Below are 130,511 nucleotides of genomic sequence, written 5' to 3' on the forward strand. Positions count from 1 at the left end.
TCTTCAATTCATTTCTGTCCTCTTGCATTTTACTATAAGCAATCAGGAGGAACCAAACCACTCCTTAGACACTTTGTTTAGAAATTTCCTTGGTTAAATACCCAATTTTATTGTTCACAAACCCTACCTTCCACAAAACGCTAGAATACAAACATAATTCAGCCAAATTCTTTGCCACTTTATAGCAAGAATCACCTTTCCTCCAGTTTCCAATAGTGTGTCCCTCATCTCCATCTCAGACCTCGTCAGAATGGCCTTTACCATCCATGTTTCTATCAACATTCTGTTCAAGATTATTTATGCATTCTCTAAGAAGACAAACGTTTTCTCTACAGATCTCCATTTTTCTTTCTGAGCTATCACTAGAATCACCTGTAAAAATCTCTTCACAGCAATTCTGGCTTCTTCTGGCATGTACTGCTAAACCATTCTATCCTCAACCCATTACCCAGTTGCAAAGCCACTCCACATTTTTAGGTATTTGTTACAGCAGCAGAACACCACCTCTTAGTACCAGTTTCTGTCTCAGTCAGTTCAGACTTCTATACAAAATTACCATAGACTGGATGACTTAAGCAGCAAACGTTTATTTCTGACAGTTCTGGAACCTGGAATGTCCAAGATCAAGGTGCCAGCAGATCTGGTGTCTGGGCCCACTTCCTGATTTGCAGACGACTGTTTTCTTATTAGATCCTCACATGGTTAAGTGCAAAAAGTAAGAACAAGTTCTCATGTCTCTTCTTATAAGGGCACTAATCCCATTCAGAAGGACTCCACTTTAATGACCTAATTAGTTTTCTAAGACCCCACTATCAGATAAATAGCAATCCCCCACAAAATGTTTCCAAAAAAGTAGAAGTGCATGCTTCAAAATAATTTTATGAGTCCACATAACACTGCAACTAAAATCAGAAAAAAAAAGGATTTAAAATGAATAAAACTGTAGATCATTTTGCACTTATCCCCATGTATATAATACTTTTTAAATACTGGCATATTATGTATAAGAAGAAAGATAAATTACCAAATGAAGTATATTCAAGAAATGAAATATATGCTGCTAAGCAGGCTCTCTGGCTTTCACACTTTGTCTTTATTTACTATCTAATTATGTTCAGTTTTTCAGTATCTTTCTCCAAAGCATCAATAACCCCAATAAAAATAATCCAATTTCTTAGCTTTCATGTTTATTATGTCCCCGTGCCTCTCAAACATCAAAGACATTGTACCTACTAGTATATGCCTTGCATTAATGCTCCATCCCAGTTTACCATCAGTACAAGTTTCAGCAAATGCATGACAGAGGATATTAGCGTTTTACCTACCATCAGTGAAGGGTCCTTCTTTGTCAGACGGTCAGCAAGAATTCAGCAAGAAATCCCATTATAGTGTTGCTTCCCAAGTCTAACTCCCACAAGATGGGTGCCTCAAAGAACAGAATCTGAAAAAAGAATTTGCATATAGGAAATGTATTGGTGACCAGGGGCAGTGACTCACACCTGTAATCCCAGCACTTTGGGAGGCCCAGGTGAGTGGATCACTTGAGGTCAGGAGTTCGAGACCAGCCTGGCCAACATGGTGAAACCCCATTTGTACTAAAAATACAGAAACTAGCCAGGCATGGTGGCACCCTGTAATGCCAGCTACTCAGCAGACTGAAGTGGGAGAATTGCTTGAACCCCGGAGGCAGAGGTTGCAGTGAGCTGAGATCCTGCCACTGCACTCCAGGCTGGGCGATAGAGTGAGATTCCATCAAGAAGAAGAAGAAGAAGAGGAAGAAGAAGAAGAAGAAGAAGAAGAAGAAGAAGAAGAAGAAGAAGAAGAAGAAGAAGAAGAAGAAGAAGAAGAAGAAGGAGGAGGAGGAGGAGGAGGAGGAGGAGGAGGAGGAGGAGGAGGAGGAGGAGGAGGAGGAGGAGGAGGAGGAGGAGGAGGAGGAAGAGGAGGAGGAGGAGGAGGAGGAGGAAGAGGAGGAGGAGGAGAAGGAGGAGAAGGAGGAGGGGGAGGACGAGGAGAAGGAGAAGCCTGTCAATCCTATGGAGAGCTCTAGAACTGGGGTGAATCTAGAAAAGTGACCCACATTGAGACAAGGGGGCTGGGCCTTTATACTTTTATACTCCAACTTGAACCAGTGAATGGATACAGGCTTCCCCTGAAAGGGAAATCATAATATTTGAAGAAGTGGCTCCAATTGTCTCAAGGAAATTTTTGAGGAGACATTCAGAGATTCATCTACGAGTTATTAGCATGCAACACTATTGGCAACTGGGGTAATAGGTATCTCAGTCCTGAGAGGGAAGAGAGGGCATATGGGCAGTACACACAGTATCCACTACTACACACACGCACGCGCACGCACACACACACACACACAGTATATATATAGTATACATATATACATTGTGTATGTATTGTATATGTATATGTGTATACAATTATATATGTATACAGTATATATATACACTGTATGTATAAATATATGCACATACGGCCGGGCGCGGTGGCTCAAGCCTGTAATCCCAGCACTTTGGGAGGCCGAGACGGGCGGATCACAAGGTCAGGAGATCAAGACCATCCTGGCTAATACGGTGAAACCCTGTCTCTACTAAGAAATACAAAAAATTAGCCGGGCGAGGTGGCGGGCGCCTGTAGTCCCAGCTACTCGGGAGGCTGAGGCAGGAGAATGACGTAAACCCGGGGGGCGGAGCTTGCAGTGAGCTGAGATCTGGCCACTGCACTCCAGCCTGGGAGACAGAGCGAGATTCCGTCTCAAAAAAAAAAAAAAAATATATATATATATATATATATATATATATATATATATATGCACATACTTTGTGTGTATATGTATATATTCAACAACATGCTTATTAGTGTAACAACCTGCTTCATCCCTTCTTCAGTACACTTTCACCCCACTTTCATTCATGCCCATATTTCTAGCATCATATCCTGTTCTAATTCCTTGTTTATGAGCTAGTTCTGACTGCTTCCACATCGGATTTAAGATATCTCTAATTAATTGGGATACATGGAGAGGGTGTCATCGTCATTCTCGGAAGCCTTAGTAACATAGATAGGAATCACTCACGTTTACCTAAACCACCCAAGGTGGATGTCTACGAAAGTCCTGCCTTTGCAAGTGCTCTATATGGGTTTGGAGTGAATCTAGCAGAGGTCATATCTAAGAAAGCCAGTATGTTTAATTTGTAGAGTTTTGAGACTTGCCTGGATCCAATGAGAGAAGCAGAAAAGTGAAGAAGAGTTTAAACTATGGTCAATGAGAGAAGCTGGAAATCAGAAAAGCCAGAAAAAGCAGCACCCATAATTGAATCTGAGGAGTAAGGCAAGGTCACAAACATGAAAACAAAGTAAAAGTTTCTTGCAGTAACACCAGTTGGAACTTCTCCTCATTAACTGTGTCTTTTTCCTAGAAATTTCTACAGAAAATAAAATAAGAATGCTGCGGTCAAAAGGCCAGAGTATTCAAGCAGAAAGCAGAAAAAACTGCTTTCTCCGTCCAGAGAAACTAAGCTCTGTCACTTACTAATTATATCACATATGGCAAATCACTTAACCTATCTGAGGCCCTCATATTTTCTTCATATCTAAAGTGAGAATATGAATATAGGTACCCATTTCCTGAAAAATTTTTTCGAGATTCAATGAATTAGCAAATATGAAGATGTTTGGCTTCATAGTAATGTCTGCTTTCAGAGAGATCTATAAGATGCTTCTCCTTGAGCAAGGTATCTGCTGGAGGACTCCCCTAAACGTCCAAAGGAGGCAGAAAACTCTGAAGGGGAGAAGAAGGAGGCAGCCACCTTGGACGGTGAGAGGACCCTTCCTGTGGAGTTGGAAAAGAACAGCACCCTCTCTGAGCCCGGCTCTGGCCAGGGGCCTCCCCAAGAGGAAGAAGAGGAGGAGGAAGAGGAAGAGGCTGCCAATGAAGATGCTGAGGCCCCAGGCGTCAGAGATCATGAGAGCCTGTAGCCACCAATGTTTCAAGAGGAGCCCCCACCCTGTTCCTGCTACTCTCTGGGTGCTACTGGGGAAACTGGCCATGGCCTGCAAACTGGGAACCCCTTTCCCACCCCAACCGGCTCTCCTCTTCCACTCACTATTCCCACTCCAATCCCAGCCCATGGAGATTGACCTGGATGAGGCAGGTCACCTGGGCCTCCCCTCTAGGTCCCCATACCCCTATTATCAGAGTCAGAGCCATGTCTTCTGCTCCCTGGGTTGAGATGAGGCTATTATGTTCCTTCCACTTGGAGCTATTTTCCAGGCTTCTGCGGGGCCTGGGCCAACTGTTTCCACCTCCTGACATCCTTCTCCCACTCTCCTAGGTATTCTGGAACTCTGGGTTGGGATCAGGGGTAGGAATAGAAAAGATGGAGCATAAACAGCAGTGTGGGCTTGTGGGGCCTGGGAGGGGCAATCCTCAAATGGGGGGTGGAGGCAGCACAGAAGGGTGGCATCTTCCTGAGCTCCTGTCCCCTGCTACACCTATTATCCCAGCTGCCTAGATTCAGGTAAAGTGGGACAGCTTGTAGGGAAGGGGCTCCTTACCATAAATCCTTGATGATTGACAACACCCATTTTTCCTTTTGCTGATCCCAAGAGTTCCGGGAGTTGTAGTTTATCATCAAAAGATTTTGGGGCTTCCAAGTTGTTTGGGCCAAGGACCTGAGACCTGAAGGGTTGACTTTACCCATTTGGGTGGGAGTGTTGAGCATCTGCCCCCGTTTAGATCTCTGAAGCCAGAAATGTGATGCTTGGGAAGGCCCCTAGCTGCCCTTTTCCCTCTCTGCACAGTGCTCAAGGCCAGCTTATAGTTATATATATCACCCAGATATAAAGGAAAAGACACATTTTTTAGGAAATGTTTTTAGTAAAAGAAAACTACAAAAAAAAAAAATGTAAAGACCCTTAACCCTTTGTGTGCTCCGCATTCTGCTCCTTCCTTCCCCATCGTTGCCCCCATTTCTGAGGTGCACTGAGAGTCTCCCCTACTATTTGGGGCTTCATGACTTTCTTTTTGTAGCTGGGGCTTTGGCATTCCTTCCAGTGTCATTTCTCATCCACATACCCTGACCTGATCCCCTTAGTGTTGTCACCAGATCCGATTTGTAATCCACTGAGAGGACAGACGGAAATAAGTGCCCTCTCCCACCTTCTTGCTAGGGGTCTCTCTATGCCTCTCTTCAGTATCTGGTCTCTTTTACCCTGGCACCTCCCCATTGGGCTCTAATGAATAATTGCTGACTGTAGCTTTGGAAGTTTAGCTCTGAGAACTGTAGATGATTTTAGTTCTAGGAAAATAAAACCCATTCATTTCCCCCCGCCCAAAAAAAAAAAAAAATAGAAGTAGAAGATGCTTCTGAGCACATCAAATCACCCTGGGCCATCCGAAAAGGCATGCCTTTTCAGTTTGCATTCATAAACATTAGTTCCTGAATGACTTCTATGCCTTTTTTTTTTAAACTTTATTTCAGGTTCAGAGATACATGTGCAAGTTTGTTAATACTGGCAAACTTGTGTTACAGAGGCTTGGTGTACAGACCATTTCGTCACACATGTTCTAAATAGAGTACCCGATAGTTATTTTTCCTGATCCTCTCCCTCTTGCCACCCTCCTCCCTCAAGTAGGTCCCAGTGTCTGTTGTTCCCTTCTTTGTGTCTGTTGATTCTCATTATCTAGCTCCCACTTAATAAGTGAGAACATGCAGTATTTGGTTTTCTCTTCCTGAGTTCGTTTGCTAAGAATAATGGCCTTCAGCTCCATCCATGTTCCTACAAAGGACATTATCTCATTCTCTTTTATGGCTGCATAGTATTCCATGGTGTCTATGTACCACATTTTCTTTATCAAGTCTATCATTGATGGGCATTTAGGTTAAGTCCATGTCTTTGCTATTGTGAATAGTGCTGCAGTGAACATTCGCATGTATGTGTCTTTATGGTAGAATGATTTATATTCCTTTGGGTATATACCCAGTGATAGGATTGCTGGATCTAATGGTAGTTCTGGTTTTAGTTCTTTGAGGAATCATCACACTGCTTTCCACAATGATTGAACCAATTTACCTTCCCATCAATCACATATAAGCATTCCTTTTACTCTGCAACCATGCCAGCATCTGTTATTTTTCTACTTTTTATTAATGCCATTCTGACTGGTGTGAAATGGTATCTCATTGTGATTTTGATTTGCATTTCCCTAATGATTCATAATATTGAACATTTTTTCATATGCTTGCTGGCCACATGTATGTCTTCTTTTGAAAAGTGTCTGTTCATGTCCTTTGACCACTTTTTAATGGGGTTGGGTTTTTTTGTAAACTTGTTTAAGTTCCTTATAGATTTTGAACTTTAAACCTTTGTCAGATGCATAGCTTGCAAATATTTTCTCCCATTCTGTAGGTTGTTTGTTTGCTCTATTCGTAGTTTATTTTGCTATGTAGAAACTCTTTCGTTCCATTAGATTCAATATGACAATATTTGCTTTTGTCGCAATTGCTTTTGGTGTCTCTGTCATGAAATCTTTGCCTGGTCCTATTCCAGAATTGCATTGCCTAGCTTGTCTTCCAGGGTTTTATACTTTTGGGTGTTATATGTAAGTCTATTCTCTCTTGAGTTTTTTGGGGTTTTGTTTGTTTGTTTTTGTTTTTGTTTTTTGAGATGGAGTCTCACTCTTGTTGCTCAGGATGGAATGCAGCAGTGCAATCTCGGCTCACTGTAAACTCCACCTCCTGGGTTCAACCAATTCTCCTGCCTCAGCCTCCCGAGTAGCTGGGACATAGGCGCCTGCCACCACACATGGCTATTTTTTTTTTTTTTTTTTTTTAAGTAGCGACAAGGTGTCACCATGTTGGCCAGGCTGGTCTCGAACTCCTGACCTCAGGTGATCCGCCCACCTTGGCCTCCCAAAGTGGGGGGATTATAGGCGTGAGCCACCACGGCCAGCCCATCTTGAGTTGTTTTTTGTATGTGGTGTACAGAAAGGGTCCAGTTTCAATCTCCTGCGTATGGCTAACCAGTTATCCCAGTCCCATTTATTGAATAGGGAGTCCTTTCCCCATTGCTTGCTTTTGTCAGCTTTGTTGAAGATCAGAGTGTTGTAGGTGTGTGGCCTTATTTCTGGGATTTCTATTCTGTTCCATTGGTCTCTGTGCCTGTTTTTGTACCAGTACCATGTTGTTCTGGTTACTGTAGCCCTATAGCATAGTTTGCAGTCAGGTAAGGTGATGCCTCTGGCTTTGTTCTCTTTGCTTGACTTGTATATCTCTTGTAGTAGCTTGGTCTCATGTTTCTATTAATTAACTCTTGTGGTGCTCTCATGAGGTCTTTTTCTGCTCAACTGCCTCCTCCCAGGGTCAGGCTGCATTTCCTTCGTTGGTGAAAGACTCTAGGAATCTCAGCCTGCTTTCTCATGTTCTCTCTCTGTCTGTCTCTCTCTCTCTCTCTCTCTCTCTCTCTCTCTCTCTCTCTCTCTCTCTCTGCTTCTATCTTCTATTTTCATGCTTAGAGTTCTGCTGCCTTCCCTCCAAGTGTGGCTATAGATGCTTCAGTTTTCCCCTTTCTTGAATACAGGATCTTACTACTGTAAATGTTTTACTGAAGATCAGTGCAGAAAAAAAAAGACATGAAACATAATATAATTCTGGGAGTATCAGTGGATTACAAGCCATAGAATTCTCATAATAATTTCTCTATCATTCCAAACTCCCTTGTGGGTTGGGTCTTTTCTCCCAGTAGGTGGAGTTTCAGAGGTGCTTCTATCCTGATTACCCGATTGACACTTGAGGGTACATCCTGTGATGCTTGAAACTCCCTCTTCTCATCTTGAATATGGAACATAAGCATGTTCCAGAAACAAGGTATCCTAAATGTCCCTTTCTGCAGTGGGCAGCAGGTATCTCTGACCTCAGAAATATCACACAAGTGACCCATTGCTGACTAAGCCTATAAGAATTTTATTGCTCACACTGCTACTCATAGCATGTGGCTTCTCTGCTGCTCAGTTTTTCCATTTTATGATAAAATTTACCCTTCTTTCCAGCTTTCAATCTTCCTGCTTTGTTTTTGTATTCTGATTAGTGTCCTACTTCAATTCAGAAGAGGCTTGGCCATTTCAAAGACCAAGGCAAGCCCTTTGGCCTTTTCCATTCCTCTAGGTATTCTAGCACCAAATAACAATTGGTCACAAACACAATTCTAATACATTCTCTGGGCACAGCCATGTACAAGACTTGAGCTGGCCTCACTGCAGCCATCTCCATGGAAACCAAGAAAAAAAATGTGCATTTTGAGAAGCTGGAGGTCAAGTCCCTCTGGCACATGTTTTTTCCACAACAAATGACACAGGTGAAAGTGACCCAAGCAAAAGTCATACAAGATAAGTCTTAGATGGACCTGCTTCTCCCCAGCCTACCATCAAAGGTCACCCTGAGCTTTTTCAACTTCCCACACTACTACCAACTGACAGAGAGTTATCACAAACTTTCTTAGCCTCACTGCCCAGCTATCTAACTTTTTAAATTGAAATAACAGGCCTGGAGAATTGATGGACATTTTTCTCCATCATCCAAGCATAAAATTATCTGACCCAAGGGGCCGTTCATACTTTCAAAACTGAAACAATATTACACCAAAGGAATTCACAGAATTGTGCACTGTTACGTTGTGCTTACCTCTATCATATGTAAATATCCTTGGGATTAAGCTACAAAGTGCTATAGAAAGATACACTGTCTGCAGACACTACATATGAAATTGTAATCAGAGATTATTTTTTATATTTTATTTTTAATTTTTGTGGGTACATAGTGGGTGTATATATTTATGGGATGTGTGAGACATTTTCATACAGGCTTGCAATACATAATAATCACATCATGGCAAGTGGGGTATCCATTCCATCAAGCATCTATCCTTTCTGTTATAAACAATCCAATTACACTCTTTTAGTTATTTTTAAATGTACAATTAACTATTTAGTCACCCTGTTGTGCTGTTAAATAGTAGATCTTATTCATTCTTTCTAACTATTTTTTTACCCATTAACCATTCCCACCTACCCCCTACTCCAGCCCCCTATTGCCCTTCCCAGCCTCTGGTAACCATCCTTCTACTCTCTATGAACAAGAGACGAATTGTGATTTTTAGATTCCACAAGTAAGTAAGAACATGTGATGTTTGTCTTTCTATGCCTGGCTTATTTCACTTAACATAATGATCTCCAATTCTATCCATGTTGTTGCAAATGGCAGGATCTCATTGTTTTTTATGGCTGAATAGTACTCTATTGTGTATATGTACCACATTTTCTTTATCCAGTTATCTGTTGATGGAAACTTAGGTTGTTTCCAAATCTTACATATTGTGAACAGAGTTGCAACAAACACAGAAAGGCAGGTATCTCTTTGATATACTGACATCTGTTCCTTTGGGTACATACTCAGTAGTGGGATTGCTGGATCATATAGTAGCCCTATTTTTAGTTATTTAAGAAACCTCCAAACGGATTTCCATAGTAGTTGTATTAACTTACATTCCTACCAACAGGGTTTGAGGGTTCCCTTTTCTCCACATCCTCACCAGCATTTGTTATTCCCTATCTTTTGGACTTAAGTCATTTTAACTGGAGTGAGATGATATCTCCTTGAAGTTTTGATTTGCATTTCTCTGATGATCAATTATATTGAGCACCTTTTCATATACCTGTTTGCTTATTATATGCCTTCTTTTAAGAAATGTCTATTCAAATCTTTTGCCCATTTTTTGAAAGGATTATTAGATTTTTTCCTATAGAATTGTTGGAGCTCCTTATATGTTCTGGTTGTTAATCCCTTGTCAGATGGGTAGTTTACAAATATCTCCTCCCATGTTGTGGGTTATCTCTTCATGTTGTTGATTGTTTCCATTGCTGTGCAGAAGCCTTTTAACTTGATGTGATCTCATTCGTCCATTTTTGTTTTGGTTCCCTGTGTTTGTGAGGTATTGCTCAAGAAATTGTTGCCGAGACCAATGTCCTGGGAAGTTTGGCCAAAGTTTTCTTGTAGTAATTTCATAGTTTGAGGTCTTAAATTTAAGTCTTTAATCCATTTTGATTTGACTTTTGTATGTGGTGAGAGATAGGGGTATAGTTTTCTTCTTTTGCGTAAAGATATCCAGTTTTCCAAGCACTATTGTATCAAAGAGAGTCTCTTCCCCAGTGCATGTTTTTGGTGGCTTTGTCAAAAATGAGTTCAAGGTGGCTGCGTGGATTTGCTTCCACGTTCTCTGCTTTGTTCCATTGGTCTATGTGTCTGTTTTTATACCAATACCATGCTGTTTGGGGTACTAAAGCTCTGTAGTATAATTTGAAGTCAGGTAATGTGATTCCTCCAGGTTTAGTTTTATTTACTCAGGCTAGTTTTGGTGATCCTGGGTTATTTGTGGTTCCATATACATTTTAGGATCGTTTATTCTATTTTTGTGAAGAATGTCATTGGTATTTTGATAAGGATTACATTGAATCTATAGATTACTTTGGATAGTATAGATATTTTAATGACATTGATTCTTCCTATCCATGATCATGGAATATCTTTCCATTTTTTGGTGTCCACTTCAATTTCTTTCATCAGTGTTTCACAATTTTCATTATAGAGATCTTTTACTTATTTTGTTAATTCCTAGGTATTTAATTTTATGTGTGGCTATAGTAAATCAGATTACTTTTTTATTTCTCAGATTTCCCAATGTTGGCATATACAAACGCTACTGATTTTTATATGTTGATTTTGTATCCTACAACTTTACTAAATTTATCAATTCTAATTCTTTTTGTGGAGTCTTTAGGTTTTTCCAAATATAAGATTATATCATCTGCAAACAAGGATAATTTCACTTCTTCCATTCCAATTTGGATACCCTTTATTTCTTTCTCTTGTCTGGTTGCTCTAGCTAGGACTTCCAGTACTATGTTGAATAACAGTGGTGAAAGTGGGCATCCTTGTCATGTTCCAGATCTTAAAGGAAAGACTTTCAGTTTTTCCCCATTCCGTATGTTACTAAGTGTGACTCTGTTGTATATGGCCTTTATTATGCACAGAAATTCTGAGTGGTCTGCACCTAATGCAATATGTTCAAGTATGTAGAAATGTATTATCTACACACCAGGAGGGTAAAGAAAGTCTACTGAGAACCAAAGACCTACTATACCCTCTTTTGATCCCCAAGGGTTCCTGCATGACTGTTTCACTGGACTCTCTGTTTTAATTCAGTCTAGGGCTATGTTCCACTTTTTCATGACACATACGCTGGTAAAGACTACACTTTGCCTTGGTGTATTATTTATTATTATTATCCTTGAGGAAAACAGATATCACACATAGACTGGGTAATGTGATAACAGTTTAATAAAAAGACTTTAAAGATAATTAATGAAAGTGTGGGAAGAATTTCTAAGTAAGTATTCTGTTACTGACAACAGGGAAGAGTCATTACCATGCCTACTTTGGAAGGGTTGGGGGTAGTCACTGGAATCCAGAGAAGATAGCAAAAATGTAGGTAACATAACAGGAGCCATGACAGTCACCAGGCAAAATAAAGTCAACAATGATGACTCTTCAGGGAAGAAGCCAGAAGAATAAATACTCTGGCTTTAATTTTTCCCCACCTCCCAACATTCTCCCCATGCCTTCCATTGGCCAAACTCAACCAGGGACAGAAAACCAATGAGGAAACATTGGACTTAAACTGTATTTTAGACCAAATAGACCTAATAGACTGCTATGATTTCAAAGCCCCCTCCAAAACTCATGTTGAAATTTAGTTGCCATTGTAACAGTATTGAGAGTGGGGGCTTTTAATATGTGATTAGGCCATGAAAACTCCACCCACATGTGTGGGCTTAATGTCTTTAAAAAGAGGGCTTTTGAGAGTGATTTCTTACTCCCTTGTTCTTCTGCTTTCCATCATGTGATGATGCAGCAATAAGGCCCTAACCAGATCTGAGCCCCTCAACCTTGAATTTCTCAGCCTCTAGGACTATAAGAAGTAAATTCAGGAAATACAGAAAATACCACTAAGACGGTTCATCAAGATTGAAATGAAGGAAAAAATGTTAAGGGCAGCCAGAGAGAAAGGTCGGGTTACCCACAAAGGGAAGCCCATCAGACTAACAACAGATCTCTCTGCAGAAACCCTACAAGCCAGAAGAGAGTGGGAGCCAATATTTAACATTCTTAAAGAAAAGAATTTTCAACCCAAAGTTTCATATCCAGTCAAATTAAGTTTGAAAAGTGAAGGAGAAATAAAATCTTTTACAGACAAGCAAATGCTGAGAGATTTTATCACCACCAGGCCTGCCTTACAAGAGCTCCTGAAGGAAGCTCTAAATATGGAAAGGAAAAAGCAGTACCAGACACTGCAAAAACATACCAAATTGTAAAGACCATCGACACTATGAAGAAACTGCATCAACTAACGGGCAAAATAACCAGCTAGCATCCTAATGACAGGCTCAAATTCACACATAACCATATTAACCTTAAATGTAAATGGGCTAAATGCCCCAATTAAAAGACATAGACTGGCAAATTGGACAAAGAGTCAACACCCATTGGTGTGCTGTATTCAGGAGCCTCATCTCACATGCAAAGACACACATAGGCTCAAAATAAAAGGATGGAGGAATATTTACCAAGGAGATGGAAAGCAGAAAAAAGCTGGGGTTGCAATCCTAGTCTCTGATAAAACAGACTTTAAAAGAACAAAGATAAGAAAAGACAAAGAAAGACGTAACATAATGGTAAAGGGATCAATGCAACAAGAAAAATTAACTATCCTAAATATATATGCACCCAATACAGGAGCACCTAGACTCACAAAGCAAGTTCTTAGAGACCTACAAAGAGACTTGGACTCCCACACAATAATAGTAGGAAACTTTAACAACCCACTGTCAATATTAGACAAATCAATGAGACAGAAAATTAACAAGGATAGTCAGGACTTGAACTCAGCTCTGGACCAAGCAGAACTAATAGACATCTGCACAACTCTCCACCCCAAATCAACAGAATATACATTCTTCTCAGCACCACATCACACTCATTCTAAAATTAGCCACATAATTGGAAGTAAAACACTCCTCAGCAAATGCAAAAGAAGAGAAATCATATCAAACAGTCTCTCAGACCACGGTGCAATCAAATTAGAACTCAAGATTAAGAAACTCACTCAAAACTGCACAATTACATAAAAAATGAATAACCTGCTCCAGAATGACTACTGGGTAAATAACAAAATTAAGGCAGAAACAAATAAGTTCTTTGAAACCAATGAGAACAAATGGAGAATTGAAATAAAAATAAGTTGAAATATTTCTTTAAATAAATAGTTATACACACACACACACACACACACACACACACACATATTCTTTTCTTTTTTGAGACTTAGTCTCGCTCTGCACCAGGCTGGAGTACGGTGGCACAATCTCGGCTCACTGCATCCTCTGCCTCCCAGGTTCAAGCAATTCTCCTGCCTCAGCCCCCCAAGTAGCTGGGATTACAAGCACACACCACCACGCCCGGCTAATTTTTATATTTTTAATAGAGATGGGGTTTCGCCGTGTTGCCAACCCGTTCTCAAACTGCTGACCTCAAGTGATCTGCCGGCCTTGGCCTCCCAAAATGCTGTGATTACAGGTGTGAGCCACTGTGCCTAGACAATCAATAGGTATATTTTAGCAAGACGTAGATTGAGATTCCTACTCAGATGTAAAATTGCAGTATGACACAATACATACCTCAGACGAAAGCTTTAGTTCTTTCTCCAGTGGGTCTTGAAGGTGGCAAGAAATACATATGAAATAAATACTCCAGTTCAGTGTCTCTGATTATTCAGATGGAATGAAAATGTGTGGGAAATTGATGGGCTTGGGGAAAAGTGATTATAAGAAGTTGGGAGTGTATATAAAGAAATGAAGAGCTGGAAGTGGGATGTAATAGGTTTTGTAACTTGTCTCACTTAGAAAGGATGTAGGATTGGTTTTAGAGTTTCCAGCAGGCCGTTTTAAGGGATGTGTCAGAAGAACCAGCTTGCATCTTGTACTCCATGATTTACACTGGTTAGTAGTGCTAACCAGAAAGATCCAAGGACCAGAAAATTCAACTCAAGATCCTTCTGAAGATTATATATGTTCATCCTTGTATAGACCAATGCCTGATGTCAAAATGGCACTGGCTGGTATAGAAAATGCAGGGTTGAAATTCATAATGACTCTGAAAAAGGAGACCCTATATGGACAAGTGAATGAAAATTTATAAGCTCTTTGAGTAGTACATTTAATTCACACATTTCTTCTGGAAATTGGTTTGAGGGTTTGAGGTCATGGATATTTAGGTTTTAATTTGTAGGGCTTAAAAGTGAACCCCTCAAGACAGAATAATTTCGATGTGATTCAGCCTAATGTAAACCCTGGTTCAGAAAGCAATACACTAAATATCAAAGAATTATAATATCTAGTGAATATGTACGAGCAGAAACCAGGACAATATGAGTGACAATGAAGTGTTAACATCAGGAGATGGCAGAATGTAAGCCCAGATATAAGAATTCATTGCCATTGGGGAATTTACCTAGAAATAGGAATATTTTTTAACTTTTACTTTAACGTAATTTCACACTTAACATGAATCTGGAAACTCCAGATTCCCAATATGTTGCAATGTTAATGTTTTTACCACATTGCTTTATCATTTACCCCTCTCTTCCTCTCTCATTTCCTCTCTCTTCCTCCTTTCTTCCCTCTTTCTTTCCCTACACATACACACACACACACACACACACACACACACACATTAATTTTTCTTAACTGCCTGAGATTAAGTTGGAGACATAATACCCTTTAACCCTAAATACTTCAGTGTATATTTCCTAAAATCAAAGTCATTCTCTTACACAATTATAATACAATTAACAAAATGAGAATATTAGCATTAATACAATGTTTTTAGTGAATCTATTCACCTTAACCAGAGTTAATCAGTTGTCCTAATAATCAATTGCTCCTTTACACTAAAAGAAAATCACGGATCACAAGTTGCATAAAGTTATCACATTCATTTAGCATACTTAACTGAAATTTAATGTTCTGGCGAGGCTACCTAGAGCCAGTGCTAATATTTGCTTGGGATGGCTCCGTGAAGCCTCGTCAGGTAGATAGCCTACAGTAACCCAGGTAGAGATACCCAAACTGTCTTGATATAGTACAAAAAAGTAAGTTCAAGGGATTAGCATTGAATTACAGTGCAAGACTTGAAAACCCATCAACTGATTGTACATCCATGTATACGAGGAGCAACGAAAGACACTCTATTACGTAACGTGCTAGTGATGGAAACACTAGTATCTTTGAGAGGCTCAGCAGTGGCTGCTGCCTGTAGATTGGGGTCAATGCTCTATTTTGCCATGGAACTGGGCTGTATAATATCAATGTGGATGATGAGATTCTGGAATTCCAGAGGCCACATGGCAACACTGAGCCATTAACCATAATTTATATGATGTGCAGCAAGGCTGGAATAGAAATCACAATGTCTTACTGTCCAGGAATCTGTGGCAATTGAAAAGAGGCCATGGTATTCTCAGGGGTAAGATAGATGGGTAGTCAACTAGCTATCGTTCAATTTTATTATGATAAAAACTAGCTGTTGGTGATCAGAAGGTTGATGTCAGATGCCACAAGCAAAATTGCTCTTCTTCATGCAGTTTCTAGATCTGAATCAGTTCACAGACCCAAAATCCATTGATTCAAGTTGATGTTGGGTTACTTCAAGTATAAACAGTGAATATTCCTTTGATGTTTCCCCCAATGAGGGCTTCAACCATTTTCCAAGGTAACTGTATGCTGTGGAAAAGGGAATATTCAGACTTCTCTAGAAATATATATACATTTTTTTTGAGACAAGGTCTAGCTCCATTGTCCAGGCTGGAATGCAGCAGCGCTATCTCAGCTCACTGCAAACTCTGCCTCCCAGGATCAAATGATCCTCCCTCCTCAGCCTTGAGTACCTGGGACTATAGGTGCACACCATTATGCCTAGCTAATTTTTGTATTTTTTGTAGAGATGAGGTTTCACCATGTTGCCCGGGCTGGTCTCAAACCCCTGAACTCAAGCAATCCACCCATCTCAGTCTCCCAAAGTGGTGGGATTACAGGAGTGAGCTACCGCACCCGGCCTAGAAATATTATATATAAGATTTGAACTGACACTATCACAGAGAATCTGAAATACATTTTCCTTTGATTAGTGTGGAGGATCATGGAATCCAGGCAAGAAATGGAGTTTTGGCTCAAGCCCATCTCATAAGGGGTCAAATGGCTTCACACATCTGCCCTGTAGCTCTTTCTCTGGTCTTTTGAGTGTGTAACTGAAATGCATATTCTCAAATGCTGGAAGTCTTCTCCCATTATTTTTCTGACCTGTGAATTAAGGACCATTATAATAGGAAGAATCACATGAAAGCTCCCCAAACCTCCAGAAATCTAAATCAGGAGAAATATCACATTGCTAGAGGCACTGCAGAACTTAGTCTCAACACCAAAAATTTAAAAGATGTAAGGCTAGTGGACCCGATTACATCTTTCTGAGTGCCCCAGTTTGACCTCTACAAAATCAGGTAGTTCATGCCTCATGAGAGTGGACTACTGTAAACTTAACAAATTGAAGTCCTGATTGAAGTTGTTATTCTGGATGTAGTGTTTTTATGAAAGATGAAAGCAGCTCAACAAAATTGTAGGCACTTAATATAATGCTATTGATTTGGCAGAATACTTTCTTCTTGATGCACATCAGCAGGAAACATTGAAAGCCATTCACTTTTGCATGTCAGAGATAGCAGAGTATATACATCCTCTTGCCTGAATGCTATGTTAACTCTTTGTTATTTGACATAATATATCCATCAGGACGTTGAATATTTTGAAATTCCTCAGAATATCATTCTGATCCATTTCATGTTAATTGAACCTGTTGAGCTAGAAGTGACAAATATCCTAGATGCCTGAGTAAGATACATGTATACCAATAAATTCTGTATTTGTGGATCTGCTGTATTGTTGAAATTTTTAGGGATTTGTTTGTATGCGAAAAAGGAGGTAAATAAACCCCATAAAGGTCCATGGGTCTGTCATATTGGTGATGTTTTGGCAGGATGGTCTTGGATGGTACTGTGACATTTTTCTAAAGTGAGGAACAAGTTGTTGCTCCTTATCACTCTCACGACCAACAGAGAGGAACATATATTTGGCCTCTAAAAGAAAGTCACAAGACAGACCTCCAGGACTTTGGAGAAAGAACATGCCCTCCTTGGTAGGGAATTATTCTGTTTGCAGACATTTTCTGCTTTGTTAATATATCCTAGTCCCAGCTACTCAGGAGGCTGAGGCAGGAGAATCACTTGAACCCGGGAGGTGGAGGTTGCAGTGAGCCGAGATCACACCACTGCACTCCAGCTTGGGTGACAGAGCAAGACTCCATCTCAAAATACAGAGAGATAGATATAGATATATAGATATAGATATATAGAGATATAGATATATATCTCCTAGTCAAGATTAGACACTTGACCACAAGATACCAAGGGACTTTACAAACTAAGATGACCATCATGGCCTGGGGTTTATCAAATCTATCATGTCATGAGTTTGGCAGTCATAGCATCTATAATTTAATCCACTGTACAATGAAGTAATACATTTGGGACTGGACTCAGGAAGGCCCAGAAGGTATGAATAAACTACATGAATAGGTAGTCCAGATGCCCACGTCACCTAACTTTATTGCATTAACTCCTGTTCTTCAACTCACACTAATAGCCTCATGAGATGGATTGGGAGAGATTTCTTTTTTTTTTTTTTTAATTTTTTTATTTTCAGTGATTACAGATACATAATAGTTGTACATATTGATGGGATATATGTGACATTTTGATGGAAGCATACAATGTGTAATGATAAAATCAGAGTAATTGGTGCATCCATCACCTCAAGCATTTATCATTTCTTTGTGTTAGGAACATTCTAATACCACTTTTTGTTATCTAAAAATATAGGATATATTATTTATATATTTATATATAAATATATAACGATATTAATTATATTAACCATAGTTACCAAATTGTGCTATTAAATACTAGATCTTATTTAGTCTAATTGTATTTCAGTATCCATTAATCATCCCATTTATTTCCTCTTCCCTAGTACCCTTTCCAGCCTCTGGTAAGCACCATTCTACTCTCTATATTCACGACTTCATTTTGTTTAGCTACCACATATGAATGAGAAGATACAGTATTTGTCTTTCTGTACCCAGCTTATCTCAGTTAAAATAACTTGTATCCAAAAAAACTGGCAATGACAAATGCTGGCAAGGGTAAGGAGAAAGGAGAACCCTGAAACACTTTAAGGGGAATGTAAATTAGTACAGACACTGTGGAGAACAGTATGGAGGTTCCTCAAAAAACTAAAAATAGAACTACTATATAATTCAAACATCCTACTTCTGGGTAGGTATCCAAAAGAAAGAAAGCATTATATTGAAGAGATATGCTGCAAATGAAATAATTTCATTCTTTATAGTTGAATAATATACCATTGTGCATATATATATATATATATATATATATATAATATTTTCTTGATTCATTCATCTGTTCATGGGAGAGATTTCTATAACCAACTGACAGAGGAGGAAGTCACACGGGCTTGACTTACAGACAGATCAGCACGATATGTTGACACTGGCCAGAAATGGACTACTCTGGCACATTACAACCCTTCTCAACTGGCCAAAACTGGAAGAGTGGGTATAAGAAAGAGATATATGGATGGACTATGACAATAGACACAAAATCCACAGATATTTATGTCTCAAGTTAATAATCACAAGATAACATTCATTGCAGAGACATGCACCTTAACAGTGAGGTGGACAAGAGACTCATTCAGTGCATCTCAGCCAGTGTCTTTGCTCAGCTACCCCAGCACATGCACAATGTGCTCATGCCAAAAAGGATCCCAACTGTGTCTGACCCCAAAAACATGGATTCTTTTTCAACAAGGTTAATCCTTCTGCAACTGCTGAATGTCCCAATCCTCCAGCAGTGGAGACAGACAATACATCTCCAATATGGAAACATTACTTGCCAGACACCTGGTAGAATTTCAGTTATATCAGACTCCTTTCAATTTTGGAAGAGCAGCAACTCATCTTTATCTGAATTGATATATACTGAGATACGTGTTTGCCTTCTTTGTCTGCAAAACCCACATCATCCCCATAATACGAGGGCTTAGAAAATGCCTGATCTTATTGACATTAAATTGTACACAATAATGTACTGTACCAAAAGGCCCATTATATTGCAAAGGAGGTGCAACAATGGGCTCATGAACAAGAGAATTCCTGGACTTACCTTATCACTCAGAATCAGCAAGCTTAAAAGAACGGTGGACTGATGTGTTGAAGTCTTAGTTAAGGTACCAGCTCAGTCACAATATCTTGTGATGTAGTATAATAACCAAAACTGTAGCCAATATATGCTGTTTTTCCTGCATAGCTAAAAAAATTGAGGTCCATAAAACCCCAATGATTGTCACTGCAGTGACTCACTTGTGGAATTTGGGCTTACTCATTCCTGCAGACATAGGCTATGGTGGATTTGAGATACTGGTTTTAAGAGTGGGAGGTCCAGGCCTGGCACAGTGGCTCACACCTGTAATCCCAGCACTTTTGGAGGCTGAGGCGGGCAGATAACCCGCCTGGGCAAAAGAGCAAGACTCTGTCTCAAACAAACAAACAAACGAAGAGTAGGAGATCCACTTCCACCTGATGACATAGTAAATGCTTCAATGAACCAGAAGCCTCTATCACTATCTTGCAACTTTGAGCTCCTGATGCCAGTGGCATAACAAGCAAAGAAAAATTCCTATACTTACAGAGGTACTCACCCTCATTTCTGTCAGCAGTTAAAGTTGCTACTACTATACACAGAGATAGGGAGGATTATGTTTGAAACTCAGGGGATCCACTGAAGCATTTCTTAGTGCATCTATTTTCGGTGATAACTGTGAACATCCAATTGCACCAACCATGGCTCAAAAAGAGAAAGGCAACTGAATGCTTAAACCGTTCTGGGATGATCCCACTAGACAAGTAACCTAAATTAGCCACGGTGTTAGCTAATTGTGAGGAAAGCCATAAAAATGGTGGTTGTAGAGGGAGATGAGTAATATAAACTATGGTTCTGCAATAAGAATACATGGACACAGGGAGGGGAACATCACACACTGGGGCCTGTCGGGGGGTGGGGGGCAAGGGGAGGGAGAGCGTTAGGACAAATACCTAATGCATGTGGGGCTTAAAACCTAGATGATGGGTTGAAGGGTGCAGCAAACCACCATGGCACATGTTTACCTATGTAACAAACTTACACATTCTGCACATGTATCCCAGAACTTAAAGTGAATTTTAAAAAATAAAAATAAATATAAATATAAATATAAAAACAATATGGTTCTGGGACACGATATAGTAACAGCAACTTTATGTTGGCATAATAACCCTCATTCAATAAGCCTTTTTAGGAGGGTGCAACTGGCCACTAATTTGAAGGATTGCTTCTTCATCCAAGAAAAGAAATGAGGATATGTTGTTCTCATAAAATGATGGCTCCAAATTATAGTATCAAGGGGTAGACTGCATCAGCCTGAATTTATACCCCTATTCCGTTTACACAAGAGGAGTCCTTGGCCTGCCAGATTCTTGGCTGCTTGCTCAAAAGAGATGTCTGGCTGTCACCACTATCACTTTGTCTCCAAATATCAACAACGCTCATGGCCTCTCCTGGGCTGAGATCCAAACTCCCTCCAGCAGATCCTTCTTTATGCAGCTTCAGCACAAGATCTGGCTTTTCCACTTCTTCCAGCCTCAGATGAAGTGCCATTCCATACGCTGCAGGATGTGACTTTCCGTGGATTACTGGAAAGGGTGAGGTAAAACAATCTGGGAGTTCAAGGGAGTTAATCAGCTGAACCAAGGTATGGTGGTTTCGCAGTGCTTATCTAGACATATCCAAGGTGACAGAGCAACCAACTATGTTTTCTCATGATGTAGAAATCTCTGTAAAGTGCTACTTCATATTTTCTATCCCTTATTCCTTGCCACATTACCTTTTTCTGTCCACTCTAACTGCTCTGTAATTGCAGCCCTCAATAAACCCCTAACACAAAGCTTTGCTTCAACCTCTGTTTTCTAAAGAAGTCAGGCAAAGACACACTATGTCTCTTGATCATCAACACCATACTACATTTCCATAGGTCACAAGCCTGAAGATTGTTGCTAGATGCATCCCTCTCCCTTCTAGTTTTATATCTACCTCCATCACCTACCCAGAAAAGTTTAAGCACTGAAATATGATGCACAATGGCCTCTGCGATGCAGCTTCTACATCTCTACAACCATTCCTCTTGGGGTTTTCCTCCTTGTGTGGTTCTCTCCAGCTACAGTGATCTACCTGCAGGATGTTATATGCCTCCTTCTAGACATCTTTTCATGATACCAAATTCACCCATCTCTGCTCACAGCATCCTCGTTGTTCCCTATGTTCACTTGGTTAAAAAAAAAAAATGCAGCCAGGTGGGGTAGCTCACGCCTATAAACCCAGAACTTTGGGAGGCCAAGTTGGGCAGATCACCTAAAGTCAGGAGTTCAAGACCAGCCTGACCAACATGGTGAAACCCAGTCTCTATTAAAAATACAAAATTAGCCAGGCGTGATGGCACATGCCTGTAATCCCAGCTACTGGGGGAGGCTGAAGCAGGAGAATTGCTTGAACCCAGGAGGCGGAGGTTGCAGTGAGCCGAGATCACAACGTTGCATTCCAGCCTGGGCAACAAGAGCGAAAGTCCGTCTCAAAAAAAAAAAAAGCTACACATCACTCAAAATGGAGCTCATGGGTCATATCCTCTGTGAAGCTGTACCCAACACTGCTGCTAAATATATAAAATATGAAATAAATACAGCTAACACTTATATGGTAGTCCTTATTCTGTGCCAGGTACTGTCCTGAGGGCTTTGCATGGAATGTGCTTACTTAGTTGTCACCACAACCCCGTAAATTTGGTACCATTACTATCTGCATTTCACAGATAAGAAAGCTGAGGTGCTGAGGACACATAGGTATTCTGGTGCAGATGCTCCTGGACTTATCATTGTAAGTTGAAAATATCAGAAATCAAAATGCATTGAATACATCTAACCTACCAAACTCCGTAGCATGCCCAGAACATTGACATTAATGTAGCATTGGGAAAAATCATCTAACACAAAGCCTGTTTTATAATAAAATGTTAAAGATTTCATATAGGGGTATGAGTTGTGCACCCTCATGGTCACATTGCTGCTTGAGAGCCGCAGCTTGCTGCTTTGCCCAGCAGGGCAAGAATCTGGTACTGCATATCGCTAGCCCGGACAAAGGTCAAAATTCAAAGTACGGTTTCCACTGAATTCACTAATTACGTATCACTTTTGCATCACCACAACGTCAAAAAATCTTAAGTGAAATCATCATAAATGGAGGACTATCTATATTTAAATGAACATCTATGCTCTTCCTAATCACCTTCTCTTGCCTCTCCATTACACTAGTCAGCCTGGTCGGGCATGCTGTCTTCTCTATGGTCTTCTATCAGAGCACTAACCATGTTTGCGTCTCTTCTTAGTTCATATGTGTGCCTCTTCAGTAGACTGAGTTGCTGGAGTTGAATATGTTGATATCATTTCTGTGTGCCTAGCACAGAGCACAGGATCTAATGCAAAGATGGAATCTGATAAATGTTGGATAAATTAATTAGTTGATTAATCTGGTACAATCTTAGACTTAGGTCTAACTTCTGTCATTCTACAAAACACTCTCCCAAGAGTTATCTTCTTTTGTCCTTTCTATGTTTTGGTAAGATATTTATTCTTAGCAAGGCTTGAATACAAACTTGCTAAGAATACAAATATTTGTACACAAAACCCTACGCTTTACCTAAGTGTATATTTGGCTCATCTGGTGGTCTCTCTGTGACATTAAGAGACATATTGGAAACAATTTCAAATTTTCTCAATCTTCTGTCCCACAAGCTAGGTAAAACACCTATATCTATGGAATTCTTTAGGCAGATAATCAGGCTTAGGCAGAATTTTATAGGCCCAAAATTATGTTTTATCAAAGTAGATACATTCCAACAGAAAATAAGATTAAACGTGCCATCTAATGTAAAGAAAAATTGAGTTGTACTGGCTAATATATACAAATGTACTGGGTCTCCAATAGTTAAAGAGAATAGTACTAAGCATTGCAAAAGTCCTTACTTTTAACATTAAAGATCCTTCACCTCCCTCAGTAACAATAGATCAGAAGCTATTGAAATTACCCTTTGTAATCTTTTTAGCAGGATTTACTAACATTTAAATCTATTACATATGTCCTTTAGTTGAGCTGTTTAAGCTCACTGAAAGTGTTATTAATGCATTTTTCACTCAGACAACTTAATGGAATGGGCCAGAATTAAAATCATTGTCACAACTTGAAAATGTGAATGTCGCATCTTGACAATTACCATCTTTCACATAAACAAACAGTCGTGCAAACATTGACTAAACTTCTAATTTGTACTAGGCACTGTGCCTATCCAGATGGAAACAAAATAAACTCCATGTGGGTGAGGATGCTGTTTAACTCACCATTGTTTAAACATAAATTAGCGCTATGCTTGGCAAGTTGGAGACACTCAAAAATATTGACAGAATATATAAGTAAAATATGACAAATGCATTGTCCCTGCCCTTGAAAATATTGCAATATAAAATATTTGAGCCACACGAGAACCTATCTTGAGCCCATGGGGAAGCTCATGCTCCACAATTGTGCATGAGCATGTGTAGAGCTGCAAGTCCACTTCAGGAAAGCTAATTAGGTATAATGGGATGTGGAGAGGATGTGGTCATGATGGAACGTGTTAAGGGACACGTTCTTTTTAAGGGTTGTTTTGTTTTGTTTTGTTTTGTTTTGTTTTGTTTTTGATGGAGTCTCACTCATTCACCCAAGCTGGAGTGCAGTGGTGCGATCTCGGCTCACTACAACCTCTGCCTCCTGGGTTCAAGTGATTCTCCTGCCTCAGCCTCCCAGTAGCTGGGATTACAGGCGCCCGCCACTACACCCGGTTAATTTTTTTGAATTTGTAGTAGAGACTGGATTTCACCATGTTGGCCAGGCTGGCCTTGAACCCCTAACCTCAAAAGATTCACCCGCCTCAGCCTCATAAAGTGCAGGGATTACAGGCATGAGCCACTGCGCCCGGCCCGGGATTTCATTTCTTCAATTAGTCCCTTTTGAGAAAAAAATGAGGTTGTGGGATGTGGAAGCTGCTCATTTGTGAAGAGTTCAGATCTTACGTCTTGTAGTTTGAGTCATTCTGTGAACTCTGTCACTCAGAGGGAGATCCTAGCACAGGGCCATCACATAGTAGGTGCTTTGTATGTATAGTGGAGTGAGGACAATTGAGTTAGATGAAATAGCTGCTCTCAAACTCAGGAGTCAAAGAGGAGACTTCCAGGCAAGCTCTCTATCACCATCTTGTGGTCTCTACCAGCATCTTATGCTTGTGCAGGACACCCGATCCCAGAAATAAGAGCAATGTACATTTACAGAGGGGTGAGAGGGGAAAAGAGGGTGGTAATAGTGTGGGGGCAGTAAAGGTCAGAAATGTTCTCTAAGGACAGGACTGGCTACCACTTTGGTGAATCTGCCCCAGGATTCGGTGGGTACATTGACCCACAAGCAAGGGCCTGAGGAGTCCATTCTCTGTTTATAAAGGCACATCTCTGGGATGGAGGTAGGCCGACAAAGTGACTTACTCTGAGGTGTCTAGGTCACCCCAGGACTAGGAGAAAACAGTCCAGGAAAGTTCCTGCCGTGTCTTCCCAATGGCAAAGCTAAGCAACTGGGGTGAAGGTGAAAAATTGAGCGCCACATCACAACTGTGTGAAAACAAAAGGAGGCTTCTGATCTGAAAATGGCAAGATTAGGAGAACATGTGGTCCTGGTCCTGAAACAAAAGGGACATATTGTATAAGGACTTGTTATCTCAATCCTATAATGTTACATTTGCCCGAACTATTCGTACACCTCAAAAAGACAGAGATGACATATTACATTTTGTTTATCCATTCATCAACCATAAAAAGGAATGAAGAAAAATATTTATACATGCGATTACACAAGTGGACCTTGAAAACATCATGGTAAGTGGAAGAGCTTAGAAACAAAATGCCACGTATTGTACGATTCCATTTAAGTGAAATATACAGAATAGGTAAATTCATAAACACAGAAAATAGTGGTTGTCAGGGGCTGGGAGTAGGAGTCGGGAATGAGCAATGACTGTTTGGTATGAAGTTTTCTTTTGAGGTGATGAAAACGTTCTGGAATGAGATAATGGTGATTGTTGCAAAGCTTTGTGAATATACTAAACAAAACCACTAAACTGTGCAGTCTAAAAGGGTGAACATTATCATATGTGATTTAGACGTCAATTTTTGGAAAAGATAAAGAAAATGTAAGACAGATACAGGAAGGAAATTCCGGGGCAACATGAATATGGTGCACAATTCTCTGTGGCAGGTGAGCCATTGGGAAACCATGGGGCCTGTCACTAGTCATTATCAAGTAGCATCATATACTTGAGTGGGCACAAGATTTCCTGGGGAAAGCTTAGTTAGTGTTGCCTGGGCAGCATTTTCTATGTGGTATCTGATTCTGTGCTCCCAGGATCAAAGACTTATGCCAGAGGGGAAAGTTTTTGAGTGTGAATTGAGGAATGAGCTTCTACTGTCCACGTTCCCGGAGAACACTGCAATTCCAAAAATATACTGTTAAGGCCTATCTCAACCAGCGCATAGTAATAAAATCAACACTCAGACTTTGTAGAAAACTCAGACCAAAAAGCAGTTACCAAATGCCAGATATAGTTGATGACACCAGAGACACAGTCCATAGTCGAAACCTAGGAGCTCAAGATGGGAAATGCCAAGAAAAACAGATAATGACTGAGGCCTTACTCTGCAGGCTAAGATGACAAATTAGAATAGCTAACATATATTGGGTGCTTGGTTATGTACCAGGCATTGTCATAAGTGTTTTAGAAATATTCATTTATTTCAGCCTCAAAATAACCTCATGACATAGGTACACTATGACAATCCTCATTGAGTACATGAGGAAACCTGAGCATAGGGAGGTTAACTAATTAGCTCCAAGTCAAACAGCTACTAAGATGTGACACCAGTCCTCAGCTAAGCCTACAGTACTGTTAGTTGTTGGTGTCAGTCATGCTGAAGTCAAAAGAGCAGCTGAACCTCCAGGCCCCCTACCACATGGGGAGGGAGGCAGTAGGTACAAGAAACATGGGGACAGCCAAAGACAGCGACATCCCCAGCGACTAGACTATCCATGTTATTTGTGGAAATGCTCAGTCACACTGTATGTCTGGGAGGGGAGAGGACTGTAAAGGGAGGAGTATCCCAGATGGCAGCAGAAAGTGGTTTCCAGCCTTCATTCCTTCTCACATTCCTGTGAGAGATATGGGGGCACTGGTTGGTCCTGAGCCCTAATTTCACCCACTGAACAGGAAAAACAGCCCTGGAAGAGGTAAGGGGTCCTGCCAAGACCTCTTTCGCCATCTTGTGGCCACTGGCACGTATGACACACAACTCAGAACCTGCCGGGGTGGGGGAAAACACCCAGGTGGGAGGCTGAGAGATGTGGGGAGCAGGGGCTCCTAACCCCGGGCTTGGTAGGGCGAGGAGCTGGGAGGTTCTGAGAAAGCAAAACTCCTAGAATCCTCTGTATCAGCAGTTCTGGTGCATTTTCCCGAAGCTGCCATGAGATCCGCAGTGGATTTTGGAACACACACAATGTAAGGGCCACGGCTGGAGGGTTGGGGAGTGGTGGCAAGAGAAGCCTGCTCCTGCTGCGGGTGGCTCCGGCTGGGGAAACTCCACCCACGGGAACTTCTTGATGGAGTTTAGGCCTTCTTGGCATGGAGAAGACAGGGGCGGCCCCTTCCCTGACAGAATCCTGTTGAGCCCCTCGCCTTTTGTTGGCCATCAGGGCCTGGCCTGGAGCTCCCGGAGCCCTCCTTCTGCCCAGTAGCCTGGGTTCCCTCTGACGCCCGGCCCAGCCCATCATGCTCTCCTTCCCGCCCTCTGGAGTAAGGCCCGGGGACCCTGCCTTCTCCCCTCTCCATAGCTGCCACCTCCTACTCCACCCTGTGGGTTCAGCTGTCCCTCTGGAATATGGCTGCCAAGGGGGCCGCAGCCAGCCCAGCTCCTCCCTTGCCTGGGATCCAGATGGCCGGCCCTGACCCTTCCTGATCATAAAGGCTTTACTCTGTTCCTGCTCAGGCAGGGAGGCATTCAGGGTACACCCAGTCAACTGACACCTCTGGGGCCACAAACAGCAAAGATGCTTCCAGAGGACTCACAGTCACCACCACTGGCCTGCAGGTTTCTCCCGCCTTTTGACTCAGAGATGCCATGTAATCTCTCTATATTTCAGAATAGCAGCTCCCCTACTTTATTCCTGACCCCAATCCATCCTACTATGCACTGCTTATCTGAAGCAATATGTATTCCTTCTCAGCACAACCCTTATCCTCACACTTGCTTCCACCTCTGCTTCCACCCCAACTTGAGCTCTATCCCAGATTCCAACCTAATCCCTTACCCTATGTAAAATCGGTACTTCCTATTATCAAGGAAATGAAAAACAGACATCTTCAACCCTCACAAAAGTCCGAATCCATCCCATCCCTAACTATGATCCTAACACTCAGAATAACTGCAAAAATCCTGCATTGTGGACACACCTAACCCTCACTCACCCCATCTCTGACTCTTACTTGATCCCTGACTGCTACCAAGACCCTTTTCACCTATAGTGAATCTTTTTCAACATTCACGTGATTGCCAAAGCACACATCCCTGGTTTCATCCTGTCATTAGTCCTGACCATCTTTAACTGTCACCAACTAGTAGACACACACCTAATCCTTTATCTTTTTTTTTTTTTTTTTTTTTTTTTTTTTTTTGAGATGGAGTCTCGCTCTGTCGCCCAGGCTGGAGTGCAGTGGCCAGATCTCAGCTCACTGCAAGCTCCGCCTCCCGGGTTTACGCCATTCTCCTGCCTCAGCCTCCCGAGTAGCTGGAACTACAGGCGCCCGCCACCTCTCCCGGCTAGTTTTTTGTATTTTTTAGTAGAGACGGGGTTTCACCATGTTAGCCAGGATGGTCTCGATCTCCTGACCTCATGATCTGCCCACCTCAGCCTCCCAAAGTGCTGGGATTACAGGCTTGAGCCACCGCGCCCGGCCAATCCTTTATCTTTTTTAATGCCAATGATTATGTGTTTATCAAGTAACATAAGTAATATTCCCAAACTTTAATCCGTCCCTAACCATCATTCTGTTTAAAATCATTCTTTTTGTTAAGTTATGGGGACACAACTTTGTTCCATAAATGGAAACGAGAAAAAAATCATCATTTTAGGAGACTGAGATGAGAGTAGAGGTTATTTGTTTGCTTGTTTTTGAGATGGAGTCTCACTCTGTCGCCCAGGCTGGAGTGCAATGGCGTGATCTAGGCTCATCGCAACCTCTGCCTCCCCTCCCGGGTTCAAGCGATTCTCCTGCCTCAGCCTCCCAAGTAGCTGGGATTATAGGCACCCACCACCATGCCCGGCTAATTTTTATATTTTTAGTAGAGATGGGGTTTCTCCATGTTGGCCTGGTTGGTCTCAAACGCTTGACCTCAGGCAATCCGCCAGCCTGGACCTCTCAAAGTGCTGGAATTACAGGCGTGAGCCACCGTGCCCGGCCGAGAGTAGAGATTTTAATGAATAAGAGAGAAAGAGAGAGAGAGTATGTGTAGGGGAGTTCACTCTTTCTTCCTCTCTCCTCCTTTCTCTACCGCCCAACTCTTATCCTCACCTTCTCTGCCAATTCTAATTGTCCTTTGTCATTTAGCACCCTCATCTTCCAAAGTCTGGCTGCAGGGGATGTACAATAGCCACTTCCCACTCCCCCGCTTTGAGACCCCAGATGGCCAGCACCTAGAAAGTTCTTATTTTGAGAATGTGACCACTGACCCTGCAGGACAGCATTCTGAGCATAAAAGCACTATCAGATGCAGAAACAAGGGTTTAAAAGAATCTAACAGAGTTTGCGAAATCAACATTTTGGGTCGTAGGTTCCGTAGTTTCCAACTTCATTTTGAGGGCATGATAGTCCTGACCCAAGACCCCAGTGGTCTCTCGCATGCTCCTCTATTTCCCCTCCTCTCACCTTGCTGTCTTTTAAGAAATCAAGGCTGGAAGATACGCAGTAGTGAGAAGATGTCCAGGAGGTGCCCCCTTGATTCCGTGGTCTAGGAGGTCCTCCAGAAAGGGTGAACCTTCGTGCCCACCCACACACCCCGGCTCCAACCCTATTTCCTAGGCGTCTGCCTTTCATTGAGGAATGATTTCCACTGGTTTCCTGTAAGGCCATGTCACAGATACGGTTAGAACTTGTGTCTGGATCTCATTCTACTCTGCTTCTGGGGCCTGGCCTGACATGAAATGCTAATCTGGTCCGGCTTATGTTTACGTCAGTGAAGCCATCCTCATGAAGAGGATGTGCACATTAGACCACAGTGAGGTTTCTAGAACATGTCCTGTCCCTACATAGGAGACACTATGGGTCAAGGTATCTTTGGTCCTAGATGCAGGGGACAGCAGACTCTTTGTGTAAAAGGCCTGATGGTGAATTATTTAAGCTATGCAAGCCACAGGTGACCTCGGTCACATAGCCTCCATTTTTTCAAGCAAAGCTTTAAAAATGTAAAAATCACTCTTAGCTTTCAGGCCTTACAAATACAAGTCACTGGCCACATCTGTTCTGTGAGTCAGCTTGCCAACCCCTGGCTTAGACATTCATTCTCACCTCTCAAATCCATCAAAGCCCTCCCTCCTCTCCTGAGTTTTCTGCAGTACAAGTGCAGGTTTATAATGAATTTCCTCACCATGACTACCTGAAAAGAGACTATGGAATTGAGTTTTGTGTACAGTATGAGGGAGAAGTAAAGTTTCATTTGCATGCACGGAGGGCCAGTAATCCCAAGACCGCTCATTGAAAACTCAGTCATTTGCCCCACAGAATTGAAATGCTGCAGCTGACATATATCACATGTTTTATTTTAAAAGCTATGGCTTTCTCATCAGTGACTATGGAGGCTACAAGACAGTGTCATGTCCTCTTGAAAGTGCTGATGGGAAAAAAAGTCAACCCAGAGTTCTCTATCCTTGAAAATATCTTCACAGATGAAGGTGAAATAAATGTTTTCAGATAAAAGACAACTAAGATTCTTTGTCACTGGTAGGCATACAATAAAATAAATGCTATAGGACATTCTTCAGGTTGAAGAAAACTACATCAGAGGAAAATTCAGAACTTCCAGAGCCAGAACATGTTCCAGAGTAAAGAACATCAGAAAATGTTAGTGTCTGAGCATGTACAAAAGACCATATTTTCACTTAGTTCCTTTAAAATACACTTGAATGCTTAAAGCAAAAGTTCTACCATCATTCTGTGGTGTTTATAATGTACATACATAAATTACATATGACAATAATAGTATAAAGGACATTGAGGAATAGTAAAAGTATATGTGTGTGTATATATATATATAATGTGTGTATAATGTGTATACATATACATATAATGTGTATACATATATGTGTATAATGTATGTATACACATATATATAAAAGTATATGTGTGTGTGTGTGTTTGTGTGTGTATATAGTTACAACAATTTTACATTCTGAGTGAGGTGGTAAAATATAAACTCTAAGTTCATTATAAAAAGTTAAGGACACATTTCACCATGTTAGCCAGGATGGTCTTGATTTCCTGACCTTGTGACACACCCGCCTTGGCCACCCAAAGTGCTGGGATTACAGGCGTGAGCCACCAGGCCTCGCCAGCTTCCCTACTTTATGGGGTTTGGGGACTTGGAATGGCTTCCTGATTCCTCAGCTTGCAGATGGCCTATTGTGGCACTTCACCCTTGGACCGTGTGAGTCAATTATCTTAACAAACTCCCCTTCATATATTCATCTATCCTGTTAGTTCTGTCCCTCTAAAGAACCCTGACTAATAGATATGTCACATTTTGTTTATTCACACACCTGGCGATGGAAATTTGGATTTTTTTCCAGGTCTAGGCTGCAATAAATAATGCTACTACAAATACGTGTGTATGTCTTTGTGCGGACATATATTTTCATTTCCCTTGGATAGTGTTGTATTTAGAATGTGTCCTCCAAAATTCATACATTGAAACTTAATCAACAGTATGATAGTACTGAGAGATGGGGCCTTTAGGAAATAATTAAGTCACAGAAGAAAAGCCCCAGGGACAGAATTAGGGCCCTTATGAAATGATTTGAGGGAGTGGGTTCATCCCTTCCTGTTGCTTCCATCATGTGAGGACACAGCATTTATCCCTTCCAGAAGGTGCAGCAACAGGGCACCAGCTTGGAAGGCGAGATACTGGACCCTCGCCTGATACCAAACCTGCCAGTACCTTGATCTGGAACTTCCCAGCCTCCAAAACTGTGAGAAATAAATTTCTATTGCTTATAAATTACCCAGTCTGTGGTATTTTGTTATAGAAGCATGAATGGTTTAGGACAAGTAGATACCTTAAAGGAGAATAGCTGGGTCATATCCTAAGTTTATGTTTTCTTTTTAAATAAATTGCTTGTGCCTGTAATCCCAGCACTTTGGGATGCCAAGGCAGGCAGATCACTTGAGGTCAGGAGTTCAAGACCAGCCTGAATAACATGGCGAAACCCCGTCTCTACTAAAAATACAAAAATTAGCCAGTCATGGTGGTGGGCACCTGTAGTCCCAGCTACTTGGGAGGCTGAGACGGGAGAATTGCTTAAACCTGGGAGGTGGAATTGCAGTGAGCCAAGATCGTGCCATTGCACTCCAGCCTGGGTGACAGAGCAAGACTCTGCCTCAAAAAAAAACAAGGAAAAGAAAAGAAAAAAAGAAAAATAAATAGTCAAGCTTTTCTCCAAAATAGTGAAAAAATTTTACATTCTCATTTGCTTGACTGAAATTTCCAGTGTCATCACACCCTCAAAAATGTGAAATTGTCTGGTTTTCTTATATAGCCATTCTAATGTGTGTAGTTTTATCACCTTATGGTTTCAATTTGCATTTTCTTAATGGCTAATGATGTTTGGGCATATTTTCATGTATTTTTATCTATGCATATATCTTCTTTAGTAAAGTATCTATTAAATATTTGACTCATTGTTATGAACTGAATGCCTCCTAAATTTGAATCTTGTAGCCTAATTCCCAATATGATGATATTTGGAGGTGAGCCCCTGGGAGTTAGTTCATGAGGGTAGAGCCCTCAGGAATGGGATTGGTGTCTGAGACGAGGCATGACAAAGATGATCTCTCTCTTAGCCATGTGAGGATATAATAAGATGGAAGCTGTCTCTAAGTCAGGAAACAGTCCCTCACCAGACACTAGTTTTGCTGTCACCTTGATCTTGGACTTCTCAGCCTCCAGAATGGTGAGGAATGAATGCTTGTTGTTTAAGCCACCCAGTCTATGGTATTTTTTTACAACAAATCTACCTATTTTAATTTTTTTTTTTATTATTGAGTTTTGAAAGTTCTTTACAGAAGACTTGCATACAAGTCCTCTAACAAATATACGTTTTAGAAATATTTGTATAAGCCATGGCTTACATTTTCATTCTATTAACAGTGTCTTTTGAAAAGCAGAATTTTTTAATTTTGACTACGTCCAATTCAATTTGTCACTCTTTTGTTTATGGATTAGCCTAATCCAAAAACAAAGATTTTCTCCAATTTCCTTCTAGAAGTTTTATAGTTTTTGCTCATATACTAGGGTCTGTGTGGCCAGGCGTGGTGACTCACACCTGTAATCCCAGCACTTTGGGACGCCGAGGCGGGCGGATCACCTGAGGTCAGGAGTTCGAGACTAGCCTGGCCAAAATGGTAAAACCTTGTCTCTACTAACAATACAAAAATTAGCTGGGTTTGGTGGCACACACTTGTAATCCCAGCTACTCGGGAGGCTGAGGCAGGAGAATCACTTAACCCTGGGAGGCAGAGGTTTCAGTGAGCTGAGATCACGCCACTGCACTCCAGCCTGGGCGACAGAGCGAGACTCTGTCTCAAAAAAAAAAAAGAAAAAAAAGTTTAGGTCTGTGGTTCATTCTGAGTTAACCTTTATGTGTGATGATGTGAGGTTTAAGTTCACTTGTTGCATGCGGATAACCAAATGTTCCAGCACCATTCCCTGAGAAGATTGTCTTTTTTCTTAATGATTTGTGCTAGTATCTTTGCCAAAAATCAAATGAATACAGATGTAAGGATTTATTTCTGTACTCTCCATTCTGTTCCATGTATGTATATGCTTATACTTTTGCCAATTCTATACTCTCCTGATTACTATGGTCTTTTGTTGTTGATGTTGTTGTTGTTGTTGAGATGGAGTCTCCAGTCGCCCAGGCTGGAGTGCAGTGGTGTGATCTCGGCTCACTGCAAGCTCCACCTCCCGGGTTCACGCCATTCTCCCGCCTCAGCCTCCCAAGTAGCTGGGACTACAGGCGCGCACCGCCACGCCCGGCTAATTTTTTGCATTTTTAGTAGAGACGGGGTTTCACTGTGTTAGCCAGGATGGTCTCGATCTCCTGACCTCGTGATCCGCCCGCCTCGGCCTCCCAAAGTGCTGGGATTACAGGCGTGAGCCACCGTGCCCGGTCTACTATGGTCTTGCGGTAAGTTTTGCAATTAGTTAGCATATCTTTCAACTTTGTACTTTTGCAAAAATTGTTTTGGCTATTCTAGGTTATTTGCATTTCCATATAAATTTGAAAATCGTCCTATCAATTTCTATTGGAATTTTGATGGGGATTGATTTGAATTTATAAATAAATTTAGGTACAATTGCCATCTTAACAATAATGAGCATTTCAGTTTATAAACATGGAATGTGTCTCTGTTCATTACCTTCTTTGATTTCTCTCAACAGTGTTCTCTCAACTATAGTTCATGGACAAGTCTTGTGCTTCTTTTTTCAATTTTTTTTTGTTAGTATTTTGAGACAGAATCTCACTCTGTCTCCCAGGCTAGAGTGCAGTGGCACGATCTTGGCTCACTGAAACCTCTGCTGCCAGGGTTCAAGCTACTCTCCTGTCTCAGCCTCCCCAGTAGCTGGGATTACTGGCACCAGCGACTGCGCCTGGCTCTTTTGTCAATTTTAACCCTAAGTATTTTTTTTCTTGTTGATGTTGTGGTGAATGGCATTGTATTTTTCATTCAATTTTCTGATTAATTGCTAGTATATAGAAATATCAATTTTGTGTATTGATATTGTGTGATGTAGATTTATAAAACTCAATTACTAGTTCTAGTAGTTTTCATGCATTCCTTGATGTTTTCTAGAAAAAAAAAGGCATTTTAATATTTCCTTTATAATCCAAATGCATTTAATGTCTCTTTGAACTTGATTGCACTGGCTAAAAAATCCAGTAAAATGTTAAAACACAAGTGGCAAAAGTGAACATCTGTGCCTTGTTAGTAAAATGAACATCTGTGCCTTGTTAGTGATCGTAGGAGGGAGGAAACAATACATTTCTTCAACATTAGCTGTGTTGTTAGCTCTGGGTTTCTCATGGATGCCCTTTATCAATTTGCGGAAGTCTTCTTCTGCTCCTAGCTTGTTGAGGCTATTTATCATAAATGTGTGTTTCGTGTGATTTTAATCCTATATTCTACTAATATTGTGCAGTACTTAGTTGACTTTTGAACATTAAACCAACTCAGTTTTCATGGGATTAATCCCACTTGGTCACGACATACAATCTTATTTATATGTTGTTGGATTAAGTTTACTAATATTTTAAGTGTTATATCCATGTCCATGAAGGATATAAAGGGTCTTCTGTTATTCTGATGTCTTTTTCTGGCTTTGGTGTCAGAATAACACTGGCTTCACAGGGTGAATCAGAAGTGTTTTCTCAGCCTCTATTTCTGAAACAGTTGTGAAGTACTGGCATTATTATTTCTTTTAAAAATATTTAATATAATCCACCAGTGAAGCCAACTGGGCTGGGATTTTTCTTAGTGTAAATATTTTTGATTATTAATATATTTACTTCTGTCGTAGGTCTAGTCAGATTTTTTATGGTTTTTTTGTTTTGTTTTGGTTTTTGTTTTTGAGACAGAGCCTTGCTCTTGTAGCCCAGGCTGGAGTGCAATGGCGCTATCTCGGCTCACCGCAACCTCTGCCTCCTGGGTTTAAGTGATTCTCTTGCTTCAGCCTCCTGAGTAGCTGGGATTACAGGCACCTGCCACCACACCTGGCTTTTTTTCTTTTCTTTTCTTTCTTTTTTTTTTTTTTTTTTTTTTGTATTTTTAGTAGAGACGGGGTTTCACCATATTGGCCAGGCTGATCTCCAACTCCCGACCTCAGGTGATCCACCCACCTCGGCCTCCCAAAGTGCTGGAATTACAGGTGTGAGCCACTGCACCTGGCCAGATTTTTAATTTATTCTTAAATAAGTTTTAATAATTTGTGTCCTTTGAGAAATTTGACCACATCATCTAACTTGTGTAATTTTCTGTCAGATTCATAATATTCCCCTACAATCCTTTTAATTTATGTAGGATCAGTAGTATCCCAGTGTCCCATTTTCATCACTGAGTTTGATAGTTTGTACCTGTTCTCTTTTTTAAATTTCTTTTAAAGAGATTGGGGCAGGAGTCTCACCCTATTGCCCAAACTGGAATGCAGTGAGGTGACTGTAGCTCACTGAAGTCTCAGACTCCTGGGCCCAAGCAATCCTTCGCCTCAGCCTACCACATAGCTGGTACTCCAGGCACGTGCCACCATGCCTGGCTAATTTTTAAATTTTTTTGTAGAGACAGGGTCTTCATTTGTGGCCCAGGCTGGTCTTGAACTTCTGGCTTCAAGTGATCCTGCTGCCTTGGCCCCCAAAAGTGTGTGTGTGTGTGTGTGTGTTTTCTTGGACTTTTAAATAAATATTTTTTGTCAGGGCATGGTGGTTTGCACCTGTAATCCCAGCATTTTGTGAGGCCAAGGACAGCAGTCTCTTGAGGTCAGAAGTTTGAGACCAGCCTGGCCAACATGATGAAACCACATCTCTACCAAAAACACAAAAATTAGCCAGGTGTGGTGGCATGCACTGGTAGTCCCAGCTATTTGAGAGGCTGAGGCAGGAACATCTCCTGAACCCAGGAGTTGGAGGTTGCAGTTAGCCGAGATCATGCCATTGTACTCCAGCCTGGGTGACAGAGCGAGACTCCATCTCAAAATAAATAAATAAATGTTTTTCAATTTTTGTATTTTTTTCATGGAATGAATTTTGATTTTATTGACTTTCTTCTCTTGCTTTACTGTTTTCTATTTCATTCATTTATATTCTAATCTTACTGATTTACTTTCTTCTGCTTGCTTTGGACCTAGTTTTTTTTTTTCTTTTTCTAGCTTCTAAAAGGGCAAATGAGGTTTGAAATCATTCTTTTCTGATATAGTGTTTAAACCTATAAATATCTTTGTAAGTACTGCCTTAGCTGCAGTCCATAAATTTTGATATGTTGTTTTAAATTTCATTCTACTAAAAATATTTCCTAATTTCCTTTATGATTTCTTCCTTGACCCATCCCATTTGTTATTCAGAACTATGGTGTATAATTCTGTGGAATTTATGGATATCCAGATTTTATTCTTTTATTATTTTCTAATTTACTTCCATTCATACTTTGTATGACAGGAATCTTTAAATTTCCTGAGGCTTGTTTTGTGGTCCATCACATGTTCTGTCATAATGTTCCATGTGTACATGAAAAGCAGGTGTATGCCACAGGCTTGTGTGAAATGATTTTATGTATCAGTTAGGTGAAGTTAGTTGATGTTGTCTTTTCAAGTGTTATATATTCTTGTGGGTTTTCTGTCCACTTGCTCTACCAGTTATTGAGAATGAGGAATAAAAATGCCCCCCTCTTTTTTTTTTTTTTTTTTTAATGAGATGGAGTCTCGCTCTGTTGCCCAGGCTGGAGTGCAATGGCACAAACTCGGCTCACTGCAACCTCCACCTCCTGGGTCAAGCAATTCTCCTGCCTCAGCCTCCCGAGTAGCTGAGATTACAGGTGCTGGCACCATGCCTAGCTAATTATTGAATTTTTAGTAGAGATGGGGTTTCACCATGTTGGCCAGGCTGGTCTCGAACTCCTGACCTCAGGTGATCCACCCGTCTCTGCCTCCCAAAGTGTTGAGATTACAGGCGTGAGCCACTGCACCCAGCAAAATGCCCCATTATTATTGCTGAATTGTGTAGGCCTTCTTTTGTTTACGGCACTTTTTGCTTTATGTATTTTGAGGCTTTGTTGCAGGCATATATACATTTATGACTGATCTAGCTTCTGGATATACTAACTCTGGCACTATTATGTAATTTTTATCTGTGTATTTCATAATATTCTTATCATGAAGCCTTGCCATAAATCTATTTCTTCAGATATTAATATAGCCACTCTAGCTTTCTTATGATTACCATTGACACTGTGTATCTTTTTTCCATCCTTTTACTTTCAACCTATTTGGGTGTTTGATTTAAGACTGGTCTCCTGTAGGTAGCATAAACTCAGATCTTGCTTTTTTATCCCACCTAATAATCTCTGCCTTTTAATTTTGGTGTTTAAATCACTAAAATTTAATGTAATTTTTGATATAGTTGAATCTGAATTTGCCATTTTGGTATTTGGTTTCTATATATCTCCTGTCTGGATTTGTTCCTCTGTTCCAGATTAACTGCATTCTTTTGTGTTCAGTAAATATTTTTAACTTCTCACTACATATTCACTAAATATTTTTATGTACCACTTTAACTTCTCTTTGAATTTTTAATTATGTTTTTGATTTATTTTAATAGTTGTTCTAAGGGTTACAATATGCATTTTAACCTATCAGAATATACATTGGCTTAATACTAACTTACTTCAAGTAAAACATAGAAACTTTGCTCATATTTATTTCCAAACCCCCCCCAACATTGGGCTGTTATTATATAAATTACATTTATACGTTTTAAAGCCAACAACACAATGTAATAATTATTGCTTCACATAACCTTAGGTCATTTAGATAACATAGAAAAATGAAAAAACAATACATAGAGTCTTTTTTATATTAACCCAGCTATTTACCATTTCTTGTGCTCTTCATTTGTTCTTGTGGATTCAAGTCACCATATAGAGTCATTTCCTTTTAGACTGAAGGACTGTTTTTAGTTATTTCTTGTAATACAAGTTTGCTAGTAAGGAATTTTATCAGTCTTTATTTCACCTTGGCAGAATCTCCTTATAGATGGGCCTAGGAAAGAGGAATATGGAAGCAGCCACAGGCGAGACCAAAACAGAGTTTGTATTAGTGCATTCTTGCATTGCTATTAAGAAATACCTGAGACTGTGTAATCTATAAATAACTTATAGATTGTAGCTAAGGAAGTTGTTACAAAGATATTTATAGGTTTAAAGACTAAAGACATTTAATTGACTCACACTTACACAGCCTCTACAGGAAGCATGGCTGTGGAGGCCTCAGGAAACTTACAATCGTGGTAGAAGGCAAAGGGGAAGGCCTGGAATCAATAGAACGGAGCGTCTGGGTTAACATAAGGGGCTGTGGAGACCAAGGTTTTTATTACATAAATGAAGTCTCATAAGTGGCTGCCCTCAGAGATAGCAAATGGTGAATGTTTCCTAAGTAGACTTCAAAAGGTGCTAGAATCTCAGTTAATCTCTTCAGGTGTAGGAGGGCCTGGAAGGGGAAAGATCTAGTTATGTTAATGAGATGCTTTACAGATGCAAAATTTACCCAATTGCCTTGCAGGGCCATTTCAAAATATGTCAAAGAAACCTATTTTGGGAGTAAAATATTTTTATTTCCTTTTTTATCATGTGAAGTCATACTAGAGTCAGGTTGGAATTTGGTATCTTATTGCTACAAAGAATCTGTTTTGTCAGTTTTAAGATCTGTTTTAATATTACTTGTCATGATCTGAACTAGTTTTTCAGGATTATTTGGAATCCCCTTGGCAGATGAATGGAGGGGAATTCAGTTGATTGGGGGTTAGAATTTGATTTTTCTGGTCAGGATTTAGCAGAGGAGGCCAAGCGTGGTGGCTCACACCTGTAATCCCAGCACTTTGGGAGGTCGAGGCAGGTGGATCACCCAAAGTCAGGAGTTCGAGACCAGCCTGGCCAACATTGCAAAACCCTGTCTCTACTAAAAATGCAAAAATTAGGCCAGGCACGGTGGCTCACGCCTATAGTCCATCACTTTGGGAGGCTGAGGCAGGTGGATCACGAGGTCATGACTAACATGGTGAAATCCCATCTCTACAAAAAATACAAAAATTAGCTGGGCCTGGTGGTGCATGCCTATAATCCCAGCTACTCAGGAGGCTGAGGCAGGAGAATTGCTTGAACCCGGGAGGCGGAGGTTGCAGTGAGCCGAGATCATGCCACTGCTCTCCAGCCTGGATGACAGAGCGAGACTCTTGTCTCAAAAAAAAAAAAAAAAAAAAAAAAAAATACAAAAATTGGCCAGGTGTGGTGGTGCACGCCAGTAATACCAGCTATTTGGGAGGCTGAGGCAGGAGAATCACTTGAACCCAGGAGGCAGAGGTTGCAGTGAGCCTAGAATGCACCACTGCACTCCAGCTTGGGCAACAGAGCAAGTCTTCATAAAAAAAAAAAAAAAAAAAAAAAAAAAAAAAAAAAAATTCCCAGAAGCAACATCAATGGCCAAACTATCATTTTGTCCCATACCATTGCTGGAGTGGTGTGGTTATCTGCCCTGGGTCCATCCTATCCCTTGGTGGGGACTCACAGCCAACAGATTTAGAGCCAAAAGACTTATAGCCAATTTAAATATTCTAGGCCAGATGGGAATGGAAGTGGAGCAGGCATTTATCAAACCTTAAAATTCTGTAATGTAAGCTTCAAGAACCAAAAGTCAAAAGGCAAGGTTACAAAATTGACTTAGCTGTAAATTCTACGCATTAAGCTAGAATATCCTCACTTGGCCACTTGAGAAGTGCCTTTCTCAAACATTTTATATTTTATGAAAAAGCCAACAAGAAAAACATAACTCTGTAAAATATTCTTTAAATTTTATTCTGAGCCAAATATGAGCGACCATGGCCCAAAGCACAGTCTCAAGAGCTCCTGAGAACATGTGCCCAAGGTGATTGGTTTACAACTTGGTTTTATATATTTTAGGGAGACCTAAGACATCAGTTAATACATGTTTTAGTTATAGACTTGTAGCAATTAGCTTGCAAAACATAAATATTTTGTTAAAACTTTTTAAGCTACAGAATTTAGAGACTTCTGTTGTGTCACAATGCTTTTGGCAGTCTTTTTAATAGTCTGTCCTAAGGTGTTTGATTTTAAAAACTTTATATAACAATCTGCATAAATCTCATAACTGGGAGCACTATACCCAGGAGGTTTTGTTACCAGGTATGTTCATGTCCTCTTTGCAATTTTCTTTTAATTCTACGGGAAAGAAGAAATTATGGTTGGGATGGATGAAAAGGGACCACATACTGGTCCAGGAGGTAAAGTATCTTATTTTGCCAACTGTTTGGGCATCTGTGTGCCCATTTTTGATTTGGAAAATCTAAATTAATTTTGTTGCTCAAAAATCAACCTTATACACTTACCTCTTCCAAGATAGTGCCTGAGCCTAGGGGGAAGGTGCTTATATAGTTTTAGCAGTGGAGCATTAGCATTGAAAATAGATTGGGCCAGTGGGATTCTAAATAGTTTTAAATTTCACAGATATTAAGCAGAGAGAGAGCGAAAAAGTAACCTTTGTTGTTTTACCCAATTTTGCAAGCTATGTATCAAGTTAGTAATGTTTAAACAAAAGAGACTTAAGCCCTGCCTAGCTCTGACAAAGGCAGGAAAAGAAAACTCATAGGTAACTAAACATTTATCTAGTAAGGCATAGAACAAATTATATTTAGATAGAGGAAACATTATTCAATGATTATTTATGCCTTTGTATATAGGCCTGGTCCAGTGTCACATGAAAGCAGTTCATTTTGACTGTCATCTTCTCCGAGGTCAGAAGATGGAACTTTGGTCAACTTGAATTTGATGCCAGATATCAACGTTGACTGTTAAGATTCAGTAGGCATCAGGGTTCCCTTTCAGAAGAGATACATGTACCCAGGAGTCAAAGCCCTGCAACTTAACAGCACAAGGGTTAGTTAATAACATTTCACACAGACATTTTTTAAGTGGGGTTAGAGGGAGTCTCTCAACTAATGTCTAATTGTCAGGCTGGCAGGGATGATACTGGAGTTTATGACTTGTTGGCAGCTGTGGAAAGATTCTATATCCTTAGGGTGATTAATTTTTATAGTTTTAATAAGCCTCCAGCAGTAAGTCCAAGTCAGAGACTTAATTTGGGATTTGATTTTGAGGATATTTGTCAAAAACGTTAAAAGTCTCAAAATATTTTATTAAAACAGAGCCATATAACATTATAAAATAATAGTTAATCATTTAACAAGAGTCATAATCAAAAGACTTCAACAACAATATAGGAAGTTACACAAATATAAAAACATTAACCCGGGGGGCGGAGCAAGATGGCCGAATAGGAACAACTCCAGTCTCCAACTCCCAGCGCGAGCGACACAGAAGACCGGTGATTTCTGCATTTTCAACTGAGGTACTGGGGTCATCTCACTAGGGAGTGCCGGACAATCGGTGCTGGTCAGCTGCTGCAGCCTGACCAGCGAGAGCTGAAGCAGGGCGAGGCATCGCCTCACCTGGAAGCGCAAGGGGGAAGGGGATCCGTTTTCCTAGCCAGGGGAACTGAGACACACAACACCTGGAAAATCGGGTAACTCCCACCCCAATACTGCGCTGTAAGCATACAGGCATTCCAGGAGAATATATCCCACACCTGGCCGGGAGGGTCCCACGCCCACGAAGCCTCCCTCACTGCTAACACAGCAGTCTGCCGCGATCTATCCGCAAGGCAGCAGCGAGGCTGGGGGAGGGGCGCCCGCCATTGCTGAGGCTTAAGTAGGTAAACAAAGCCGCTGGGAAGCTCGAACTGGGTGGAGCTCACAGCAGCTCAAGGAAGCCTGCCTGTCTCTGTAGTCTCCACCTCTGGGGACAGCGCACAGCTGAAGACCAACAGGGGAAGTAGCGGGAGCTGGTGCAGACGCGAACGACTCTGTCTGACAGCTTTGGGGAGAGCCGCGGATCTCCCAACGCGGAGGTTGAGATCTGAGAACGGACAGACTGCCTGCTCAGGTGTGTCCCTGACCCCTGAGTAGCCTAGCTGGGAGAAATCCCCCACTAGGGGCAGTCTGACACCCCACACCTCACAGGGTGGAGTACACCCCTGAGAGGACACTTCCAAAGGAAGAATCAGACAGGTACACTCGCTGTTCAGCAATATTCTATCTTTGGCAACCTCTGCTGCTGATACCCAGGCAAACAGGGTCTGGAGTGGACCTCAAGCAATCTCCAACAGACCAACAGAGAGTCCTTCTGACTGTCAGAAGGAAAACTATCAAACAGGAAGGACACCTATACCAAAACCCCATCAGTTCGTCACCACCATCAAAGACCAGAGACAGATAAAACCACAAAGATGGGGAAGAAGCAGGGCAGAAAAGCTGGAAATTCAAAAAATAAGAGCGCATCTCCCCCTGCAAAGGAGCGCAGCCCATCACCAGCAACGGATCAAAGCTGGTCAGAGAATGACTTGGACGAGAGGAGAGAAGAAGGCTTCAGTCCATCAAACTTATCAGAGCTAAAGGAGGAATTACGTACCCAGCGCAAAGAAACTAAAAATCTTGAAAAAAGAGTGGAAGAATTGACAGCTAGACTCATTAATGCAGAGAAGATCATAAACGAAATGACAGAGATGAAAACCATGACACGAGAAATACGTGACAAATGCACAAGCTTCAGTAACCGACTCGATCAACTGGAAGAAAGAGTATCAGCGATTGAAGATCAAATGAATGAAATGAAGCGAGAAGAGAAACCAAAAGAAAAAAGAAGAAAAAGAAATGAGCAAAGCCTGCAAGAAGTATGGGATTACGTAAAAAGACCAAATCTACGTCTGATTGGGGTGCCTGAAAGTGAGGGGGAAAATGGAACCAAGTTGGAAAACACTCTTCAGGATATCATCCAGGAGAACTTCCCCAACCTAGTAGGGCAGGCCAACATTCAAATTCAGGAAATACAGAGAACGCCACAAAGATACTCCTCCAGAAGAGCAACTCCAAGACACATCATTGCCAGATTCACCAAAGTTGAAATGAAGGAAAAAATCTTAAGGGCAGCCAGAGAGAAAGGTCGGGTCACCCACAAAGGGAAGCCCATCAGACTAACAGCAGATCTCTCGGCAGAAACTCTACAAGCCAGAAGAGAGTGGGGGCCAATATTCAACGTTCTTAAAGAAAAGAATTTTAAACCCAGAATTTCATATCCAGCCAAACTAAGTTTCATAAGTGAAGGAGAAATAAAATCCTTTACAGATAAGCAAATGCTTAGAGATTTTGTCACCACCAGGCCTGCCTTACAAGAGACCCTGAAGGAAGCCCTAAACATGGAAAGGAACAACCGGTACCAGCCATCGCAAAAACTTGGCAAAATGTAAAGACCATCGAGGCTAGGAAGAAACTGCATCAACTAACGAGCAAAATAACCAGTTAATATCATAATGGCAGGATCAAGTTCACACATAACAATATTAACCTTAAATGTTAATGGACTAAATGCTCCAATTAAAAGACACAGACTGGCAAACTGGATAAAGAGTCAAGACCCATCAGTCTGCTGTATTCAGGAGACCCATCTCACATGCAGAGACATACATAGGCTCAAAATAAAGGGATGGAGGAAGATCTACCAAGCAAATGGAGAACAAAAAAAAGCAGGGGTTGCAATCCTAGTCTCTGATAAAACAGACTTTAAACCATCAAAGATCAAAAGAGACAAAGAAGGCCATTACATAATGGTAAAGGGATCAATTCAACAGGAAGAGCTAACTCTCCTAAATATATATGCACCCAATACAGGAGCACCCAGATTCATAAAGCAAGTCCTTAGAGACTTACAAAGAGACTTAGACTCCCATACAATAATAATGGGAGACTTCAACACTCCGCTGTCAACATTAGACAGATCAACGAGACAGAAAGTTAACAAGGATATCCAGGAATTGAACTCATCTCTGCACCAAGCGGACCTAATAGACATCTATAGAACTCTCCACCCCAAATCAACAGAATATACATTCTTCTCAGCACCACATCGCACTTATTCCAAAATTGACCACATAATTGGAAGTAAAGCACTCCTCAGCAAATGTAAAAGAACAGAAATTATAACAAACTGTCTCTCAGACCACAGTGCAATCAAACTAGAACTCAGGACTAAGAAACTCAATCAAAACCGCTCAACTACATGGAAACTGAACAACCTGCTCCTGAATGACTACTGGGTACATAACGAAATGAAAGCGGAAATAAAGATGTTCTTTGAAACCAATGAGAACAAAGATACAACATACCAGAATCTCTGGGACACATTTAAAGCAGTGTGTAGAGGGAAATTTATAGCACTAAATGCCCACAAGAGAAAGCAGGAAAGATCTAAAATTGACACTCTAACATCACAATTAAAAGAACTAGAGAGGCAAGAGCAATCACATTCAAAAGCTAGCAGAAGGCAAGAAATAACTAAGATCAGAGCAGAACTGAAGGAGATAGAGACACAAAAAACCCTCCAAAAAATCAGTGAATCCAGGAGTTGGTTTTTTGAAAAGATCAACAAAATTGACAGACCGCTAGCAAGGCTAATAAAGAAAAAAAGAGAGAGGAATCAAATAGACGCAATAAAAAATGATAAAGGGGATATCACCACTGACCCCACAGAAATACAAACTACCATCAGAGAATACTATAAACGCCTCTACGCAAATCAACTAGAAAATCTAGAAGAAATGGATAATTTCCTGGACACTTACACTCTCCCAAGGCTAAACCAGGAAGAAGTTGAATCCCTGAATAGACCAATAGCAGGCTCTGAAATTGAGGCAACAATTAATAGCCTACCCACCAAAAAAAGTCCAGGACCAGATGGATTCACAGCTGAATTCTACCAGAGGTACAAGGAGGAGCTGGTACCATTCCTTCTGAAACTATTCCAATCAATAGAAAAAGAGGGAATCCTCCCTAACTCATTTTATGAGGCCAACATCATCCTGATACCAAAGCCTGGCAGAGACACAACAAAAAAAGAGAATTTTAGACCAATATCCCTGATGAACATTGATGCAAAAATCCTCAATAAAATACTGGCAAACCGGATTCAGCAGCACATCAAAAAGCTTATCCACCATGATCAAGTGGGCTTCATCCCTGGGATGCAAGGCTGGTTCAACATTCGCAAATCAATAAACGTAATCCAGCATATAAACAGAACCAAAGACAAGAACCACATGATTGTCTCAATAGATGCAGAAAAGGCTTTTGACAAAATTCAACAGCCCTTCATGCTAAAAACGCTCAATAAATTCGGTATTGATGGAACATACCTCAAAATAATAAGAGCTATTTATGACAAACCCACAGCTAATATCATACTGAATGGGCAAAAACTGGAAAAATTCCCTTTGAAAACTGGCACAAGACAGGGATGCCCTCTCTCACCACTCCTATTCAACATAGTGTTGGAAGTTCTGGCTAGGGCAATCAGGCAAGAGAAAGAAATCAAGGGTATCCAGTTAGGAAAAGAAGAAGTCAAATTGTCCCTGTTTGCAGATGACATGATTGTATATTTAGAAAACCCCATCGTCTCAGCCCAAAATCTCCTTAAGCTGATAAGCAACTTCAGCAAAGTCTCAGGATACAAAATTAATGTGCAAAAATCACAAGCATTCTTATACACCAGTAACAGACAAGCAGAGAGCCAAATCAGGAATGAACTTCCATTCACAATTGCTTCAAAGAGAATAAAATACCTAGGAATCCAGCTTACAAGGGATGTAAAGGACCTCTTCAAGGAGAACTACAAACCACTGCTCAGTGAAATCAAAGAGGACACAAACAAATGGAAGAACATACCATGCTCATGGATAGGAAGAATCAATATCGTGAAAATGGCCATACTCCCTAAGGTTATTTATAGATTCAATGCCATCCCCATCAAGCTACCAATGACTTTCTTCACAGAATTGGAAAAAACTGCTTTAAAGTTCATATGGAACCAAAAAAGAGCCCGCATTGCCAAGACAATCCTAAGTCAAAAGGACAAAGCTGGAGGCGTCACGCTACCTGACTTCAAACTATACTACAAGGCTACAGTAACCAAAACAGCATGGTACTGGTACCAAAACAGAGATATAGACCAATGGAACAGAACAGAGTCCTCAGAAATAATACCGCACATCTACAGCCATCTGATCTTTGACAAACCTGAGAGAAACAAGAAATGGGGAAATGATTCCCTATTTAATAAATGGTGCTGGGAAAATTGGCTAGCCATAAGTAGAAAGCTGAAACTGGATCCTTTCCTTACCCCTTATACGAAGATTAATTCAAGATGGATTAGAGACTTAAATGTTAGACCTAATACCATAAAAACCCTAGAAGAAAATCTAGGTAGTACCATTCAGGACATAGGCATGGGCAAGGACTTCATGTCTAAAACACCAAAAGCAACGGCAGCAAAAGCCAAAATTGACAAATGGGATCTAATTAAACTAAAGAGCTTTTGCACAGCAAAAGAAACTACCATCAGAGTGAACAGGCAACCTACAGAATGGGAGAAAATTTTTGCAACCTACTCATCTGACAAAGGGCTAATATCCAGAATCTACAAAGAACTCAAACAAATATACGAGAAAAAAACAAACAACCCCATCAAAAAGTGGGGAAAGGATATGAACAGACATTTCTCAAAAGAAGATATTCATACAGCCAACAGACACATGAAAAATGCTCATCATCACTGGCCATCAGAGAAATGCAAATCAAAACCACAATGAGATACCATCTCACACCAGTTAGAATGGCAATCATTAAGAAGTCAGGAAACAACAGGTGTTGGAGAGGATGTGGAGAAATAGGAACACTTTTACACTGTTGGTGGGATTGTAAACTAGTTCAACCATTATGGAAAACAGTATGGCAATTCCTCAAGGATCTAGAACTAGATGTACCATATGACCCAGCCATCCCACTACTGGGTATATACCCAAAGGATTATAAATTAGTCTACTACAAAGACACATGTACACGTATGTTTATTGCGGCACTATTCACAATAGCAAAGACTTGGAATCAACCCAAATGTCCATCTGTGACAGACTGGATTAAGAAAATGTGGCACATATACACCATGGAATACTATGCAGCCATAAAAAAGGATGAGTTTGCGTCCTTTGTAGGGACATGGATGCAGCTGGAAACCATCATTCTTAGCAAACTATCACAAGAAGAGAAAACCAAACACCGCATGTTCTCACTCATAGGTGGGAACTGAACAATGAGATCACTTGGACTCGGGAAGGGAAACATCACACACTGGGGTCTATCATGGGGAGGGGGGAGGGGGGAGGAGGGAGGGATTGCATTGGGGAGTTATACATGATATAAATGATGAATTGATGGGTGCTGACGAGTTGATGGGTGCAGCACACCAACATGGCATAAGTATACATATGTAACAAACCTGCACGTTATGCACATGTACCCTAGAACTTAAAGTATAATAAAAAAAAAAAAAAAAAAAAAAAAAAAAAAAAAAAAAAAAAAAAACATTAACCCTTTCTAAGTTTAGTTTTTTAAGTATTTTTTAAAAACCTAATTAAAAAAACACAGGAATTATTTCGGTAAAATGTAAAATCGCTGTTCCTTAGGCTAATCACAAAAAAAGGAAAACAACAACAACATAAAAGACCTATGGTAGCAATTACTTTTTCCTTATGGGAAGCTTATTTGAATAACCTGAAAGTTAAACCTGCATCCCAGGCCTTCTCAAAGAGAGAAAGGCTAAAAACAGCAGGGTACAGTAGAATTTGAACTTCTAAGATATCAATCTCAGAAATTTCAAGTTTGAAAATGATTACATAATTAAAAATTTAAAACTTCTTGCAATTTCATTGAGTAACTCAATATTTTAAGAAAATCTATTCTAACCAAGACTTTAGTTTTATATTAGTGTATTTTTAGTATCAAAGCACAATTTCTAGAAGGATGATTATAAATAATTTCCTTTCCATTATAGCCAACTTAATCACATACAAAATTTCTTTTATAAATTCTGTTTTTTATGAACCCTATTATGAATCACACATACTATTTATGACATGCTTGAACTTTCTGTTTTATTCTAGGACAAAAATTTATCATACAAGATTCTTTTTCACACAAAATTATTTTCTTTCTAAACTCTATTACCAAAAGTACTGCTTTTATAGCTATAGCTTTCTTTACATTTCTTTTACTTACTAGTTATCAGCTCATCTTACCTTGTTTCAAAGTAACCTTTGAATTAGACAAAAATTATTTTCCTTTTATTAAGAACACATTTTTATGTCTTATAATTTTTCTTATTTTCATCGGAATACACCTTTCTTTGGCATTTTTTATATGTAGAATTATATATTCAATTCAATTTTTATTTTTAGTAACCTTAATTTTTGTGAAAACCTAGAAAATAGGAAATCTTAAATTGTTTGTCACATGAGCATTTTATAGATGAAAACCATTTTATAATTAATTTGTTTGAAAATGTTTTTGTATATATAATCTTTTAAAACAATTGGACATGATCCAGATATTTAATAATTATCTCTTATTCAACTTAACATAACTTTAAGAGTTTAAAATTACAGGACAAGTTTATTTATAAACATTTATTCCATTGCATTTATTTGACTATTTATTTTTAATAGTTTACCCAGAGTACTTATGAAAACTGTGATATTAGACAAAGCTAGTCATCATTTAAAGTTATTTCTCTGTTAACCAGTTTTATAGCCTGTAAATATCAGGTGTTTAAGTATGAAATTTACAGTTAAATAAATGTTGGGTTTTTTGTTTTTTTGCTGATAACTCAGGATTTAGCTGTTTTCATTAGACCAACAATGTAAAATGCCTTATTTATCAAAAATTACACAAAGATCATAGCTTTGGGGCTGAGTTTATACTTCCATATCCTCTGTGCCAAACTTTAACACCTTATAAAATATCTGCAAGAAATAAACATAAAACCACTTGACCAGTAAATCTAGACAAAATGTGTGCTGACAATTCAGAAGACATTTTTAAAGTAGGCTTATTTGTTAAAGATTTACTTAAGTCACATGAACTGGAAAAGCATTGGGCTTATTTACTTAATTTATGAGTATTCCTTTACTGTAAAGCCAATTTGGTACTTTGTGGCCACAACACATTAAAAAAATGCATGTACATACACACAAACATACCTAAACACACATACACACACATAGAAACAAAGATCTTATAGCTTTTATTTCAGAACTCTAACCATGAGATAACTACAAACTCACCAGTTTGATAAAACGAAAGAAAAATAAATGGTTGAATGCAGACAGTGGTTTTTATCTCAACCCCAGTAGAAAAGTAACAGCAGATTTAAAGCAGGCAGAAAAGAGAGGAATACACATAAAACTTTAAAAACTCTATAGTCGCAGGTCGACTTTTGACCTCTGAATTTTTCTTGATGTAATTTAGCCGCAAGTTTAAAATGTGCACAAAAATAGACCATAATATGTAACCAGCTGGAGTATTAGAAAACCTGGCATGCCTTCAAACTTTTCCATTTACACAAATGCTTGCAAGTAGAGGCATCATAAAACCAAACAGCATGCCCAAAAGGGGGTCGTTATCTTTGTATTTCCTCATTCTTTGATTATTTTTTCCCTTCTTTTTTTTATCTTCTTTAAGGGAGGAACCAAACTGTAGTCTGCGTTTCAGTGGAGTGGAGCTGAGAAGTTCAGTCTCTCGTTGATTTACACAAGGGACAGTTCAGTTTCTAAAGCAAATGCACAAACAAGCCAAGTGAGATTAATTTGGGGAAAAAGAGGCAATGGAAAAGATCCTTCAGAATGCACCTCTGAATCAAAATTAAGATCCTGAACAACAACTTCCTGGGAAAAGAACCAGATCAGAATAAACCAGAGGACTGTCAACCGAGCAAGAGGTTCAGGGCTGAGGAGGACTTACCAGTTTCACTCAAGAAGAAGCTTGGAGTTGGGGGCCTTTCAGTGGGCCCCTGCTGGTACCTTAGTTCTGGGTTTGGGTGACTCTTTCAGGGTTCTGAGTCTTCTCTGAGGCCCCATATATAGGGTGCCAATTAATGTTGATTTAAAAAGCCAAACTGTAACATATGTAAAGAGGTTTATTCCAAGCCAAATATGAGTGGCCACGGCCCATGACATGGTCTCAAGAGGTCCTGAGAACATGTGCTCAAGGTGGTTGGGGTACAGCTTTCTTTTCTATGTTTTAGAGAGATATAAGACATCAATCAATATATGTGAGGTATACACTGGTTTGGTCCAGAAGGGCAGGACAACTTAAAGCAGGGGAAAGTGGGTGCTTACAGGTCAAAAGAGGATTCCAAGATTTTCTGATTGGCAATTGCTTGGAAGAGTTAAGTTATTTTCTAAAGACCCAGAATCAATTGAAAAGAATGTCTGGGTTAACATAAGGGGTTGTGGAGACTAAGGTTTTTATTACATAGATGAAGTCTCATAAGTGGCTAGCCTTAGAGATAATAGATGGCAAATGTTTTCTATTTAGACTTTTAAAAGGTGCTAGATTCTCAGTTAATCTCTTCAGGTTTGGGAAGGCCTGGAACAGGAAAGATCTACTTATGTTAATGAGATGCTTTACAGATGCAAATGTTTCCCAATGACTTTGCAGGGGCATTTCAAAATAGGGCAAAAAAATACTCTGCAGTAAAATACTTTTATTTCCATTTTTATCATGTAAAGTTATACTAGAGTCAGGTTGGAATTTGGTATCTTATTGCTACAAAGAGTCTGTTTCGTTAGTGCTAGTGTTAAGATCTATTTTTTTTCTTTGTTTTTGTTTGTTTGTTTTGAGAGGTGGCCTCACTTTGTCACCCAGGGTGAAATGCAGTGGCACAATCTCAGCTCACTTCAACCTCTGCCTCCCAGGCTCAAGCAATTCTCCTGCCTCAGCCTCCCAAGTAGCTAGGACTAAGGTGTATGCCACCATACCTGGCTAATTTTTGAATTTTTTTATAGAGACAGGGTTTCACCATGTTGCCCAGGCTGTTCTTGAACTCCTGACTTCAAGGGATACGCCCATCTCAGCCTCCCAAAGTGTTGATATTATAGGCATGAGCCACCTCACCAGGCCAAGATCTATTTTAATGTTCATGCTGGTCAGTTATGCCTGGACTTCAAATGGGAGAGGGTATAATGAGGCATGTCTGACCACCTACTTCCTTCCCATTATGGCCTTAACTAGTTTTTCAGGTTTCTTTGGAATCTCTTTGGCAGAAGTGGGGGATCCAATCAGTCAGTTGGGGGATTAGAATTGCATTTTTTTGTCACGAAACTTGACCTTGAATGATATTTTATGAATATGAACCATTTTCTTTTTTATTATTATTATACTTTAAATTTTGGGATACATGTGCAGACTGTGCAGGTTTGTTGCTTAGGTATACACATGCCATGGTGATTTGCTGCACCCATCAACCTGCCATCTACATTAGGTATTTCTTCTATTTTTTTTTTTTTGTTGTTGTTGTTGTTGTTAAACAATCATTTTATTGCTTGAGTACACAGACAAATTTATGCGACCAGGGCAGAGGCTGTAGATGATTCATATTTCCAACTGGGAGGAAGGACTGCTGGTCTTATATATCGAGCCAAACGGTGAATCTGGCTCTATACAGAATCAGACGGAATTTATTATCTTATCTTTTCTGTTCCTCTCAAGATGCTTTCGAACAGCAACTGCTTTCTTAATTAAATGGTGAGATCTTCAGGAAGATCAGGAGCAAGTCCCTTAGACTTAAGAATTCTTAAGATTTTATTGCCTGTCACAAAACGTACTTGTGCAACACCATGTGAATCTCTCAGGATCACACCAATTTGTGAAGGAGTCAGGCCCTTCTTGGCCAGTTTGTAAATCTGCTCCTTCACGTCATCAGATGTCAACTTCAACCAAGTGGGGACGCTGCGTCGATAGGGCAAAGCCGACTGGGACAGGCCCTTCCCGGGAGCATGCATGCGACCCATGATGGCGGCGGTCAGGCAGCGAAAAGAGGTATTTCTTCTAATGCTATCAGTATAGCCCCTAGCCCCCAACCCCTGACAGGCCCTGATGTGTGATGTTCCCCTCCCTGTGTCCATGTGTTCTCATTGTTCAACTCCCACTTATGTTTGGTTTTCTGTTCCTGTGTTAGTTTGCTGAGAATGATAGTTTCCAGCTTTATCCATGTCCCTGCAAAAGACATGAATCCATCCTTTTTTGTGGTTGCATTGTATTCCATGGTACATATGTGCCACATTTTCTTTATCCAGTCTATCATTGATGGGCATTTGGGTTGGTTCCAAGTCTTTGCTATTGTGAACATTGCTGCAATAAACATATGTATATGTGTGCATGTGTCTTTATAGTAGAATGATTGATCATCTTTTGGGTATATACCCAGTAATGGAATTGCTGGGTCAAATGGAAATTTGGGTTCTAGATCCCTGAGGAATCGACACACTCTTCCACAATGGTTGAACTAACTTACACTCCCAACAACAGTGTAAAAGCATTCCTATTTCTCCACAACCTCTCCAGCATCTGTTGTTTCCTGACTTTTTAATGATCACCAAATACCTAATGACTTTTTAATGATTGCCCCAAATACCTAATCCCGATGGTAATGGTATTAAGAGGTAAGGCCTATGGGAGGTGATTCGGTCATGAGGATCTGCCCTCATGAATGGGATTAGTGTCCTTAAAAAAGTGGCCTGACGGAGCTCTTTTACTTCTACTACCATATGAAGACATAGCTAGAAGGTGCCAACTTTGAAGCAGAGACTGAGCCCTCATTGTACACCACATCTTCTGCCACCTTAATGTTCGAAATCCCTGACTCCAGGATTCTCAGTAAATTATGTTTTTAAAAATTACCCAGTCCAAGATACTTTGTTATAGCACCCTGAAAGAATCAAGGTAGAAATTGATAGCAGGAAGTAGGGTGCTGCTCTAACAAATACCTACAAATGTGGATGCAGCTTGGGAACTGGGTAATGGGTAGAGGCTGTAAGAATGCAAAGGATCAGGCTAGAAAAAGCCTACGTTTCTGCGAGCAGAGTGTTAAGAGTGATCTGGTTATGGCTCAGAAGAGGAGAGCTGTAAACAATGCCTTAATCTTCTTAGAGATTTCCTAAGAGGTCATGAACAGAATTTTGGTAGAAATCTGGATGGTAAAGGCCATTCTGATGAAGTCTCAGGTGAAAATGAGAAATGTTATCAGAAACTGGAGGAAAAGTCATCCCTCTTATAAAGTGGCAAATAACCTGGCTGAACTGTGTATGTATCCTAGGGCTTTTCACAAGAAGGTGGAACTTGTGAGCAAAAAGTTGGTGAAATAAATATCTAAGCAAAGTGTTGAGGGTGTGGTATGGCCTCTCTTGAATACTTGTAGTAAAATACAAGAAGATAGAAACAAATTAAAAACAATTTATAATCAAAAGGGAAGCAGAGCAGAATGTAAAGATCTGGTAAATTCTCAGTGTGGCTATGTTGTAAAGAATTAATGAAAAAGCATATTCAGAAGAGAATACTAAAGGTATGACCAAACCACCATTTGATAAGAAAATTAGTAGGGATAGAAGGAAGCCAGATGCTATTCTGCATGACAGTAAGAGAATGACCCTAAAGGCATTTTAGAGACCATCCACTCACATCACAGGCTCAGAATACCAAACCTGGGGTGTAAAATGAGGTCAAAAGAGGGACCATGGGCACCCAAGGAACCTCGGTGCTTGCTGCCCTGAACTACCTCAAGTCTTCACTCCCTGCGTTCTGGCACAGCATTTTTCAGCTTCCTCTCTCATCAGATGTGTCTCAAGTGGGCCCAGATGTGGTTCAGGCCACCACTCTAAAGTGCACAGGCAGTAAAAATCTTGGCAGCATCAACACAGTGCCATCTCCACAGGAGCACAGAGCAAATGAGCTATAGGGACATGGCTACCTCCACCTATATTACTAAGAGTACCCCAGAGAGCTGCAGGGCATGGACAAAGATGTCCCACAGGGACAGGACTACAATAAAGAGCCACCATTAGGCCGGGCACGGTGGCAGACGCCTGTAATCCCAGCACTTTGGGAGGCCGAGACGGACGGATCACGAGGTCAGGAGAGCAAGACCATCCTGGCCAACACGGTGAAGCCCCGTCTACTAACAATACAAAAAATTAGCCAGGCATGGTGGTGGGAGCCTGTAGTCCCAGCTACTGAGGAGGCTGAGGCAGGAGAATGGCGTGAACCTTGGAGGTGGAGCTTGCAGTGAGCCGAGATTGCACCACTGCACTCCAGCCTGGAGGAAAGAGCGAGACTCCGTCTCAAAAAAAAAGAGCCACCATTGGGGCGATGCCTATTAAAGCCATGGAGGAACCACCATAAAGGCAAAGTCTGGTAAAACCATGAGGGCAGGGCCATCCCAGAGACCCCAGAATGGTAGAGCAACCAGTGTGCAACTCCAGCCTAGGAGAACCACAAACACAAGACTCCAACACATGAGCACTGTGGAATGGGCTATGCACAGAAAAGTCATTGGGGGCCCAATCCTCATCCAAGTGTGTCTGAAAGGCACAACACTGAGTCAAAGAAGATTATTCTCCAGGCTTAAGGTTTAATATTGCTTGTGCTCTTGGGTTTTGGACTTACTTGAAACATACTACCCCTTTTCTTTCTTCTCTCTCCCTTATGGAATGGGAATTTCTAACTTATGCCTGTCCCAACACTGTTTTTTGGAAACACAAAACTTGTTTAACTTCAAAGGCTCAGAGTAGAAGGGGAATTTGGCTCAGAATGAATGATACCTTGAGTCTCACCCAAATCTAACGTAGATGATATTTAGATGAGACTTTGGACTTTAAACTTTTGAGTTGATGCAGAAACAGGTTAAGAATTTGGGGGCTATCAGGATAGAATGAATATATTTTGCATGTGGGAAAGACACAAATTTGGGGGGCCCAAGGGTGGGAAGATATGTTGTAAAGGTCTGTATTCCCAAAAATTTATATGTTGAAACCTAACCCCCAAGGTGATATTATTAAGAGATGTAGCCTTTGGAAGCTGATTAGATAATGGAGGGTCAGTCATACTGAATGGGATTAGTTCCCTAATAAAACAGACCTGAGAGAGCTTGTCACCTCTTCTGCCATGTGAACACATAGCTAGAAGGTACCATCTTTGAAGCAGAGAGTGAGCCTTCAACAGACAATGAATATGCTGAGACCTTGATCTTGGACTTCCCAGACACCAGAAATGTGAGCAGTAAGTTTTATAACATATAAAATGTTATAAATTACCTAGCTATGGTATTTTGCTATAGCACCCTGAATGGACTAAGACAAGGCTGACATATTTTATTGCTAATTTCAAAGAATCTGCTTAAAATTCATTGATTATTGATTTTTGGCTTTCTATTCCAGGGACTTCACTTTCAAAATGTTTGACTCAATTTTTCTCACTTGTTTGGTTTAATTATTTGTTTATTAACATTTGGTAAGATTAGTTCTTTTCTGTCTTATTACCTTAATTTTCAAAACTGTTTTATATAACACTTAGTTGAGCTTATGATAATAAATAAATAAATAAGCGTTTTAATAAAGTCATTAATGGATAAAGGCTTTCCTCTGAGAAAAGTATCTGCAGATGTAGTAGGATTTGACTTGATGTATTTTGCCTTTAATTATTCTCTGGATATTATGTAAGTTCCTTTCTATTTCCTATTTGAGTAAAAGAGAATCTTAAACATGTTTAGTTTATTAATTTCAGATTAGATAAGATTTTGGTAGCATTTGCTTACTTCCAAATTTATTGAACAGACAAATGATATGGATGGCTAAATCTCTACTACTTTAATATATTAAATGATTTTGTGCCAAATGACTGATAAACCTATTAAAAGTTCTCATTCTCGCCAGGCGCAGTGGCTCACACCTATAATCCCAGCACTTTAGGAGGCCAAGGTGGGCGGATCACTTGAGGTCAAGAGTTCAAGACCAGCCTGGCCAACATGGCAAAACCCTGTCTCTACTAAAAAAATACCAAAATTAGCCAGCGTGGTGGCAGGCACCTGTAATGTCACCTACTTGGGAGGTTGAGGCAGGAGAATCGCTTGAACCTGGGAGGTTGGAGGTTGCAGTGAGCCAAGATCAGGCCACAGCACTCCAGACTGGGCAACAGAGCAGAGCCAGAAGTCCGTCTCAAAAAAAAAAAAAAAAAAATCTCGTTCTGTAATTGTGAGATGTAAGGTGCTTTATTTAATATGTAAATTGTGTTTATTGATTGAATAATTCAGTTCTTTACGTCTTTTACAAGAATCTAAAGACTGATTTATGCATAAAACAAGAGAATCAGAAGTATTAAATTTAATCAGTGCTTATTATGGCATGGTCCATTTATATCAGTGCTTTTCTTTTTGAGAGTATTTCCTTATTTTCTGAATCCATTTATAAATAAAAGGTATTTTCTACTAAAAAAAAAAAACCCCATAGTAACATGGATCAATAAATAATAAAGATCAAAGCAGAACTAAACAAAATAGAGATGAAAAACCAACACAAAGGATCAACAAAATGAAAAGTTGGTTCTTTAAAAATATGAACAAAACTGCCAGGTGCGATGGCTCACTCCTGTAATCCCAGCACTTCGGGAGGCAGAGGCGGGTGGATCATTTGAGGTCAGGAGTTCGAGACCAGCTGGCCAAAATGGTGAAATCCCATCTCTACTAGAAACAGAAAAACTAGCTGGGCATAGTGGTGCACGCCTGTAAACCCAGCTACTAGGGAGACTGAAGCACGATAATCGCTTGAACCCAGGAGGTGGAGGTTGCAGTGAGCCAAGATCACACCACCGCACTCCAGCCTGGGTGAGTTTTATATATATATATATGTGTGTGTGTGTGTGTATGTATATTAATGTATATTCTGAATGTATATTTATACATGTATATGAAACTGATAAACCACCAGCTAGACTAACCAAGAAAAGAACAGACCCAAATAAACAAAATCAGAAATGGTAAAGGAGAGATTACCACTGATACCACAGAAATGCAAAAGATCATCAGAGAGTATTACAAACGACTATACACTAACGAACTGGAAAACCTAGAATATGCAGTCTATATATACACAATGGAATACTTTTCAGCCATTAAAAAAATGAAATGATGTATTTGCAGCAACGTGGATGGAACTGAAGATCGTTATGTTAAGTAAAATAAGCCGGACACAGAAAGGAAAATATAGCTCTCATTCATCTGTAGGAGCTAAAATACTTGTTGGCATGGAGGTGGAGCGTGGAATGACAGACACCAGAGACAGGGAAGGGTGTATTTGCAGGAGGGCAGTGAAGCTGAAGAGAGTTGGTTAATGAGTAGAAACATACAGTTAGAAAAAATAAGTTCTAAACTTTGATAGAAGAGTAGGGTGACTATAATTAACAACTTTCTGTAGTTTTAAAATAGCTGGAAGAAAGGACTTGAAATGTACCCAACACATAGAAATGATAAATACTTTGTTGATAGGTAACTTAAATATCATGAATTGATCATTACATATTATATGCATGTAACAAAATTTCACATGTACCCTTAAATATATACAAATATAATGTATCAAAAAATTAAAAATAGGAAATTAAGAAAATAAACTAAAATGCTTAAAATATGGAAAGAGTAAAAAGCCATTTAATAGTATTGAAAAGTGCTTCTGTTGCAATCTTAAATGAGATCCACAGCAAGTATACATTACTTTTTTTTTTTTTTTAAGTGTCTGTTATGGAAGGAGAGTATAGAAATGTGTTACTCTCTGTAAGGCAATTTCTGTAATATACGAATTATCCCTAACTACCTCTATTGCTATGCTTAGAAAAGTATTGTGGCAGGCCAATTCTCCCTGACAATCACACAGACAGGCCTGCATGACAGTCACACAGGCAGGCCTGCGTAGCACCTCAGTTACACAGACAAATTTCTACAGAGCTGCCTTAATATTGAGCAAATAGTTAAACCAAGGAAAATCGGTGCCCAGACATCAAAGCTAGAAATGAAACATACGGTCAAGACCGGGCGCAGTGGCTCACGCCTGTAATCCCAGCACTTTGGGAGGCCAAGGCCGGCAGATCACCTGAGGTCGCGAGTTTGAGACCAGCCTGACCAACATGGAGAAACCCTGACTTTACTAAAAATACAAAATTAGCCGGGCATGGTGGCACATGCCTGTAATCCCAGCTACTCGGGAGGCTGAGGCAGGAGAATTGCTTGAATCCAGGAGGCGAAGGTTGCCATGAGCCAGGATCGCGCCATGGCGCTCCAGCCTGGGCAACAAGAGCGAAACTTCGTCTCAAAAAACAAAAGAAAAGAAAGAAACACATGGTCAGCAGGAACCTTGCACGGGCTTCTCCCTAACCTGGAGCAAGCCAAAATAATGGAGACAGTCTTATATTCCTAGTGCTAGGACCTATCTTGGGTCAACGAAATCTGAGACGAGTCAAGGTAACAGAGGCAACTGTTTGAATTCATTGGAGAGTCCAAGGCAGCTCTCCGGACCAAGCTGTAAAGGAGACAAGACAGAAATAATCATTTCAGTACCACAGTAGACAGACTTTGAAGGTACTGGGGCCCTTTTTAATTGGACTTAGCAAGTTTTTTTTTTTTTGCCTCTGACATTCTAGTTAAAGCAAAATTAGTTACCAATGGACATAGGCGAATGCTATACTGCAGTAGGCACATAACCCCAACCTGTATAAGCACTAAGAAAATTGTAACACTTTGAGTTGGTCTGGTGGAATTATCTCCGGCCTTCTTCCTGTATCCAGTTACAGCAATAAATTCCCGTCTTTCCTAGTTTTCTTGTTTTTCCGTACTAGGCCTCTAGAAAATGCAGCGGGCCCGGCTTCGTTCCTGGAACAGGAGTAACTCCCAAACAAGTATTAGTGTAGGACTGAAAATAAACGCAGAGTATCTTGAGCGTCTCAAAGGAAAATAGGGTGGCTAGAGAGGCCTTTCTCTAAGTCTTGAACTTCCAGCATTTTATTCTCTCTCTTAAGCTTGGATACTTTACGCTTATCCTTTCAGGTAGAAAATCTGATACTATGGGAAAGTACTGGATATAGAATGTTGAGCAGAACTGCACAGATTGCATATAATGAAAGCAGAACTCCATAGACAAGGTAAGGTGTCAATTTAATTTCTGAAAGAACAATATTCCTGATGAGGGTGGGTGGTTTTAGGTCTCAGTTTGATTTCAGATGGAAAACAAAAGCGAAAGTTGGGTAGTAAGACCAGGTTGCCCCCAAACTGGGCAAAACATAAGGCAGCCATGTTTGCTGGAGTTTTTTCAGACACGAGGGGCGGGAGAAGAGGGAGCGAGACAGGGCTTCTTGGCATATCTGGAGCACTACTGCCATCGCGAGGACGGAGTTTCATGAACCCCTACGCCATTACACTGTTCTCGAGAACAGCGTTCTTCTCTCTGTTGCGGAACGTCTGATGTGCGGGGAGATGGAAGAGGTGTGGGCTCCAGGATAGGTCTTTTTGCCTTCTCCTCTAAGACCCTAAGAACAGAGCTGGACATTGGCGGTATCTTGGTGTAGAACCTGGAGAGTGAGGGCTTGGAGTGAACCAGCCCCTGCCAGGCCGTCCTGACACAGGAAGTCGTGGGGCGGGGCCTCGGTTCTTCGTCTGGGCAGAACTGCAGGAACCCACTCAAAGACAAATGCAGGCTCTTGTGGGCATCTGTCTCCTGTTCCTGTCCCTTGGACCACCAGGCAGGAGGTTTTCACATCTTGCTACGGGTCTTTGGGTCTCTTGTGGCATCAGTATCCGCGCACAATGAACAGCGTTCTTCCAGAGGAAGTTTACAGGATTTGCTATTAGAACCTTCACTCTCCAGGTTCTATACCAAGGTACCGCCAATGCTCAGGTCTCTTTTAAAGCCTCAGAGGAGACTAAGCAAGGATTCCCAGCATGAAGGCGAAGCCTCTTCCACCTCTTACCAGACCACACCTGCCCCAACAGGTAGTCCTCTAGAACTCTGTAATGGCTTAGGGTATCGCTAAACGACATCCTCACGATGGCAGTAGAGTTCCAGATATGCCAAAAAGACTTACCTTGGATTCCTCTACTCCCGCCCTTCTTGTGTGAAAAAACGCCACCCATAGACAAAGGAGCCACCAAACATGGCTGCCTTGCATTTTGCCCTGTTTGGGCCACCTGGCCTTACTGATGCACTTTCGCTTTTGTTTTCTTTTTTTTTTTCTTACTTTCTTTCTTTTTTTTTTTTTTTTTTTTTTTTTTTTTTTCTGAGACGGAGTCTCGCTCTGTCGCCCAGGCTGGAGTGCAGTGGCGCGATCTCAGCTCACTGCAACCTCGGCCTCTCGGATTCAAGCGACTCACCTGCCTCAGCCTCCAAAGCAGCTGGGATTACAGGCACCGCACCCAAGTCGAGCTAATTTTTGTATTTTTAGTAGAGACGAGGTTTCACCATGTTGGCCAGGTTGAACAAGAACTCCTGACCTCAGGTGATCCGCCCGCCGCGGCCTCCCAAAGTGCTGTGATTACAGACATGAGCCACCCCGCCTGGCCTTGCTTTTGTTTTCCGTCTGAAACCAAACGAACCCTAAACCACACACCCTCATCAAGAATCTTATTCTTTCAGAAATTACATGTCTTCTTGATCTAGTCTATATGGGTATGATTTACTTCACAGGATGATATGTCCAGTACTTGCCAATGCATCAAACAGTCTCCTTCAGGGAATAAATTCAACGGATGAGGGCACAAAAAGGAGAGTTGCTAGAAGCTTAGAGATCTTCCCTGGCAAACAATTTATAAATCCTGCTGGTGTCTGTTCTGGCTCCCCTCCCGGACAACCAGGGAGTTCTTCATGTTCTAGCTCAGGTGTTACATTGTAGGCAGTAATTTGGCATGAGCCATAGAGGAGGGATATGACAGTTGTCATTACTGCAAGTCAAATATGTTCCACATGGCATGATACTCATAGTACATGTGTTCAATTCCTGTCGAGGTTACTCAGTGTTTCATCTCAGGGTCTCATCATCTAACATGAAAACACAGCATGTTCCCATGCCATTACATATTCTTCAGGTGTTTCCTGAGACTTTATGGGGGGGGTCTGCATTTTATAACTTGTCTTTTAGGTATAATGCTTACAGTATTCTCCCACTAATTAATTAAAAAATAATGCTTGCCAAAGATTCGGAAAAATCCGCATACTACTAAAGAAGAAAAACACTACCATACAACGTGTCAAGGCAACTAACCTTTTGGATCATTTCCATGTGTATCTTTCCATATATATATAATTATTAATTTCATGTAAAAAATAAATCTGCATTAAACTTGGATTATAGGCCGGGTATGGTGGCTCACACCTGTAATCCCAGCACTTTGGACACTGTCTTACATGTAGGGCTGCACTCTTCTACAAAAATGGTCAGAACAAGCTATTTCTCCAGAGGAGGTAGTTTAGCAGTCCCCAAACTTTTTAACATCAGGGATCGGTTTTGTGGAAGATAAATGTTGCACGATCCAAGGTTGGGGATGGTTTCAGGAAGATTCAAGCGCACTACATTAACTGTGCACTTTATTCCTATTGTTATTACACTGTAATACATAATGAAATAATTATACAACTCACCATAATGTAGAATCAGTAGGTACCCTGAGCCTCATTTTCCTGCAACTAGATGATGCCATCTGGGGGTCATGAGAGACAGTGACAGAGCATCAGGCATTAGATTTTCATAAGGAGAGCCCTACCTAGATCCTTGCATGAACAGTTCACAATAGGATTCATGCTCCTATGAGAATATAATGTTGCCAGTGCTGACAAGAGGTGGAACTCAGGCAGTAATGCAAGCAATGGGGAGTGGCTTTAAATACCAGTGAAACTTTGCCTGCTCCATGCTGTCTCCTGTGCTGCCTCCTGCTGTGCAGCCCAGTTCATAAGAGGCCACAGAACAGTACAGGTTCGTGACCCAGGAACTGGAGACCCCTGATCTAGTAGATATCTAAGTCAACTTTAGGTGAAATAATGTGGGGAGTTTAGGTGTCATTTTGTCATTCCCAGGAATGGGGGTCATTGAGAAAAGCTTCCCGGAGGGTCTTTAAGACTTTTCTTTTTTTTTAAACAGGGTTTCACTTTGTCTCCCAGGAAGAAGTGCACTGTTGCTCATGGTAGCCTCGACCTCCAGGGCTCAAGCAATCCCCCCAGCTTAGCCTCCTAAGTAGCTGGGACTATAGGCAGGCACTAATGTGCCCAGCTAATTTTGTGGGAATTTTTGTAGAGACAGAGCTTCACCATGGCTAGTCTCGAACTCCTGAGCTCAAGCAATCCACCTGCCTCAGCCTCCCAAATTGCTAGGATTACAGGCATGAGCCACCGGGCCTGGCCAAATCTTTAAGACACTCCTGAATGCCAATAGCATCTATGTCTACAGACCATCACTCAACTCAACTGTAACCAGCTGGGGGAAGTGCTAGGTATAGTCAAGGATGTCACAAAAGCCAGGTCCCTTATCCTGGAATGCCTGCCTGAATCCTCAGAGGCCAGGAGAAGTCCTACCTGAAGAAGCTCTTGACTGGAAGGTCACACTACAGTACCAGACTAACATTATATCCTTTTTTAAAAGATTCAGATACTGAGATAATAAACAGTGAAAAAGAATGTCATGGGGAACAAGTCACCCATACAATTTTAGCCACCCTTGTTGATTTTTCAATTATGAGTCATGGAGTATCTGGAGGTCTCCACACCTAAGGGTGGATATCTTCATGAAGAACTAGCTTTGAAGCTGGTATACAGAACACTCGCTAGGATGAGATAAATACTGGTTTGCTCAGGACTAAACAATGCCATCCTTCTCAGAAAATGTCCAACGGAAAAAAGCCACCTATCTGCCCTCCTTGAGAGAACTGAGATTACCATCAGTGTCCTCTTATGAGAAAAGACTTTCCCATGAACTTATAAAGTCACAGATAATCCTGGCTTGTGGGCTTAGATAATTGCTTAGGCTTTCCATTACATTCTTATTTCCTCGATGCAGCTGGCTCAGTCCTGGTCCCTCACTCACCAGATACTTCACTAAGACTTTGCGTTTGTCCATTGCTTCTGCCAGACCTCAAGGTAGGTAGGAATGCCAACTTGTGCCTTGGGCCTGTTCAGCCTCCACTGGCTATTCCTTCCGTGACTGCCAGGGTTTACGTGGAGGAAATGCTCACAGTTTCAGATGCTATGAAACTATTTCCGCACGATGGCAGTATTGCCCGAAAAAAGCCAAGTAGCTCTAGGCGCTCCTCTCCCGCCCATCACGTTTGAAAAAAATGCCATGAAGGGACAAAGATACTAGAAATTAAAACTATTTAACACTTTGCTTGACTTGCATGAACGTATATTCCACTCAGCATTTTGCTTTTGGCTTCCATTGGATTTTTTTTTTTTTTTTTTTTTTTTTGAGACGCAGTTTCTCTCTTGTTGCCCAGGCTGAAGTGCAGCGGCGCAGTCTCGGCTCACTGAAACCTCTGCCTCCCGGGTTCAAGTAATTCTCCTGCCTCAGCCTCCCAAGTAGCTGGGATTACAGGGACGCACCACCACGCCCGGCTGGTTTTTGTATTTTTAGCAGAGACGGGTGTCACCATGTTGACAAGGATGGTCGGGAACTCCTGACCTCAGATGAGCCGCCCACCTCGTAATCCCACCACGTCTGGCCCCATTGGATATTAAACTGAGATCTAATCCACTCACCCTCATCAAACATCTCTTTTCAAGAACTCAGTATTGGCCGGGCAAGATCGCTCCATTGCACTCCAGCCTGGGTGACAGAAAGAGAATTGGTCTCAAAAAAAAAAAAAAGAAAGAAAGAAAAGAAAAGGAAAAGAACTCAGTACCCGCACAACCAAGTCTTCCCCTTTCTGCTTTTTCACTCAGCATCATATCTGAAGTGTTTTATAATGATATCAAAATGTCTTGTAGTATCGGGGGCAGACTTCAGGGATCCATGCCTAGGGAAACAAACCAAAAAAAAAAAAAAAAAAAAAAGCAGCAACACATGTTTACCTCTAAGGTCTTGGAGAAGAGCAAATCTAAGCACCAGGCCATGTGGTTCTTGTCCTGACTCTCTACCCAGGTTCCCTGGGAGTTCTACTCTATGTTCTGACCTAGGCATTAGGTCTTACATGTTGAGGGGAAGGCCGCGATTGCTATTTAGTGGAGCTCTAAGATAAGGGTCCAGATGGCTCTTAAGCTTGACTGACACACACAACCCTTCTTGAATGTACACAAATACAGAAATGACTATAAATGCTAATCAGATGGATCACAGGATTTTGTTTCATGGTTTCATTATTTAATAATTGGTACAGAAATATTTTCCAGTGTCATGAAATGGCAATGGCCTACAACCATGTCCTATGACTTTGCTGTGTATGTGTCTTACTGTTTTTCCATTAGGATTCAATCCTGTATTTTCTCATTAGTAGAAAAGACGTGGAATTTGCAAAGAAGTAAAAAGAAACTATGTGCTGATCAAAAGAAAAGCAATGTCATAAAACTGTGTATTAAACATTGATAACTTTTTCCATATTTTGTCCCACTTTCAATACACAGATAAAAGTTCTACATATATATATGCGAACACCACAGTAAATTTACATTTAAATTGGATTTAGCAATCTAAAAAACATCATGTTTTAGAGTGAAAATTTTCACATGTGATTCTTGAACAGTTTTTGACATTGTTATAAAAAATTTGCAATATCTGGATTTTAAACAATAAAATATTTGCAAAGAATTACTCAATTGGTTGAGTTGTTAAGAAAGAAGTTCTCAGCCAGGTGCAGTGACTCACGCCTGTAATCCTAGCACTTTGGGAAACCGAGATGGGCAGATTGCCTGAGCTCAGGAGTTCAAGACCAGCCTGGGCAACATGGTGAGATGCCATCTCTACTAAAATACAAAAAAAAAAAGAAACAGCTGGGAGTGGTGCAGGCGCCTGTAATCTCAGCTACGCGGGAGGCTGAGGCACAAGAATTGCTTGAACCCATAAGGCAGAGGTTGCAGTGAGCCAGGAGTGTGCTACTGCACTCCAGCCTGTGCAACAAAATGAAAACCTAAAAATCTACCTATATATACATGAAAACATATATAAATACATATTATATATAATTATGTATTATACATACTTATACCTCAGAATTAGTTTTTAATTCTTCTCAAATTTTTATCCCTAATTCTTACCTTAAATTTTATCTTTAAAATCTCAAAAGAAATATAACAAAATTCAATAAATGATAGTTGAGATAGGCATCTCTCACATTCCGTCACCTAGATGTGTAACCTAAGAAAACTTTAAGATGGAAGTATTCACACCACTCACATGCAGCTACATTTCATTAATGTCTGTCTTAATATAAATATGAATTAATGGTAAAAATTTGTTGGCCAATACTATCATATTCAAACATGTACTCACTGTAACACTGACCATGATTTGAAATATATGGCATTAGGCTGGGTATGATGGCTCACAACTGTAATCCCAGCACTTTGGGAGGCCGAGGCGGGCAGATCACACGAGGTCAGGAGTTCGAGACCAGCCTGGCCAACATGGTGAAACCCTGTCTCTACTAAAAATTCAAAAATTAGCTGGGCGTGGTTGCAGGTGCCTGTAGTCCCAGCTACTTGGGAGGCTGAGGCAGGAGAATCGCTTGATACTGGGAGGCGGAGGTTGCAGCGAGCCGAGATAGCAACACTGCACGCCAGCCCGGGCGACAGCGAGACTGTCTCAAAAAAAAATAAAAAATAAAATATATGGCATTGGGTGGGTGTGGTGGCTCACAACTGTAATCCCAGCACTTTGGGAGGCTGAGGCAGGTGTATCATTTGAGCCCAAGAGTGTGAGACCAGCCCAGGCAATGTAGTGAGACCCTGGCTCTACAAAACATAGCCAGACACACAGTGGTGTGTACCTGTAGTTCAAGTTACTTGGAAGTCTGAGTTGAGAGGATTACTTCAGCCCAGGGAGGTCGATGGTGCAGTGAGCCACGATCATGCCACTGTATTCCAGTCTCGGTGATAGGGTGAAAGCCTGTCTAAAATATATATATGTCATTTAAAAACTGTGTATATGTCGAGACAGATATGATACAGATACACAGTCCCACATACATTTTACTTTCAAAATAATTCAATGTATACTGTTTGTAATTTTGTACAAAATCTTTAGAACACCTTATAATATCTGCATGAATCTATATTCAATATATACTTTTGAGGGCTTGAGTTTTCTTATATTTTACTCTAGAAGAACTTTAAGAAATTATAATTCGAAAAATATATGGTAGGTCAAATATAGTGAGATGAAGTAATTTAAAATGTCTGGGCCATGTGTTATCATCTGTTGACGATGCACATACAAAGTGGCACCGGTGCTCACCTAAGTAACGCCAGAGACGTCTGGAAGTCTAAGTTTGGACCCCACAAGAGGACGCTCTGGAAGATCCTCTAGATCTCAAACTCTCCAAAGAGGATGCTTTCTGCAGAGGTTCTAAGGTGTAGTATTAAGCCATCCTTGGTCCTTGGAATTTTCTCTCAGAGTTGTAATGTTCCTTGGTCCCAAAATTGTTTAGAATCTGAAGTTTACTGTTTAATGGAAAAGCAGAATGGCGTTGCATGTAACCAGGCTTTTGTGCTGCTGTTCTAAGTAGGGGGCCTGGTTAACGTGTGACGCCTTCCTTTGATAGTTTGGCCCCAGCGATCCTTGTTGGAGTCTGGGGAGGTTTAGACTTTAAAAATCAAACCCCCATGGAGACTGCTTTACCCAGAATTTTGGTTCACAGCTTTTATTGGATTATCTGTTGGGGCAAAGTAAAACCGGCAAGCTTGTATTGCTATCTCATAGCTAAGGTTGCAAGCTATTGGAGCCTGCAGCTCCCACGTGAGGGGAAAAGGAAGAAGTCCTCCCTTACAAAGAGAATTCACAAACTTGGAAGAAGCAATCTACACAAGATGTGCAGATCTCAACAGAAGGACACCGGAAACATAAAAAAGCAAGGAAACGGGATGCCTCCAAAGGAACCCAGTAATTCTCTAGCAACAGATCCCTATCCAAAACAAATTGAAGAAATATCAGATAGAGAATTGTGCATACTGATTTTAACCAAGATTAGGGGATACAAGAGACGTCTGAAAAAGAAAGGAGCAAACTGACAAGCAATTCTGGATATGGTTGACGTAATTACCAACCAGATACGGAGTTTTCTAGGACACACAGCAAATGTGGAACTGAAGAAATCATAGGATGAAAATACAAAGTACACTCAAAAGCTTCAATGATAGAGTAGATCAAGCAGAAAAAACCCTCAGAACTTAAAATCTGAAGCCTTTTTCTTAATTCAAACATTTAAGGGGTTGTACTCTGGCCATTCGTGTGAACAAAATCTGCTGGGTTAATTGGTTTGTTTTTTTTTCTTTTCTTTTCTTTTTTTGAAACAGAGTCTCACTCTGTCATGCAGGCTAGAGTGCAGTGGTACGATCTCGGGTCACTGCAATCTCCACCTCCCAGATTCAAGCAATTCTCTGGCCTCAGCCTCTCGAGTAGCTGGGATTACAGTTGCCCACCATCAAGCCCAGCTAATTTTTTGTATTTTCAGTAGAGATGGTGTTTCACCATCTTAGCCAGGCTGGTCTTGAACTCCTGACCTCATGATCCACCAGCCTCAGCCTCCCAAAGTGCTGGGATTACAGGCGTGAGCCACTGCATTCGGCCACTGGGTTAATTGTTATACTGGGGTCTTGGATAATCATTAAAGGTGAAATAAAATTTTTAAAAAAGTATTGGTGGAATAAAAATAGAAATGCCTTCAGAATTGTTGACATGCATTTTGTCTGAATTTTATGTTTGTCTTTGCCAGATATTTTATTTATTTATTTATTTATTTATTTATTTATTTATTGAGATGGAGTTCTCTATTGCCCAGGCTGCAGTGCAACGGTGCAATCTCGGCTCACTGCAACCTCTGCCTCCCAGGTTCAAGCAATTCTCCTGTCTCATCTTCCCAAGTAGCTGGGATTGCAGGTGCCTACTACCACACTCGGTTATTTTTGTATTTGTCGTAGAGATGGGATTGCACCATGCTGGCCAGGCTGGTCTGGACCTCAGGTGATCTGTGGCTTCAGTCTCCCACTGTCTTTGCTGGATATTTTTAAATGTCGGTGTTAATTCAAGTTGGGGGCTTGGGGCGAGCCTGCCTCCCATTCTGTTCAAAGTCTCACTGAGATAAATGCATATGTGATTGCTTCCCTTGGAAAAGCTAATCACAAACTCAAAGGATGCAACCCTTTGTCTCCCACCTGTGATCTAAAATCTCCCAAGCTTCCTCCTCTCCAGTTGTCCTGTCTTGTTTGTTTTACATATGTTGATTGATGTCTCATGTCTCCCTTATTAAAAGGAAAAATAAGTACGGTGAATGAGATAAATGTTTTAGATAAATTTTTGTGTAAATTGAAATCTTAAAGTTATTTTTTATGCTCATTTACTATCTGGGTCATTTTCAATTAAGACAGGGTTGTGATATGGGGAAACATGTTGCTAAAATTGTGGAATTGTTCTTATCTATAAATGCCTATATCTGATAGTTCAGGATTTAGTGCTGTTTAGGGTTTCACTGACATTTTACGTTACTAAGGATAAAAATTTTAGTTATCAAGTAATTTTGTATACAAAATGGGCCAGAAAGGGTTATGTTATTAGTGGAAACATAATAATTGTGTCTAATTCAGAAGTTGTCTAAATTTTGTTCAAATTACAGTTTTGAAAAGATTATTTATGAAACAATGTAGTAAGGAATCATAAGTAGGGAAGAAAGTTGTGGAAAAGTTTAAATAATAAAATATTCTTTAAAACCTGAGAGAATTGGAGACATCTGGCTAATGAACATTTTCATAGCTAAAGTTCTTAGTCTTCATTAAAGTAAAATAAGAAATATTAAACAAATGTATCAGCAGCCTGGAGTGGTGGCTCACACCTTTCATCTCAGCACTTTGGGAGGCAGACGCGATTGGATCACCTGAGGCCGAGAGTTCAAGACCAGCCTTACCAACATGGAGAAATCCCATCTCTACCAAAAATACAAAATTAGCCAGGCATGGTGGTGCATGCCTGTAATCCCAGCTACTCGGGAGGCTAAGGCAGGAGAATCCCTTGAACCCGGGGGCAGAGGTTGTGGTGAGCCGAGATCGTGCCATTGTACTCCAGCCTGGCCAACAAGAGTGAAATTCCGTCTCAAAAACAAACAAACAAAAAGTATCAGCAGTTTGACAATTCTTTTTTTTAATATAGGTAAGCATGAAGCTGGAATTAGTGTGAAGCCAAATTTCACATACATGCTTGCATTGCTTCACGCTATGTTGAAGGGGCATCCGCCACCATGCCCGGCTAATTTTGTATTTTTGGTAGAGATGGGGTGTCTCCATGTTGGTCAGGCTGGTCTTGAATTCCCGACCTTAGGTGATCCACCTGCCTCGGCCTCCCAAAGTGCTGAGATTACAGGCATGAGCCACTGCGCCGTTTGGCATGGATACTGCGGGAGTACGTACTGGTCATGTGCCTAAAGTACATTTCTTAATTGTACAGAATGTATAATGATATTGGTGAACTTAAGGATATTGAATTGTGTATCAGGAATTAATGGAGCACACCAGCTTTTTATCCATAAACTAACTTTTTGGATTTTAGGCTTCCTGATATCTTAAGTGTGTCGAGTATACTCTCACAAACAGAATTTGAGTCATATTTCTCTCTCTCTGGCTAGTTTCTCCAAAATTTGTAAACTATGAATATTCTTAATTCATGGCAATGTGTTTGCTTGCATACAGTCAAGCAGGGTCGCCAGGGTCACTCAGGGAGAGAGAACCCAGAAACCTGGCATGTGGGCAAAAGGGTAAGAATTTCTTACCAGTCAGTTTCTGGCCTCTATCTCTCTGTGCAAACTGGTTAATCTCCTCTCAAGTTTTAAATTACTTGGTTTAATAATAAAAAGAACTTAAATCAAATATTTTGTCAGAAAAGTGGAGAGTGTAATGGCTTTTAGTTCACAGAACGTTAGCAATCTTTGGGATATAAAGATGGTTTTATAGATTATTGGTAGGCCAGGTGTGGTGGCTCAGGCCTGTAATCCCATCACTTTGGGAGCCTGAGGCAGGCGGATCACCTGAGGTCAGGAGTCCGAGAGCAACCTGACCAACATGGTGAAACCCCATCTCTACTAAAAATACAAAAATTAGCAGGGTGTGGTGGCAGGAGCCTGTAATCCCAGCTACTTGGGAGGCTGAGACATGAGAATCGCTTGAATCTAGGAGGCGGAGGTTGCAGTGAGCCCAGATTCCGCCATTGCACTCCAGCCTGGGTGACAGAGCGAGACTCCATCTAAAAAAAAAAAATACAAAATTAGTTGGGCATGGTGGCTCATGCCTGTAATCCCAGCTACTCGGGAGGTTGAGGCAGTAGAATTGCTTGAACCTGGGAAGCAGAGGTTGTGGTGAACCGAGATCGTGTCATTGCACTCCAGCCTGGGCAACAAGAGGGAAACTCCATCTCAAAAAAAAAAAAAAAAAATATATATATATATATATATATTGGTCAGATGCACGGCTTGCTAAGCGTTTTCACGTTACAAACTGCTTTTTGGATTTTGAGAACTGTCTGTCTTGACTGCTTCACAATTGGTGACACCTGGGGACATATGAAACTAACCACACCCTTAACTTGACAAGCCTTGGCTGCACTTAGCACACAAGTAAAGCAATTTACCATGTTTTACTTTAAGGGTAAAATTCCTAGGAATTAATTGAAACTACTGGAAATAGATTTACATGCTAGGTGTGTAAAAACAGCAAAATGTGTTTTTATAGTAAAAGGTTAAAAGAAGGCATGGAAATGTCAAGTTTTGCCTAGGGTTAAAGAATTGTTTTGAGTTAAATTAGGAAAAAGCTGAAGGTTCAAAGAAGAGGTGGAAGAATTGTGGAAATTAGTCTTGCAGAAGAGGTTCTCTGTGTGAACATTTTGACTAAATTCAAAAGGGTTATAAAAGGTTTTTGCTTCTTTAAAATTTCTGAGCCATCATTTTGGCAAAACAAATAACTTGTAGTAATCTGGAATTCCCAAAATCAAACTTCAGTTTCAAAATTGTCTTACCTGGCACCTGGCCTTTGGAATACTTCAGAGGTCCCCTGAAGTGTCCAGAAAAGAGAGGTAAACAAGATTATTTGACATGTTTAGGTACATGGTGTTAAATACAGTGAGTTCTAAATTTCTCTTCAAAGAATCAGTATGTATGTTCAGTTCTTTGTATTCCATTTTAAAGTTTAACTTCCTCATTCTCCTTGTCTCCTTGCCCCTAGTTTCAGTAAACAACCTTTTCCATCAGTTCTAATCAGTAGTTCACATCTGTTCCTCTGGTCACCTGCTCTGTCCTGAGTCACCCCAGTCACCTGCTCTGACCTGTCACATTTAGTCATGTGTTCCATAAACATCCTTCCCACTGAAGCTGCTCACCCCGCCATTCTGGTTCTTACCCCTGCTCTCTTTAAAATAACTAGTCGGAATTAGCTTAGACTGTACGGTCCAACCCTAGCCTATAGGGCAATGACACAACAGTAGGGGCTACCTGCGTCAGGGGTAAGAACCCCTTCCGCTCCCCTGTTCAGGTGTGCTCTCGCCATTGCTCCATCTGTGAGATGCACCCTTCTATAGAAGAAAAATTGCCTTGCTGAGAAAATTCATGTTTGAGTGCTATTTCTTCTGCAGCACTGAAAATTTATTTCAAACAATGGGATGGCCAAAATGATGCTCAATCTTCTTTAGGTTATATTTTTTGTGAATAATATTAATATATATTCCAAAATTGTATGGGATTTCTAAAATTCTAATGTCTACACATATGCTACCAATAACAATTATAGTTATTATGCTGTTATTGTAAATTACAGAAATAACCAAATTTCCTCGTATAAAGCTACTAACTCAAGTAAATCAAATAATTAAATATCAAGAAAGTAGTGTTAAACCATCTAATACTAAAACTGTTTAAAATAGCTTATAACCAATGCTTGATCCCATATTCCTGGGAAAACAAAGTTTCAGGCACATTTGGTCACCTGGTTGGCCATTCAAACATTTTATAATGGGATATCATTCAATTGTCATTTCAATGCATGTTTTTTTGTTGCATTTTTCCCATGCAACAGAGCTGATGTTATAACAGTAGATTATTATGCTACAGTGTATTTTCACCAGGTTAATAAAAAAAAAGGCTTTTTATGGTTTGGATCTTCTGAGAACATCAGAAAAAGACTGTCCTTGCCATCCACACTACAATAAAAATTAGGGACGTTGAGCTTTGGGTTCATGGTCTCACAACTAAGAAGGGTCCCTCCACTCTTTTGGAACTGTGCACCCACTGGAACCCTTGAGGTAACGCTAACCAGGGAAATTTCTCCCAAGAAGAAGATGGCATCCTTGATGTGAATAGCTTTCCCAAGTTCACAGATTAAGACTTCTAGTGACATGAAACTCTTCTCTTTCAATGTTTTTTTCTTGCTTATGCTTCTGTGAACAACAGAAGTGGAAAAGTGTCTGTTATGTGCACTGATAGGGTGTACTTTTATTTGTGAAGGAGCTTGCAGCCAGCCTGCAAGTATAAGGTTACATGGATAACCTTATACTTTGATAGATAAAGGATAAAGGCCCAATATAGGTAAGAAACTTTACTGGTACATGCATTGCCTCATCATCAGTCAAAAGCAGAACATTGGTTCACTCCTCTTGGCCCATTTCATGGGTTGAAGAGAACATTGCCAGACAGCCTTCACTCTTCTCAAAGGGCATCATTTGTTAAGTCCTTTTTCCGTGATTTGCAGTGAAAGAAGCAATGATTGGAAATATATCCCTCATGACAGGTTCTATAGCAAATTCTACTGTAAAGGCTGCAGTTGCACAGTGATTCTAAATTATCTTGTGAAAGTTGAGATAGAATTGGCTAAACAGAAAAAGTATCTGTGCGGCGGCTGGTACTTGTGGCCTATGGGGAAATACATCAAATGAGGATTATAAAAATTCAGTGGGCCGGGCGCGGTGGCTCAAGCCTGTAATTCCAGCACTTTGGGAGGCCGAGACGGGCGGATCACGAGGTCAGGAGATCGAGACCATCCTGGCTAACACGGTGAAACCCCGTCTCTACTAAAAAAAAAAATACAAAAAGCTAGCCGGGCGAGGTGGCGAGCGCCTGTAGTCCCAGCTACTCGGGAGGCTGAGGCAGGAGAATGGCGTGAACCCGGGAGGCGGAGCTTGCAGTGAGCTGAGATCTGGCCACTGCACTCCAGCCTGGGCGATAGAGCGAGACTCCGTCTCAAAAAAAAAAAAAAAAAAAAAAAATTTCAGTGGAGGCCAGGCGTGGTGGTTTACGCCTGTAATCCCAGCATTTTGGGAGGCAGAAGTGGGCAGATTACAAAGTCAGGATATAGAGACTATCCTGGCTAACACGGTAAAACCCTGTCTCTAATAAAAATACAAAAAACTAGCCTGGTGTGGTGGCGGGAGCCTGTAGTCCCAGCTATTCAGGAGGCTGAGGTAGGAGAATGGCGTGAACCCGGGAGGCGTAGCTTGCAGTGAGCCGAGATCGCACCACTGCACTCCAGCCTGAGCGACAGAGCGAGACTCCATCTCAAAAAAAAAAAAAAAAAATTCAGTGTTTGGGGATTGATGAAGAAATTGCTTCATTAAGTGAGTAAACTCTTTATCTAGCTCATTCTTTGATCTGTTTGCTTTTAGGAGGTTTGGTTTATGGGGATCTTGGGTAAGGGCATACTCCAAACTCTTGGGATATCCTCCCAATAGTCATAATCATAGTCTCCCTGGTGTGCTGCATTCTCTCAAAGGTTTTAAATGCTTGCATGCAGCCTTCTCTAGAATGAAATATAGTTTCTTTTCAACTGGAATAACAAGAGCCAAAAGAATGTGCAACCATGAGGACACCGTAACCTATATATGACATGCTGAGAATGAAAACCCAAAATGATAGTAACCAACAGTGGTGCTAAGGCACTAAGTTTTGGTCACACTCTCACTCTAAGCGAAAACCTGAATAAAGGGGAATTTTTTAAACAAACTTCTGGGAGGTGATTGTTTTGGACTGAGCTCAGGCACTAGGCCGCAACAAACCAAACCAAACCAAACCAAAATGGAGTCACTCCTGCTAAAACTTTAGGGAAACGCATAGATTCTACAAGAGGACGCCATGATGGCGTAGTCCGTCTTGAAACGATTTCCTCACGGTGGCAGTAGTGCTCCACATTTTCAATCAAGCCCTGTCTTGGCGCCCTTTTCTCCCGCCCTTTGTGTATGAAAAAACGCCACCCAGAGATAAAGGCGCCACTGAACATGGATTCCTGGAGATTTGTCCAGTTTGTTGCAACCTGGTCTTGTGACCCGTAGAGGGTCAGGATTGCAAGTTGTCCAGGTTCTTGGCGTTTTGAATAAATAATTGCACAAAATGCCCAACAAAGGAAAGCAAGAATGAAACAACAAAAGACTGAAAGCATGGGTTTACTCAAAACGAAAGTACACGCCACAGTATGGGAGATGGCCTCAGCAGAGGCTCAAGGACCTGGATACAGAATCTTCTTTGGTTCAAATACCCCCTAGAAGTTTCCCATTGGCCACTTCATGCTCACCTCATGTAAGTGAAATGGTCGCCCGAAATCAGTCTGATTGGTTGCAGAAATGAGCCAACCAGAGGCTAAAGTTAATTTACAAAGGTCACACTCCTGTGCAAACATCTGATTGGTTGCAAAAGAAACCAATCAGAGGCTAGGGTGAAGTTACAAAGTTATACTTCTATGCAAAGGAACACTAGGCCAGAAATCAGTCTAATTTGTTGCCACAGCCAGTTTTCCATCTGTAGTGCAGAAAAGGTGAAGGGGAATAGTCTCTGGTCCTTTTGTCACTTAGGCATTGAAAGTTAGGGTTTTCGCTTCAATTTAGTTCTAGGAAGTCAACGTAAAACAGCCTTAGGTCCCCTGCCTCCAGACCCTATTACCCTATTCTCCTGCTTCAGCTCCCCGCTGACAGGTGATCCTCATAAATCTTTATGTGAGGCAGAGGGACTGAAGGGCTTTCTTCTGTAACTGCTTCGTGCTGATCTGGGGCATAGTCCCTACCTGTTGGAAATCACAGAACTCTCACTATGCTTTATCTAGTGGAGGCAGGGTAGTTTCTTGATGGCCAGGGGTGGTGTCTTCACCTGAAACCGGCTGGAACCCTGGTTGCATGATCATCTGAAGCTTGATGGTCTCTAGGCGAGAGGAAATGAATTTTGCTACAATATTTAATGGGAACTTCAGGGGGTTGATACCTATGCTGTCAGAAATGTTTGTTATAGAGATATGCAGGTTGCAACAAACTGGACAAATCTCTAGGAATCCATGTTCAGTGGCGCCTTTATCTCTGGGTGGCGTTTTTTCATACACAAAGGGCGGGAGAAAAGGGCGCCAAGACAGGGCTTGATTGAAAATATGGAGCACTACTGCCACCGTGAGGAAATCGTTTCAAGACGGACTACGCCATCATGGCGTCTTTCCCGGGAAACTTCCCTATGGGGAAAAGGCTGATCTGTGAGCTTGGACCCCAGGCTGTCTTCTTGCCTTCTCTAAGGCCTGAAAAGAGACAGGGACATTAGCGGTATCTTGGTGTAGACTCTGGAGAGTGCGGGGTTTGGAGTGAACCAGCAACTGCCAGGAGGTACTAGCACAGGAAGTAGTGGAGCGGAAACTTCGTTCCCCCTGGTGTGGGCAGGACAGTAGCAACCCAGTCAAACACACATGGAGGCTCTTGTGGGCATCTGTCTCCTCTACCTGCCCTTTGCAGCAAGAGTCAGCAGGCTTTCACGTGCTAGCATTTTGCTATGGGTCTTGGGGTCTCTGGGAGCATCAGTATCGCTCACAAGGAACACAGTTATTCCAAGGGAAGTTTACAGGATTTGCTGTTAGAACCTTCACTCACCAGGTTCTACAGCAAGGTAACGCCAATGTCCATGTCTCTTTTAAGGCCTTAGACGAGAAGGCAAGGACGCTGAGCATGGAGTCCAAGCCTCTTCCACCTCCCCACATACCAGACCTTCCGCAACTGGTAGTCCTTACAATAACGCTGTAATGGCGTAGGGATTCGTTAAATGACATCCTCGCGATGGCAGTAGTGCACCAGATATGCCAGAAAACCCTGTCTTGGCGCCCTCTTCTCCCGCCCTTCCTGTCTGAAAAAACGCGACGCACAGACACAGGTACAACCAAACATGGATGCCTTCTATTTTGCCCAGTTTGGAGCCTGCTGGTCTTACTGCTGCTCCTTTTCATTTTGTTTTCCACTTGAAATCAAACCGAGGCGTAAAGCACTAGTCCTCATCAGGAATCCAGTTCTTTCAGAAATTAAATATCCTCCTGACCTACTCTGTGTGGGTTTGATTTACTTCAGAGTTACAGGTCCAGTAATTTCCGAAGCATCAAACTGTCTCCTTCAGGGAATAAATTCAGTGGACGAACACACAAAAAAGAGAAACGGGACCGGGCGCGGTGGCTCACGCCTTTAATCCCAGCACTTTGGGAGGCCGAGGCTGGCGGATCACCCGAGGTCAGGAGTTCGAGACCATTATGGGCAACATGGCAAAAATCCTGTCTCTACTAAAAATACAAAAATTAGCTGGGCATGGTGGCACATGCCTGTAAACCCAGCTACTTGGGAGGCTGAGGCAGGAGAATCACTCGAACCTGGGAGGGGGAGGTTGTAGCAAGTGGAGGGCGTGCAATTGCTCTCCGGCCTTGGCAACAGAGTGAGAGTGTCTCACAAAAAAAAAAAAAAAAAAAAAAAAGAAAAAAAAAAAGAAGGAAAGAAAGAAAAGAGAGAGAGAGAGAAAAGGGCTGAAGGCTTGGAAAAGATCTCCAGCAAACAATTTAAAAATCCCAGAGGTCTTTGCCCTGGCTCCCCTGTCAGGCATCCAGGGAATTCTTCCTATTCTAAGAGCCTTATGTGATGCATTGTAGGCAACACTTTGGCATGAGCCATTAGAGAGGAAACCAGGTGACGCTCCTTACTGCATGCCATATGTACTCCAATGCCATGATACTCATAGTACGTATGTTCAATTCCTGTCAAGGTGGCTCAGAGTTTCATCTCATGGTCTCATCATTTAACATCAAAACACAGCATGTGCACATGCCTTTACATATTCTTCAAGTATTTCCTGAGAATTTATGGGGTGTGTGTTTGTGTTTGTGTGTGTCTCTGAGAGTTTTATAATTGGTCTTTCAGGTATAAGGATTACAGTATTCTCCAACTAGTAAATTAAAGAATAATGCTTGACAAATATTAAGAAAAGTCCGTGTATTAATAACGTAGAAAACCGCTACCATACAACTTGTCAAGGTAACTCATGAACTTATGAATTATTTCCATGCATATCTTTCAATATGTGCATACATTAACTTCGTGCAAAAAGATAAATCTGTATAAAAGGTGGATTACTGTGTACACCATGGTTTGGATTAGACCAAGTGTGTATTTTAACGAACCTTTCAGATGCATTAATTCATTTGAATGTCACCAGTACTAAGTCTTATATGTCAACATTTCATGCCTTCAATATAAATAAAGGTAAATCTTAACATACGGCCTCAGGAAAATTACTTCAGTAAAGTAGACAATATCAGCTCTTTGATTTTTTTACAGCTACATCACTACATGTTTCTGAAAAAAAGTTCATGAAGAGACAAAGACATCAGAAATTATGGCTACCTAAAATTTTGCTCAATTTGTGTGAACAATTTCCACTCTTAACAATTTGCTTTTGGTTTCCACTGGATATTAAACTGAGATGTAATACATGCACCCTCATCAAGCATCTCATCTTTTTAAGAACTTCTTAAAGTTCTTAAACTTAGTTTCTGCACAACCAAGTCTTCCCATTTCTACTCTTTTTCACTCTGCATCATAACTGCAGTATTTTATTGTGATATCAAATAGTCTTGTAGTAATGGGGAGAGACCTTAGGTTTCCATGCCTAAGGAGAGAAGAATAAAAAAAGCTTACCTCTAAAGGCTTGGAGAAGAGCAAATCTAGTCACCAGGCCACGTGGTTCTTGTCCTGATTCTCTACTCAGGTTCCCTGGGAGTTTTACTCCATGTTCTGATCTAGTCAGTAGGCCTTATACGTTGAGGGGGAGGACGCTATTTAGTGGGGCACTAACATAAGGGTACGGATAGCTCTCAAGCCTGACAAGACACCCACAGCCCTACTTGAATAGACACAAACACAGGAATCACTGTAAATACTAATCAGATTGATCACAGGATTTTGTCTCATAGTTTCATTATTTAACATTGAATTAGAAATATTTTCCTGTGTCATTAAATAGCTGTCACTTAGAACTGTGCCCTATGACTTTCTTGTGTATGTGTCGTATTGTTTTTCAGTTAGGAATCAGTCCTATATTTTCTCATTAGTAACAAAGATGTGGAATTTGCAAAGAAGTTAAAAATAACCATGTACTGATCTCATAAAACTGTATTAAACAATTATCTTTGTTTCCATATTTCCACTCATTTTTTCAACACGCAGATAAAAAATTCTATATATACAAACACCACACTAAATTTACATTTTAATTGAATTTAGCTATATATAAGGTTGAAGAATTAAAAGTTTCACATCTGATTCCTGAGTTTTTTAAATTCTCATAAGAAAGTTGCAATATCTGAATTTTAGACAATAAAATATTTGCAAAAACTTCTTGATTGGACTATTCATCAAAACATAAGTTCTCCATTTTCACTTTTATATCTAAAATAGATATATATATATTTATACACACATAAAATAGAAATACATGTTTATATACAATATAAACATATGTATTATACATACTTATACCTAGAAAATTAGAGTGTTTAATTCTTCTCAAATTTTTATTAATTCTTTCCTTAAAATTTTATCTTTGAAATCTCAAAAGAAAGACAACAAAATTCAATAAATGATAGCTGAAATAGGCATCTCTCACATTCAGTCACCTAGATGTGTAACCTAAGAAAACTGTAAGATGGATGCATTCACAAAACTCACACGCAGCTAGAATGCTTTATTAGTGTGTCTGTTTATATAATGATGAATTAAAGTTTTCAATTTGTTGGCCAAAAATACCATCTTCAAACATATACTCATTATAACACCTACCATGATTAAAAATATATAGCATTGGCTGGGCCCAGTGGCTCACTACTGTAATCCCGACACTTTGGGAGGCCAAGGTAGGTGGATAGCTTGAGCCCATGAGTTCAAGACCAGTCCTGGCAATGTAGTGAGACCCCGTCTCTACAAAAAATAACCGGGCATGGTGGCGTGTAACGGAAGCCCAGCTATGTAGGAGGCAAAGGTGGGAGGACCACCTGAGTCCAGGGAGGTTGATCCTTTAGTGAGCCGTGATCATACCATTGCACTCTTGCCTGGGCAACAGTAAGACACAATCATATATATATTTAAAATATTGTTATATACCTACAGATATAAATACACACACACTCAACACAGTTTAAATATAATTTGCATGCATACTGTTTGAAATTTGTACAAAATCTTCAGCATTGTCTTATACTCCTTGAATATATCTACATCCATATATACTTCTGAGTACTTGAAATTTTGTTATATTTTACTCTAGAAGAACTTTAAGGTATTATAAAGCAGAAAACATGCTGGGTCTCATATAGTAAGAAGAAATGATGACTTTTAAAAAGTCTGTGCTAGGTATTATCATCTGCTCGTTATGCACATATAATATGGACTTTTATAACCTAATGTACAAATTCCCCTGTAGCACAACTGTTTTTGTTTTTTAATGTTAGATATGGGGTTTCCCTAGGTTGACCAGTTTGATCTCGAACTCCTGGCCTCAAGCAATCCTCCCATGTCAGCCTCCCAAAGTGTTAGGATTACAGGCATGAGGCACCAAGCCCAGCCACTTCGTAGTATAACTCTTAAAACAAGATTTCCTCACTGATAACTTGAGTACTTTTCAAATAGAATTAATTTATTCATGGAAATAATGACAGGTTTAAAATCATTGGCACTTTTTAAAACAGTTGGTAAAATCCATATAACATAAAATTAACCATTAAAATGTGTGAAATTCAGTGGCATTTAGTACTTTCACAATGCAGTGCAAGTACTACCTCTATCTAGTGGCAAATCATTTTCATTACCACAAAAGAAAACCCTGGACCCATGAAGCAGTCATTCCCCATTCCACTCTCTGCCCAGCCCGCAGCAAACACTCATCTACTTTCCCTCACTACTGATCATCACAGTAAGTGGCTTTTTCAAAGTCTTGCTTTTTTCACTTAGCGGGTTTCAAATTTCATGCATTGGTTATCTATCTTACTGATATCTATCTCTTGGATGTCTATCTTTGCTGTTGTACCTTCATCCACCCAATTTATCACCTGAAGGAGACAATTTGATGCCATGGAACTTGCTGGACCTGTAACTGTGTGAAGTAAATCATAACCAGATAGACTCAGTGAGGAGTGTATTTAATTTCTGAAAGAACAAAATCCCTGATAAGCATGGGTGGTTTAAGTTGCATTTTGTTTTTAAATGGAAAACAAAAACAAACAAAAAAAATTCAACAGTAAGACCACGTTGCACCAAACTGGACAAGTCTCCAGGCAGCCATGTTTGGTGGCACCTTTATCTCTGGTTTGCTTATTTCACAGAGGAAGGGCAGGAGAAAGGGCTCAAAGATAGGGCTTCCCTGAAAATGTGGAGCACTACTGCCACCGTGAGGAAATCGTTTAAAGAAAGAATACTCCAGTACAGCCTCCTTCCCAGGAAGCCTAGCTGCGGGGAAAGGCTGATCTGTGGGGAGGTGGAGGATGCTTGGCCTCCAGGTGCCGTCTTCTTGCCTTCTCCTCTAACGCCTGAAAAGTGACCTAGACATTGGTAGTATCTTGGTGTAGAACCTGGAGAGTGAAGGGCTTGGAGTGAACCAGCAGCTGCCAGGCGGTCCTGACACAGGAACTCGTGGGGCGGGGCCTCAGTTCCTCCTATGTGGGCAGGACTGCAGGAACCCACTCAAACACACATTGAGGCTCTTGTAGGCATCTGTCTCTTCTTCTTATCCCTTGGAGCAAGAGTCAGCAAGCTTTCTCATGCTAGCATCTTGCTATGGGTCTTTGAGTCTCTGGTAGAATCAGTACCGCGCACAAACAACAGGTTTATTCCAAGGGAAGTTTACAGGATTTGCTATTAACACCTTCGCACTCCAGGTTCTATAGCAAGATATTGCCAATGTCCAGGTCTCTTTTAAGGCTTTGGACAAGTAGGCAAGGACGCCCAGCATGGAGGCCAAGCCTCTTTCACCTCTTACCAGACCACACCTACCCCAACAGGTAGTGCTCAGAGAACTCTGTAATGGCGTTAAACGACTGTAATTTGTTAAACGTCTTCCTCGCGATGGCAGTAGTGCTCCAGATATGTCAAGAAACCCTGTTTGTAGCCCTCTTCTCCCGCCCTTCCTGTCTGAAAAAACGCCACACATACACAAAGAGCCACCAAACATGGATGCCTTCTATTTTGCCCAGTTTAGAGCCAGCTGGTCTTACTGCTGTGTTTTTTCTTTTTGTTTTCCACTTGAATTCAAACCAAGGCCTAAACCAACCACCCTTGTCAGGAATCTTGTTCTTTAATAAATTATTCTCCTGACCTAGTCTGTGTGGGTTTGATTTACTTCAGAGTTACAGGTCCAATAATTTCCGCGGCATTAAACTTTCTTCTTCAGGGGATAGCTTCAGTGGATGAACGCACAAAAAGGAGAAAAGGGCTGAAAGCTTGGAAAAGAACTCCAGCAACAATTTAAAAATCCCAGAGGTCTTGGCCCTGGCTCCCCTGTCACGCATCCAGGGAATTCTTCCTATTCTAAGAGCCTTATGTGTACATTGTAGGAAACAATTTGGCATGAGCCGTTAGAGGAGAAACCAGGTGACGCTCCTTACTGCATGCCATGTATACTCCACAGGGCATGATACTCATAGTACATATGCTTAATTCCTGTCAAGGTGAATCAGAGTTTCATCTCATGGTCTCATCATTTAACATCAAAACACAGCATGTGCCCATGCCATTACATATTCTTCAAGTATTTCCTGAGACTTTATGGGCTGTGTGTGGTTGTGTTTGTGTGTGTTTCTGAGAGTTTTATAATGTCTTTTAGGTGTAAGGATTAACTAGTAAATTAAAGAATAATGCTTGACAAAGATTAAGAAAAATCCATGTATTAATAATGAAGAAGACCACTACCATACAACCAGTCAAGGCAACTTAAGAACTTTTGGATTATTTCCAGGGATATCTTTAAATACATACATACATTGTTAATTTCATGAAAAAATAAATCTGTATTAAAAGTGAATTACTGTGTACACTGTGGTTTGGATCAGATCAAGTGTGCATTTTAACAAATCTTTGAGGAGGGTGAATTCATTTGAATGTCACCACTACTAAGTCTTATATGTCAACATTTCACGCCTTCAATATGAGTAAAGGTAAACCTTAAAATAGGGCCTCACAAATATTACTTTAGAAAAGTAGACACTTATCACCTTTTTGTTTGAATTTTTAAAGATACATTACTATACGTTTCAACACAAAACGCCATGAAGAGACAAAGAAAACAGAAAGTACGGATACCTAATATTCTGCTCAATATGTGTAACCATTTTCCACTCTTAACCATTTGCTTTTGGCTTCCATTGGATATTGAACTGAGATGAGATCCACTCACCATCATCAAGCATCTCCTCTTTTTAAGAACTCAGTTTCTGCACAACCAAATCTCCCCATTTCTACTGTTTTTCATTCAGCATCCTATCAGCAGTGTTTTATTACGATAACAGATAGTCTTGTTGTATTGGGAACAGACCTTAAGGATCCATGCCTAAGGAGAGAAGAAAAAATAAAGCTTATCCCCAAGGTCTTGGAGAAGAGCAAATCTAGGCACCGGGCCACATGGTTGTTGTCCTGATTCCCTCCCCAGGTTCCCTGGGAGTTTTACTCCATGTTCTGACCTAGTCATTAGGCCTTATATGTTGACGGGGAGGCTGCTGTTTAGTGGGGCTATAACGTAAGTGCCCATATAGCTCTCAAATCTGACAAGACACACACAGCCCTATTTGAATGGACACAAACAAATGACTATAAATGCTAATCAGATGGATCACAGGATTTTGTCTCATGGTTTCATTATTTAACATTGGAACAGAAATATTTTCCAGTGTCATTAAAAGGCTATGACTGGCTGGGTGTGGTGGCTCACACCTGTGATCCCAGCACTTTGGGAGGCCAAGGTGGGTGTATCACTTGAGGTCAGGAGGTCGAGATAAGCCTGGCCAACACGGTGAAACCGTGTCTCTACTAAAATACAAAAAAAAATTAGCCAGGGATGGTGGTACATGCCTGTAATCCCAGCTACTTGGGAAGCTGAGGCAGGAGAATCGCTTGAACCCAAGGCAGAGGTTGCAGTGAGCCAAGATCGTGCCAATGCACTCCACCATGGGTAACAAAGTGAGACTCCATCCGTCTCAAAACAAAACAAAAAAAGCTATGGCCAGGCCCAGTGGCTAACACCTGTAGTCCCAGCACTTTGGGAGGCCAAGGCGGGCGGATCACCAGGTCAGGAGTCTGACTGAGATGGTGAAACCCTGTCGTGGGGCGGGGCCTCAATTCCTCCTATGTGGGCAGGACTGCAGGAACTCACTCAAACACACATTGAGGCTCTTGCAGGCATCTGTCTCTTCTTCCTGTCCCTTGGAGTAAGAGTTGTCCCTTGGGCAACAAGAGGAAAATATCTACTAAAAATACAAAAAATTAGCCGGGCATGGTGGCGGGCACCTGTAGTCCCAGCTACTTGGGAGGCTGAGGCAAGAGAATGGCATGAACTCGGGAGGCGGAGCTTGCAGTGGGTGGAGATCTCGCCACTGCACTCCAGCCTGGGTGACAGAGCAAGATTCCGCCTCAAAAAAAAAAAAAAAAAAGCTATGACTTAGGACTGCCTCTTATGACTTTGTCGTATATGTGTCTTACTGTTTTCCACTTAGGAATCAGTCCTATACTTTCTTATTAGTGAGGAAGACATGGAATTTGCAATGAAGTTAAAAAAAAACCCTTTGGGAGGCGGAGGCAGGCGGATCACAAGGTCAAGAGATTGAGACCATCCTCCCAACGTGGTAAAAACCCGTCTCTACTAAAAACACAAAAATTAGCTGGGCCTGGTGGTGCGCACCTATAGTCCCAGCTACTCGGAAGGCTGAAGCAGGAGGATCACTTGAACCTGGGAGGTGAAGGTTGCAGTGAGCCAAGATCGTGCCATTGCACTCCAGCCTGACAACAGAGTGAGACTCCCTCTCAAGAAAAAAAAAAGGGGCAGGGGGGCTGAGCACGGTGGCTCACGCCTGTAATCTCAGCACTTTGGGAGGCCTGGGAGGGCAGATCACCTGAGGTCGGGAGTTCGAGACCAGACTGACCAACATGGTGAAACCCTATCTCTACTAAAAATACAAAATTAGCCGGGCGTGGTGGCACATGCCTGTAATCTCAGCTACTCGGGAGGCTGAGGCAAGACAATCACTTGAACCCGGGAGGCAGAAGTTGCAGTGAGCCGAGATCACGCCATTGAACTCCAGCCTGCGCAACAAGAGCAAAACTACATCTCAAAAAAAAAAAAAAAAAAAACGGAAAAAAATAAAAATAACCGTATGCAGATCCAGAGAAAACCAATGTAATAAAACTGTGTATTAAACAATATTAACCATTTCCATATTTACTCCAATTTTTTCCTATACAAATAAAAAGTTATATATATATAGTCAAACATGACAATAAATTTACATTTTACTTCAATTTAGCTATATATAAGGTTAAAGAACTAAAAGTTTTACCACTGATTCCTTAGGAGTTTTTGATATTCTCATAAAAAATTTGCAATATCTGAATTTTAGACAATAAAATACTTGCAGAGAACTTGTGATTGGCCTATTCATCAAAACATAAGATCTCAATTTGCACCTTTAAATCGAAAATATATATGTATTTATACATACATAAACATAAATACATATGTATATACAACATAAACATGTATTATACGTATTTATACACAACATAAACATATGTATTATACATATTTATACCTCTGAAAATCAGGATTTTTAATACTTCTCAAATTTGTATTCCTAGTTCTTAGCACAAAGCATTATCTTTAAAATTTCAGGCTGGGCGCAGTGGCTCACACCTGTAATCCCAGCACTTTGGGAGGCTGAGGTGGGTGGATCACAAGGTCAAGAGATTGAGATCAACCTCTTGAAACCCTGTCTCTACTAAAAATACAAAAAAATTAGCCGGGCATGGTGGTGCATGCCTATAGTCCCAGCTACTCGGGAGACTGAGGCAGGAGAATCACTTGAACCCAGGAGGCAGAGGTTACAGTGAGCCGAGATTGTGCCACTGCACTCCAGCCTGGTGACAAAGCGAGACTCCGTCTCACAAAAAAAAAAAAAAAAAAAAAAAAATTCAAAAGAAAGATAACAAAATTCGGTAAATGGTAGTTGAAATAGGCATCTTACACATTCAGTCACCTAGATGTGTAACCTGAGAAAACTGTAAGATGGATGCATTCACAAAACTTACATGCAGCTAGAGCGCTTCATTAGTGTCTCTGTTTATATAATGATGAATTAAATATATGAATTTACTGGCCAAAAATAACATCTTCAAACATATACTCACTATAACACCTACCACGATTAAAAATATATGGCATTGGCTGGGCATGGTGGCTAACAACTGTAATTCCAGCACTTTGGGAGGCCTAGGTAGGTGGATAGCTTGAGCATAGGAGTTCAAGTCCAGCTCTGACAATGCAGAGAGACCCCATCTCTACGAAAAATACAAAAAATAGCCAGGCATGGTGACCTACAACAGAAGCCCTAGCTACGTAGGAGGCGGAAATGGGAGGATCACCTGAGCCCATGGAGGTTGATGCTGCAGTGAGCCATGATCATGCTTCTGCACTCCACCCTGGGCAACAGAGTAAGATGCTGTCTAAAACATATATATACACATATACATATATGTGTATATACATATATATGTATATGTACATATATGTGTGTATATACATATACACACACATATATATTCACCATCACCTTATACTCTTTGAATATATCTACATCAATACATACTTTTGAGTACTTGAATTTTTTTATATTTTACTCTAGAAGAACTGTAAGAAATTATAAAGTAGAAAACTTGTGGTAGGTCAAACATAGTGAGAAGAAATAATCACTTTTAAAATGTTTGTGCTAGGTAATATGATCTGTTCCCTATACATATATAATATGGACTTTTATAAACTAATGTTCATATTCCCCTGTAATATAACTTGTTGTTGTTATTGTTGTTGTTGTTTTGTATTTTTAATTTTAGATATGGGGTTTCACTCTGTTGACTAGGCTGATCTCGAACTTCTGGCCTCAAGCGATCCTCCCATCTTGGACTCCCAAAGTGCTAGGATTACAGGCATGAGGCACCTTGACTGGCCACCATGTACCATAACTGTTAAAACAAGGTTTTTTTCACTGATAACTGGAGTATTTTTGAAATATAATTAATAATTCATGGAAATAACGATAGCTTTAAAAGTATTGGCACTTTTTAAAACTGAGTTTGTAAACTTCATGTAACATAAAATTAACCATTAAAATGTATTAAATTCAGTGGCATTTAGGACATTCACAATGCAGTGCAAGCATTACCACTATGTAGTGGCAAATCATTTTCATTACCACAAAAGAAAATCCTAGACCCATCAGTTAGCCATTCCCCATTCCACTCTCTGCCCAGTCCCTGGCAAACACTCATCTGATTTCCCTCACTACTGATCATCACAACAAGTGGCCTTGTTGGTCTTGTTGCCAGAATCAGGAGACCAGAGAGACCAACGGGTGGAATAGGAGGATTTTACTAGGTGGTCACCAACTCAGCAGATTAACGTCCAAAGGCTGAGCCCTGAACCAAGACAGGGTTTGACTTTTATACATATATCTGAAAAGGGCCCAAAACCTGTAAAGCAGGTAAACAAGGTTACAGAAGCAGAACAAAGGCAGTTTATCAAACAGTGACAGGTTTTACAACTCAGGCATGTCTTGTGGCCTTTGCCATAACTGCACAGTTGGAAAACAGGAACTTACAAAATCCTTACAAGCTTGCAGAAATAGTTATAAAAATAGTTGTGAGAGCAGAACAAAGAACAATGGTACGGGGAAAGAATTTCAAAAGGGAAACTGATAAAAATAACTTGTTTTTCTTTTCTGTTTTTTTTTTTTTTTTTTTTTTTTTTTTTTGAGATAAAGTCTCACCCTTGTTCTCCAGGCTGGAGTGCAATGGTGCAACCTCGGCTCACTGCAGCCTCCTCCTCCCAGGTTAAAGCGACTCTCCTGCCTCCGCCTTCCAAGTAGCTGGGATTAGAGCTGCCTGCCAACATGCCTGGCTAATTTTTGTACTTTTAGTAGAGATGGAGTTTCACCATGTTGGCCAGGCTGGTGTTGAACTCCTGACCTCAGGTGATCCACCCGCCTCAGCCTCCCAAATTGCTGGGATTACAGGTGTGAGCCACCGTGCCTGGCCAAAGAACTTGCTTTTCTTATCCTTGCTTCTAAAGCCCATTTCTTCTGGGCCCCTGCTCTGCTGAGAGTGCTATCAAAGTCCTGACAGAGTCCTACTTATTGCTGGACCTTGGAGTGAGTCAGCCCAGCACAGAGAACTAGTTTTTCTCTCCTTTTTTTTTTGCTTTTACATCTCCTGCTTCAGTCCTGCTTCTTTCACTTAGAGTTTCGAATTTCATGAATTGGTTTTCTATCTCTTTGATATCTATCTGTTAGATATCTGTCTTTGTTTTTGTACCTTCATCCACCCAATTTATCATCTGAAAGAGACAGTTTGATACCATGGAACTTCCAGGACCTGTAACTGTGTGAGGTAAATCATACCCATATAGATTCAGTGAAGAGTATATCTAATTTCTGAAAGAACAGGATTCTTGAGAAGCTTGAGTGGTTTAGGCCTCATTTTGCGTTCAGATGGAAAAAAAAGGAAAAATTCAACAGTAAGACCAGGTTGCACCAAACTGGACAAATCTCCAGGCAGCCATGTTGGGTGGCGCCTTTGTCTCTGAGTGGCGTTTTTTCAGACAGGAAGGGCGGGAGAAAAGGGCTCCAAGATAGGGATTCCTTGACAATGTGGAGCACTACTGCCACCGTGAGGAAATCGTTTAAAAACGCCATTACAGCGTCCTTCCGGGAAAGAGTTGCTGTGGGGGAAGTCTGAACTGTGGGAGGTGGCAGATGCTTGGGCTCCAGGCTAGGTCTTCTTGCTTTCTCCTCTATGGCCTGAAGAAAGGGCTTAATATTGGTGGTATCTTGGTGTAGAACCTGGAGAGCGAGGGGCTTAGAGTGAACCAGCAGCTGCCAGGCGATCCTGGCACAGGAAGAGGTGGGGCGGGGCCTCGGTTCCTCCAAGTGTGGGCAGGACTGCAGGAACCCATTCAAACACACATGGAGGCTCTCGTGAGCATCTGTCTTTTCTTCCTGTCCCTTGGAGCAAGAGTCAGCAGGCTTTCTCGTACTAGCATCTTGCTACGGGTCTTTGGGTCTCTGGTAGCACCAGTACCGCGCACAAACAGATTTATTCCCAGGGGAGTTTACAGGATTTGTTATTAGAACCTTCACACTCCAGGTTCTATACCAAGACACCGCCAAAGTCCCGGTGTCCTTTAAGGCCTTAGACGAGAAGGCTAGGATTCCCAGCATGGAGCAAGCCTCTTCCACCTCCCCACAGAGGAGAACTTCCCCAACAGGTAGTCCTCAGGAGAACACTGTCATAATGGCTTAGAGATTTGATAAACAACATCCTCGCGATGGCAGTAGGGCTTCAGATGTGCAAAGAAGCCCTTTTCCAGAGCCCTCTTTTTCCGCCCCTCCTGTCTGAAAAAATGCCACCTGTAGACAAAGGCCCTGCAGAATGGGTACCTTATATTTAGCCCAGTTTGCAGCCAGCTGGTCTTACCGCTGAGCTTTTTCTTTCGGTTTCCAGTTCAAATCTAACCAAGGTCTAAACCACCCGCTCTCATCAGGAATCTTGTTCTGTATTAAAAGTGGATTACTGTGTACACTGTGATTTGGATCACACCAAGTGTGTGTTTCTTTTTTTGTTTTTGTTTTTGAGACGGAGTCTCGCTCTGTCACCCAGGCTGGAGTGCAGTGGCGCATCTCCATTCACTGCAAGCTCCGCCTCCCGGGTTTATGCCATTCTCCTGCCTCAGCCTCCCACATAGCTGGGACTACAGGCGCCCGCCACCACGTCCGGCTAATTTTTTGTATTTTTTTTTTTTAGTAGAGACAGGTTTTCACCGTGTTAGCCAGGATGGTCTGGATCTCCTGATCTGCCCGCCTCGGCCTCCCAAAGTGCTGGGATTACAGGCCTGAGCCACCGCACCCAGCCACCCCAAGTGTGTATTTTAACAAACATTTGAGGAGAGTGATTTTATTAGAATGTCACCAGTACTAAGTCCTTTTTTTTTTTTTTTGGAGACAGAGTCTTGCTCTGCGGCCCAGGCTGGCACGCAGTGGTGGGATCTCAGCTCACTGCAAGGTCTGCATCCCGGGTTCAAGGAATTCTCCTGCCTCAGCATCCTGAGTAGCTGGGATTACAGACGTGTGCCACCACGCCCATGGAGTTTCACCATGTTCGTCAGGCTGGTCTCGAACTCCCGACCTCGTGATCCACCTGCCTCGGCCTCCCAAAGTCCTGGGATTACAGGCGAGAGCCACCTTGCCTGGCCCAGTACTAAGTCCTGTATCTCAACATTTCACGCATTCAATATAAATAAAGGTAAATCTTAATATAGGGCCTCAGGAATATTCCTTTAGTAAAGTAGACACTATCAGTTTTTTGTGGAATTTTTACAGATACATCACTACATGTTTCTAAAAAAAAAGGCCATGAAGAGACAAAGACGCCAGAAACTATGGCTCCCCAACATTTTGCTCAATTTGTGTAAACATATTCCACTCATCCATTTGCTTTTAGTTTCCATTGGCTATTAAACTGAGATGTAATCCACTCACCCTCATCAAGCATCTCCTCCTTTTAAGAACTTAGTTTCTGCACAACCAGGTCTTCCCATTTCTACTCTTACTCACTCAGCATCATATCTACGGTGTTTTATTATGATATCAAGTAGTCTTGTGGTATTCTGGAAAGACCTTAGATTTCCATGCCTAAGGAGAGAAGGAAAAAAAAAAAAAAAAAAAGCTTACCCCTAAGGTCTTGGAGAAGAGCAAATCTAGGCACCAGGCCACGTGGTTCTTGTCCTGACTCCCTCTCCAGGTTCCCTGGGAGTTTTACTCCATATTCTAACCTAGTCATTAGGCCTTATATGTTGAGGGAGCGGTGGCTATTTATTGGGGCTCTAACATAAGGGCTCAGATAGCTCTCAATCCTGAAAAGACACACAACCCTAGTTGAATGGACACAAATACAGGAATGACTATAAATCCCAATCAGATGGATCACAGGATTTTATCTCATAGTTTCATCATTTAACATTGGAACAGAAATATTTTCCAGTGTCATTACAAGGCTATGACTTACAACTGTGTCCTACGTCTTTGTTGTGTATATGTCTTACTGCTTTTAAGTTAGGAATCAGTCCTGTATTTTCTCATTAGTAACGAAGACATGGAATTTGCAAAGTGAAAAGTAACCAACTGCTGATGAAGAGAAATGCGACATCATAAAACTGCGTATTAAACACTGATAACCGTTTCTATATTTACTCCTATTTTTTCAGTACATAGATAAAAAGTTCTGTATACACAGTCAACCACCACAGTAAATTGACATTTTACTTGAATTTAGCCATACATAATGATGAAGATTAAAATTTTCACATCTGATTCCTGAGGAGTTCTTGATATTCTCATAAAAATTTGCAATATCTGAATTTTTTACAATAAAATATTTGCCAAGAACATCTTCTTTGGACTATTGATCAAAACATAAGTTTTCAACTTGGACTTTTAAATCTAATATACGTATATTTGTACATACATAAACATAGAAATACATATTTATAAACAGTATAAACATGTATTTTACATACTTATACCTATGAAAATAAGAATTTTTAATTATTCTCCAAATTTTATTGCTAATCCTTACCTTAAAATTTTATCTCTAAAATCTCAAAAGAAGGATAAAAAATTTAATAAATGATAGTTGAAACAGGCATCTCTCACATTCAGTCACCTAGATGTGTAACCTAAGAAAACTGTAAGATGGATGCATTCACAAAACTCACATGCAGCTAGAACGCTTCATTACTGTCTCTGTTTGTATAACAATGCATTAAAAATGTGAATTTGTTCACCAAAAATGCCATCTTCAAAGATATACTCAGTATAACATCTACCATGATTAAAAATTTATAGCTTTGGCTGGGCGCGGTGGCTCACAACTGTAATTCCAGCACTTTAGGAGGCCGAGGCAGGTAGGCAGCTTGAGCTCAGAAGTTCAATACCAGCCCTGGCAATGTAAGTAGACCCTGTGTCTACAAAAAATACAAAAAATAACCGGGCATGGTGGGGTACAACAGAAGCCCCAGGTAGGTATAGGAGGCAGAGTTGGCAAGATCACCTGATCCCAGGGAGACTGATGCTGCATTGATCCATGATCATGCCACTGCACTCCAGCCTAGGCAACAGTGAGAAAGTCTCATATATATATATGTGTGTGTGTGTGTGTGTGTGTGTGTATATGTGTATAGATATATGGCATTTAAAATTTTGTAATATATCTCCAGACAGATATAAATACACACACACTTGACACAGTTTACTTTAAATATAATTGGATGCATAATGTTTGAAATTTGTACAAAGTCTGCAGTATCACCTTATGCTCTTTGAATAAATATATCTACATCAATATATACTTTTGAGTGCTTGAAGTTGTTTTATATTTTACTCTACAAGAACTTTAAGAAATTATAAAGCAGAAGACATACGGTAGGTCAAACATAGTGAGAAGAAATAATCACTTTTCCCTATGCACATATAATATGGACTTTTTAAAACTAATGTTCAATTTCCTCTGTAGTATAACTTTTTTTTGTTTGTTTTGCTATGTTTTGGTTTGGTTTGGTTTTTTTCAGATGGGGTCTCGCTCTGTCGCCCAGGCTGCAGTGCAGTGAAGTGATCCCGGCTCACTGCAAGCTTTCTGAGTACCTGGGACTACAGGCTCCCACCACCATGCCCAGCTAATTTTTTTTTTTTTTTTTTTTTGTATTTTTAGTAAAGACAGGGTTTCACGGTGCTAACCAGGATGGTCTGGATCTCCTGACCTCGTGATCCGCCCACCTCGGCCTCCCAAAGTGCTGGGATTACAGGCGTGAGCCACCATGCCCGGTGGTTTTTTATTTTTTTATTTTAGATACGAGATTTCGCTATGTTGATAAGGCTGACTTCGAACTCCTGACCTCAAGCGATCCTCCCATCTTGGACTCCAAAAGTGCTAGGATTATAGGCATGAGGTGTCATGCCCCGCCACCTAGTAGTATTACTGTTCTAAACAAGTTTTCTTCACTGATAATTTGAGCACTTTTCTAAGATAATTATAATGATAGGTTTAAAAGTATTGGCACTTCTTAAAACTGAGTTTGTAAAATTCATGTAACATAAAATTAACCATTAAAATGTGTGAAATTGAGTGGCAACTAGTACATTCAAGATGCCGTCCAAGCATTACCACTACATAGTGGCAAATCATTTTCATCACCACAAAAGAAAACCCCGGACCCGTTAAGCAGTCATTCCGCATTGGGCTCTCTCTCTGCCCAGTCCCTGACAAACACTCATCTGCTTCCCCTCACTACTGATCATAACAATAAGTGGCCCTTTTCAACTTCCTTCTTTCACTTAGCGTGTTTCAAATTTCATGCATTGGTCATCTATCTCTTTGATATCTATCTTTGTTGTACCTGCATCCACACAATTTATCACCTTAAGGAGACAATTGTATGCCATGAAACTTGCTGGACCTGTAACTGTGTGAAGTAAATCATACCCAGATAGACTCAGTGAGGAGTGTATTTAATTTCTGAAAGAACAAGATTCCTGATGAACCTGGGTGGTTTAGGTCTCATTTTGTTTTCACACGGAGTAAAAAAAGGAAAAATTCAACAGTAAGACCAGGTTGCACCAAACTGGACAAATCTCCAGGCAGCCATGTTGGGTGGCGCCTTCGTCTCTGGGTGGCGTTTTTTCAGACAGGAAGGGCGGGAGAAAAGGGCTCCAAGATAGGGCTTCCTTGAAAATATGGAGTACTACTGCCACCGTGAGGAAATGGTTTAAAGACTCAATACGCCATTATAGCTTCTTTCGGGAAAACCTGGCTATAGGGGAAGGTCTGAGCTGTGCGAAGGTGGAAGAGGTTTGGGCTCCAGGCTAGGTCTTCTTGGCTTCTCCTGGAACTCCTGAAGAGAAACCTGGACATTGGCGATATCTCGGTGTAGAACCTGGAGAGTGAGGGACTTGGAATGAAGCAGCAGCTGCCAGGCGGTCCGGGCACGGGAAGTCGTGGGGCGGGGCTTCGGTTCCTAGGGTGGGCAGGACTGCAGGAACCCACTCAAACACAAATGGAGGCTCTTGGGGACATCTGTCTCATGTAATCGCCCCTTGGAGCAAGAGTCAGCAGGCTTTCACGTGTTGGCATCTTGCTATGGGTCTTTGGGTCTCTGGTAGCATAAGTACCGTGCAAAATCAACAAGGGTATTCCAAGGGAAGTTTACAGGATTTGCTATTAGAACCTTCACTCTCCAGGTTCTATACCAAAACATCGCCAATATCCATGTCTCTTTTAAGGCCTCAGACAAAAAGGCAAGGACTCACAGCCTGGAGCCCCAGCCTCTTCCACTTCCCCACAGACCAGTCCTTCCCCAACAGGTAGTCCTCAGAGAACGCTGTAATAACGGCGTAGAGATTCACTAAACGACTTCCTCGCGATGGCAGCAGTGCTCCAGCTATGCCAAGAAGCCCTGTCTTTGAGCCCAGGTCTTCCGCCCTTCTTGTCTGAAAAAACGCCACCCATAGACAAAGCGCCACCAAACATGAATGCCTTCTGTTTTGCCCAGTTTGGAGCCAGCTGGTCTTACCGCTGCACTTTTTGTTTTGCACTTGAAATCAAACCAAGGCCTAAACCACCTGCCTCCATCAGGGATCTTGTTCTTTCAAGAATGAAATATCCTCATGACCTAGTCTGTATGGGTTTGATTTACTTCAGAGTTACAGGACCAGTAATTTCCGTGGCATCAAACTGTCTCTTTCAGGGGATAAATTCGGTGGATAGACACACAAAAAGGAGAAAAGGGCTGAAAGCATGGAAAATGTCTTTCCCAGTAAACAATTTAAAAATCCCAGGGGGGAGGGTGCGGTGGCTCAGGCCTGTAATTCCAGCACTTTAGGAGGCCAAGGCCGGCAGAATGACTGAGGTCAGGAGTTGGAGACCAGCCTGGCCTACGTGGTGAAACCCCTGAAACCCCGTTTCTACTAAAAATGCAAAAATTAGCTGGGAACGGTGGCGGGCGTCTGTAATCTCAGCTACTCGGGAGTCTGAGGTCAGAAAATTGTTTGAACCCAGGAGAGGGAGGTTGGGGTTAGCCAAGATCGCGCCACTGCGCTCCAGCCTGGGTGACAGAGCAAGACTGGTCTCAAAAAACAAAACAAAACACAACAAAACAAAAAACATCCCAGAGGTCTTGGACCTTGCTCCCTGATCAGACATCCAGGGAGTTCTTCGTATTCTAACAGCCTTCTGTAGTGCATTGTAGGCAACAATTTCACATGAGTCTTTAGAGGAGAAACCAGGTTACGCTCACTACCACATACCATATATAGTCCAAATGACATGACACTCATAGTACCTATGTTTAATTCCTGTCAACGTGGCTCAGAGTTTCATCTCATGGACTCATCATTTAACATCAAAACACAGCATGTCACTATGTCATTACATATTCTTCAAATATTTCCTGAGAGTTTATGGGGTATGTGTGTTCGTGTTTGTGTTTGTGTGTGTCTCTGAGAGTTTTATAATTTGTCTTTTAGGTATAAGGATTACAGTACTCTCCACCTGGTAAATCAAAGCATAATGCTTGACAAAGATTAAGAAAAATCCATGTATTAATAATGAAGAAAACTGCTACCATACAACTTGTCAAGGCGATTCATGAACTTTTGGATTATTTCCATGCATATCTTTCAATATGTACATACATTGTTAATTTCATGCAAAAAATAAATGTGTTAAAAGTGGATTACTGTGCACATCGTGGTGTGGATAAGACCAAGTGTGTATTTTACCGAATCTTTCAGATGCGTGAAATCATTAGAATGTCAACAGTACTAAGTTTATATGTCAACATTTCACGCCTTCAATATAAATAAAGGTAAATCTTAAAATAGGGCCTCAGGAATATTGCCTTAGAAAAGTAGACACTATCAGCTTTTTGTTTGAGTGTTTACAGATACATTACTACATGCTTCAATAAAAAGGCCATGAAGATACAAAGACACCAGAAACTATGACTACCTAACATTTTGCTCAATTTGTGTAAACATATTCCACTCTTAGTCATTTGCTTTTGGTTTCCATTGGCTATTAAACTGAGAGGCTATCCACTCACCCTCATAAAATATCTCCTCTCTTTAAGAACTCAGTTTCTGCACAACCAAGTCTTCACATTTCTACTCTTTTTCACTCAGCATCATATCTGCAGTGTTTTATTATGATGTCAAATAGTCTTCTCATATTGGGAACAGACCTTAGTGATCCATGCCTAAGGAGAGAAGAGAAAAAAAGCTTACCGTTAAGGTGTTGGAGAAGAGCAAATCTAGGCACCAGGTCATGTGGTTCTTGTCCTGACTCCCTACCCAGGTTCCCGGGCAGTTCTACTCCATATCTGACCTAGGCAGTAGGCCTTACATGTTGAGGGGGCAGCCGATATGTAGTGGAGCTCTAACATAAGGGTATGGAGAGCTCTCCAGCCTGACAAGACACACACAGCCCTATTTGAATGGACACAAATACACAAATGACTATAAATGCTAATCAGATGGATCACAGGATTTTGTCTCATGGTTTCATTATTTAACATTGGAACAGAAATATTTTCCAGTGTCATTAAAAGGCTGTGACTTACGACTGTGTTCTGTGACTTTGTTTTGTATGTGTCTTATTGTTTTTCAGTTAGGAAGCAGTCCTATATTTTCTCATTATTAACAAAGCCGTGGAACTTGCAAAGAAGATAAAAATAACCATATGCTGATCAAGAGAAAAGCAATGCCATAACATTGTGTATTAAACACTGATAAACAGTTCCATATTATGGGCCAGATGTGGTGGCTCACACCTGTAATCCCAGCACTTTGGGAGGCTGAGGCGGGCAGATCACAAGGTCAGGAGTTCGAGACCGGCCTGACCAGCATGGTGAAACCCCATATCTACTAAAAATACAAAAATTTAGCCAGGCATCGTGGCGCATGCCTGTAGTTCCAGCTACTCGGAAGGCTGAAGCAGGAGAATTGCTTGAACCCAGTAGGCGGAGGTTGCAGTGAGCTGAGATCAAACAACTGCATTCCAGCCTGGGCAACAGAGCGAGACTCTGTCTCAAAAACAAACAAACACACCAACAGTTCCATATTTACTCCCATTTTTTCAACACAGAGACAAAGTTCAATCTATACAGTTTATACCTAATGTAAATGACGAGTTAATGGGTGCAACACACCAACATGGCACATGTATACCTATGTAACAAACCTGCACGTTGTGCACATGTACCCTAGAACTTAAAGTATAAAAAAAAAAAGCACAACAATAAACTAACATTTTAGTTGAATTTAGCTATACGTAAGGTTGAAGAAAGTTTCACATGTGATTCCTGAGGAGTTTTTCATATTCTCATAAAAAATTTGCAATATCTAAATTTTAGACAATAAAATATTTGCAGAGAACTTCTTGATTGGACTATTCATGAAAACATAAGTACTTGGCCGGTTGCGGTGGCTCACGCCTGTAATCCCAGCACTTTGGGAGGCCGAGGCGGGTGGATCACAAGGTCAGGAGTTAGAGACCAGCCTGGCCAACATGGTGAAACCTGATTCTACTAAAGATACAAAAATTAGCTGGGCGTGGTGGTAGGCACCTGTAATCCCAGCTACTCAGGAGGCTGAGGCAGTAGAATCGCTTGAACAGGGGAGGCAGAGGTTGTAGTGAGCAGAGACTGTGTCTCTGCACTCTAGCCTCTGCCACAGAGTGAGACTCCATCTCAAAACAAACAAAAAAAAAGTAGTCAATTTGCACTTTCTAGCATAATATATTTATGCACATATAAACATAAATACATATTTATATACAATATAAACATATGTATTATGTACACTTATACCTCTGAAAACTGAAATTTTTAATTCTTCTCGAATTTGTATTCCTAATTATTTCCTTAAAATTTGATCTTTGAAATCTTGAAAGACAAAAAAATTCAGTAAATGATAGTTGAAATAGGCATCTCTCACATTCAGTCAACTTGATGTGTGAACTAAGAAAACTACAAGATGGATGCATTCACACAACTCACATGTCGCTAAAATGCTTCATTAGTGTCTCTGTTTATATAATGATAAATTAAAGACATGATTTGTTGGCCAAAAATACCATCTTCAAACATATACACACTATAACACCTATCAGGATTAAAAATATATAGCATTGGCAGGGTACAGTGGCTCACAACTGTAATCCCAGCACTTTGGGAGGCCAAGGAGGTGGATAGCTTGAGCCCAGGAGTTCAAAACTAGTCCTGGCAATGTAGTGAGACCCTGTCTCTACAAAAAATAGCCGGGCATGGTGGCTTGCAATGGAAACCCAAGCTACTTAGGTAGTGGAGGTAGGAGGACCACCGGAGCCCAGGGAGGTTGATGCTGCAGTGAACCATGATCATGCCATTGCACTCCAGCCTGGACAACAGAGTGAGACACTGTCTAAAAAACATATATAGATAGATAGACAGATAGATAGATAGCATTTAAAATTTTGTAATATATCTACAGACAGATACACACACACTCGACACAGTTTACTCTAAATATAATTGAATTCATATTTTTTTTTTTGTTTTTGAGGCGGAGTCTCGCTCTGTCGCCCGGGCTGGAGTACTGTGGGGGGATCTCAGCTCACTGCAAGCTCCGCCTCCCGGGTTCATGCCATTCTCCTGCCTCAGCCTCCCGAGTAGCTGGGACTACAGGCGCCCACCACCACGCCCGGCTAGTTTTTTGTATTTTTTAGTAGAGACGGGGTTTCACCGTGTTAGCCAGGATAGTCTCGATCTCCTGACCTCGTGATCCGCCCGTCTCGGCCTCCCAAAGTGCTGGGATTACAGGCTTGAGCCACCGCGCCCGGCCTTGAATTCATATTGTTAGAAATTTTCTACAAAATCTTCAGCATCACCTTATACTCTTTGAATATATCTACGTCAATATTTACTTTCAAGTGTTTGAATTTTTTTCATATTTTACTCTAGAACTTTAAGAAATTATAAAGCAGAAAACATATGATAGGTCAATTACAGTGAGAAGAAATAATAAATTTTCCCTTTGCACATATAATATGAACTTTATAAACTAATGTTCAAATACCCCTGTAGTGTAACTGGTTCTTTTTCTTTCTTCTTCTTCTTTTTTTTTTCTAAATTTTAGGTATGGGGTTTCGCTACGTTGATCAGGCTGATCTCGAACTCCTGGCCTCAAAGGATGCACCCAACTCGACCTCCCGAAGTGCTAGTATTACAGGCATGAGGCACCGAGCCTGGTTGCCTTGTAGTACATCTGTTAAAACAAGTTTTCGCCGGGCGCGGTGGCTCAAGCCTGTAATCCCAGCACTTTGGGAGGCCGAGACGGGTGGATCACGAGGTCAGGAGATCGAGACCATCCTGGCGAACACAGTGAAACCCCGTCTCTACTAAAAATACAAAAAACTAGCCGGGTGACGAGGCGGGCGCCTGTAGTCCCAGCTACTTGGGAGGCTGAGGCAGGAGAATGGCGGGAACCCGGGAGGCGGAACTTGCAGTGAGCTGAGATCCGGCCACTGCTCTCCAGCCTGGGCGACAGAGCAAGACTCCGCCTCAAAAAAAAAAAAAAAAAAAAACAAGTTTTCTTCACTAAAAACTTGAATATTTTTCAAATATAATTAATTATTCATGGAAATAATGAAAAACTGAATTTGTAAAATTCATAAAACAAAAAATTAATCATTAAAATGTGTGAAATTGAGTGGCATTTAGTATATTCACAATGCACTGCAAGCATTACCACTATCTAGTGGCAAATCATTTTCATTACCACAAAATAAAACCCGGGACGCATAAAGTTGTCATTCCCCGTTCTACTCTCTGCCCAGCCCCCGGCAAACACTCATCTGCTTTCCCTCACTACTGATTATCAGAGTAAGTGGCCTTTTTCGTTTTCCTTCTTTCACTTAGCATGTTTCAAATTTCTTGCATTGGTTATCTATTCATCTGATATCTATCTTCGTTGTTGTACCTTCATCCACCCAATTTATCACCTGAAGGAGACACTACGCCATGCAACTTCCAGGACCTGTAACTGTGTGAGGTAAATCATACCCAGATAGACTCAATGAGCAGTATATTTAATTTCTGAAAGAACAAGATTCTTGATGAGCATGGGTGGTTTAGGCCTCATTTTGTTTAGAGATGGGAAAAAGAAAAAAAAAAAGCGAAAATTCAACAGTAAGACCAGGTTGCACCAAACTGGACAAATCTCCAGGCAGCTATATTAGGTGGCGCCTTTGTCTCTGGGTGGCGTTTTTTCAGACAGGAAGGGCGGGAGAAAAGGACTCCAAGATAGGGATTTCTTGAAAATGTGAAGCACGACTGCCACCGTGAGGAAATCCTATAAAGGCATAATACGCCATTACAGCGTCCTTCCCGGAAAGATTCGCTGTGGGGAGAAGTCTGAACTGTGGGAGATGGTAGACGCTTGAGCTCCAGGCTAGGTCTTCTTGCTTTCTCCTCTAAGGCCTGAAGAGAGGCCTTAACGCTGGCAGTATCTTGGTGTAGAACCTGGAGTGTGATAGGTTTGGAGTAAACCAGCAGCCGCCAGGCGGTCCTGGCACAGGAAGTCGTGGGGCGGGGCCTCTGTTCCTCCCGGTGCGGGCAGGACTGCAGGAACCCTCCCAAAGACGCATGGAGGCTCTTGCAGGCATCTGTCTCTTCTTCCTGTCTCTTGGAGCCAGAGTCAGCCAACGTTCTCGTGCTGGCTATGGATCTTTGGGTCTCTGGTAGCATCAGTACCGCGCACATAGAACACGGTTTTTCCAGGGGAAGTTGACAGGATTTGCTTTCAGAGTGTTCACTCTCCAGGTTCTATACCAAGATACCGCCAATATCCAGGTCTCTTTTAAGGCCTTAGATGAGAAAACAAGGACTCCTACCTAGAATGGAGCCCAAGCCTTTTCCACCTTCCCACAGACCAGACCTTCCCCAACAGGTATTCCTCACGGGAAGAACCCTGTAATGGCGGAAGGATTTTTTTTTTTAAACGACATCCTCGCGATGGCAGTATGGCTCCAGATATAGGAAGAAACCCTGTTTCAGAGTCCTCTTCTCCCGCCCCTCCGGCCTGAAAAAAAAGCCACCCATAAATAAAGGCGTTCCAAACCTGGATGCCTTATATCTTGTAGTTTGGAGCTTGCTGGTCTTACTGCTGCACTTTTTCTTTTGATTTTCAACTTGAAATCAAACCAAAGGCCGGGCGCGGTGGCTCACGCCTGTAATCCCAGCACTTTGGGAGGCCAAGGAGGGCAGATCACCTGAGGTCGGGAGTTCGAGACCAGGCTGACCAACATGGAGAAACCCCATCTCTATTAAAAATACAAAATTACCCGGACGTGGTGGCGCATGCCTGTAATCCCTGATACTCGGGAGGCTGAGATAGGAGAATCGCTTGAACCCGGGAGGCTGAGATAGGAGAATCGCTTGAACCCGGGAGGCGGAGGTTGCAGCATCGCGCTATTGCATTCCAGCCTGGGCAACAAGAGAGAAACTCCGTCTCAAATAAAAAAAAAAAAATAAAAGAAAGAAAGAAAAGAAATCAAACCAAGGCCTAAACCAGCTGCTCTCATCAGGAATCTTGTTCTTTCAAAAATTACATAGTCTCCTGAGCTAGTCTGTGTTAGTTTTATTTGCTTCAGAGTTACAGGTCCAGTAATTTCCGTGGCATCAAACCGTCTCTTTCAGCGGATAAATTCGGTGGGTGAACGCACAAAAAGGAGAAAAGGGCTGAAAGCGGAAAAGATCTTCTCCTGCAAACAATTTAAAAATCCCAGAGTTCTTTGACCTGGCTCCCCTGTGAGACATCCAGGGAGTTCTCCCTATTCTGAGAGCCTTATGAGTCTTCTGTGGTGCGTTGTAGGCAAGAATTTGGCATAAGCCACTAGAGAAGAAACCAGGTGATGCTCATCATTGCATGCCATATATATTCAAAGTACATATGTTCAATTCCTGTCAAGGTTACTCTAAGTTTCATCTAATGGTCTCATCGTTTAACATCAAAACACAGCATGTGCCCATGCCATCACATATTCTTCAAGTATTTCCTGAGACTTTATGGGCTGTGTGTGTTTATAATTGTGTGTTTCTCTGAGAGTTTTATAATTTGTCTTTTAGGTATAAGGATTACAGTATTCTCCAAATAGTAAATTAAAGAATAATGCTTGACAAATATTAAGAATAGTCCATGTATTAATAACGAAGAAAACAGCTACCATACAACTTGTCAAGGTAACTCATGAACTTTTGGATTATTTCCATTCATATCTTTCAGTAAGTACATTGTTAATTTCAGCAAAAAATAAATCTGTATTAAAAGTGCATTACTGTGTACACTGTGGTTTGGATCAGACCAAATGTGTATTTTAAGAAACCTTTGAGGAGCACGAATTCATTTGAATGTCCACAGTACTAAGTCTTATTTTTCAACATTTCACACCTTCAATGTAAATAAAGGTAGCTGGGATTACAGGTGTGCACCTCCACACCTTGCTAATTTTTGTATTTTTGGTAGAGACAGGGTTTCACTATGTTGGCCAGGCTGATCTCGAACTCCTGACCTCGTGATCGGCCCACCTCGGTCTCCCAAAGTGCTGGGATTATAGGCATGAGCCACTGCCCCTGGCAAATAAAGGTAAATCTTAAAATACAGCCTCAAGAATATTACTTTAGTAAAGTAGACACTATCAACTTTTTGTTTGAATGTTTACACATACATGACTACACGTTTCAAAAAGAAGGCCATGAAGAAACAAAGACACCAGAAACTATGGCTACCCAATATTTTGCTCAATTCGTGTAAACATGTTCCACTTAGCCATTTGCTTTTGGTTTCCATTGGATATTAAACAGTTATGTAATCCACTCACCCTCATCAAGCATTTCCTATTTTCAAGAACTCAGTTACTGCACAACTAAGTCTTCCCATTTCCACTCTTACTCAGCGTCATATCTGCAGTGTTTTATTATAATGTCAAATAGTCTTGTAGTTTTGGAGACAGACCTTAGGCTTCCATGCCTAAGGAGAGAAGAAAAAAAAAAGTCTTACCCCTAAGTTCTTTCAGAAGAGCAAATCTAGGCACCAGGCCATGTGGTTCTTGTCGTGACTCCCTACCCAGGTTCCCTAGGAGTTTTGCCACACGATCTGACCTAGTCATTAGGCCTTATATGTTGAGAGGCAGGCCGATATTTAGTAGGGCTCTAACATAAGGGTTCGGATAGCTCTCCAGCCTGACAAAACACACACAGCCCTACTTGAATGGACAAAAATACGGGAATGACTATAAATTCTAACCAGATGGATCACAGAATTTTGTCTCATGGTTTCATTATTTATCATTGGAACAGAAATATTTTCCAGTGTCATTAAATGGCTATGACTTAAGACTGTGTCCTATAACTTTGTTGTGTATGTGTCTTACTCTTTTTCATTAGGAATCAGTCCTATATTTTCTCATTAGTAACAAAGACATGGAACTTGCAAAGTAAAAAAGCAACCACATGCTGATGAAGAGAAAAGCAATGTCATAAAACTATATATTAAACACTGATAACCATTTCCTTATTTACTCCCATTTTTTCAATACACAGATAAAAAGTTCTATGTATACAAACGCACAATAAATTTACATTTTAATTAGATTTAGCTATACATAAGGTTGAAGAATTAAAAGTTTCACATCTGATTGCTGAGGAGTTTTTGATATTCTCATAAAAAATTGCAATATCTGAATTTTAGACAATAAAATATTTGCAAAGAACTTCTTATTTGGACTATTCATGAAAACGTAAGTTCTCAATTTTCACTTTTAAATCTAAAAAATACATATACACATATAAATATATATATATATATATATATAAATTTTCTTTTTGAGATGGATTCTCACTCTGTCTCCCAGGCTGGAGTGCAGTGATGCCATCTTGGTTCACTGCAACCTCCACTTCCTGGGCTCAAGGGATTCTCCTGCCTCAGCCTCCGGAGTAGCTGAGACTACAGGTGTGTGCCACCACGCCAGGTTAATTTTGTATTTTTAGTAGAGATGGAGTTTTGCCATGTTAGCCAAGCTGGTCTGGAACTCCGGACCTCAGGTTATCTGCCCACCTTGGCCTCCCAAAGTGCAGGGATTACAGGCGCGAGTCACTGTGCCTGGCGAAAAAATATATATATTTAAACATACATAAACATATAAATACATATTTATCTACAATATAAACATATGTATAATACATACTTATACCTCTGAAAATTAGAATTTTTAATTCTTCTAGAATTCTTATTCCTGATTCTTACCTTAAAACTTTATCTTTAAAACCTTCGAAGAAAGATAACAAAATTCGATAAATTGTAGTTGAAATAGGCATCTCGCACATTCAGTCACCTAGATGTGTAACCTAAGAAAACTGTATGACCAGGCACAGTGGCTCATGCCTGTAATCCCAGCACTTTAGGAGGCCGAGGAGAGTGGATCACGAGGTCAGGGGTTCAAGACCAGCCTGGCCAACATGGTGAAACCCCATCTCCACTGAAAATACAAAAATTAACTGGGCATGGTGTCGCATGCCTGTAATCCCAGCTACTTGGGAGGCTGAGGCAGGGGAATTGTTTGAACCGGGACCCGGGAGGCAGAGGTTGCAGTGAGCCAAGATCACGCCACTGCACTCCAGCCTGGGCTACAGAGTGAGACTCCGTCTCACAAAAACAAAAAAGAAACAAACAAACAAACAAAAACAAAAAGAAAGCTGTAAGATGGATGCATTCACACCACTCACATGCAGCTAGAATGCTTCATTAGTGTCTCTGTTTATATAACGATGAATTGAAGATATGAATTTGTTGGCCAAAAATGCCATCTTCAAACATATACTCATTATAACATCTACAATGATTAAAAATGTATGGCATTGGCCAGGCATAGTGGCTCACAATTGTAATCCCAGCACTTTGGGAGGCCAAGGCAGGTGGATAGCTTGAGCCCAGGAGTTCAAGGTCAGCCCTGGCAATATAGTGAGACCTTGTCTATACAAAAAGTACAAAAAATAGCTGAGCATGGTGGTATGCAATGGAAGCCCCAGCTACATAGGAGGCAGAGGTGGGAGGACCACCTGAGCCCAGGGAGGTTGATGCTGCAGTGAATCATAATCATGCCACTGCACTCCAGCCTGGGCAACAGAGTGAGACACTGTCTAAAAAGTCATACATACACAGCATTTAAAATTTTGTAATATACCTACAGACAGATATAAATACACACACACTCGACACAGTTTAAATATAATTGGATGCCTAATGCTTGAAATTTTGTACAAAATCTTCAGTATCACCTTATACTCATTGAATATATCTACATCAATATATACTTTTGAGTGCTTGTAATTTTTTCATATTTTACTCTAGGAGAAGTTTAAGAAATTATAAAGTAGAAAACACACGGTAGGTCAAACATAGAAGAAATCATCACTCTTGCCTATGCACACATAATACCGACTTTTATAAATTAATGTTCAAATTCCCCTGTAGTGTAACTGTTTTTTATTTATTTATTTTTTTAAATTTTAGATACGGGGCTTAGCTATGTTGATCAGGTTGATCTCGAACTCCTGGACTAGAGTGACGCTCCCATCTCAGCCTCCCAAAGTGCTAGGATTAGAGGCATGAGGCACCGTATCAGGCCACCTTGTAGTATAATAGTTAAAACAAGTTTTCTTCACTGATAACTTGAGTACTTTTCAAATATAATTAATTATTCATGGAAATAATGACAGCTTTAAAAAGTGCCAATACTTTTGGCACCAACTGAGTTGGTAAAATTCACATAACATAAAATTAACCATTAAAATGTGTGAAATTCAGTGGCATTTAGTACATTCACAATGCAGTGCAAGCACTACCTCTATCTATTGGCAAAGCATTTTCATTACCACAAAAGAAAACCCTGGACCCATGAAGCAGTCGTTCCCCATTCCACTCTCTGCCCAGCCCGTAGCAAACACTCATCTACTTTCCCTCACTACTGATCATCTCAGTAAGTGGTCTTTTTAGTCTTGTCTCTTTCACTTAAGGTGTTTTCAAATTTCTTCCATTGGTTATCTTTTTGCTATCTCTCTCTCTCTCTCTCTTTTTTTTTTAAATGGAGTCTTGTTCTGTTGCCCAGGCTCGAATGCAGTGGGGCAATCTCGGCTCACTGCAACCTCTGCCTCCTGGGTTCAAGCGATTTTCCTGCCTCAGCCTCCCCAGTAGCTGGGATTACAGGCACATGCCACTGCACCCGATAATTTTTGCTTTTTTTTTTTTTTTTTTTTTTTGAGATGGAGTCTCGATCTGTCACCCAGGCTGTAGTGCAGTGGTGCAATCTCGGCTGACTGCAAGCTCCGCCTCCTGGGTTCACTTTATTCTCCTCCTCAGCCTCCCAAGTAGCTGGGACTACAGGCGCCCGCCACCACGCCCGGCTTTTTTTTTTTTTTTTTTTTTTTTTTTTGCGTTGTTTAGTAGAGACAGGGTTTCACCATGTTAGCCAGGATGGTCTGGATCTCCTGACCTAGTGATCCACCCGCCTCGGCCTCCCAAAGTGCTGGAATTACAGGCGTGAGCCACTGTGCCCAGCCTAAATTCATCCTTTTGCATGTGCATAACCAGTTGTCTGAGTACTCTTTGTTAAAGACTCTATTAACTACTCATAAAATAACATTAATAACTTTGTCAAAAATGAATTGACCACAACTTTTGGATTTATTTCCAGACTCTCCATCTCTTCCATTAATCACTGTGTGTATTCTTACTTAATTATCACACTGCTTTGATTATTCTAGCTTTTCTAGTAAGTTTTGAAATCTGGAAGTGTGACTCTTCTGCCTTGGTTTTTCTTACTCAAACTTTACATTGGTTATCAGATCTCCTGCAATTTAACAGGATCTTTAGAATTTGTGTTCCTTTTTTACAAAAACAACCAATGCTCATTGGGATAATAATAAGGATTACATTAAATTTATAGATCTCTATGGGTAGTATTGGTATGTTAAAAATATTTTGTCTTCCAACTCATTACCACAGGATGTCCTTTTTTAAAATCAGGGTTATCTTTAACTTCTTCTACAATATTTTGTGATTTTCAATGTATAAGACATTCATCTATTAACTATTGTCCTAAAAATATGATTCATTTTGATGCTATTGTAAAGGGAATTGCTTTCTTAATTTAATTTTCAGATTATTCATTGCTAGTGTACACAAATAAAACTACAACTGATTTTTCCGAGTTAATGTTATATCCTGCTGTGCTTGCGAGATACTGTTCACTAGCTCTAATATTGCTTTTTTCTGGATTTTTAAGCATTTTTTATAAGGTCATTGCATTCGTGAAGAGAAATAATTTCAATTTTTTCTTTTCAATTGGGATGTCTTTTATATATCTTCATTTCCTGATGCCCCGGGCTAAAATTTTAAGTATAATGTTCAATAGAAGTGGCAAAAGTGGATGTTCTTCTCCTCTTCATGATTTTAGAAGCAAAGCTTTCAGTCTTTCCCTCTTGACTATATTATTAGCTGTAGGTTTTTAATAAATGCCCCATATATCGTGCTGAGAAAATGATCTTCTAATTAAACATTATTAATTGTTTTGAGTTGCTTTTCTGGACAGATGGACTAACAGAAAGTGTCTACTGCACCATTTTCACTGATGTCACTTTTGTCACTTGTTTTTGAATTTGTAGAAACATTCATCCTTCTTCAAAATCTGCCTGACACAACAGTCATACATGAAAAAGCAAATTTGTTACAGTTAGTTACATAGGCAATGAGCAGGGCAGTAAAGGGCTCTCCCCCAACCAATAGGAATGTCACCTGATGGTTCAGCAATGATCACATTGTCCCCCTAAAAATGATAATTTGGTAGCATGGGAGAGGCAATCTCCTGATGGTCCACATGTTAATATTAAAAGTGTGAATTGAATGCAGGCCCCAGGGAGAAGCAGCTTCTTGGGCATGCATATTAAGAGACAAAATGGCGAAATATGACATTCCAGGTGCATGCCACCAGGAAAAAGGAAAAAAGCCTCAGATGGGCATGTGTATACCTCCTTGAACACGCTGCACAGTGCTCAATTCCAAACGGTAAGGAGAGTACTGTGCATGCGGAAAGCTCACCCTAAAGGAAGAATCATGGGAAAGAGGTGAGCCTATAAGGTCCCAGGATCAAGGTTAAAAGGTCTTTTTGTTCTCTTGGCCATTCAGGCACCCACTTGGATCTCTTCTGAGCGTTCTTTCTTTCCTTTCTTTCCTGTTCTAAAGCCTGTTAAATAAACTTCCAATCCTGCTCTGAATTTTGCCTCAGTCTCTTTTTCTGCTTTATGCCCTTCAGTTGAGTTTTTTCTTCTGAGGAGGCAAGGACTGAAGTTCCTCTGGACCCATATGGACATGCCGCCTGTTACTCGGGGTAACTTGGTTCTCTGCCACCACTAACAAAGTGAGATCATGGGTAATGCTACCTCCAACAGACAAGCACTTTTAAAATGTGGATTGATTTTCAATCCTTTTCACTCCTTTTGGTTCCCATCCCTTTATGTGTAACAACTACACTAAGAAAGTAAATAAATAAAAAATTTTTAAAAAGGAACGACCTAGCACAGTCGCTTAAGGCTGTAATCCAGCACACTGGGGAGTCAAGACTGGCTGATCACATGAAGTCAGGAGTTTGAGACCAGCCTGGTTCACATGGTGAAACCCCGTCTCTACTAAAAATACAAAAATTAGCCGAACATGGTGGAGCCCACCTGTAGTCTCAGCTGCTCAGGCAGTGAGACAAGAGAATCCCTTCAACCTGGGAGACAGAGGATGCAGTGAGCTGAGATCGTGCCACCGCACTCCAGGCTGGGTGACAGAGCAAGACTCCATCTAAAAAAAAAAAACCAAAAAACAACTCTACTAGAAGATGTGAAACTTTAGATCCTTTCAGTCTCTAGACAGCTAGATGCCCTTGAGACTATCAGAAAACATACTGGCTCCTGCTTTATCACACCTGGAACAGGCCTGTCTTTGGTGTTCTCATACTGCTGCAACAAAGGACCATGATACGGTAATACTTCCTGAAAGCCTGCTAACTCTTGCTCCAAGGGACAGGACATAACACACACACCTATCCCCGCCACACACAGCATCTAATGTCTCAGGAAATGCCGGAAGAATATGTAATGCATGGAAACATGCTGTGTTCTGGTGTTAAATGTTGAGACCATGAGATGAAACTGAGTAATCTCGATAGGAACTGAACATAGGGACTATGAGGATCACGCCACGTGGAGCATATAGGGCAGGGAGTAATGACTGCTATCTGATCCTTACTCTATGGCTCATGCCGAATTGTTGACTACAAACAACACATGAGGCTAGAACATGAAGAACTCTCTGGTTGTCCAAGAGGGGAACCAGATCAAAGATCACCAGGATTTGTAAACTGTTTGCCAAAGATCTTCTCCAAGTTTCAGATATATTTTTCCTTATTGTACCTTTATCCACCCAATTTATCACCTGAAGGAGACAATTTAATGCCATGGAACTTGCTGGACCTGTAACAGTGTGATGTAAATCATACCCAGATAGACTCAGCAAGGAGTATATTTTAATTTCTGAAAGAACAAGATTCCTGAGGAGCATGGGTGGTTTAGGCCTCATTTGTTTTCAGGTGGAAAGAAAATAGCAAAAATTCAACAGTAAGACCAGGTTGCACCAAATTGGACAAATCTCCTGGTGGCCATGTTTGGTGGCGCCTTTGTCTCTGGGTGGCATTTTTTCAGGCAGAAAAGACGGGAGAAGAAGGCTCCTAGACAGAGCTTCCATGAAAACGTGTAGCACTACTGCCACCGTGAGGAAATCGTTTAAACACAGAATCCACCATTACAGTGTCCTTCCCTGGAAGCCTCACTGTGGGGGAAGATCTGATCTATGGCGAGGTGGAAGAGGATTGGGATCCAGGCTACGTCTTCTTGGCTTCTCCTCTAAGGTCTTAAGAGAGGCCTGGACATTGGTGGTATCTTGGTGTAGAACCTGGAGAGTGAGGGGCTTGGATTGAAGCAGCAGTTGCCGGGCAGTCCTGGCACAGGAAGTTCAGGGGCAGGGCTTCCGTTCCCCCACTTGTGGGCAGGACAGCAGGAACCTACCCAAACACACATGCAGGCTCTTGTGGGCATCTGTTTCTGCCCCTTGGAGCAAGAGTTGGCAGGCTTTCACATGCTGGCATCTTGCTACGGGTCTTTGGGTCTCTGGTAGCATCAGTACCGCGCACAAGGAGCATGGTTTTACCAAGGGACAGTCACACTATTTACTTTCCTTCACTCTCCACGTTCTATACTAAGGCACTGCCAATGTCCAGTCTTTGTGTGTGTGTGTGTGTGTGAGAGACGGAGTCTCGCTGTGTGGCCCACGCTAGAGTGCAATAGCGAGATCTCGGCTCACTGCAACCTCCCCTTCCTAGGTTCAAGCGATTCTCAGCTTCCTGAGTAGCTGGGATTACAGGCACCTGCCACCACACCCGGCTAATTTTTGTATTTTTAGTAGATACGGGGTTTTACCATGCTGGCCAGGCTGGTCTCGAACTCCCGATCTCAGGCAATCTGCCCGCCTCAGCCTCCCAAAGTGTGATCTTAGAGGAGAAGGCAAGGATGAGTAGCATGGAGCTCAACTCTCTTCCCCCTCCCCACAGGCCAGACCTTCCCCAACAGGTGGAAGGATTGTCCTCAGGGGAAGGACATTGACATGGCTTAGGCATAAGGCGTAGGGCGTTGTTAAACTAAATCCTCACGGTGGCAGTAGTGCTCTAGATGTGTCAACAGGTGTCTTGGAGTCCTCTTTTCCTGCCCTTCTTGCCTGAAAAAACACGACCCAGAGACAAAGGTACAAGGAAACATTGCTTCCTTGCTTTTTGTCCAGTTTGGAGTCATCAGGTCTTACTATGGCACTTTTGCTTTTGTTTTCCATCTGAAATCAAACCAAGGCCTAAACCACCCACCCTCATCAGAAATCTTATTTGTTCAGAAATTTAAAATCCTCTTGACCTAGTCTATATGATTATGATTTACCTCAGATTTATAGGTCCAGTACTTTCCATGGCATCAAACTGTCTCCCTCGGGGGATAAATTTGGGGATGAAGGCACAAGCATAAAATTGCTTGAGTCTCCCAGACCACCAGGATTTACAAATCCTGGTGGTCTCTGTTCTGGCCCCCCTTCCAGACAACCAGGGAGTTCTTCATGTTTTAGCTCATGTGCTGCATTGTAAGCAACAATTTGGCATAGAGGAGGGACCAGATAGCTGTCATTACTGCATGCCATATATGCTCCACATGGCATGATACTCATACTACATATGTTCAATTCCTATCAAGGTTATTCAAAGTTTCATCTCCTGGTCTCGTCATTTAACATAAAAACTCGGCATGTTCCCATTACACTACATATTCTTCAAGTATTTCCTGAGACTTTATAGTGTATGTCTGTTTGTGTGTGTGTGTGTGTGCGTGTGTATTTTATAATTTGTCTTTTAGATATAAGTCTTACAGTATTGTCCCACTAGTTAATTAAAGAATAATGCTTGACAAAGATTGAGAACAATCAATGTACTGATAAAGATGAAAAGCACTACAATTTGTCAAGTCAATAAATAAATAAATTTGGATTTTTCCATGCATATATATACATACACACACACACACACACACACACACACACACACACACACAGACATACACTTTAGTTTTTTCTTTTTTGAGACCAAAACTTTGTCACCCAGGCTGGAGTGAAATGGCTCATAGTAACCTCCAGGTTCAAGTGATTCTCCTGCCTCAGCCTCCTGAGTAGCTGGGGTTACAAGTGCACGCCACCAGGCCTGGTTACCTGTTTTTGTATTTTTTTTTTTTTGAAACAGAGTCTCTCTCTGTTGCCCAAGCTGGAGTGCAGTGGTGTGATCTCTGCTCACTGCAACCTCTGCCTCCCGGGTTCAAGTGATTCTCCTTCCTCAGCTTCCTGAGTAGCTGGGACTAAAAGCGCATGCCACTCACCTGGCTCATTTTTGTGTTTTTAGTACAGACAGGGTTTCACTGTGTTAACCAAGATGGTCTCGATCTCCTGACTTCGTGATGCGCCCACCTAGGCCTCCCAAAGTACTGGGATTACAGGCATGAGCCACCGTGACCAGCCCGAATTGTTTTGTATTTTTAGTAGACACAGATTTCGACATGTTTGCCAGGCTGTTCTCGAACTCCTCCCTGCAAGTGATCCAATCACCTTGGCCTCCCAAAGTGCTGGGATTACAGGTGTGAGCTACCATGCCCGGCTATACATACATTCCTAATTTCATGTAAATAACAAATCTGTATTGAAATTAGATCACACTCTACATTGTGGTTTGGAGCAGATCAAGTGTATATTTTAACAAAGCTTTCAGGAGGATGAATTCATTTGAATATCATAAATGGTAAGCGTTGTTTTCAACATTGCAAGCCTTCAGTGTAAATGAAGGTAAATCTGAAAAATATACACTCAGAAACATTCCTTTAGAAATATAGACACTATTCATTTTTTGTTTAAATTTTTACAGATGCATCACAATGCGCATATTGGTTCTCTAGAATACATACATGACTATATGTTTGGTTTAAGGTTATGACATGTTAGAAGTAGAGTAAAATACACTGGGCGCGGTGGCTCACGCCTGTAATCCTAGCACTTTGGGAGGCCGAGGCGGGCAGATCACGAGGTCAGGAGATCGAGACCATCCTGGCTAACACGGTGAAACCCCATCTCTACTAAAAATGCAAAAAATTAGCCGGGCATGGAGATGGGCACCTGTAGTCCCAGCTACTCAGAAGGCTGAGGCAGGAGAATGGTGTGAACCCGGGAAATGGAGCTTGCAGTGAGCTGAGATTGTGCCACTGCACTCCAGCCTGGGCGACAGAGGGAGACTCTGTCCCTCCCCTCCCCCCCTCCCCCCCTCCCCCCCTAAAAAAAGAAGTAGAGTAAAATACACTTTACTTTGCTATTTATCTTATGGTGTGGTAGGTTCAATCCTCAAGGTTCAACAATTTGCTTTTCTCCCTAAATCAGAGGCAGGGAATGGCTGTTTATGAGGACACAGAGAATGCAATTAAGATTTTGTGAGAGCTAAAGGGACTACCTGGTGCAGATGAATGACATGTATCCAACCTAAATGGGAATGATAGGCTCATTGCCCCACCGCACTATCTTCCATTTCAGAAGAAACCGTTCAACCTCCTTGTCACTACCACTGTGATTCAGCTAGGTGTGATTTCCTTTCCAGGCTTCCATCCACTGCCCAGGCACATAGTCTCTATTAAACATAGTTAGCAAGGAGTGAATAAAAGATCACCTAGCCTAAAGAATTCTAGGTTTGGGGACACCAGCATTTCTACCTTCATATATGAGACACTGTCCCACAGGTAGGTCTGTATTCTTCCGAGAAAATGGTCAGGTCAAACTATTCCTCCATAGGAGGTAGTTTAGCAGATGTCTAACTCTACTTTACGTGAAATACTCTGGGGAAGTAAGATATCAAGGGTCATGGAGAAATGCTTCCCAGAGAGTCTCCAAGACACTTGTGCATGCCAACAGCATCTACGTATGCAGATCATCACTCAATTAGACACAGTGAAAGATGTCAAAAAAGCCAGGCTACCCTAGAATGCCTTACCCTGGAATGCCTGCCTGAATCCTCAGAGGCCAGGAGAGGTCATACCTGAACAACCTCTTGAAGCACTGTAATGTCACAGTGCAGAACCAGACTAACATTAATTCCTTTCATTAAGAATTCAGATATAAGATAATAAACTTTGAGGAAGAATGTCATGAGGATCAAGTCACCCATACACTTTTAGTCACCCTTATTGATTCTTCAATTATGAGTCAGAGAGTATCTGGAGGTCTCCATACCAAAGGTTGGATGTCTTCATTAAGAAATAGATTTGAAGCTGCTAGAGAAAATACTAGCTTGGATGCAGTACATAATGATTTGCTCAGGCCTAAACAATGCCATACTTCTCAAGGACATGGAACAGGAAAGAGCCACCTATCTGCCCTCCTTGAGAGAACTGAGATGACATCGGGGTCCCATTATGACAAAAGACTTTCTCCTGAACTTATAAAGTCACAGAAGCTGCTGGCTTGTGCGCTCAGATAATTGCTTAGGCCTTCCATCACGTTCTTGGCCTTCATCCACTTTAGCAAATCGGCTCTCCTAAAAGATGATCTGGCCCTCATAGGCATGTTAATATATCCTCACTCCTCTACAGAGGTCCCTCTAGTTGTAGGCAATGGTGTTAAAAATTTTTGTGTATTGAGGACCATGTGAATGACACTGGCTTCAGATAGATGGTCCCTGGAACTGGCCTGTCCATTGCAATCTAACAATGCTGCTGTAAATGTCACAGCCCCATAACACAGGGACAGCCAGATTGCCTAAAACTCCCAACGGCATATTCATAACATAAATACCCCAAGGGTCTGCACTTGGCTGTGTCATCTTCTGGTCTTGTCCCCACTATGAGGAAACTGAGGCCCTGTCCTCTGTTTCCTGTACTAGGACTTCCTGGAAGCAGTTGGCTTAGTCCTGGTCTCTCACTCAGCAGATACTTCACTAAGACTTTGCATTTGTCCATTGCTTCTGCCAGGCCTCAGAGAAAAGGGTAGGAATGTCAACTTGTCTTGGGCGACTTTTCCTTCCGCAACTGCTAGGGCTTACAGGGAGAAAACGTTCACGGCTTTGGATGCTATGAAACTATTTCCGCACGATGGCAGTGTTGTGCGAGAAAAGCCAGCTAATTTTGTTCCAGTCGCTCCTCTCCCGCCCATCACGTTTCAAAAAAAAGGCCAAGAAGAGACAAAGATACCAGAAACTATGGCTACCTAACATTTTGCTACATTTGCGTAAAGGTATTCCACTTTTGGCATTTATTGGATATTAAACTGAGGTGTAATCCACTCACCCTCATCGAGCATCTCCTCTTTTCAAGAATTCAGTTTCCGCTCAACCAAGTCTTCCCATTTCTACTCTTCTTCACTCAGCATTGTGTCTGCAGTGTTCTATTATGATACCAAATTGCCTTGTAGTATTGGGGACCAACCTCAGGGATCCATGTCTAAAGAGAAAGAAAAAAAATAAGATGCTGACATTTAAGGTCTTGGAGGAGAGCAAATCTAGGCACCAGGCCACGTGTTTCTTCTCCAGACTCCCTATCCAGGTTGCCTGGGAGTTTTACTCCATGTTCAGACCTACTCAGTAAGCCTTGTAGCCTTGTATGTTGAGAGGGAGGCCACTATTTAGTGGGGCTCTAACAGAGTCCAGATAACTCTCAAGCTTGACAGACACATACAACCCTACTTGAATGTACACAAATACAGAAATGACTATAAATGCTAATCAGATAGATCCCAGGATTTTGTTTTACGGTTTCATTATATAACATTGTAACACAAACATTTTCCTGGTTCATTAAACTGCAATGGCTTACAACTATGTCCTATGAGTTTGCTGTGTGTGTGCGTTACTGTTTATCAGTTAGGAATCAGTCCTATATTTTCACATTAGTAACAAAGAGGTGGGATTTGCAAAGAAGTTAAAAAGATGTGGTGATCAAGAGAAAAGCAATGCCATACAACTGTGTATTAAACACTGAAGGCTGGGCGCGGTGGCTCACGCCTGTAATCCCAGCACTTTGGGAGGCCGAGGCAGGTGGATCACTTGAGGTCAGGAGTTCGAGACCAGCCTGGCCAACATGGCGAAACCTCGCCTTTACTGAAAATATAAAAATTAGCTGGGCGTGGTGTCACATGCCTATAATCTCAGCTACTTGGGAGGCTGAAACAGTAGAATCGCTTGAAAAGACTTTCTCCTGAACTTATAAAGTCACAGAAGCTGCTGGCCTGTGCGCTCAGATAATTGCTTAGGCCTTTCATTACATTCTTGGCCTTCATCCACTTTCGCAAATCGGCTCTCCTAAAAGATGATCTGGCCCACATAGGCATGTCAATGTATCCTCACTGCTCTACAGTAGTCCCTCTAGCTATAGGCAGTGTTGTTTATAATTTTAGTGTATTGAGGGCCATGTGAGTGACATTGACTTTAGATAGATGACTCCTGGAATTGGCCTGTCATTGCCATCCAACACTGCTGCTATAAATGTCACAGCCCCACAACACAAGGACAACCAGGTTGCCTAAAGCTCCCAAGGGCATATTCATAACATAAACGCCCCAAGGGTCTGTATTGACTGTATCATTTTCTGGCCTTGTCCCCACTATGAGGACACTGAGCCCTGTCCTCTACTTCCTGTGCCAAAACTTCCTGGAAGCAGCTGGCTCAGTCCTGGTCCCTCATTCAGCAGATATTTCACGGAGACTTTGCATTTGTTCATTGTTTCTGCCAGGCCTCAGAGAAAAGGGTAGGAAGATCAAGTTGTGTCTCGGGCCTGTTCAGCTTCCACTGGCTTTTCCTTCCTCAACTGCCAGGGCTCACATGGAAGAAATGCTCAGGGCTTTGGACGCTATGAAGCTATTTCTGCATGATGGCAGTATGGTACGGGAAAAGCCAACTGACTTTGCTCTAGGTGCTATTCTCCCGCCCATCACATTTCAAAAAAAGGCCAAGAAGAGACAAAGCCACCAGAAACTAGAACTGCTGAGCAGTTTGCTCAATTTGTGTAAACTTATTCCACTCTTAGCATTTTGTTTTTGTTTTCCATTGGATATTAAACCGGGGTGTAATCCATTCACTCTCATCAAACATCTCCTCTTTTCAAGAACTCAGTATCCGCACAACCAATCTTCTCATTTCTACTCTTCTTCACTCAGCATTATATCTGCTGTGTTTTCTTATATCAAATTGTCTTGTAGTATTGGGGCAGACCTCAGGAATCCATGCCTAAGGAAACAACAAAGAAGCAAACAAACAAATGTTGACACCTAAGGTCTTGGAGAAGAGCAAATCTAGGCACCAGGCCATGTGGTTCTTTTTTTTTTTTTTTTTTTTTTTGAGACTTTGTCTGGATCTGTTGCCCAGGCTGGAGTGCAGTGGCGCGATCTCGGCTCACTGCAAGCTTTGCCTCCCGGGTTCACGCCATTCTCCTGCCTCAGCCTCCTGAGTATCTGGGACTACAGGCGCCCGCCACCACGCCCGTTTTTTTTTGTTTTTGTTTTTGTTTTGTATTTTTAGTAGAGATGGGGTTTCACCGCATTAGCCAGGATGGTCTGGATCTCCTGACCTCGTGATCCGCCCGCCTTGGCCTCCCAGAGTGCTAGGATTACAGGCATGAGCCACTGAGCCTGGCCAGGCCATGTGGTTCTTGTCCTGACTCCCTACCCATGTTCCCTAGGAGTTCCATTTCATGTTCTGATGTAGGCATTGGGCCTTATATGTTGAGTGGGAGGCTGCCATTTAGTGGAGCTCTAAGATAAGGGACCAGATAGCTCTCAAGCTTGAGAGAGACACAGAACCCGACTTAAATGGACACAAACACAGGAATGACTATAAATTTCAGTCAGATGGATCACAGGATTTTGTCCCATGGCTTCATTATTTAACATTGGAACACAAACATTTTCCTGTGTCATTAAATGGGCATGGCTTAAGACTGCGCCCTATAACTTTGCTGTGTATCTGTGTTACTGTTTTCCAGTTAGGATTCAGTCCTATATTTTCTCATTAGTAACAACAAAAAGGTGGAATTTGCAAAGAAGTAAAAAACAACAACAACAACAACAAAAAAAACCCATGTGCTGATCAAGAGAAAAGCAGTTTTATAAAACTGTATATTAAACACTGATACCCTTTTCCATATTTATTCCTTTTTTCAATACGTAGGTAAAAAGTTCTATATATAGTCAACACAATGAATTTACATTTAAATAGGATTTAGCTATACACTGTATTTTAGTATGAATATTCCATAGTATGAATGAAGATTTTCATTCTAAAATTTGCTTTCTGACAGGTTTTTGACATTGTCATATAAAATTTGCTATTTCTGGATTTTGGACAATAAAATATTTGCAACAAACTGTGTGATTGGACTAGTCATTAAGAATTAAGATCTCACCTTGCTCTTTTTAATCTACAAAATCTATTTATACATATATAAACATATAAAAATATATATATTTTACATAGTTATGCCTCTGAAAATTAGGATTTTAAAATTATTCTTGAATTTTTATCTCTAATTCTTACCTTCAAATTTTATCTTTAAAATCTCAAAAGAAAGAAAACAAAATTCAATAAATGATAATTGAAATAGGCACGTCTCATATTCAGTCACTTAGATGTGAACCCCAGGAAAACTTTAAGATGGATGTGTTCACACCATTCACATGCAGCTATAATGTTTCATTAATGTCTGTGAATTAAAGATATGAATTTGTGGGCCAAAAATACCGTATTCAAATGCACACTCGGTATAACACTGACCATAATTTAAAATATATGGCATTGGCTGGATGTGGTGGCTCACAACTCTAATGCCAGCACTCTGGGAGGCTGAGGCAGGAGGATCGCTTGAGCCTGAGAGTTCAAGACCAATTTAGCAATTAGCAATTTAGGCAATTTAGCAAGTCCCTGTCTCTACAAAAAAAATAATAATAATAATAATCAGGCATGGTGGCATGTACCTGTAGTCCCAGCTACTCAGGAAGTGGAGGTGAAAGGATCACCTGAGTCCAGGGAGGTTGAGGCTGCATTGAGCCATGATCATGCCACTGCACTCCAGCCTGGGGAATACAGTCTGATCCTGTGTAAAAAAACATATATATGGTATTTAAACATTTGTATATGCATATGAACAGATATGAATATACGCAGAGTCCTGCATACATTTTACTTTCAATATAACTGGATTCATACTATTTGAAATTTTGTCCAAAATCCTCAGCATCACCTTATAATCTTTGAATATATCCATATCAATATATACTTTTGAGTGCTTGAAGTTTTTTATATTTTACTCTAGAAGAATGTTAAGAATTATAAGCAGAAAACATATGGTAGGTCAAACCTAGTGAGAAGCAATAATCACTTTTAAAATATTTGGGCTATGTATTATGATCTGTTCCTTTGCACATATAATATGCACATTTATAAACTAATGTTCAAATTCCTCCATAGTATAATGGTTAAAACAAGTTTTCTTCACTGATAACTTGAGTACTTTTCAAATATAATTAGTTATTCTTGGAAATAATGATAGGTTTAAAAATATTGGCACTTTTTAAAACTGTTCATATAATTCACATAACATATAATTAACCATTAAAATGTGTGAAATTCAGTGGCATTGAGTACATTCACAATGCAGTGCAAGCACTACCTCTATGTAGTGGCAAATCATTTTCATCACCACAAAAGAAAACCCTGGACCCATGAAGCAGTCATTCCCCATTCCACTCTATGCCGAGCCCCTGGCAAACACTCATCTGCTTTCCTTCACTACTGATCATCACAGTAAGGGGCCTTTTTCATTTTGCTTTTTTCACTTAGCATGTTTTCAAATTTCATCCATGTTGTAATACATGTCAGTACTTCATTTCTTTTTGTAGCTGAATAATATCCATATGTATATATCACATGTTGTTTATCCATTCATCAAGTGATTGATGTATGCTTGTGTTCACCTTTTGGGTATTGTTAATAAATACATACAGTGAGTATATACATGTACTTGTTTGAGTATTTGTTTTCAATTGTTTGCGGAGTATACTTAGGAGTAGAGTTGCTAGGTCATATGATTATTTCTATGTTTAAATTTTTGAAGTACTGATAAACTGTTTTCCATAGCAGATGTGCAATTTAGCATCCCCACCTTCACTGCAGAAGGGTTCCAATTTCTCCGCCTCGCCACCCATATTTGTTCTTTTTAAGTAATATCCATTCTAGTGGGTGTTAAGTGGTATCATGAAGTGGTTCTGATTTACATTTCTGAAAACACCAATAATGGAAGCATCTTTTCATGTAATTGTTGATCATTTGTATATCTTCTTTGGAGAATTGTATATTTAAGACCTTTGCCTATTCTTTAAATTGACACATCATCGTTGTACATATTTATGGGGTACACATGATATTTTGATGCACACATAAAATGTGTGATAACCAAAAAAAGACAACTGCGATACTTATCCCCTACTGCATTTATTATTTGTGTTTGGGCACATTTCAAATGTGTTTTATCTATTTGGAAATAACCATTAAATAATTGTTAACTATAGACATCCTAACTCTGCTATTGAACACTAGAACTTACTTCTTCTGTCTAACTGTATTTTTGTAGTCATTAACCAACCTCTCTTCATTCCCTTCCCTTCCTAACTTCTGGTATCCATCATTCTACTCTATACATTCCATGAGATGGATTCCTTTAGCTCCTACATAAGAGTGAGGACATGTGATAATTTGTCTTTCTGTATCTGGCTTATTTCACTTAACATAGTGTCCTAAAGTTCCATTCATGTTGCTGCAGATGACAGAATTCTATTCTTTTTTCTGGCTCAATAATCTTCCATTTTATATGTATGCCACAGTTTCTTAACCCATTCATCCATCAATGAACACTTAGGTTGATTCCATATCTTGACTACTGGGAATAATGCTGCAATATACATGAGAATGCATATAAACATGAAGATGCAATGTATATATACTTATATTTGATGTACTGATTTCCTTTCTTTTGGATATATACCCAAAAGTGGGATTGCTACATCATATGGTAATTCTATTTTTAGTATTTTTGGGAAACTCCATGCTGTGTCTCATAGAGGGTGTACTAATATACATTGCAGGCAACATTATACAAGCATTCCTCTTTCTCTGCTTCCTAGCCAACATCTGTTACTCTCTGTCTTTTTTGTAAGAGACATTTGAACTGGGGTAACATGGTATCCCGTTGTAGTTTTGATTTGCATTTCCCTGATGATTAGTGATGTTGAGCACTTTTTGATTTATCCATCAGCCATTTGTGTGTCTTTCCTTCAGAAATGTCTATTCAGATCATTTGCACATATGTAAATCAGACATATTTGGTTCTTTTTCTATTGAGCTGAGTTTTTTTAAGTTTGCAAAGATATTCTCTCTTACTGTAGGTTGTCTCCTCACTTTATTGTTTTCTTTGCTGTGCCAAAGTTTTACTCTCATTTGTCCATTTTTGCTTTGATTGCCAGTGCTTTTTGAGGTCTCTTACAAAAAAATCATTGCCCAAAATGATGTCTTAAAGCATTTCCGCAGTCTCTTCTAGTAATTTCATATTTTCGGGTCTTTTCTTAAACTTGTTGAGCCTTGTTCTGTGGCCTAGCACATGCTCTATACTGGAGAGTGTTCCATTGCTGATTGATGACAAGAATGTATATTCTACAGCAGTTGAATTAAATACTTTGTAAATGTCAGTTAAGTTCATTTGGTCTAGAGTACAGTTTAATTCCAATGTTTCTTTGTCTAGATAAGCTGTCCATTACTGAAAGTGGGGTACTGAAGTCTCCCACTATTGTTGTACACCAGTCTATCTCTCCGTTTAGATCTCCAAATGTTTGCCTTATATATTTGCGTGTTCCAGTGTTGGGTACATACATATTTTAAATTATTCTATCCTCTTGCTGAATTGGCATCTTCTATTTTCTTTCTTTTTTTTTTTTTTTTTTGAGACGAAGTCTCGATCTGTCGTCCAGGCTGGAGTGCAGTGGCGCGATCTCGGCTCACTGCAAGCTCTGCCTCCCGGGTTCACGCCATTCTCCTGTCTCAGCGTCCAGAGCTGCTGGGACTACAGGTGCCCGCCACCATGCCCGGCTAAGTTTTGTATTTTTAGTAGAGACGGGGTTTCACCATGTTAGCAAGGAAGGTCTCGATCTCCTGACCTCGTGATCTGCCCGCCTCGGCCTCCCAAAGTGCTGGGATTACAGGCGTTAGCCACTGCACCCGGCTGGCATCTTCACTGTTATACAGTGACCTTCCTTGTCTCTCTTTACAGTTTTTGACTTTATTTTATATAAGACCAGCCTTTCTTGTTCTTTTTCCATTCCTGTTCATTTTCATGTTGCTGCTGATGTTCCTCTCTGGTTTGAGATCTTTGCCTGAGTAAAAGAAGAGTCCCCTAAATTTAATGCACTGGGGTTGCTAGCTTCTTCTTCTTTTTTTTTTTTTTTTTTTTTTTTTGAGGCGGAGTTTCGCTCTGTCACCCGGACTGGAGTGCAGTGGCCAGATCTCAGCTCACTGCAAGCTCCGCCTCCCGGGTTTACGCCATTCTCCTGCCTCAGCCTCCCGAGTAGCTGGGACTACAGGCGCCCGCCACCTCGCCCGGCTAGTTTTTGTATTTTTAGTAGGGACGGGGTTTCACCGTGTTAGCCAGGATGGTCTCGATCTCCTGACCTCGTGATCCGCCCGTCTCGGCCTCCCAAAGTGCTGGGATTACAGGCTTGAGCCACCGCGCCCCGAAGAAAAATCCCTGAGGGAGTCGTCTGAGACTGAAAGTGGGGTTGCTAGCTTCAACTCCACTTTCAGTCTCAGACTACTCCCTCAGGGATTTTTCTTCCTACAGGCAGTCAGGATGCCTCCTAGGGATTGAGGCAAGAATAGCATTCCTGCAAGGGACACCAAAATGGGAGAGAAGCTAGCTCTCTGTCTTGATCTCACATTTTACAGAGCAAACTGTGAATCAAGGGAGACTTTTCTTTTCTTTTTTTTTTGTTCCTTTTTTTTTTGTGGGGGTGGCTGGGGGACGGAGTCTCACTCTGTCACCCAGGCTGGAGTGCAGTGGCGCAATCTGGGCTCACTGCAAGATCAGCCTCCCAGGTTCAAGTAATTCTCCTGTCTCAGCTTCCTGAGTTGCTGGGATTATAGGCGCACACCACCACGCCTGGCTAATTTTTGTATTTTTAGTAGAGACGGGGTTTCACCATATTGGTCAGGCTGGTCTCAAATTCCTGACCTCAGGTGATCCACCTGCCTCGGCCTCCCAAAGTGCTGGGATTACAGGTGTGAGCCACTGTGCCTGGCAGCATTTTTTATAAGATCATCATGTTTGTGAAGAGAAATAATTTCCATTTTTTCTTTTCAACTGGGATACCTTTTATATATCTTCATTGACTGATGACTCCGGCTAGATTTTAAGTATAATGTTTAAGACAAGTGGCAACAGTGGGCGTTTTTCTCCTGTTCATGATTTTAGGAGCAAAGTTTTCAATCTTTCCCTCTTGACTATATTATTAGCTGTAGGTTTTAATAAATGCCCCATATATCGTGCTGAGAAAATGATCTTCTAATTATACATTATTGATTGTTTTGAGTTGCTTTTCTGGAGAGATGGACTACAGAAAGTGTCTACTGCACCATTGTCATTGATGTCACTTTTGCTACCCGTTTTTGAATTTGTAGGAACACTCATCCTTCTTCAAAATGTGCCTGACAGAATAGTCATATACGAAAAAGTAGTTACAAGCAGTTAGATAGACAATGAGCAGGGCAGGAAAGGGCTCTCCCCCACCCAGTAGGAATGTCACATGATGGTTCGGCAGTGATCATATTGCCCCTCTAAAAATGATACTTTGGTAGCCTGGGAGAGACAATCTCTTGATGATCCACACCTGTTAATATTAAGCGTGCGAATTGAATGCAGGACCCAGGGAGAAGCAGCTTCTTGGGCATGCGTGTTAAGAGAAAAAATGGCAAAATGTGACGTTCCGGGTACATGCCACCAGAAAAAAGAAAAAAACCTCAGATGGGCATGTGTATAACTCCCTGAACACACTGCACAGTGCTCAATTCCAAACAGTAAGGAGAGCACTGCGCATGCGGAAAGCTCACCCTAAAGCAAGAATCATGGGAAAGAGGCGAGCCTATAAGGTGCCAGGATCAAGGTTAAAAGGTCTTTTTGTTCTCTTGGCACCCACTTGGATCTCTTCCAAGGGTTCTTTCTTTCCTTTCTTTCCTGTTCTAAAGCCTGTTAAATAAACTTCCAATCCTGCTCTGAATTTTGCCTCAGTCTCTTTTTCTGCTTTATGCCCCTCAGTCGAGTTCTTTCTTCTGAGGCGCCAGGACTGAAGTTCCTCTGGACCCACATGGACATGCCACCTGTTACTCGGGGTAGCTTGGTTCTCTGCCACCACTAACAAAGTGAGATCATGGGTAATGCTACCTCCAACAGACAAGCACTTTTAAAATGTGGATTGATTTTCAATCCTTTTCACTCCTTTTGGTTCCCATCTCTTTATGTGTAACAACTCCACTAAATAAATAAATAAATAAATAGAATGACCACGCACAGTGGCTTATGCCTGCAATCCAACATATTGGGAGGCCGAGATGGACTGATCATCTGAGGTCAGGAGTTCGAGACCAGCCTGGCCCACATGGTGAAACCCCGTCTCTACTAAAAATACAAAAATTAGCCAAACATGGTGGAGCCTGCCTTTAGTCCCAGTTGTTCGGGAGGCTGAGACAAGAGATTCCCTCAACCTGGGAGACGGAGGATGTAGTGAGCTGAGATCGTGCCACCGCATTCCAGGCTGGGAGAAAGAGCAAGTCTCCATCTAAAAAAAAAACAACCAAAAAACTACTCTACTAGAAGATGTGAAACTTTAAGTCCTTTCAGTCTCTAGACTAGATGCCCTTGAGACTATCAGAAAACATACTGGCTCCTGCTTTATCACACCTGGAACAGGCCTGTCTTTGGTGTTCTCATACTGCTGCAACAAAGGACCATGATACGGTAATACTTCCTGAAAGCCTGCTAACTCTTGCTCCAAGGGACAGGACATAACACACACACCCATCCCCGCCACACACAACATCTAATGTCTCAGGAAATGCCTGAAGAATATGTAATGCATGGAAACATGTTGTGTTCCGGTGTTAAATGTTGAGACCATGCGAAAAAACTGAGTAATCTCCACAGGAACTGAACATAGGGACTATGAGGATCACGCCATGTGGAGCATATAGGGCAGGGAGTAATGACTGCTATCTGATCCTTACTCTATGGCTCATGCCGAATTGTTGACTACAAACAACACATGAGGCTAGAACATGAAGAACTCCCAGTTTTCTGGGAAGGGAGCCAGGTCAAAGACCACCAGGATTTGTAAATTGTTTGCCAAAGGTCTCTTCCAAGTTTCAAATAACGTTTTCCTTAATGCACTTTTATCCACCAAGTTTATCACTTGAAGGAGACAATTCTATGCTATGGAACTTGCTGGACCATAACTGTGTGTAGTAAATCCTATCCAGATAGACACAGTGAGGAGTATATTTAATTTCTGAAAGAACAAGATTCCTGAGGAGCATGGGAGGGTCAGGCCTCATTTTGTCTTCAGATGGACAGAAAGAAAGTAAAAATTTAACAGTAAGACAAGTTTGCACCAAACTGGACAAATCTCCATGCATCCAGATTTAGTGGCGCCTTTGTCTCTGAGTGGCGTTTTTTCAGACATAAAAGGCGGGAGAAGAGTGCTCCAAAATAGGGCTTCAGTGAAAATGTGAAGCACTACTGCCACCGTGAGGAAATTGTTTAAAAACAGACTCCGCCATTACGCACTCCTTCCCGGGATGTCGCGCTGTGGGGGAAGGTCTGATCTGGGCCGAGGTGGAAAAGGACTGGGCTCCAGACTAGGTCTTGTTGCCTTCTCCTCTAAGGAGAGGCCGGGACATTGACGGTATCTTGGTGTAGAAACTGGAGAGTGAGGGGCTTGGAGTGAGGCAGCGGCTGCCAGGCTGTCCTGGCACAGGAAGTCCGGGGCGGAGCCTCGGTTCATCCTGGTGTGGGCAGGACAGCAGGAACTCACTCAAAGACGAATTCTGGCTCTTGTGGGCATCTGTCTCCTGTTCCTGCCCCTTAGAGCAAGAGTTGGCCGGCTTTTCCATGTTGTCATCTTGCTACAGGTCTTTGGGTCTCTTGCGGCATCAGTATCCGCGCACAATGGACAGGGTTCTTCCAAGGGAAATGTACAGGATTTGCTGTCCTTCACTCTCCAGGTTCTATACCAAGACACTGCCAAAGTTCACATCTCTTTTAAGGCGTTAGATGAGAAGGCAAGGAGGATCAGCATGGAGCCCAGGCCTCTTCCACGCCCCCACAGATAAGACCTTCTCCAACAGGTAGTCCTCAGGGGAAAAATTTTGTTGTGGCGTAGGGTGTCTTTAACCTACCACCTCACGATGGCAGTAGTGCACTAGATGTGACAAGATGTGGCTTGGATTCCCTCTTCTCCCGCCCTCCCTGTCTGAAAAAACGCCACCCAGATACAAATGCACAAGGAAATATGGCTACCTTGCTTTTTGCCGAGTTTGGAGCCATCTGGTCTTACTCTGGCACTTTTGTTTTGTTTTCCATCTTAAATCAAACCAAGGCCTAAACCACCCACCCTCATCGGGAATCTTACTCCTTCAGAAACTTAAAATCCTCCTAACCTAGTCTATATGATTATTAATTACCTTAGACTTTTAGGTCCAGTAGTCTACATGGCATCAAACTGTCTCCTCAGGGAATAAATTTGGGGATGAAGGGACAAGGATAAAATCGCTTGAACCTCAGAGATCTCTAGCAAACAAGTTGCAGACCTTGGTGGTCTCAGACCTGGCCCCCCTCCCCAACAACCAGGAAGTTCTTCATGTTCTAGCTTATGTGTTGCATTGTAGGCATCAATTTGGCAAGAATCATAGAGGAGGAACCAGAAAGCTGTCATTACTGCATGCCATATGTGCTCCACATGGCATGATAAACTACACATGTTCAGTTCCTGTCTAGGTTACTCAGAGTTTCAGCTCATGGTCTCATCATTTAACATCAAAACACGGCATGGTCCCATGACACTACATATTCTTCAGGCATTTCCTGAGACTTTAAGTGGTGTGTGTGTTTGTGTGTGTCTTTTTTAATAATTTGTATTTTAGATATAAGTCTTACAGTATTCTCCTATTAGTTAATTAAAGAATAATGCTTGACAAAGATTGAGAAAAATCAATGAACTAATAAAGATGAAAAGCACTACCATACAATTTGTCAAGGCAAAAAATAACCATTTGGATTATTTCCATATATATGGAAATATATGTATAAATATATGAAAAATATATAAAATATATAAATATATATTTTATATACTTTATATATAAATTTATATTTTTATATACTTTATATATAAATTTATATTTTTATATACTTTATATATAAATTTATATTTTTAAATATAAATATATAAATTATATTAAATAATGTATTTTATATAATTATATATAAATATATATTTTATATAACATATATAAATATAAAAAAATATATAAATAAATATATATATGTGTATATATATACACACTTTTTCTCTTTGGGGAGACCAAAACTTTCTCTGTCACCCAGGCTACAGTGCAATGGTGCAATCTTGGCTCACTGTAACCTCCAAGTTCAAGCAAATCTCCTGCCTCAGTCTCCTTAGTAGCTGGGATTACAAGCACAGGCCACCAGTCCTGGTTAATTATTTTGTATTTTTAGTAGACATGGGGTTTCGCCATATTGGCCAGGATGGTCTCGAACTCCTGACCTCGAGGCATCCAAACACCTTAGCCTCCCAAAGTCCTGGGATTACAAGTGTGACCCACTGTACCCGGCTATATATACATTCCTAATTTCATGCAAATAATAAATCTGTATTGAAATTGGGTTACGCTCTACATTGTGGTTTGGAGCAGATCAAGTGTGTATTTTAACAAAGCTTTCAGGAGCATTAATTCATTTAAATATCATCAATACTAAGGGTTGTTTTCAACATTTCAAGCCTTCAGTGTAAATGAAAGAAAATCTGAAAAATATATGCTCAAAAACATTCCTTTAGAAAAGCAGACACTATTTATTTATTTATTTATTCTTGAGACGGAGTTTTGCTCTTGTTGCCCAGGCTGGAGTGCAATGGCCTGATCTTGGCTCACCGCAACTTCTGCCTCCCAGGTTCAAGCAATTCTCCTGCCTTAGCCTCCCAAGTAGCTGGGATTACAGGGATGCGCCACCAGGCCTGGCTAAATTTGTATTTTTATTAGAGATGGGGTTTCTCCATGTTGGTCAGGCTGGTCTTGAACTCCCGACCTCAGGTGATCTGCCCACCTCGGCCTCCCAAAGTGCTGAGATTGCAGGCGTGAGCCACCGCACCTGGTCAATGTTTTGTTTAAATTATTACAGATGCATCACAATGTGCATACTGGCTCTCTAGAATATATACTTGACTATATGTTTGGTTTAAGTTTCTGACATGTTAGAAGTAGAGTAACATATACTTTATCATTTATCTTACGGTGTGGTAGGTTTAATCCTCAAGGTTCTATAATTTTTCTTTTCCCCCTAAATTAGAGGCAGGGAATGGTTGTTTATGAAGACACAGAGAATGCAATTAAGATTTTGTGATGGGCCACGTGCGGTGGCTCACACCTGTAATCCCAGCACTTTGCGAGGCCAAGGCAGGTGGATCACGAGGTCAGGAGTTGGAGACCAGCCTGGCCAATATGGTGAAACCCCGTCTCTACTAAAAATAAAAAAAATTTGCTGTTTGTGGTGGTATACGCCTGTAGTCCCAGCTGCTTGGGAGGCAGAGGCAGGAGAATTGGTTGAACTCAGGAGGCGGAGGTTGCAGTGAGCCGAGATCATGCCACTTCACTGCAGCCTGGGCAACAGAAGGTGACTCAGCCTTAGAAAAAAAAAAAGAAAAGAAAGAAATTGTGAGGGATAAAGGGACTACCTGGTGCAGATGAATGACATGTATCCAACCTAAATGGGAGTGATAGACTCATTGCCCCTCCACACTACCTTTCATTGCAGAATAAACCAATCAATCTCCTTGTCACTGCCACTGGTACTTGGCTAGCTGTGATTTCCTTTCCAGGCTTCCATCCACTGCCCAGGCACATAGCCTCTTTATTAAAGATAGTTAGCAAGGGGTGAATAAAAGATCACTTAACCTAAAGAATTCTAGGTTTGGCACCACCAGCATTTCTACCTTCAGATATGAGACATTGTCCCATAGGTAGGTCTGTATTCTTCCATGAAAATGGTCAGGTCAAACTATTCCTCCATAGGAGGGAGGCAGTTTAGCAGATGTCTCAGTTTACTTTAGGTGAAATACTCCGGGGAGGTAAGATATTCTTTTCATCCTTTCCAGGAACAAGGATCATGGAAAAATGTTTCCCCTAGAGTCTCCAGGACATTCATGCATGCCAATAGCATCTATGTCTGCAGATCATCACCCAACTCAACAAAACCAGCTAGAGTGAGAGCTAGACACAGTGAAAGATGTCAAAAAAGCCAGGCTACCCTAGAATGCCTTACCCTGGAATGCCTGCCTGAATCCTCAGAGGCCAGGAGAGGTCATACCTGAACAACCTCTTGAAGCACTGTAATGTCACAGTGCAGAACCAGACTAACATTAATTCCTTTCATTAAGAATTCAGATATAAGATAATAAACTTTGAGGAAGAATGTCATGAGGATCAAGTCACCCATACACTTTTAGTCACCCTTATTGATTCTTCAATTATGAGTCAGAGAGTATCTGGAGGTCTCCATACCAAAGGTTGGATGTCTTCATTAAGAAATAGATTTGAAGCTGCCAGAGAAAATACTAGCTTGGATGCAGTACATAATGATTTGCTCAGGCCTAAACAATGCCATACTTCTCAAGGACATGGAACAGGAAAGAGCCACCTATCTGCCCTCCTTGAGAGAACTGAGATGACATCGGGGTCCCATTATGACAAAAGACTTTCTCCTGAACTTATAAAGTCACAGAAGCTGCTGGCTTGTGCGCTCAGATAATTGCTTAGGCCTTCCATCACGTTCTTGGCCTTCATCCACTTTAGCAAATCGGCTCTCCTAAAAGATGATCTGGCCCTCATAGGCATGTTAATATATCCTCACTCCTCTACAGAGGTCCCTCTAGTTGTAGGCAATGGTGTTAAAAATTTTTGTGTATTGAGGACCATGTGAATGACACTGGCTTCAGATAGATGGTCCCTGGAACTGGCCTGTCCATTGCAATCTAACAATGCTGCTGTAAATGTCACAGCCCCAT

The 130,511-nt window shown here is 41.1% G+C and overlaps 1 protein-coding gene and 1 long non-coding RNA gene across 2 annotated transcripts; both read right to left on the reverse strand.

Annotated features, from left to right (window-relative positions):
- Positions 1 to 40,019: 40,019 nt before the first annotated feature.
- LOC115898720 lies at positions 40,020 to 119,136 on the reverse strand. Its single transcript, XR_004058408.1, has 10 exons — positions 119,094 to 119,136; positions 115,418 to 115,570; positions 103,300 to 103,448; positions 96,488 to 96,640; positions 90,873 to 91,025; positions 83,474 to 83,626; positions 71,788 to 71,822; positions 66,563 to 66,685; positions 64,341 to 64,407; positions 40,020 to 41,488 (listed from the first exon to the last, which is right to left on the reverse strand). It is a non-coding gene; the product is annotated as an uncharacterized LOC115898720 (long non-coding RNA).
- LOC104658846 (40S ribosomal protein S13) lies at positions 52,113 to 52,625 on the reverse strand. The gene is given in 4 exon segments (XM_010358966.2): positions 52,113 to 52,225; positions 52,228 to 52,254; positions 52,257 to 52,313; positions 52,316 to 52,625. Coding segments are annotated over 4 exon segments (444 nt in total). The 5' UTR covers positions 52,578 to 52,625; the 3' UTR covers positions 52,113 to 52,127.
- Positions 119,137 to 130,511: the final 11,375 nt, after the last annotated feature.

The sequence above is a fragment of the Rhinopithecus roxellana genome, chromosome 7, assembly GCF_007565055.1.
Source record: "Rhinopithecus roxellana isolate Shanxi Qingling chromosome 7, ASM756505v1, whole genome shotgun sequence".
Taxonomy (NCBI): Eukaryota; Metazoa; Chordata; class Mammalia; order Primates; family Cercopithecidae; genus Rhinopithecus; species Rhinopithecus roxellana.